Source organism: Capra hircus, chromosome 13 (genome assembly GCF_001704415.2).
Source record: "Capra hircus breed San Clemente chromosome 13, ASM170441v1, whole genome shotgun sequence".
Classification (NCBI taxonomy): domain Eukaryota; kingdom Metazoa; phylum Chordata; class Mammalia; order Artiodactyla; family Bovidae; genus Capra; species Capra hircus.
Window position 1 is genome coordinate 66,711,744 of NC_030820.1, and position 121,896 is coordinate 66,833,639.

The 121,896-nt window shown below is 46.0% G+C and overlaps 2 protein-coding genes across 6 annotated transcripts; both read left to right on the forward strand.

Annotated features, from left to right (window-relative positions):
• Positions 7,719 to 57,236, forward strand: BPI (bactericidal/permeability-increasing protein). 5 transcript variants are annotated; one of them, XM_013968842.2, is made up of 16 exons: positions 7,719 to 7,873; positions 26,199 to 26,398; positions 29,564 to 29,678; positions 30,960 to 31,088; positions 32,930 to 33,091; positions 34,521 to 34,584; positions 36,273 to 36,336; positions 37,786 to 37,877; positions 41,891 to 42,067; positions 43,087 to 43,146; positions 45,690 to 45,857; positions 46,921 to 46,988; positions 49,556 to 49,598; positions 53,768 to 53,821; positions 55,055 to 55,131; positions 56,746 to 56,837. In XM_013968842.2, the coding sequence occupies exons 1-15, from the start codon at positions 7,815 to 7,817 to the stop codon at positions 55,112 to 55,114; spliced, it is 1,515 nt and encodes a 504-aa protein (XP_013824296.2). In that variant the 5' UTR covers positions 7,719 to 7,814; the 3' UTR covers positions 55,115 to 55,131; positions 56,746 to 56,837.
• Positions 69,306 to 106,048, forward strand: LBP (lipopolysaccharide binding protein). Its single transcript, XM_005688550.3, has 15 exons — positions 69,306 to 69,507; positions 72,634 to 72,748; positions 74,228 to 74,356; positions 80,400 to 80,555; positions 81,738 to 81,801; positions 85,328 to 85,391; positions 88,117 to 88,208; positions 89,515 to 89,691; positions 91,576 to 91,635; positions 93,576 to 93,743; positions 95,609 to 95,676; positions 96,198 to 96,240; positions 101,631 to 101,694; positions 102,796 to 102,872; positions 105,232 to 106,048. The coding sequence occupies exons 1-15, from the start codon at positions 69,384 to 69,386 to the stop codon at positions 105,274 to 105,276; spliced, it is 1,446 nt and encodes a 481-aa protein (XP_005688607.2). The 5' UTR covers positions 69,306 to 69,383; the 3' UTR covers positions 105,277 to 106,048.

Genomic DNA, 121,896 nt, shown 5'->3' on the forward strand with positions numbered 1-121,896 from the left:
TCAGTTCCTCACCCTCTTTCTCTACTCAAAATCTTGCTGTGAGGCCCGTGGGGTATTGTATAATTTCCGGGTCCTGTAGGTAATAAACTTTTATCTTTTTCATTTTGAACGGCATCTTGCAATCATAGGAACAACAAGGGTGGATCCAACTCAAACATTTACTAATGGGCTGAGACCAGCAGGGAAGTTGGCCGGATTCCATGATTGCCCTTGCAATTAGCCAAGGGGAATGCCCCTTTGGGGCTTCCTAGGTGGCTCAGGGGGTAAAGAATCTGTCTGCAATGCAGGCGACACAAGAGCTATGCAGGTTTGATCCCTGGTTCAGGAAGATCCTCTGGAGGAGAGCATGGCGACCCACTCCAGTATTCTTGCCTAGAGCATCCCATGGACAGAGGAGCCTGGCAGGCTACAGTCCATAGGGTCAGAAAGAGTTGGCACGCCTGAAGCGACCTTTTCTTCAGTTCAGTTCAGTTCAGATGCTCAGCCGTGTCTGACTCTTTGCGATCCCGTGGACTGCAGCACACCAGGCTTCCCTGTCCGTCATCAACTCCCGGAGTTTACTCAAACTCATGTCCATTGAGTCAGTGATGCCATCCAACCATCTCATACTCTATTGTCCCCTTCTCCTCCCACCCTCAATCTTTCCCAGCATCAGGGTCTTTTCAAATAAGTCAGTTATTCGCATCAGGTGGCCAAAGTATTGGAGTTTCAGCTTCAGCATCAGTCCTTTCAATGAAGATTCAGGACTGATTTCCTTTAGGATGGTCTGGTTGTATCTTCTTGCAGTCCAAAGGACTCTCAAGAGTCTTCTCCAACACCACAGTTCAAAAGCATCAATTCTTCAGCACTCAGCTTTCTTCACAGTCCAACTCTCATGTCCATACATGACTACTGGAAAAACCATAGTTTTGACTAGATGGAACTTTGTTGGCAAAGTAATGTCTCCGCTTTTTAATGTGCTGTCTAGATTGGTCATAACTTTTCTTCCAAGAAGCAAGTGTCTTTTAATTTCATGGCTGCAGTCACCATCTGCAGTGATTTCAGAGCCCCCAGAAATAAAGTCTGACACTGTTTCCAGTGTTTCCCCATGTATTTGCCATGAAGTGATGGGACCAGACACCATGATCTTAGTTTTCTGTTGTTGAGTTTTAAGCCAGCTTTTTCACTCTCCTCTTTCACTTTCATCAAGAGGCTCTTTAGTTCTTCACTTTCTGCCATAAGGGTGGTATCATCTGCATATCTGAGGTTATTCATGTTTCTCCCGGCAATCTTGATTCCAGCTTGGGCTTCATCCAGCCCAGCATTTCTCATGTTGCACTCTGCATATAAGTTAAATAAGCAGGGTGACAATATACAGCCTTGATGTACTCCTTTTCCTATTTGGAACCAGTCTGTGGTTCCATATCCAGTTCTAACTATTGCTTCTTCATCTGCATACAGAGTTCTCAGGAGGCAGGTCAGGTGGTCTAGTATTTCCATCTCTTGAAGAATTTTCCAGTTGTGATCCACACAGTCAAAGGCTTTGGCATAGTCAATGAAGGAGAAGTAGATATTTTTCTGGAACTCTCCTTTTTCAATGATCCAACAGATGTTGATAAGTTGATCTCTGGTTCCTCTGCTTTTTCTAAATCCAGCTTGAACATCTGGAAGTTCATGGTTCACATGCTGTTGAAGCCTGGCTTGGAGAATTTTAAGCATTACTTTGCTAGCGTGTGAGGTGAGTGCAACTGTGAGGTGGTTTGAGCATTCTTTGGCATTGCCTTTCCTTGGGATCGGAGTGAAAACTGACCTTTCCCAGTCCTGTGGCCACTGCTGAGTTTTCTAAATTTGCTGGCATACTGAGTGCAGCACTTTCACAGCATCATCTTTTAGGATTTGGAATAGCTCAACTGGAATTCCATCACTTCCACTAGCTTTGTTCGTAGTGATGCTTCCTAAGGCCCACTTGACTTTGCATTCCAGGATGTCTGGCTCTAGGTGAGTGATCAGACTACCGTGATCATCTGGGTCAAGAAGGATCTTTTTTGTATAGTTCTTCTGTGTATTCTTGCCACCTTTTCTTACTAGTCACCTAACTCTGGTGGGGACCCCATCTGAGATAGGAGCACCACTTGCTGGGCTTGTCATGTTGCCAAGTGCTTTTGCATAGTGCCCCCTCTGCGGTGTGTTGCCTGTGTAGCTAACCCAAAATGTCAAGGCTACTGTAATCATCCAAAAGGTCTCCCCAGGGCAGCATGATCAAAACCATATGGTTTAAAGAGACAGTTAGACCACTAATTACAAAGCCTTTAATTGACTATAAATGTACATAAGGGCCTTCTACCTCTCAAGGCTAAGAGGAGTTAAGGAGGGGGGATTGGATCCCAGGGCTGTTGTCACTGCCCAGGGAGAGGCTCTGGGCTAAATATACCAAGAAAAAGATTCCCGTAAGTAAGGAGGCCAGGGAAGGTGGGAGAACTCAGCCTGCACCGAGCCGGTAAGTTGTGCCTGGACTGCATGTCCTAATCCGGAAGTAAAATAGTCTTGGAACCGGAAACAAACGGCAACACCATAAGAAAAATGTAACAGGGCTACGGGCTCTGGGCCACCACTTTACCCACAACCATTATTCTTCATTGCTCTTCTGTTTACTGTGGATTCAATCTCTGATGATGTGGCTGGCAAAAGCCAATCCCTAAAAGTTCTCTTGGGATATCCTGGGGAAAAAAATTGTTGCCACCTACAGTGACATCATCCAAAATTTGCTGGTAGCAAAACAGAAGATTAAAGTAACAGGAAAAATCATATAAAACTGGGGATTCCTTGACAGTCCGGTGGTTAGGACTCTGCATTTCCACTGCAGGGAGCATGGTTCAATCCTTGGTTAGGGAACTAATACTGAGAACTAAGATTCCAAGAGTTATGAGACACAGTCAAAAAAAAAAAAAAAAAGAGAGAGAGAGAAGTAAAAACTGAAATCAGAAGCTATATTATTAAAATTCAAATCTTTCTTAAAGGTTTTATGCAACAGGAAGGAGGAAAAGGAACTAGGAACTCACTGACTATTGTGCGGTTTTATTTGTTTGAAGAGTCTTCCTAGGTGGCTCAGTGGTAAAGAATCAGCCTGCTAATGCAGGAGATGTAAGAGACATGGGCTTTGATCCCTGGGTCAAGAAGATCCATTGGAGGAGGAAATAACAACCAGCTCAGTATTCTTGCCTGGAGAATCCCATGAATAAAGGAGCCTGGATGGGCTATTGGGGTCGGAAAGGGTCAGGCATGACTGAGCACATACATTGTAGATACTGAATTATTATTCTTGGCTGCCAAAACACATTGATCAACTGGTATCTCTGAGGACCCTAAGTTCCATAAGTTCCATAAAGATATATCCAGGCTACATGCTCATTGCCTTCAAGACACCGGAGATCCTAAGTCCCCTCATCTTTCCCTTGAATGGGACAAGATTAAAAAACAGACCTTATGCGGAGTCTCTGCCATCAAGGGAAAAGCTGATGGGGTTATTGCGGCCTTCAGTGAGGATCACTGCTAAATATCTCAGTGAATGAAAAACGTTAAGATGAGACCCATCTCCCATTGCACAGAGTTGACCTGGCCCAGTGGGTTTATCTTTTCCATGACCACAGTGACCCAAAAGACCTCTCACTTCCCCTCCTCACTTCCACGTCTGAAGAGGCCCCATTTGACCTTGAATCCAAGGAATTATTTTAACAGAAAGTGTTAGTCGCTCAGTCACGTTGGGCTCTTTGCAACCTTATGGACTGTAGCCCTCCAGGCTCCTCTGTCCACGGAATTCTCCAGGCAAGAATACTGGAGTGGGTAGCCATTCACTTCTCCAGGGGATCTCCCCAACCCAGGGATCAAACCTGGGTCTCCTGCATTGCAGGCTGATTCTTTACCCTCTGAGCCACCAGGAAAGCCCTATTTTAACAGAGACCTCCCCTAATTTCAGGGCACTGCTACTACATTTTATCGGGACTGCTGAAATCATCCAAGGTGAGGTAAGGGTAAGGTGAAGTCGCTCAGTTGTGTCCGACTCTTTGCAACCCCGTGGACTATAACCTACTAAGCTTCTCCGTCCATGGGTTTCTCCAAGCAAGAATACTGGAGTGGATTGCCATTTCTTTCTCCAGGGCATCTTCCCAACTCAGGGATTGAACCCGGGTCTCCCGCATTGGAGGCAGACGCTTTAACCTCTGAGCCCCCAGGGAAGATGAAATCATCCAAAGGGCATGAAAACTCCTAGGAGAAAACTTATATTCTCTCCTTGTCCCTTGAAGATGTAATTCTTACCATGTCTTTGAACAAATGGAGATGAAATTAAATACCCTAGGAGGTAATTTAAGATTATAAATGGATCCACAGAGTTCAAACTCATGTTGGTCAACTGAATTTTTTTTCTCACTACTGATCCCTCCAGAATTTAGAAACTCTTATTAAATATTCTTATGTTCACAGCAATATAATTATTTGCCTAAATTCAATAAGAATCTGTTCTCCTTGTGACAGGACACAATTGGAATCATTGGGCATATTACCAAGGTTTTGGCTGGGACATCATATTTGAGAATGTGCATAAACATACCGATGACCTGGTTTTACGAACTAAGGCTGACTCTGTGGGGCCAATAAAGCCAGAAACCAAGTTCCCTTAAAACCAAGTGCCCTTACTGAGTGTATGATTAATTTCTCTATCCAAAACTTTATTCCCTTGCTTGTCTCCTCTGACCTCAATCCCTTTTTGATCTCCTCTGACCTCAATCCTGTGCTAACTGAACACTAATCAACCAGAATCAGATGACTAAGATTGCTGTGGTTGATAACATCATTAATGTACTAAAATTGCCATTATTAGATATAATCATTCATATACAAATTCAAGTTGTTTCTCCAAAGCAAGATGACCTAAGAGACCCCCATTCTATGGACCACCTGGCCTGATAATTGTAAACAGAAGAATTCCTACTCCCGAAACTATGATTAAGAAATGTCACAGAATTGTTTAGATGCAAGTGATTTTCTACATTCCAAAGAAGATCCCATTAAATCCAAGTTAACTCCTTAAGTACTGGTGCAAACATTAATTTCATTCCCGGACGATTGGTGGTTATTCACTCACATTCCTCCGTTAGAATCTAAAGAGGATCTGGAGGGCCAGCTCACCCTGTCAGGTATATTATCTTCCTATTACCAATTTTTTGTATTGTATGATTTTGCTATAACCAAACTTATTGTAACTCTATGGTTATACAAATATTTTTCTTATCTCTGTTTTAAAAAAAGAAATGTCACAGAAATGTCTCAAGATGATGATCATTCCCAATTCCTTTTTTCTTCCCTTTCAATACATCCCTAACTCAAAGACCAAGTTGGAGTGGATTCGAGACTTGTTTCTCACTCGCTTGCTCGGTTTCCTGCAAATAAACCCTTACTTTGTTGCAAACATTGCCTGTTAGCATTTGGCTTTCTGCACTAGTGGTACATGAGCCCTTGCTCAGTAACAGCCACTTGGGAAAATCAGCCTGGCACATATAGATTTCCCAGTAGCCTTACCAGATGAGTAAGAAAGGTCAGGCCCAGGAACCTCAGGGTATTTGGAAGACCTTGAGAAGAGACGAATTCATCTAAACCTATAGGTACTGCAGGCAAAGTTTGATGGTAAGTGTTTGGCATTGCTTCCTAGATTCTTTTTTTTTTTTTGGCTAAACGTCAGGGCATATGGGATCTTAGTTCCCCACCCACACTCCCTGCAGTGGAAACACAGTCTTAACCATTGGGTCACCAGAGAAGTCTATCCTAGCCTTTAAAAGTTCAGTCCGAGATTCCTTATGAAAAGTTTCAGCAAATCAGACATAAAAGAGTCTGTATGGTCAATCACTATTCTTACTGCATTTGTATGAATAATAAGATCAAGTTTAATGAGACTAGATTTCTTTTGCAAACAAATTAGTCTTACTTTGATTATCTCTGATAGAAAAGGGGTGACTATAGACGAAAAAAAACTATGTTTCGGTAGAAACTATAATACACACTTGTGGATATTAGAGTCCAGCTCTGTTAGTGGTCTTTGTGGTTTTGTTTTCTACCTGTAAACTGGACTGGATATAAACTGTTTTCATTTTCTCTGATATCTGGCTCCAACTCTCCAAACTAATGTTTCTGATTTTTCCCCTTCTTTCTGACTTGGAATCACTGAGAACTAAAACTGACCTTTTCCCAAAGTCATGAAAGCTACAGTGAAGCAACTTGAAATACACTTTAGAGAAATCACTACATCAGCTCATAAATGGAGAATCTTCATAGTTATTGCTGTGTGGGACCCTCAGAAAGATCACCAGAGGCATTCAAACTGTAAACGAGGAAATTCTATTAGATCACCACTGCCTGCCCTCACTCCATCTGAAGATACTTCAAGCTCGGCATCCAGAAATCTTCTCAACTGATTGCCTTCAAAACTCAGAATCTTTTGCTTCCATAGAAATGCCTCTTACTAAATAACCTGATGCAAATACATGCACTGTGTAGGCCTAACCCGGAGAGCTCACCTGCATTGTTCAGTTCAGTTGCTCAGCTGTGTCTGATTCTTTGCGACCCCGTGTACTGCAGCATACCAGGCTTCCCTTTCCATCACCAGCTCCCAGAGCTTGCTCAAACTCATGTTCATTGAGTCGGTGATGCCATCCAACCAACTCATCTTCTGTTGTTGCCTTCTCCTCCTGCCTTCAATCTTTCTCAGCATCAGAGTCTTTTCCAATGAGTTAGTTCTTCGCATCAGGTGGCCGAAGTATTGGAGTTTCAGTATCAGTCCTTCCAATGAATACTCAGGACTGATTTCATCAACTGAAATAAGACACAACCCTTTCACTAAAGCAACTTGTCAGGATTAAGAGACCAATTCAATGAGATATGGAGCAATCTACCAAATCAGGATAGATTCAAACATATTTATACCAAATGGCTGAAGATGTTAAAATATTTCATGCGTGCATGTATGCTAGGTCTCTTCAGTCTTGTCCGACTCTTTGTGACCCTATGCACTATAGCTTGCCTGGCTCCTCTTGTCTGTGGGATTCTTCAGGCAAGAATACTGAAGCGGGTTGCCATGCCCTCATCCAAGGGATCTTCCTGACCCCGGGATCGAACCCCATATCTCTTACATCTCCTGCATTGACTGGCAGGGTCTTTACCACTAGCACCACCTGGAAAGCTCAAAAATATTTCATAATACGACTCTAATCTTTGAAGATATTGCTAGGGCTCCCAAATCACTGACTTGGTTTGATCATGAGGCCCTTCAAGTGTGAGACAATGGCCACAAAGTGGGTTTCAGACTATTGCCTATACAATTATTGTAGGCTCTGCTACTACGATCCTACTTAGGCGTGCAGTTTCTGGATTACAACTTGACTTAGCCCTAACTTTTAGCAACTGTCTACCCAGGCAATTAGTTGACTCACCTTTAATTCTGTTGGCTCCACATCATAGGAGATTGTAGTGTAAACTTTGACAGATAACTTTTCCTTTTGGAATTGAAGTGTTTGCCTTAAGCTTTGATTACCCAAGCACTCCCTTCAAACAGGTCTAACTTGAAGAAGCAATTAGGTGAAGAATCAGGCCAGCTTTCCCTACTGAGGGGCCTTTGTTTTAGAGATCTTGGATGATTTTAATAAATGACCAGTTGGGCCACCTGTTTTTTCTCTTCGTGCACTTTAGATTCCGGCTGTTATATTTTAAATTTGCCAATAGAGAGAGAGCCCAGGAAACCCAAAGCCCTCACACTCTTCTCCAATAAAAGCAGAAACCCCAGCTCTCACATGCATTCTCTTCTTTCTACTTGCAACCTTGCTGTGTGGCCTCAAGTGTGTAAGGACTGGTAAGGATTAGACCTTCACTTTTTTCAAAGCTTCCTAATGGTTATTGCTTAAGGGCATCTTGTAATCATAATAAGAACCACAAAGGCAGGTCCATTGCTTATTGATAGACTGAGATGAACACAAAATGGGCAGAGTGTCTTTTCTCATGTTTATGGATCATTTCTGCTTCCTTTTTGAAATTTGTTTATATTTTTGCTCACTTTCTATTGTGTTATTTATCAGTCTGTTTTATTGATTCATAGGTGTTTACATATCTTAGTTGCAGCTCTTTGGTTAGTTATATGCGTTACAAATATAGACAATTGTGACTTGTCTTTTCACTCTCCTCATGGGGCCTTTTGATGAATGGAAGTTCTCAGTTTTCAATTAGTCAAATTTATGTATTTCCTTTATGGTTTAAACCTTTTGTATCTTGTTCTTAAAAGCTTTGGTTAAAGGACTTTTCCATAAAGATGCTCTTCTACATTTTATTCTAAACTTATAAGATTTACCACTTACATTTAAATTCTCAATTCACCTGGAATGGGTTTTTAATATATGACATGAGATAGAGAATGGTTTTCATTTTCTTCCTTATGAATAGACAGCTATTTTGGCAGTTTATTGGAAAGACCAATATTTCCTTCTGCATGTGCAATGTAGGTTGTGTTATATACCAACTTTTCATATATGCATGAGGGAAAAAATATTAAGGAAAAAGCAGAATGAAATAAAGTGGCATGGAGGTCTTTGTCCAAGCAAGTCCATGTCTATGTATTTATCCTAAAGGAATAACTATAAATGCAAAAAAAAAAAAAAAAACCACCTTAGGCTCAAGGATGTTGTTTACAAGATGTAAAAACAAAACAAAAAGTCTACTTACATATCCAATGAGAGGGGATTGTTTAAATAAATTATTGTACATGCATACAAAGGAACACTGTAATCTAAGAGGATGTAGTAGGTTTTAATGTGGTGACATATAGTGACTGAAAAAGAAAATGCACAACCTAAAAGTTGAGAATTATATTTTATTCAGCAGATTTGCTGAGGACTTAAGCCTGGGAGGCAGCCTGTCAGATAGTTCTGAGAGACTGCTCTGAAGAGGTAATGGAGAAACCAGGATATACAGGAATTTTTGCAACAAAAACCAGGTAGTCTGAACATCAAAAAACTATTAATTAAAGAAAAAATTAATTAATTATTTAATTACTATTAATTAAATAAAATGAAACATTTCAAGTTAATGAATTTAACAGTTTATGTGGTTTGTTCACATTTTTCATAGTGATATCAGAAAAACATAAATAAAACAAAATTAGCTTTTCCTATGTTAAAAAATAAATAATATTGCATACATTAACAGGACCCAGAAATTCTACTCCTAGGTTCTTATCCAAGGGAAACAAAAACATAATTATGTGAATGTTTATAACAGATCTGCTCATAATGACCAAAAACTACAAAAAATGCAGGTTACTTCTTGTGGTGAAGGACAAACTGTGGCATATCCATACAATAGAATATTATTCAGCAATAAAAAATACTACAGATGGATGGATAAGCCTCAGTGCTCTGTGCTATAAAAAAAGCAAGACTCAAAAGGCTATATACTCTGTTGATATGACATTTGGAAAAAGGCAAATGTATAGAAAAATAAAATATCATGGGTTGCTAGTGGTGGGGGTGGTGGGAGGGGCTGATGACAAAAGAGGACAAAGAAACGTTTGGGATTTAAGGAATGTGTATGTTGATTACTGCGGTGATTAGACTATGGGTTTGTCAAAACTCAGATATAAACACTAGAAATTGTGACTGTATGCAACCTGCTGCTGCTGCTGCTGCTTCTAAGTCGCTTCAGTCGTGTCCGACTCTGTGAGACCCCATAGACGGCAGCCCACCAGGCTCCCCCATCCCTGGGATCCTCCAGGCACCTCAGTAAAAACATGCAAAGTATAAAAGGTGTATAATACCTTTATAAATTAAAACAAGCCAACCATGTGAAAGCTAGAGAAAAATATGCTAAGAATATTTAATGATATAGATAAACATTACCAATATTGCCAAATGAATATCCATGCCACACAACTGTGTAACAGACTTCATCTGCTTTTGTGTGTGTATATACACACATGCGTGCGTACACATACACACACCCACACACACACTGGTAGGAAGACTCACTGCTAGCTAAACACCAGAAATGGTGTCCACATCTTTCCGAGTGGAGGGATCACAGCTGATCTTTATTTTCTTTTGCTCTTCTTTTGGTTGATTTTCCCACAATGACCACACTTGGTCTTGGCTCCTTGGAAACGCTGGAGTCCAGGGCTGGCTCTGGGAGCCTGGGAGGAGGCGTCCACTCCACAGCTGGGAAAACAGCAGCCCCCAGATGAACCCTGAGCCCTGTCCCGTCAATGTTTATTTTTCCTCCCTGAGTAGACAAAGCAGGAGACTCTGCAACAGTGGGCAGGGGTGGGGGTGGGGTGCGGTAATTCAGACCCAGAAGCCCCCTTCAGTTGCCGCAAGGCAGCCTGACCATCTCAGAGGCAGTGGCTCACACCTGCTCGCCATGACCTAGGCTCTAGTACATGAGGGGTATGGTCAAGAGGGTGTGCTCTGGTGCCCCCCACCCTGATTGATGCCCAATTAATCACTTATCAACTGTGTGTCCCTTTATCAAGGACTCAGCCTCTCTCTGTCTCCGTGTCCTCCTCTGGTAACATAAGGATAAAGATGGAGGCTAGCTCATCAGGATGTCGTCTGTGTATATGAGCATGCACATATGTGCAAACGGCTTTGGACAATGCCTGCCACCTAACTGCTGGGACAGATGATTAGCAGCACTGCTGTGAAAATCCTGCTGATAGATGTAGGAGCCTACTGGTCCCATCTACGGGCAGGTGGTGCTCACAGGGTCACTGTCCTGACACCCCCCAAATAATTTTTAAACATCTCAAGTTCTTCACTTGTGATTTAGTGCATTCTGAAAGGAACAAGCACCACCTCCTGAGCCATTTCTTTATATATATTTATTTATAACTTTTGGCCATGCTGGGTCTTCACTGCTGCTAGGGCTTTCTCTAGGTGCAGTGAGCAGGAGAGACTCTCTAGTTGCAGTGCATGGGCTTCTCTTGCTTGGAGCACAGGCTCTGGGGTGTAGGGGCTTCAGTAGTTGCAGCTCCCAGGCTCTAGAATTAAGGTGCACAGGCTGAGTTGCTCCTCAGCATGTGGGAACCTCCTGGATCAGGGATGAAAGCCACCTCTCCTGCATTGGCAGGTGGATTCTTTACCTCTGAGCCACCAGGGGAGCCCGAGATATTAATACTTCTCAATATTTCCCTCTCCTCAATTGTTCACATCCCTCACCACCATCACTATCAGCTTTTTGGAGGTCTTCCTTCTCCAAACTCCCTTAATTCGGCCAACAAGCATCTACTGTGTGCCAGAAGCCAACTGAGGTACCTGGGAGCAAAACAGATAAGAAACTTCTTTATCCATATGTAGATTAAGAGCCAGCCCCCAGAGCTAGCCCTGCCCTAGAACCTCCATCATTTCCCTCTTTTTCCCCCCACCCTCCCTTCTTCATTGTTCTGCCACTCAGAACTCCCAAACCCCTGCAGCCCCCTCTTCAGAGAGTGGGGGGACGGGATGAAGCTGAGCCAGACTCTCCTTAGTGGGCAGGACTGGGCACTTCCAGTCATCAACAGCCATGTCCACTACAAATGGAGAGTTCCAGCTCCAGCCAGCACAGGAGGGGCTTAGCCATGCTGGCCTCATTTTGCAAAAGTCATCTCAATCCCATTTGGATTGGCAGCAACTTCCAGGCAGAGCCCCACTGTTGTTCACTCCTAAGGGAAGGTGCACCATTGGGCAAAATGTACAGGAGGCTCTTGGTGGCCAGTAGAGCCCCCGAAGACGCCCCCGGACAGATCTCTTTCAGGGGCCATAGATGGCCCACGTCAGAATCCACTGATGTGCTGGGACGGCGTGTGGAGCAGGGGTTTGCTGTGTGCTTATAGAGATCAGTACCCCATGCTGGCAGAGCACTCCACCCCTTTTGAAGACCCCCAACTGGCCAATCTCCCACTCATTTTGAGCTCCAGGGGAAAGGCAATGGATAACAGTGGGAGGGGGCCAGGGTTTGAACTTGTCCTCAGCTCCACCCCATAGTAGCTCTGAAGCCTTGGCAGCCTTCCAGACTCTCGGACCCTCAGTGTCGTCTATAAAAATACAAATATTAACTCCTTCCTGAGTGGACAGGATCCAGTGAAATGTAGTACCTGGAAGCATTTTGTTAATGCTTGTCTGCCCTTTTCTCTGAGAAAAGAAGCCTCCACTTTCAGACTATCAGACACCTGGGAACAGAACCTGAGACACTGACTCATGTGGTTCTTATCACTGGGGTCACTGCATATCTACACACGCAAGCTTATGTACAACACAGACACACACACACACACACACACACGGGTATTGTTCTAACCAGTGTTCCTAATGGCAGCAACAGAAGGCAGGTGTGCTGATTGGAGCAGGAAAAGGAATGTACAGAAAAGATAGAAGTTTGGCTTATGCAATCACAGGAATCTCTACGCCTTAACTCTGAAAGCAGAGTGAACTAATTAATTAAAATTAATTGAGAGGCACACATAGTATTGGACTTCCCAGGTAGCACTGAAAGAATCAAAGTGAAAGTCGCTCAGTCCTGTCTGACTCTTTGCAACCCCATGGGCTATACAGTCCATGGAATTCTCCAGGCCAGAATACTGGAGTGGGTAGCCTTTCCCTTCTCCAGGGGATCTTTCCAACCCAGGGATCGAACCCAGGTCTCCCACATTGCAGGTGGCTTCTTTACCAGATGAGCCACAAGGGAAGCCCAGTAAAAAACCCACCTGCCAATGGAAGAGACAGAAGAGATGCGGGTTTGATCCCTGGGTCAGGAAGATCCCCTGGAGGAGGGCATGGCAACCCACTCCAATATTCTTGCCTGGAGAAGCCCAGGGACAGAGGAGCCTGGCGGGCTACAGTCCATAGGGTCACAAAGAGTCAGACACAGCTGAAGCGACTTAGCACGCACACATAGTATTATTCTGCTCGCAGTGCTCCATAACTGCTAAGAGAAGAATAACCTTTTCATGTGACACCTCTGTTCAAAATCCTTTAATAGCTCCTGTCACCAACGTAGTCCTGGCCTCAGGCTGTGGTGGGGGCGGGGTGGAGGATCTGAATTCTTTCAAAGGATCTAGGAATCCAAATAGTTCAGGAAGGCTTGTCTGGAAGCCAGCACACATTCCCCAGGAGGGTAAGAAATGCTCTCAACCCCACCTGCTTCCCTGCTCTCACCATCCTCCCCTCCCCCTAGGAATCTGGAATTGCTACTCCAATTGGCTGGATTCTAGAACGCTCATGGGTTCTAGTCTGATGGTGGGCAGGAGTCTTGGGGGTCTAAAGGGTACACAGTCAGGTACCCATTTTCAGTTCTGCTCTGTGCTATGTGACCGGTAAGCCTAACCCAAGCTCATTCTGGTTTTCTCCCTCTCCCTCTCTCCACCCAAGCCAGCCATTGGGGTTTCTCCCCCACGCAGTCAGCCAAAGGCTGGGAGGGGATGAGACGTAGGAAGAGACCTGCCCCTCTGCCTCTGGGTCCCAGGCCAGCCTCAGCCACTGGCCACTGGCCCAACTGACAATGAATCACTACTTTGCTTCTGAGTGTGACAGTCTGAGTTCAGCTCCCCAGGTGCAGAGGGGGCCAGGGGGTGGGGAACTGGTCGGGCAAGTTTTCGTCATTTAGAGGTCCCTTAGCCTAACTATCAAATATCGTCCAAATGTGCCCCTGCCTCTTCATCTCAAATGTCTCTAAACCCTGAGTTCAAAAAATGCAAATTCATTTTAAAAAGTCTCTAGATTTGCAGTGGCTTTTTTTTCAACCTACTGGTTGCAAACTTAACTATTATCACATGAGGATCTTCATACTTGAAAAACTTAGGGGACACTGGGCTCTGAGAACAAGACCACAACTTGCCTTTGCTTACCTCCACCTGAGCTACCCTTCCCCCACACAGTCCATGGAGGTTGCTCAGGGGTCTAAGGGGATGTGCTTCTGCAGGAATCCTGACATTTCAGAGTCAATGTCATTATGCAACCTCACAGGAAGTGCTCCCTCCCCTCTTTTTGAGGTCCTCAATATCCACATGCCACTTCTCAGTTGTATGGCCTTGGGGAAGCTACTTAATTTCTCTGAGCCTCAATTTTCTCATCTGTGAAATAGAGCCAATGATACCTACTTTCAGAGACAGGTGAGGATTATTAAAAGGGAATGTTAGCCAAGGGTTTGGCTTGGCTGTTGCCGAGGGATTCGTTTACATCCTCTAAAGACAGGGCTGCTCTTTACAGATGAGGACTCTGAGACCCAGAGAGGTGCAAAGACTCGTCCAAGTTCACATAGCCGAGTAGAGGCAAAGCCAGGGCTAAAAGCCTGGCCCCAGTCCTCACTGGCCACCCCTAACCCCAGCCTGCCCAGGTCTCCAGCCCTGTGCTCTCACCACTACCAAGCAGGGCCAGGCCGGCAATGGTTTTTTCCTTACCAGCAGCAGTCTCCAGGGCTGGCTGAGTACACACCTATTTCCCAATGTGGCTGGGGGGAAATGGCTCTGGGTGTTCCTTGGACATTTGGCAACTGTGTGTTGCATTACTTCCTGTGATGTCCCTGGGGCTGGAGGAGGCCCAGCCTGCTGGAACCAACACTGTAACCCTGGCGAAGTGTTTCAGCTTCCAGAGAGAAATGAGAAGTGAGAGGCACACACTCCCTCCCCTCTGCTCCCTAGGAGAACCTCTCTGCGTTCTGTTTCCCTGTCCCACAGCCTTCAGCTCTCACCAGAAACTGTCCCTCCTGCAAAGCCAATACCTTCAGGCTCAGAAGTGGCCTGCTTCTCTCAAACCCAAGGCTGCCCCTCCAGGGCCAAGGTCAATTCTCACCTCCTCCAGGAAGCCTCTGGGGATTGTCAAGCTGCACTTGTCCTCCTTAGGCTTCAAACAACTTATTGTCTGGAATTTATGCTCTGGGCTGTGACTCTTCTTTCATTTATTGACAATATATTTTTAAATTTTAATTTAAAAAATTGCTTGCAAGGATCTTAGTTCCTCTCCCAGGCCTGAACTGGGCCTACAGCAGTCTTAACTGCCACGCTGAGTCCTGACTACTGGGCCATCAGGGAATTCTCCTAAACTTTCAATTTTTATAAAATTTTAAAGGTTCTGAAAGGAAGGTTGTTGCTGAGCCATGAAAGATGCTGGGATTCTTGGCCTCTGGAGGAGAGGAATTCAATCTGGGGCCCAGCTTGATTGCTCAGAGCTTTTGTGTAATAAAGTTTTATTAAATTATAAAAGAGATAGAGAAAGCTTCAGACATAGACATCAGAAGGGGGCAGAAAGAGTGCCCCCCGGTAGCCTTTCAGTTTAGTTCAGTTCAGTCGCTCAGTCATGTCCAACTCTTTGTGACCCCATGAATTATAGCACGTCAGGCCTCCCTGTCCATCACCAACTCCCCGAGTTCACCCAAATTCATATCCATCGAGTCAGTGATGCCATCCAACCATCTCATCCTCTGTCGTACCCTTCTCCTCCTGCCCCTAATCCCTCCCAGCATCAGGGTCTTTTCCAATGAGTCAACTCTTCACATGAGGTGGCCAAAGTATTGGAGTTTCAGCCTCAGCATCAGCCCTTCCAATGAACACCCAGGACTGGTCTCCTTTAGGATAGACTGGTTGGATCTCCTTGCAGTCCAAGGAACTCTCAAGAGTCTTCTCCAACACCACAGTTCAAAAGCATCAATTCTTCAGCACTCAGCTTTCTTCACAGTCTAACTCTCACATCCATACATGACCACTGGAAAAACCATAGCCTTGACTAGACGGACCTTTCTTGGCAAAGTAATATCTCTGCTTTTTAATATGCTATCTAGGTTGGTCATAACTTTCCTTCCAAGGAGTAAGTGTCTTTTAATTTCATGGCTGCAATCACCATCTGCAGTGATTTTGGAGCCCCAGAAATAAAGTCTGACCCTGTTTCCAGTATTTCCCCATCTATTTGCCATGAAGTGATGGGACCAGATGCCATGATCTTCATTTTCTTAATGTTGAGCTTTAAGCCCACTTTTTCACTCTCCTCTTTCACTTTCATCAAGAGGCTTTTTAGTTCCTCTTCACTTTCTGCCATAAGGGTGTATCATCTGCATATCTGAGGTTATTGATATTTCTCTCCTTTAGCAGGATGTTATATACCTATCAGCAAGCTGTTAATTAGAGAAAGGAGATGTCTCAAAACTCAGAGTGGCACCAGGTCTCTCAACCACAACATGGACTTTGAGATAACACTGGCACCAGGTGAGTCCCTGGCCTTAAAACGATTGACATAAATCTTGAAGAAAGGCAGGTTTCCAAGTAAATATGGAGATTTATTAACATAGATTAGGGAAACAATGTATGAGTAAAACATACAGGTTTGTTGGGCCCTTATCAGTTGAACACTTCATGCAAAGATGGGCACAATAAAGGACAGAAATAGTATTGACCTAACAGAAGCAGAAGATATTAAGAGGAGGTGGCAAGAATACACAGAAGAACTATACAAAAAAGATCTTCACAACCCAGATAACCATGATGGTGTGATCACTCACCTAGAGCCAGACAATCTTGGAATGCAAAGTCAATTGGGCTCTAGGAAGCATCACTATGAATAAAGCTAGTGGAGGTGATGGAATTCCAGTTGAGCTATTTCAAATCCTAGAAGATGATGCTGTGAAAGTACTGCACTCAATATGCCAGCAAATCTGAAAAACTCAGCAGTGGCCACAGGACTGGGAAAGGTCAGTTTTCACTCAGATCCCAAAGAAAGGCAATGCCAAAGAATGTTCAAACCACCTCACAGTTGCACTCATCTCACACGCTAGCAAAGTAATGCTTAAAATTCTCCAAGCCAGGCTTCAACAGTATGTGAACTGTGAAATTCCAGATGTTCAAGCTGGGTTTAGAAAAGGCAGAGGAACCAGAGATCAAATTGTCAATATCTGTTGGAAGATTGAAAAAGGAGAGTTCCAGAAAAATATCTACTTCTCCTTTATTGACTATGCCAAAGCCTTTGACTGTGTGGATCACAACAAACTGTGGAAAATTCTTCAAGAGATGGGAATACCAGACCACCTGACCTGCCTCCTGAGAACTCTGTATGCAGGTCAAGAAGCAAAGTTAGAACTGGACATGGAACCACAGACTGGTTCCAAACAGGAAAAGGAGTACGTCAGGGCTGTATATTGTCACCCTGCTTATTTAACTTATATGCAGAGTGCAACATGAGAAATGCTGGGCTGGATGAAGCCCAAGCTGGAATCAAGATTGCCAGGAGAAACATCAATAACCTCAGATATGCAGATGATACCACCCTTATGGCAGAAAGTGAAGAGGAATTAAGGAGCCTTTTGATAAAAGTGAAAGAGGAGAGTGAAAAAGTTGGCTTAAAGCTCAACATTCAGAAAACTAAGATCATGGCATCTGGTCCCATCACTTCATGGGAAATAGATGGGGAAACTCCGGAAACAGTGACATACTTCATTCTTGGGGGCTGGAAAATCACTGCAGATGGTGACTGCAGCCATGAAATTAAAAGATGCTTACTCCTTGGAAGAAAAGCTATGACCAACTAGGCAGCATATTAAAAAGTTGAGACAAAAGTCCGTCTGGTTAAAGCTACGGTTTTTCCAGTAGTCATGTATGGACATAAGAGTTGGACCATAAAGAAAGCTGAGCACCAAAGGATTGATGCTTTTGAACTGTGGTGTTGGAGAAGACTTTTGAGAGTCCCTTGGACTGCAAGGAGATCCAACCAGTTCATCCTAAAGGAAATCAGTCCTGAATATTCATTGGAAGGACTGATGCTGAAGCTGAAACTCCAATACTTTGGCCACCTGGATGCGAAGAACTGACTCACTGGAAAAGACCCTGATGCCGGGCAAGATTGAAGGCAGAAGGAGAAGGGGACAACAGAGGATGAGATGGTTGGATGGCATCACTGACTTTATGGAAGTGAGTTTGAGCTCTGGGAGTTGGTAATGGACAGGGACACCTGGTGTGCTTCAGTCCACGGGTTCACAAAGAGTCAGACACGACTGAGTGACTGGACTATCAGTTCTGGGGCTTCCCTTGTGGCTAAGCTGGTAAAGAATCCGCCTGCAATGCAGGAGACCTGGGTTCGATCCCTGGGTTGAGAAGATACCCTGGAGAAGGGAAAGGCTACCCACTCAGTATTCTGGCCTGGAGAATTCCATGGGCTGTATAGTCCATGGAGTCTCAGAGCTGGACATGACTGAGCCACTTTCACTTCACTTCACTTACGGGTTCTGCATCTTAAGCGGAACTGACTTGGAGAAAAACTGAGTCTAGGATAAATACATAGTTCATTAACATAGATTAAGACAAACATTTCCATAAGAAAGACACACATTGGTTAGCTCAAGGTTTGAGAAAAGTTAAGCTCAGGTGGAGCCAGGTATCACGGCAACACATATTTTAAGAGAAACCTCCTTTTAATTTTGTATAGAGAAGGGGAAAAAAAAAAATCTGATACTTGTTTTTTTCCTCCTGCCACCTGAGAGAGAAATAAAAAATGTCTGACACTTGCAGCCTATTCCCTCTGTTCAGAGACCCCTGGGCTTTCTGCCCGTTACCCTCTCAGCTGCTTTCCATTTACAGCTATGACAAAATATTGGCTAGATTCCCCATGTTGTTCAGTGCATCCTTGAACCCATCTTATACCCAATAGTTTATGCCCCCCACTCCCACACCCCTCTAGTACCCCTCCTCCCTTCCCACTGGTAACCACTAGTTTGTTCTCTATGAATCCGCTTCTTTTATATTATATTCACTAGTTTGTTGTATTCATTTACTCACTACTGAATATATCTTGTGATCTACCGTAAGAACTGCACTAGTCATAAAAATATTAAGAGAAAGATTTACGCTCACCTCTAAGACAAGGTACCCAAAGGGGCCTTTTTATGAGACTCAAGGGTCTGGAAGAGACCTTTGTTAGCCTAACAAGGTAGGGGAGACACCCGCTCAAGAGGTGGTTGTTGTTGTTCGGTCACTCAGTCATGTCCGATTCTCTGCGACCCCATGGACTGTAGCTTGCCGGGCTTCTCTGTCCATGGGATTCTCCAGGCAAGAATACTGGAGTGGGTTGGAGTGGGTTGCCATGCCCTTCTCCAGCAAGAGGTTATTGCCATAGAACAAAACATCGGTTTTTTTTTTTCTTTTGGCTGCTCTGGGTCTTGGTTTGTCACGGTGCAAGGGCTTTCTCTAGTAGAGCACGGGCTTTAGAGAGCTCAGCCTCAGTAGTTGCAGTGCACAGATTTTAATTGCCCCTCAGCACATGGGATCTTAGTTCCCTAACCAGGTATCAAACCCCTATCCCCTGCCTTGGAAAGTGGATTCTTAACCACTAGACCACCAGGGAAGTCCTATGATTGCCTTTTAGAAACTACACACCCTGAGGCCTGATCTCCATAAGGTCCTATTCCTCCCTTCCCCTCCACACCCTAGGACCCTCCACGAACCCCTTCCTGTTCCTGCACCCCAAATCCAGGGTCAGTAAATAACTGACCACATACACGGGAAGCCAGACACCCAGAGGAAGTGGGGCCAGGAGGGAAAGAGCTGGTGGATCAGGGGCAGAGTGGGAGGGAGATGTTTCCTGGACTTCCACTAACCACCAGGATGGCCTCATCGTTACACTGGGCGGGGCCTGAAGAAGAGCTGCCCCCGAGGATGGAGTGTGGGGCAAATGAAGAGACAGGTGCAGCAAGTTTAAATGCCAAAGTCAAGTTCGCAAAGCAAGTAAGTGGCAAGCTGGGATCCGTGTCCAGGTCTATAAGGTTTCAGCCCACACTCCTAACTGCCTTGCTGCGCTGGGAGGGGGCGTTTCTCCCCACAGTGCCTGGCTGAGTGGCAGCTCACAGAGGCCACGTGAGCACTAGACCTCTCCTTCTGCACATGTCCAGCCCAAACCCAAAGACCTGACAACCGACGGCTCAGTGCGTGATGCCCCTAGTGTTTTCCTGGGGACTCCAGGACTCTGCAACCAGCTGGTCATGATGGTTAAATTATGACTATTTCTTGAGCACTTTCTCCATGCCAGTCGATTCACGCCTATTATTTAATCACCAGAACACCCATGTGAGCATTGTTTTCCCGTATTTAAAAAAGGAACCGAAATTTCAGAAGGGTCAAATAATTTGATCAGAGCAAATAACTTGGCTGGAACTATAAACTCAGGGCTCCAAGCCAAATGCACTTTCTTCTGGAAAAAATCAACATCCTAAGGAGCATGGATTAGAAAGGCGGAAAGAACCAGCCCATGAATCATCCACTCTTGACCCATCCCACCTCTAAATTTCTGCTGAGGTAGTACATTTTCCTATGTTGTTGAGTTGGGACAACAGGAGACAGTTTGAATGGATGACAGAACTACTCTATATTCTTATGGTGATCCTGGTTATACATAGCTGTACATGTATTAACGATTCATAGAGGTAAAAGAAACTATATGAAGTAAATATGGCATAATGTTACGATTTTACAAATTTGGGTAGTCTGTTCTTACCTTTATATTTGAAAGATTTTACAATAATAACAAAAAGGCCAAAAAAGAGGAAGAAGAAAAAGAAGAGGAGAAAGAGGAAGAGACACTGGAAAAAGCCTGTTTAGATGCGAGGGCTGGAGCTGCTGCAGTCATCTTGCAACTGTCAATGAAAAATTATTCAGTCAATCTAAGAAAGAGAAGAACATTTTTATTTAAGCAAAACTGAGGATTATAACCCAGGAATATGAGAAATTAATCTGTGAACTTAGTTTCCCCTTCTCCATTCTTTGGCCACTGAATAAAACTTGTATTGTTTCAATCTCAAACAAAAACAGGAACAGCATCTCAGAAAGCTCTGAGGGCTGTTCTCCCATTAGAAGTCAAAACACAGTTACATAAGTTTTTTGAGACAGAGGACTGTACATTAGATGATGAATCACTGACATTTTACACAATCTAGATATGCAAGTACAAGGTGATGATGAGAGCCCCTTACAAGATCAAGAAGGAATGTTACCTTTCCATCAAGAAGAGTTGTCTTCTTGATGCTGGGAGAATGCTTCTCTTTAGGGCTGAGCTGGTATTTCTGCCAACAGCGAAGATTTGGCCGATGCCTAATGCAGATACACAATGCACAGTAGAAGGGAGAGAGGAAGCCAAAGGACAGAAATAAATTTTTTATGTTTAAATTTTTCTTGTCTTGCCATAAAATATTTCACACAACCATGAAAGAAGCCACTGTAAGGGTAAATCTGAGATACTAGGGTGGCAGAGCAGACAGGTGTGGAGAGATGGTAAATTCCTGTTAATTAATGAATTCTTTTAATTCACATTTTTGTTGCAAATTTGGTGGAGGTTTTTTTCCTGTCCAGACAGCATGTGGGATCATAAAGGTGCCCCAACCAGGGATGGAATCCACAACTCCTACAGTGAAAGCGCAGAGTCTTAACCACTGGATGGCCAGGGAGGTCTTGATAGCTGTCGAATTAATCAGATTCTCAAACCTGCTCTCTCTCTGAACTTCATCTCTAAGACATGGGTAGACTGTTGAAGCCAATGTGAGCTGGGGATTTCTGTTGCTTGGGTTGAAGACACTGTCACTCACACCAAGTAAAGAGTCAGGTCTGAAGCAATGGGGCCCCACCATGGCCAGGGGCAGAACAGGAAAGGAGGTCAGAGGTTTGCTGATGGACTCATCTGGATTTGACTGAGCACAGGCATCAGAAGCCAGTGGGGCTGGCTTATTCAGAAACTTGCCAGTTGGTTTTAAGATTCTTAGGTTGTGGCAATTTAAGTTATCATTCTGTGAGTTTCCTCGTAATACCCTTTTCTTGTCTGATATCCTCACAGAGGCAATATCTGCCTGGACCCAGGGGACCCAGGAATTTGGGGCAGGTAGAGCTGCAGGTATTCAAAACTGTGTAAGATAACTTAAAAAAAAAAACTGATTTTCTGACAAGTTATCAGTCTATGTGTTTCGGCATGTATCTTCCTCGTACAGATACAGACACGGGAGTCTGGGGGCCCAGGAAGGCAGAGGTAGGGTGAAGACCCAGGGTGACAAGTTCTCTTATAAACTACCCCAAGAAGAGAGAATATTTCTCTCTAAGAAAGGCACTGCGACCTTGACAGGGACATAATTGCCTTGTGACTCAGTTTCCTTATCTTCAGAATGGAGGATAATTATTCCTCTCTCACAGGTTATTTGGGGCTTCCCTGGTGGCTCAGACAGTAAAGAATCCACCTGCAATGCAGGAGACTTGGGTTTGATCCCTGGGTTGGGAAGATCCCCTGGAGAAGGGAATGGCAACCCACTCCAGTGATCTTGGCTGAGAAATCCCATGGACAGAAGAGCCTGGCGGGCTACTATCCATGGGACACAACTGAGCAACTAACGATTTCTTCACTTTTCACTGGTTATTTAAAGGCTTGAAGACAATATATATAAAGTGTCATAGTAGATGCTCTGTCCACAGCCACTGTTTTCATTCTACAGCAAGCCAGAAGGATTCTTGTTGTGGTGGGTGGCGGCAGGAAGGGAGATCTTTTCAGAAACAGTGGAAAGAGAAGAAAGAAAAAATATTCAGAAAGTCTCATGTCCTCCAGGCTCAATGGGCTTCATTAGACTTTCATCAAATCCGAGTTGGGGAGACAGGGCGTCAGGGGGCTGATGAGGACCCAGCAGGAGAGAAGCTAGCCTCTCTGTCTGCAGCCCCGCCCCTCCTCTCATCACCATGGAGATGGTGCCCACTGCCTGGTGGGGTTCCCGCCTACACTGGACCTGAGCCTGCTGCAAAGGGAGGGGCAGGGGCCTAGCAGACAGAATTCTGACTGGAAAGTTGGAGGGAGGGTGGGGAGTGTGTGTGCTGATGCCAGCCTCCCCTACCTTGCCCTAGCTCCCAAGGTGCTGAAGGACTCAGTTTGGTGTGGGATGTATCTGTGTTTGAATCCCAGCTCTGCTAGCAGCCTAGCCGCGTGACTGTGGAAAGAACACTTCCCCTCTCGAAGCCTCAGGCTTCACATCTGTCAAAGGAAAGGGGAAAAGGTATAAGAACAAAAGCCTAGTGAAGAAAACTGCAGGTTAAGGAAGCAATGAAATACAGAGAACCGCACACACTGTTCATGAAAAAAGGGAACTTCACAAAACCGGCATTGATTACATATTTCTGTGTTGAAAGACACACCTGATCTACGCTTACCAAAAGTGGGGGGCGAGGAGAGAAATACTCTATAATACACTTCTGCTTGTCCTCTCTGGAACAGGATTGCACATAATTTTTATTTATATTTTTTTTGGTTCTTTCTCAAATTTTGGCCCATGAACATGGATTACTTTGAAAGTCAGAGTGACAGTAATAGCTACCATTTGTGAGCATGTTATGCATGGGGTATTGTGTTAAGTGCTTTACATGATTTAAAGCCCTTTATGTCTTCACAGTAACCCAAGGTGGGGGGTGTACTCTGGTTATCTTCACTTTACAAAGAGGAATCGAGGTTCAGAGAGGTTAACGGGCTTGACCAAGGTCAAACCACCACAGAGTGGCAAAGCTGAGCTTTAAAACCAGTTAAAATACCAAACTCAAAATTCAAGCATTTAATTATTACCACTATTGCCTCTCAGGACAAGAAAATGCTTAAGGCTCTGTTTCCTTAAAGGTTTTACTGTGGAAAACACCAAGAAATCAGAAGTAGAAAGAAAAATACAATTCTCAGTCATAAAATGAGTAAGTTCTGGGGATCTAATGCACAGCATGATAATTGCAGTTAATACTATACACCTGGAATTTGTTAAGAGAGTAAATCTTCATTCTCACTACACATACCAAATGACAACCACGTGAAGAGAGAGATGAGTTAATTAGTTTGGTTGTGGCAATCACTTCACAATGTATACGTATATTGAATTATCACACTATACACTTTAAATGTACATTTGACCCTTAAACAATGCAGGGGCTAGGGGTACTGACTCCCACATCCCAAGCAGTTGAAAATTCGAGTATAACTTAAGAGTCAGACCTGCATATACGTAGTTCCATCATATCTGAGGTTCCACATCTATGGATTCAACCAACCACAGGTGGTGTAGGACGGTAGTACATATTTACTGAAGGAAATCCGTATACAAATGCCCATGCACAGTTCAAACTTGTGCTGTTCAAGGAGCAACTGTGTACAATTTTGCCAATTATACCTCAGTAGAGCATAAAAAAAAGACAATATAATCAACTCTGATATCTCTACCACCCAGCTTCCCGGAAGTTCTTGGATGGAGGGATTTGGGTGGAGGGTTCAGGGAGGGGGGAAAGGAAAGGGAATGACACTCACAGCCAGAAGTCTCGACTTACACATACTACACACACACACCATACACACACACCACACACACCACACCACACACACCACACCACATGCATACACACACCACACCACACACATACCACACACACCACACCACATGCATACACACACCACACCACACACATACCACACACACCACACCACACACACCACACCACACACATACCACACACACCACACCACACACATACCACACACACCACACCACATGCATACACACACCACACCACACACATACCACACACACCACACCACATGCATACACACACCACACCACACACATACCACACACACCACACCACACACACCACACCACACACATACCACACACACCACACCACACACACCACACCACACACATACCACACACACCACACCACACACATACCACACACACCACACCACATGCATACACACACCACACCACACACATACCACACACACCACACCACACACACCACACCACACGCATACACACACCACACCACACACATACCACACACACCACACCACACACACCACACCACACACATACCACACACACCACACCACACACATACCACACACACCACCACACCACACACACATACCACACACACCACACACACATCCACACACACCCACACCACACACACCACACCACATGCATACACACACCACACCACACACAACCACACCACACCACACACACACACACCACACCACACACATACCACACACACCACACCACATGCATACACACCACACACACCACACCACACATACCACACCACACCACCACCCACCACACACCACACACACCACACCACACACACCACACCACACACATACCACACACACCACACCACATGCATACACACACCACACCACACACATACCACACACACCACACCACACACATACCACACACACCACACCACATGCATACACACACCACACCACACACACACCACACACCCCACACCACACACACCACACCACATGCATACACACACCACACCACACACATACCACACACACCACACCACATGCATACACACACCACACCACACGTACCACACCACATGCATACACACATCACACACACAATACACACATCACATACATACACAACAAACACAACCACACACACCACACACACCACACCACACCATACACACATCACACATGCATACATACACCACACATACATACACACCACAATACATACACTTACACCATACCACACACACCCTAAACATACATACACACACACCACACATGCATGCACACATCACACATACATACAACATACCACACCACATACACAAACACACCCCAAACACAACCACACACACACCACATATACATACACACACCACATATACATACACACACACCACACCACACCACACACACACCACACATGCATACACACATCACACATACATAAAACATACCACACCACATACACAAACACACCCCAAACACAACCACACACACACCACATATACATACACACACCACATATGTACACACACACACCACACCACACACACACTACACATGCATACACACATCACACATACATAAAACATACCACACCACACACACACACCCCAAACACAACCACACACACCACACATACATACACACCACACATCACACATACACACATGCCACACACACACACACACACACACACACACACACACACACACACACACAGGGCTCCCAGGCTTCAGCACTGGCTGTTCTGGGGCTGTGGCCCCAGCCATACAGTGGGAAACCGCAGGCAGGCGGCCGCCCACCCCTCTTCCGGCCCTGCTCGTGTTCCTTCCTCCTTTCTTGTTCTCCTGACTTGCATTTCCACAGCTGCCTCCTTTATAGGTCCCTGGTTCCCCTCCAGGACCTCGAGGTTTTGGCAGCTCTGCAGGACGAAGACATGGCCAGCGGCCCTGGCAGTGTGCGGAGGTGGGCAACCCTGGTGGTGCTGGTCGCCCTGGGCACGGCTGTGACGACGACGACCAACCCCGGCATCGTGGCCAGGGTCACCCAGAAAGGCCTGGACTACGGTAACTGGCTGCCTTCCTTTCCTTCTTTCCCATCACTGACTGAGCACCTGCTGTGTGCAGCCCTTTAATCCAGAGTATGGCCTGCTCACTGCTCCTTCAAGGAGGCCCTCTCACCCTGTCTTACAGAGCAAGAAGCTGGGCCAGGGTGAATTACCCAAGGTCACAGAGCTGGGAAGCCGCAGCGGAGGGGATGGAACCCTAGTCTGGAGGACTCTGAGTCCAGTGCTCAGGCCCCTCATGGTCCCCCTCCCTCTACCCAATACCCGATTCGGGCTTGGGCCCTTCACTTCCTTCCTAGCTGGTTCTCAGCCCTGATACTCGTCTGGCAGCCCCTGGCTCAGTCCTCAGCGTGGGCCGAGCTTAGGCTCCTTGAGGAGCGGGGGTGCTTGGCAGCCACACTCTGCACAGTAGCCAGCCGGGTGCCACAGACAGGATCCCCCCAGGCCACTCCCTCAGGCCCAGACGCAGCAGAGAATGTTATGAAGCAGCCTCCTGACCTGCTCAGATCGGTGCCAGGCACTATGCCAAAAGCACAAAATGTTACTAGTGGCCTTTACAGATGAGCAGACAGACTGGAAGAAGGGAGGGGGAAGGAGGTGGCCTGGATCTGAGCTCTGGTCTGTGAAGTATCGGCGTGGGGCTGCTCAATGCTGCCTCTCGGTGGCAGAGAGATGACCTGCAGAACAGTGGGGGACAGCTGGTGCCAGCGACATCAGACCCAGGAGAAGGCAGGCTCTCAGGGGCGGTGGACCCCCAGGGGAATCAGGACAGGACCAAAGTGAAGTGAAGTGAATGTTGCTCAGTCGTGTCCGACTCTTTACAACCCCATGGACTATACAATCCATGGAATTCTCTAGGCCAGAATACTGGAGTGGGAAGCCTTTCCCTTCTCCAGAGGATCTTCCCAACCCAAGGATCGAACCCAGGACTCCTGCATTACAGGCGGATTCTTAACCAGCTGAGCCACAAGGGAAGCCCAAGAATACTGGAGTGGGTAGCCTATCCCTTCTCCAGAGGATCCTCCTGACCCAGGAATCGAATCAGGGTCTCCTGAATTGCAGGTGGATTCTTTACCAATTGAGCTATCAGGAAAGCCCAGGACAGGACACCTGGTATTCCATCCCTGAATTCCTACCCCAGCCCAGGCAGGACACCTGTGAATCTCAGGGTTGCAGACGGAAGGCTCCCTGTGAGCTAGGAGAAAAGATTATGCCCCTGCCCTGTACTCAGACCTGGGGCACCTCTGGTCACTTCCCAGGAGCAGAGACTTGGGCTCAGCCTTTAAGCCTAAAAGTCTTCACATTCTGTCAGAGCAGCCTCGGTCCCGCCTTCTACTCACACCCCATACAGCCATCATGAGTGTCCTGAAGTGCAGTGGCGCGGTTCAGGACCCTCATTACTGATACTATTCAGCGGCTCCCGAGTGCCTTCAGAAGGCATCCTGGGCTTGACCTTAGAGATCCTTCGAGACCTGGCCCCTGCATATCCACTGATGGTGGCCATCCCACAGTCTCATTTCTCTCTGGGCAGTGCCAGTCTATGCCTGGTTTACTTTTGGACCCCCAGAAGGCCTGTCCCAGGGCGCGGGCTCTGGGAACAGAAGGCCTGAATTCAGATGCTGCCTCCCTCAGCTGTCAGCTGTGTGGTCACCTTTCTGAGTCTGTTTCCTTGTCTGTGAATTGGGAGGTTAAAAGACCCACTGGGCTTCTTCCCTCGTGGCTCAGTTGGTAAACACTTCCTGCAGTGTGGGAGATCTGGGTTCCAAATCAGTTCTTTTCAACCAGACTAACTACCCAGGATTGTTCAGATTCGCGTATGTTCAGTTACACGTATGTAACTTAATACATGCATGGAGCCCAGAATTGTGCCAGGAACAGAGTAAGAACCTGATAAATGTTGTTGTTGTTGTTGTTGTTACTATTATTATTACTATTGCTATTATTACTATGCTTAACTGGCTCTTGGAAAAACACAAATCCTGGGATCCATCATTTTACCGCTTATTCTTCTCATTTAACTTGTTTGCCATCTAACTTTCTCTGACGCTGTTAACCACATAATAAAGGATGGCAGAATTCCTGACCCTGGGGACATTCATTCATTTAGTCATCCATCAGGTATTAAGTTCTAGTCTCTGTGATAAATGTGGCAGACATCTGTGACATCCGTCCCTGGCCTTGGGCGGCTTACATCTAGTAGGGGAGAGAGATATTAATTGAAAAATCACATGAATAGTTGCATAATTACAAAAGGTAATGCGAGCTCCAAAAGAGATATCCACAGCATCGTGAGAATGATAACAAGAAGGATCGCACTCTTCTGATGAACCAGAGAAAGTTCCTAGAAGAAATGATGACTAGAAGCTGACCAGGTGAAGATGAGAGGAAAAGGTTTCCCAGGCAGTGGGAAAGGTGCATGCAAAGATCCTGTGGTGAGAGAGTCCAAAACCCAGACAGACACAGTGTCTGTGAGGGAAGAGCACAGAGCAGATATCAATAAACACCCACAGGATGCATGACTGGGTGTTTGGAGCGGGTGATATTTCAAACTAAGTGTTGGCGAACAAGCATGGCAAACTAGTTGGCCTAAGCATGGCTTTTACATTTTTAAATGGCTGGAGAAAAATCAAAAGGAGAATCCTGTCTCAGGCCGTGTGAAAATGATGTGTGTGCTGTGTATGCTAAGTCATTTCAGTCTTCAGTGTCCGACTCTTTGTGACCCCATGGACTTCAGCTAGCCAGGCTCCTCTGTCCATGGGTTTCTCCAGGCAAGAATACTGGGGTGGGTAGCCATGCCCTCCTCCAGGGGATCTTCCTGACCCAGGGATTGAACCCACGTCTCTCATGTCTCTTGCACTGGCAGGCGGGTTCTTTACCACTAGCGACACTGATGTGAAATTCAAATTTCATTTTCTATCAGTAAAGTTTTATTGTAACAAACCCATACCTATTTACTGACTTACTGTCAATGGCTGCTTTTGTACAATAACTTCCAAGCTGAGTGGTTGTGACGGAGAGAGTAAGATCTAAAAAACAGAAAATATTTATTATTGGGGCATTGACAACAGCCTTTAACTGAGCCCTGCTATAGACCTTTCCAATCCCACCATCTCTGCTATGAACCAGCTACATGCCTCTGACCTCTGCTTCCTCTCTCTCCTCTCAGCCTGCCAGCAGGGAGTGCTTACTCTGCAGAAAGAGTTGGAGAAGATAACAATTCCCACTTTCTCAGGAAACTTTAAGATAAAATACCTCGGGAAAGGGCAATACAGCTTCTTCAGGTAAGCCCTGTCCAGCTCAGTCCTCCGTGTTCAGGACTGTCGTGCGTTGGGGCCACCAAGACCTAGACTCATAGAGCCACAAATTCCTAAACTCAGAGAGGTTAGAGGATCCTAAAGCTAATGTTTACATCATTCTGAGGGGATACAGTCCCCAAGCTGCGTGTGGAAGAAACCACCCAAACTGTCTTTCAGGCACTCACTATGACTCCCGAGGGGATGTCATAAATCCCCAAACTCTGTGCCAAGCCCTTATGTTAACTGGGATTAGGGGTGGAGGTGAGGTTTCTATGACAGAAAACCTAATCAGAAATGACCTTAACCAGAATGTAGGGGCTCAGAGGACTGAGATGTCCCTGGAATCATCTGGCTTCAGGTTCAGCTTGAGGAAGGCCCAAATACCACTGGACCCTGTTTTTCTCTTGCCATCTCTCAGCATCTCTTCCCTCTGGAAAGGCTAATTCTCGGGTAGGATGTCCCTATACAGAGGTCATCAGCATCTTCTCAGCATTCCCAGCCCTGTAAGAGGAAGGCACCATTTTCTTACTCAAGCAAAACTCCTAGGATTCACTCTGATTGGTCCATTTTAGGTCCATACACACTGCTGGACCAATCACTGTGGCCAGGGAATAGAAAACACGGATGAGCTTGTACTGAAGTCTCAAGCTCCACCCCCTGAAGATGACCTGTGAAGTCAACTTTCTTGGGAGCAGCTTGGGCTAGATGTGGGGAAGAGTTCCTCCAAAGTAAAAATGGCAGTTGGGTTATCAACAAGAGAGGGATGTGGGTGCTGGGGAGAAAACCCATAAATGTCCTCTAACGAATTTTATGCACTCACTTAGCAGATATTTTTGAGCACCTACTATGTGTCTGATTCAGCAGGCTTTGCTATTGTACAATAGCGAAAAAAAGACAGACACATTCCACCCTTACAGAACATGTAGTCAATGGAATTACATTTGTTATCTTCACTGATCATCATACACCCTGCAAGAGAGAGGTTTTTGTGCCCATTTTACAAATGAGGAAACTGAGACTCAGGATGATTAAGCGATGTGGCCAGGATCACACAAAAGTAAACTGAAGGGGAGGATTCAAATGCAGATTTGTCTGACTTCAAAGCCTAGCCACAGAGTTCCCAAGGCTGCTCTCATCATAACTTTTGGGCTCTCTTAAAAGGGATGGGGTAAAGGACCAGGCTGGAGGGGAATGAGTCTGCACTGACCCTTGACTGAGTCCTTGTGGGGACCCCGAGGAGACTAACTGATCGTTTCCTCCTTGCAGCATGGTTATTCAAGGGTTCAATCTTCCCAATTCCCAGATCAGACCGTTGCCGGATGAGGGCCTTGATCTCTCTATCAGAGATGCCAGTATCAAGATCAGAGGAAAATGGAAGGCACGAAAGAACTTCATGTGCGTTTCCAAGCTTGTTGTTTGTTGAGTGTGTGGGTAAGCTCTTGGTGATACTTGGAAGAGGGGAGAGCCAAGATCTCAAGCACGCCCAATTTTTGCCTGGCCAAATACCATCTGGCCCCTCAGAGCTACTGGGAAAATTTTTCACGAAAGAAGTTTTAACATGCTGCTGCTGCTGCTAAGTCGCTTCAGTCGTGTCCAACTCTGTGCGACCCCATAGACGGCAGCCCACCAGGCTCCCCTGTCCCTGGGATTCTCCAGGCAAGAGTACTGGAGTAGGGTGCCGTTGCCTTCTCCTAAGTTTTAACATAACTCTTGGTTAATAGCTGAGCATGTTCCACATCTCAATGCAGGACACAAGCAAGGCTGAGTTGGTACATATGGCTTAGGATGGACGGCTAAGTGAGACCTTCACTTTACCCCTTTATCAGTTAACAACTGCTGTGTTACAAACCATCCCAAACTCAGTGACCTAAAGCAAATCATATATCTCCACTTATGTATCTATGTGTTGGCTGGGGTTCCCTGCCAAAGGTTGGCCTCAGCTAGCGGTGGCCCTGTTCAACATGTATCTCCTCCTCTTCCCTGGACCAATGAATGGGCTACACAGAGCATATTCTTAGTGACAGCAGAGGTGCAAAAAGGGTAACCAGAAGCATATTAAGCCCTAGACTTTGAACTGGTCCATAGTCACTTCTACTCATATACTATTGGCCAAAACAAGTCACGTGGCCAAGTCCAAAGTCAAGAACATGGAAATACACACATATCCTCCCAAGATAGGCAATGGAGAGGGTATGGATGCAGGGAGGGTGAAAATTGGGGCAAATCATCCAAACTACAACTGTGAATCTAAATACTGGGCTCTCACTGCAGTGACTGTGCAGCGCTGATGGCAGCTCAGGCTGACCTGTCATTTTAGCAGCTTCTCCTTTGTGGGGAATCCAGGGAGCACACAGACCCTTTGATGAGGACAGAGGCGCAGATCTGCCCTTCGTTATAGGGACTGCTGATCTGTCATTCCCCACAATAAGCATGGCTTAATTTTTCTTTCTTTTTTTTAAGCTTTTTATATTAACAATACTGTTATAGTTTCAGGTGGACAGCAAAGGGACTCAGCCATACATATATATGCATCCATTCTCCCCCAAACTTCCCTCCCATTCCAGGCTCCCACATAACATTGAGCAGGATTCCCTGTGTTATACAGCGGAGGGAATTGCTTAATTTTTCATGTGAGCTCTTTCACATCTATCATTTCACTTACTAATCATAAACAAGTAAATAGCAATACTTCCTCACATTATAGAAGAGTTGACAAATTACATTCACATCCACTGTCTTATCCCAAACTCATTTCAGGAGGGAGTAGTTATTAACCCCATTTAATGAACAAAGTCATTAATTAATTAAAGACACGTCCCTCCCCCAAACTCAGCTTTCTGAAGTCATTCATTAATTAAAGACATGTTCCTCCCCAAAACTCAGCTTTCTAGTGGCAAAACTAGTGTCCCACTGCTGGTCCAAGGTCTGAGAAAGGAAACTGAAGCTCAGAGAGGTTGAGAAACACTCCTGGTCCACACAGCACAGGCAGAGGCTGAGGTAGTGGATAAGAGGAGGGTTCTGCCAGGCAGACATGGCTTCACACTTTGAGTTGGAATTCTGGTTCTGTCACCTGGCTGCTGTCTGACATTGGGCAAGCAGCCTTCTCTCTCTGAACTCCATCTCTTCATCCTGAGTGGGGATAATAGCAAAACCTACCTTCCAGCATTGGTGTGAAGTTTGAATGGCAGAGGGGAGAAAACGCTTGCTCCAAATCTCATCTTTGTGTTTCCCTTCAGCAAACTCGGCGGCAACTTTGACCTGAGTGTGGAGGGCATCTCTATTTCGGCGGGTCTGAGTCTGGGCTATGACCCTGACTCGGGCCACTCCACTGTTACCTGCCCCAGATGCAGCAGCCACATCAACACCGTCCGCATACGCATCTCTGGCAGCAGCGTGGGGTATGATCTCCTGGGGCTGTGGATGGGAGGAGGGATGAATGTATATGCACACTCAATCACTCAGTCATGTCCGACTCTTTGCGACCCCATGGACTGTAGCCCACCAGGCTCCTCTGTTCATGGGATTCTCCAGGCAAGAATACTAGACTGGGTTGCCATTTCCTCCAGGGGATCTTCCAGACTCAGGGATTGAACCCACATCTCCTGCATTGTAGGTGGATTCTTTACCACTGAGCCACCTGGGAAGTCCTGGGAGGGGGGACAGGATTATCCTAATCATTCTTGTATTCAGAAAGCACATCCCAAATGCTACTTCCATGCCAGCCTTGTCCCAGGTCTCAGATGTAAGGAAGGGACAAAGGTTCACAGATGGAATACACCCTCCCTGCCTTGAAGGGTCCCTTGCTCATTCAATATTCATTCAGCAAACATTTACTGAGCACTGCAGGGTCTGCACTAAACACTTTAATTGCACTGAGTTATACAGTCCTTATCACAAGCCTGTAGGCATTCATCTCTCCATCCAATTAACAAATATCAACTAAGAAACTGCTGTGCATGAGGCTTGTTCATTGCGTTCAAGAAAGGGCAGTGGTCACTAAAAAGCTGGCCTTGCTGACAGTGATTGGAGGCTTGATGGATGCCTAGCACTGTTCAGACATGAGCCTTATCCAATCCTGTCCACACAAAGACTCTGCGAGGTTAGTCTATTATTACCCCACTTTCAGAGGAGATCAAGGCACAGAAAGAATAGGAAGTAGCCTGAGTTTTCATACCTAATGAGAACTGAGAAGGAATTCAATCCAGGACTCCCAGCCCCCAGATTCTTAGCTTCACACTCCCTGTTCTCTTGAAGCTTCAGCCTGTGGAGAAGACAGACATTAATCAAATCATTGCATTAATGAATGGCTCACAAAGAATTACAAAAGGATATTAGAAGTAGGAAAAAGAGGAAAGTGTGGTGAACACATAGAACAGAAGGTTCTGACCTAGTCTGGTGGTTGCCCAGTTCTTTGATGAAATGACATTTGAATTGAGATGAAAAGAAGTAAGAATCAATTAGACTGGGGACAGTGGGTGTTTTGAGCAGAGTGAACAGCGTGCGCAAAGGTCCTGTGGTGGGAGGAAGCAGAGGACACAGGAGGACATGGCCGAACTGTGGGGCTGGAGGACAGAGAAAGAGGGAGTGGTGAGGAATGAGGCTGAGACGGGGCAGGGTTCCCGCTGTGGAAGAAATAACCTCATGACCAGTCGCTGAACACAGCAGAAGGAGGGTCTGATGGGGGGGTGTACAGAGTCGGAGCCCAGGGATGAGGGCGGTTAGGCCTCTTCGGAAGAGGGAGGAAGGCTTCCCAGATGAGGCAGCCTTCTGAGCACAGCCTGGGGAGTACCTGGAAAGCCTCACGCCTGTCCCCACATGTCAATCCAGGTGGTTGATCCAACTCTTCCACAAAAGAATCGAGTCTTCGCTCCAAAACTCCATGACCAGCAAGGTAGGAGGGGCTTAGAGTTTCAGCCCGCCCCCGTCAGAGTGGGTGGGGCCCGTGGTGTCCACAAACTTCACGCATTGCTGAACACTTCCGCTCTCATCTAGACCTCTTCAGCAGTTCCCTACAGCCCTTAGGGAGCACAAGTCCAGCTCTACAATGTGTCATGTCAATTTTCCTGGGAATCTAGCAAGAGACTAAGGTTCATGTCACGCACCCTCAGCAAACTTCCCCACGCTTGAGCCACCTCTGCCCTCCTCCACGTCATCCCTCCCTGCAGAGAAGCTACTGTTCTTTCCTGCTGAGCCCTCATACCCCTCCGGCCTGCTTCCTCATCCCCCACCCCAGAACCCCCTTGGTGGTGGTGGTGCTGCTGCTAAGTCGCTTCAGTCGTGTTCAAAACTCTGTGCAACCCCATAGACGGCAGCCCACCAGGCTCCTCCATCCATGGGATTGATTCTCCAGGCAAGAGTACTGGAGTGGGTTGCCATTGCCTTCTCCAATGCATGACAGTGAAAGTGAAGTCGTTCAGTCGTGTCCCACTCTTTGCGACCCCATAGACTGCAGCCTACCAGGCTCCTCTGTCCATGGGATTTTCCAGGCAAGAGTACTGGAGTGGGTTGCCATTGCCTTCTCCACCTTGGTGGTGAGCCCCACCCAGAAAATGTCCAGCTGATGAAGCTGCTAGACTAGAGTGTAGCCAAGCTATGTCCTGAGGCTGGAACTGATATAAGGACAGACACAGATCAGTGTGTCCCCCCAAGCCTGCTTTCACTCTAACCCCCATCCCCTACAAGCCAACTTCTTCAGCTGAGAAAAGGGGTGGTTTCTTGGGCTAGCTTCCCGTTAATAAACCATCAGCTTCCAGGAAACCCCAGAACCAAGCCAAGTGAGCTTGGGTTTTCTCCAGAGGGCAGTGGGGAGCCATTGAAGGTTTTAGGCAAGGGGATGACCTGGCCAGATCTGTGCTTTAGAACAATTAGTCTGGCTGCCATGAGAATGGCTGGAGGGGCCAAGAGCAGGGGCAGGCTTCTTGGGGAAACCAAGGAGGCTTGTGCAGTCTTCCAGATGGGAGACCTTGGTCTTCCAGTCAAAGACACTGACAATGTGGATAAGGAGATATCAACCATCTATCTGAAAGCACTCTGTCAAACATTAAAAGAAAAAAATACCCATGCATGGTGGTCAAAATGCACAGCAGAGTAGATTATAAAATGGGTTTTAGAGTCTGAGTAGGAAATAAAATGCAGATTGCATCTCATACAGTCATATGTATGCTCAGTTGTTCAGTCATGTCTGACTCTTTGTGATCCCATGGACTGTAGCCCACCAGGCTCCTCTGTCCATGAGGTTTTCCAGGCAAGATAACTGGAGGAGGTTGCTATTTCCTTCTCCAGGGGATCTTCCTGACCCAGGGATAGAACCCATGTCTCTTGTACCTCCTGCATTGGTAGGCACGTTCTTTGTCACTAGCACCACCTGGGAAGCCCCCATACAGTCATATACAGCTACTATTTCCAAGCTATATGTTGGACTCTGAGCTTCCTGGTGGCCAAAGGGAAAAGGGAAGGTTGAGTAGCTACATGATTTTCAAGGAAACATTCAAGACAAGCAAAACCTGTACAGATAATTATTCCCAAAGACATTGTCCACTGTAGGAAGCCTTCACTGATCTTCTCTTTTATTCTCCCAAGATCTGCGAGGTGGTGACTAGTACTGTGTCCTCCAAGCTGCAACCTTATTTCCAGACACTGCCAGGTAAGAAATGGGCAGGGCTAAGAAGGCTAGGGTGGAAGGGGAGGGGTGACCTGGGGTAGAAGGTAGAGGGGGAAGTTGGGGTAGAAGAGGGAGGGGAAAGTTGGGATAGAAGGGAGATAGGGAGAGTGTGATAGAGTCAGCAAGTTTCCTAGGCAGGCCTGGGCTTGGGTGAGAATAAGTAGAGCAGGTTATTTTCAAATGGTAATTAGCATCAGATCGCTTGGGGCCAGGTCCTTGTAGCAGGTCCAGGAGTTAAATGGAAGAGAAACCCTACAAGGTTTCCCTACAAACAACAAGTACCCACAACCCCCTGAAGCCAGAGATACATAGCTAATCTGAGATCTGAGGCTGGTCACTTCCCCTCTCAAGGACTCAGTTTCCATATCTTTGAAATGGACACAATCTTCTCTTTCCCCATGTGCGTGGTAAACTGTGAAGGGTTGCAGAAGGTGCAGGAAGACCCATCTGGCCAACTGTGTCATGTACCCATGACGTATGTCATGTACCCAGCAGTAATGTTTCCTCTTGGCCTCCCAATGCCGCACTGAGATCACTGTTTTCTGCCAAATTTACACCAGGAAACAGCCATGACTTGCCCAAATTCACAGGGCCAGTAAGAAGCAGAAATATGACCCAAATTCAGGTTTTCCTACTCCAGAGCCTGTGCCCCAAACTTCTACCAGGGCCACCTCCCCACAGAGCCTAGTGTGGCCTGCACTTGGTACTTGTCCATTTCAGATACATTTCCTTCTTCCGGGCACTGACCCAGCCCCTCCAGGTGCAGAGCTCATGCTGGGTGTATTCAACACAGTTGCAGGGTCCTGGGTTTAGCCTCACCGGGCAGGAAGAAGATTTTGGTTTGAGTCCCAGCCTTGTCACTCACGAGCTTTGCCATCCAGAACTAATTACGTATTCTGAGACTCAGTTTATTCCCTCTAACATGGGACAGCAGGGCTAAAGGAGAAACCAATATTCATTTAATCCTCATTGATTAATGCTGGAAACAGAGAAACCAATCAGACTTGAAGCCAGTTTGGGCTCAGCCTGGGATGTTATCACTGCAATAATGACCCCTTCTGGCTTTTGAACCCCTACCATGTACAGGGCATCTGCAAAGTCGTTAGTAGTACCCCATCCTACAAATGAAAACAGGTGGCTCAGAGGAAGTGAAAGGACTTGTCCAAGGTCACACAGAGTTCAATTTAAGCCCAAGTCATTCTGTTCCTTGACTCGGCTTTAGCCATGGGAAGGAGTTGATGTTTCTGTGAATGTGCGGTGTGGGCTCGTTTTCCTTTGAAGGGCGCTCAGGGAGGAGGGCTCCTTGGAGGCAGTGGGAATGGAATTAGCACTGCAGGTCTGTATTTACCTTTAGGAGATGCTGACTGCATCCCAGGCTCCAGAGATGCTGCCATGGGGAGCCAGCTCATGGTCCATCTGCTTTCCCCCTAGTGACAACCAAACTAGACAAAGTGGCTGGGGTCGATTACTCGCTGGTGGCACCTCCAAGAGTCACAGCCGATAACCTGGATGGGCTGCTGAAGGTGAGACTCATATCAAGAATCATACACCCTCACGCCATTGCCTTAGAACCCCCACACCTGGGGGCTTCCCATCATCCTTGGAAACAAATCTACAATGACCTCACCCCCTTCCTATCCATCCTCACCACTCTCCCCAGTCCACCTTCCATGCCTTATCCTGGCTCCAATCACACTGACTTTCCTGCAGTTCCTGAAATGCACTATGACTGCTCCCTCCCAAGGACCTTTGCACTTGTGCTCCTTCTAGCCATGAGGCTCTCACCCAGATATTGACAGCAGCGCTCTCTTCCCTCCTTCAAGTCTTTGCTCAAGTATCCTCTCCCTAGAGAAGCCCTCCCAGACCACCATTGCTAAAGCAGTACCCTCCTCCTCCCCTATATCCTGCTTTATTTTTCTCAGCAGCACTTATTACTCATGTACACAGACCACAGTCACAAGCCTGTCTCCCTCAATATGGTGAAAGAGAAGGGGCTGTGATTGCTTTGTTCTTTACCATACACAGCACCTAGAACTATGCTTGGTGTGTAATAAGTGTTCTGTAAATGTGTATTGGATGGATGGATGGATGTATGATTGGATAGATGGATGTATGATTGGATGGATGGATGGTTGAGTGGATGGTTGGATGAGTGGATGGATGGATGGATGGATGGACGGATGGATGGATGGATGGTTGGATGGATGGATGGATGGATGGATGGATGGTTGGATGGATGGATGGATGGATGGTTGGTTGGATGGATGGATGGATGGATGGTTGGATGGATGGATGGATGGTTGGATGGATGGATGGATGGATGGATGGATGGATGGATGGATGGTTGGATGGATGGATGGATGGATGGTTGGTTGGATGGATGGATGGTTGGATGGATGGAGTGAGTTAGTTTCATTTCATGCCACTTTCCCCCTCACTCTCTACCCTCCAACCAGGCTCACTGGCCTTGCACCTCCTCAACACTTCAGCTAATTTCCGCCTCAGGGTCTTCATCCTGTCCATTCCCTCTGCCTGGACTCTCCTCTCCTCCTTCCCCTCCTCTTCCCAGCCATCTTCTTCTTATCCTCCAGTGGGTCTGGGCTGCGATGCCCCAAGCAGCCTTCCCCCATCTCAACTAGAATATGTCCCACTTTCTGAATCCCCTCCAGATGTACCTCAGTCCCTCCACAACTGGTGTGTCTGTTTACTATTTGCTTGTTTTCTCTAAAATACATTTAATGTCCAAAAGAAAATGTAGAAACCACATAGGAGCAGAAGAAATAAATAGGAGGGAAAGAAGGGGGGAAGAAAAGAGAAGTTACCCTAATAATATGACTGAGACCTGTATGTCGACACACAAATTACACTTCTCCAACCCGCCAATCCTTTCCTCTGCTTAGACACAGAAAATTACACACACACACCCACACATGTAAAAGAGGCAGGAACAAAAATACACACATGTAGGCCTGGAAACAAATACACACAAAAACAACATATATAAACATATGTATGTATACAAGTCATGTTTTACAACTTTTAAAGCTACAACAGTGCAAGGTATACGTCTATCAATGAAATGTTCTCTCCTAGTCCTTTAACTGGTTCTTGGGTCTTTCAGTGGACAGCTTGTGATAAGGTACGCAGACAGTGCCCCCTCTTGGGATGTCTGAGCTCTTTCCATTTTTTCCACAAGTGTAACCAGAGCTGCCATGAATATCCTTGTAAGCTGGGTCTCTGCCCATGTTTGATTATTTTCTGGAAGTGAAATGGCTGGACCAAATGGTATACTTGTAACAAAATTTAAGTGATAAGATGGAACAAAGGATTAAAACAATGCCTGATTATCCCTAGCAAATGAGAATGTCCTGTTTACTGCCCCCCTCCACCCCCACTCGGGGCTCCTGCCCAGAGGTGATAGCTGTCAGCCATGGCGGGTATTAATCTGGTCCTGAGCATTCATATCGGAGAAGGCGATGGCACCCCACTCCAGTACTCTTGCCTGGAAAATCCCATGGACGGAGGAGCCTGGAAGGCTGCAGTCCGTGGGGTCACTAGGAGTCAGACACGACTGAGCTACTTCACTTTCACTTTTCACTTTCATGCATTGGAGAAGGAAATGGCAATCCACTCCAGTGTTCTTGCCTGGAGAATCCCAGGGACAGGGGAGCCTAGTGGGCTGCCATCTCTGGGGTCGCACAGAGTCGGACACGACTGAAGCGACTTAGCAGCAGCAGCAGCAGCAGAGCATTCATATACACTTACACGAAAGCCCATCTAGTTTTACTGAGAATCTGTTTGCATTGTTCTTCACTTGCTTTTCTCACCTCAGTTGAGTTCAGTCGCTCAGTCGTGTCGGACTCTTTGCGACCCCATGAATCGCAGCACGCCAGGCCTCCCTGTCCATCACCAACTCCCAGAGTTCACTCAGACTCACATCCATCGAGTAGGTGATGCCATCCAAGCATCTCATCCTCTGTTGTCCCCTTCTCCTCCTGCCCCCAATCCCTCCCACCATCAGAGACTAGTGATATATATTAGAGATGGTTCCTGGTTGGTACAAAAGTCCACCTGTTATTTTTATTTTTTGTCTTTTTTGCAGCTATTTTTAAGAGTTGCTCATGATATTTACTCTATAAGATGGGTGTCATGATCATTAATGGCAAATAATGATCCAAAAGTACGGAGAATATTACACATTATCACATACCCACTACCCAGATTTTAGAAGTGTTACTATTTTGTCATATTTAACTTTAATATTTTTTGAGATGAAATATTGTAGAAGTAAATAGCTGAGGCCCCCTTGGGGACCTTCTACCCCTCAGAGTATCACGCGGATGACGTCCCTATGTGTCCTTCTCGCCTGAGTTTTTATACTTTTGCTCTCTATCTCTGGTGTCAATAATTCTTATATAGTATGTTTTCTAGGCCTTTAATTTTACATAAATGGCTTCCCTCATAGCTAAGTTGGTAAAGAATCTGCGTGCAGTGCAGGAGACCTGGGTTCAACCCCTGGGTCGGGAAGATTCCCTGGAGAAGGAAATGGCAACTTTCTTGCCTGGAAAATCCCATGGACAGAGAAGCCTGGCGGATTATAGTACACGGGGTCGCAAAGAGCCATACACGATTTAGTGACTAAAGCACAATTTTACATAAATAGTATTCTAACATATGTATCCATCGACAATTTGCTATTTTATAACTCAACATTATTGTTTTTCAGCTAAGTGAATGATCTGTTTTTTGCAATGCGTAGCCAAATTGCTCTTCAGAAATGTAAACATATTCCCCAGGAGCCCATGAATACTCTCACCAAAAACTGGATAGTATCAGTTTAAAATACACACACATTTAAAACAATTTACCTCTCTCTTGAATATTTTGCTAATTTGATAAGTGAAAACAAACAGAATTCTCCTTGTTCTTTTAGGAGAATTTCTGCACTTATTTGCAAGGTTGAGGCAGAGACCATGGCATGGTTAGGAATGTGCTTGCCAGAATCCAGATGTCTGGGTTCAATCACTGACTCTGGCACTCACCCTTTTAAGTGAGCTTGGGCAAGCCACTTCACCTCCCCAAGCCTCAGTGTGTGTTTGTGTGCTCAGACACTCAGTCGTGTCCGATTCTTGGTGACCCCGTGGACTGTAGCTCACCAGACTCCTCTGTGGAATTTTCTGGGCAAGAATACCGGAGTGGGTTGCCATTTCCTTCTCCAGGGGAATCGTCCCAACCCAGGGATCAAACCTGCGTCTCCTGCATTGGCAGGCAGATTCTTTACCACTGAACCACCTGGGAAACTTCAGCATCCTCTCTTGTACAATGCAGGCAATCTCATCTACCACACAGCCTTGGTGGGGAAACACTTAGAAATTAGCACCAGGAGGCATGCAATGCTATTGTTAGTTTCAGGCCATGGCTTTCTCCTCTGTGAATCTGGGATTCGTATCCTTAGCCTATTTTTTTCCTGGAAGGGAGACATCGAATTGTAATTCTTGAAGGATGCTCAGGCTCACTCTGCTGCCTCTGCCCACAGGGTGAGTTTTTCAGTCTGGCCCACCGCAGCCCCCCACCCTTTGCCCCGCCAGCACTGGCCTTTCCTACTGACCACGACCGCATGGTGTACCTGGGCATCTCTGAGTATTTTTTCAACACGGCCGGGTTCGTGTATCAGAAGGCTAGAGCCCTGAATCTGACCCTCAGAGACGACATGGTAAGGCCAGATGGGAGTGAATTTGGGAAGAGGGTGCAGTAGATGGTCTGGATCTGAGTCTTGGTTCACAGCCAGGAACATCGAGGTCTGAACTCTGGAGTCAGCCAGACCTGAGTTCAAACCCCAGCTCCCCTTTTTTCCATGCCAGTGACCTTAGGTTGGTTATTCAGCCTCTAAGAACCTCATCTGTAAAACACTAATAATAGTATCTTCCTCCAAAAGGTGTAAGGAAGGTTGAATGAGCTATGATTACTTGGGCAGCCCCAGCACGGGTTTATGAGTGTGGAGGAAGTCCCCTGAGTCCTAATGATAACAGCTGACATTGACTGAGTCCCTGCTGTGTGCCAGTCTGTAATCCAGTCTTTCCATCATATCACCATTATGGTCATCATCCTCCAGGTCTTTGTCTCCATATCTGTGGCTGAGTCCTGCTCTGGGCCTCGGTTTGCCCATCTATAGAATGAGGAAATGACCATCCTCCCCAAAGTCTAGGGGCAATGGGACTCACCTTGCTCACCAGCCACACGGGGCTTCTCTGCTGCTCTCAGAAGAGATGCCAGATTCTCCCCCTCTATAGAGGCATCAAAGGGATGCTGAGCCCTGACTTGTCCCCCTGTGGAGATAAACAAAGACTATCCCAATGAGAACTCTTGCCTTTGGCAGACTCAGTGGCACACAGGGGCGGGGGTGGTGGTGGTGGTGGTGGGAACGCTTCATGTTAAATAAAGGGAGGGCGCTGGGTAGGCTCTTACAGAGGTTGTCAATATGGGCAAGCTGGAGGTGGGGCTAACAGAAGCCAGACATCTTATGTGATTGGATTGAAAAGCATATCTGATTTTTCCAGTGCAAAAGTTAGGGAAGCTGGCAGTCACTGACCATTCTGGGTCAGCATTCTTCGGTCATACGTGATCTGGCCACGGTTTGTTTATGTACTCATTCTCTCACCCCTCATATTGAATTTGCCCCCCAATGTATAACATAATCTTCCAAGATCCTTTTCTCTTCCTCCCTCGCTACAGATTCCAAAGGAATCCATGTTCCGCCTGACAACCAAATTCTTTGGAACCCTGATACCCCAGGTGAGAAAGGACTTGTTCCCCTTTAGTCATCTCATGAGGAGGCCTGGGGGGAGCTGAGAACAGCTCTGCTGAGAGCTGCCCCCGTTCTGATCAAGAGGCAACCCAGCCTGAGCCTGTGGACATAGCTTTGTGCAGCTCATCCCCAGTGCAGAGAAAGGCCCCAAGCACTCATGTGACCAGGTGTGAGAGTAGATCCTGAGGGCTCATCCATTCAACAGATAGTTTCTGAGTGCCCACTGCATTTCTGGGGCCCTGTGCAGGGCATCCAGCAAATCAGACCGTATTCCAGCCCTCCTGGAGCTCCCATCCAGTGGAGAGAGAGAAAATGATTGCTCAGACACCCGAAACAATAAAGAAAAACAACTCAGACTGTGATAAGTGAAAAAGTGAAAGTCATTCAATCGTGTCATATTCTTTACAACTCCATGGATTGTAGCCTGCCAGGCTCCTCTGTCCATGAGATTTCCCAGGCAAGACTACTGGAGTGGGTTGCCATTTCCTCCTCCAGGGGATCTTCCCGATCTAGGGATCAAACCTGGGTCTCCTGCAGCTCCTGCTTTGGCAGACAGATTCTTTACCATGGAGCCACCTGAAAAGCCCACCCTGGGGGTTAGGGCTTAAGTATACGAATTTGCTGAGCAGGCGGGACATAAACATTCAGTCCATAATAGCCTCTTTAACAGTGACACTTCCAGAAATTTCTATATAGACAGTACTGGTGTGGAGGAGCTGCAACACATAGAGGGGTCAGGGAAAGGGAAACTTCATTTGCATAGCAGTTGCATTCTTTTTACTCAGGCTGTGAGTTTACCTGGAGGAGGACTGGAGGCTAGCCGAGATGGGGGTGTTGTCAAAGCTCTCCTTTGTTCCTCCTTGAACCCTCTACTCCTCTCTAGGCTTGAAGGAAGGGAAAGAGCCAAGCTAAGGAGGAACACAGGATAAACACTCAGGGAGAGGGAACAGAGAGTGCAAGGAGTTTTAGACAGAAAGAGAGCAGAGTGCAATTTTTAAAGTTAATTTCAGGATACTTTTATTCCATCCAAAAAGATGTTTTGAATTATAAATCTCTTCCTGGGATCTATCTGGGTTTGAACTCCGGCCCTTACTTACTAGTTTTATGTTCCTGAGCCTGTTCTGCCTATATCTCAGTATTCTCACACATAAAATGCAGTAATAAGGGCTTCACGTCATAAAGCTGCGATTGATTAATTGAGTTGATGTATGTTGGAGAAGACTCTTGAGAGTCCCTTGGACTGCAAGGAGATCCAACCAGTCCATCTTAAAGGAGACCAGTCCTGGGTGTTCATTGGAAGGACTGATGCTAAAGCTGAAACTCCAATACTTTGGCCACCTCATGCAAAGAGTTGACTCATTGGAAAAGACCCTGATGCTGGGAGGGATTGGGGGCAGGAGGAGAAGAGGACGACAGGGGATGAGATGGCTGGATGGCATCACCAACTCGATCGACATGAGTTTGGGTGAACTCCGAGAGTTGGTGATGGACAGGGAGGCCTGGCGTGCTGCGATTCATGGGGTCGCAGTCGGACACGACTGAGCAACTGAACTGAACTGAACTGAATACAAAGACAGCGAGTCAGATTTGAGGAAAAGAAGTCCCTTCTGGGTGGAGTTAGAGGGCAAGTGGTAGAAGCGGTGCAGGGGGTCGGCATGAGGTGAGGTTGGCAGGATGCCAGGTGCTGAATTATACAGTCTTTACAATTTATTCCGAAAGCAATGGCTTCCCTGGTGGCTCAGTGGCAAAGAATCTGCCTGCCAATGCAAGAGACACAGGTTCAGTGATCCATGATCTGGGAAGATCCTATGTGCCGCGGAGCAGCTGAGTCCGTGCGCCACAACTATTGAGGCTGTGCTGTAGAGCCAGGGAGCCGCAGTGCTGAAGCCCGAGCGCCCCGAGCCTGCGCTCTGCAACAAGAGAAGCCACTGTAATGAGAAGCCTGTGCGTCACAACTAGGGAGTAGCCCCCACTCACCACAACCAGAGAAAAGTAGTTCGTGCAGCAGTGAAGATCCAGCACTGCCAAAAACAACAGTAGGAAGACACTGGAAGTGCTCCTGCAGGACCAGGACAAGATAGCATTTCAGTTCAGTTCAGCTCAGTCGTGTCCGACTCTTTGTGACCCCATGAATCGCAGCACGCCAGGCCTCCCTGTCCATCACCAACTCCCGGAGTTCACTCAGACTCACATCCATCGAGTAGGTGATGCCATCCAAGCATCTCATCCTCGGTCGTCCCCTTCTCTTCCTGCCCCCAATCCCTCCCAGCATCAGAATCTTTTCCAATGAGTCAACTCTTCCCATGAGGTGGCCAAAGTACTGGAGTTTCAGCTTTAGCATCATTCCTTCCAAAGAACACCCAGGGCTGATCTCCTTTAGAATGGACTGGTTGGATCTGCTTGCAGTCCAAGGGACTCTCAAGAGTCTTCTCCAACACCACAGTTCAAAAGCATCAATTCTTCAGTGCTCAGCATTTAGACACTTTTTAATCAGTGGCCTCTCCTGTCGGTCATCCCCTGTGGGTTGCAGGTGGCCAAGATGTTCCCTGACATGCAGATGCAGCTCTTCATCTGGGCCTCTTTGCCTCCAAAACTCACCGTGAACCCCAACGGCCTTAACCTCATCTTTGTCCTGGACACCCAGGCCTTTGCCATCCTCCCAAACTCCTCCTTGGACCCCCTCTTCCTGCTTGAGATGGTAAGCTGATCCCGGGTCTGAGCAGACAGGCAGCCCTGGACAGGGCTCAGAGCATTGCCCCGGGAGCCAGGGGGACTGGTGTAAAGCCTACCCAGACTCAAACCTGCACTGTGTGTCCAGAGCCACTGTCTTCTGACTTCTTCATTCCATTATTCATTCTGTGGTTGGCTTGAAACAGGTGTACTATTTCCAATCTGTTCATGCATACCTTTGGCTATTCAGTTATGCACTTGTGGGTTTGTTCATTCATTTATTTAGTCATTCAGTTATTCATTCAACTGCTAACTTGAAATCTACTGTATCTTTGCTGGTTCATACACACATTTATTCCATTATTCATTTATTATATCTTTGTTCAATGGATCATTCCTTTGTGTATTTGTTCTTTCATTCATTAATCACTTATTCATCCATGCCCGTCTTTATTTATTCCTTCCTTTGTGCATTTAATCCTTCACTTATTTAAGTTTTCATCCCATGGTTGACTTGTACATTCATTCATTTGATCACTCTGTCACTCCACAAACATTTGGTGGCACCTACTCTGGCCACTGGAGGTGAGGGCCAGACTGTCCCCAAAAGCAGGTACTCAGGTCTGTCCAACCTCAAGTTGAGACCCATTTTCCTCACTTTGCAGATTCAGTGGGTTCTGAGGGGGTCACCCAAGGTCACACAGACAGTGGACAGGAAAGCTGAGGTTGGGAGCCTTGGTTTTCTGAGTAAACGTTTGTTGAATGACTAAATAAATGAATGTGAAATAGAGCTGGCCTGGACTCCTACCTCACAGCCTGTCTCCTACAGCCCATGGGAGTGGCCTGGGAATCTGAACTGGTCCCAGAAGCAGGGGGAGAAAAATGATAATTGTTTGACAGTCCAGGACTCATAACAAGCACAAAGTTGGCGAAAGGAAGACTCCTCCCTTCCATGGGTTCTGTGGGTCTGACCCAGCAATGTGGGCTCTTCTGCTGGGTCTTCGTAAAGCAGACCTTCTGGTCTTGGAGGCTTTGCGGAGCCCCAGGATTCTGGCTCAGTGGACTTCACTCCCTGGCTTGTTGCTTTGCAGAACTTGAACCTTTCTGTGGTTGTTGGTGCCAGGTCCGACAGACTGATTGGAGAGCTCAGATTGGACAAGTAAGTGGGCCGGTGGGCATGGGAGGAGGGCCCTGCCCATCCATTCTCTTTTGGCTTTGCTGCTGTGAGTCTGCTTTCTCTAATCGCGGCGAGCACGGGCCACTCTCTAGTTGTGGTGTTCGGGCTTCTCTTGTTGGGGAGCACAGACTCTAGGGCATGTGAATCAGTAGCTGTGGCTTGAGCGCAGGCCCAGTAGTTGTCCCATGGCCTGTGGAATCTCCCTGGACCAGGGATCGAACTCATGTGCCCTGCGTTGGCAGGCAGATTCTTATCCACTGGACCACTGGGGAAGTCCTGCCCATCCAATCTTGGTGCCTGTGAGTTCACAATGACCTTACAAAGTTCCAAGCTTTTGTGGTCATTCATCCCATTTAAACCTCAAATAGGGCACAGTAAGTATAATATCCCCATTTTGCAGATAGTGAAACTGGTGCTCAGAGATGAAGTGACCCGCCCAAGACCACACGTCGTAGGGTGATCAGCCATCTCGGTTTGTCTGCAGTGACCCAGCTTTGGCACTGAACCCTCGCATCCCAGGTCACTCCCCTATCCTAGTCCATTCATGACTGGGCAGTGCCAGTTGATAAATCTGCTCCAGCCTCCAGCCACCCCACGTCCCTGGCCTTCCTTGACAGTTGGAAACCCACTTCAACTTCTTCACACCTCATCCTTGGGGCTTCATCAGCCACTTCCTGCCAGGAGACTCTGGAATCCGTGCCTGGGTTTGAATCCCAGCAGAGGAGGTGGGGGTTAGGAACATGGGCTCAGAGGCTGAGGCAGCTGCCTTTCAAGTGCAGCTCACCTTTGGCAAGCATAGAACTCTTCAGAATTTAGCCGTTTTCCCTGGCTGGTAAAATAAGTCCAATTACTATTCTTTGCCAGCCACATCATTGTATTAATATGTGTTGTGATGTTTAGAACGCTTTGAAGGATATAATAAGTGCTCAACAAGCAAGAGGAAGAAAGACAGAGGGGCACACAGAAGAAGAGCAATACAGAAATGGGAGGAAGAGACAGAAAGAGATAGGGAAACACAGAGAGACACAGTAAGGGAGGGAGAAACACTGAGAAAGAAAGTAGAGCAAGACAGACAGATGGGTGCAGAGACATAGTAACAGGGAGACTGTCAGAGAGACAGAAAGACACCAAAGGAGGCAAGAGGGAGAGAGAGACACACACACAGATCGAGAGTGAGGGAGATGACCAGAGCAAACGTGATGACCCCTGCATTCCGACCTGGCCTCTACCGCTTCTTCACTTTCACTCTGCTTAAATTGAGTCTTGACCCACATTCCTGCCTGTTTCTGCCTTCTCTCTGGCACAGAGCTGTCCTTCTTAACCTTGAGCTTGGCTCCTGAGGTTTGCACGCTGCTTATTTCTCCTGGCATCATTTTGACAAGTGTTACTGCTTTGGAAACGTGGATTTCATTTTCCTGGAAACACCTGTGGGCCTCTCAAGTAGAGGAGCTGGAGGAAATACAGCTGGGTGATGGCTGAACACAGACTTTCTAAAATATGCAGGAATGGGGGGTGGTGAGACTCCACAGGGCAAGAGTTTCCGAGCTTTGTAGGGTACTGGAGACAACAGAAGCTTTGGCATCAGGGAGACCTGGCTGAAATTCTACTTGGCTGATTGTTAACTGCGTGCCCTTGGGCAGATTGCTTGTCTTCTCTGATTGTCAAGGACATCATCTGTAAAATGGGAGTGTGATGGCCCTTGTCTCTTGGGTGTTACAGGAATTCAGTGGGATATAGCATCCAACAAAGTGAATAAAAGGGATTCATTAAATAGCCATTTATTTACCTTTCTGCTGGATCATTGTTGAGATGCCATAAAGTCCATAAATAGGGGATTGTTCATGGGCTCAAATTATTCAAAAGTCTGAGGGTTTCAGACACACGTAGATCCAGGTGCTCAAATGATATACTTAGGACTCGGACTCTCTTCTTGGCTCTGCTCTCCCCGATACTGGCTTCATTTCCCAGCAGGCTGTCACCGAGTGGTGGCAAAAATGGTCACCAGCTAATTTTGCTGGAGAAAAGAGAATACCTCACTCCCAATATTTCCAGCAGAAGTCCTTGGACCAGCATGGGTTAGTGGTCAGTTCTCGAAGCAATCGCTGTGGCAGCGGAGGTAGACTCTGCCCTTTGGCCAGCCCAGCCCAGAACCCAGTATTAACATTGTAGGGAACAGATGACTGTCCCAAAGCAAAAATCAGGGAGCTGTCACCAGAGGAAGGAGGAATGGATACAGGATGGGAAGAGCAGACAACACCCACTAGTGCCCCTTCTCAATATTGTGTGAAGTTGCTTCAGCTGTACCTGACTCTGTCAACCCAGGGTCCTCTGTCAGGAGATTCTCCAGGCAAGAATCCTGGAGTGGGTTGCCATGCCCTCCTCCAGGGGATCTTCCCAACCCAGGGATCAAACCCGGCTCTTATGTCTCCTGCACTGGGACGCAGGTTCTTTAGCACTAGCACCGTCTGGGAAGCCCTTCTCCCCAATAACTGAATTCTAATATGGGTCAGGCAAATGGTGGTCTCAGCTTTCCCCTCCCCTTTTCACAGGCTGCTCCTGGAACTGAAGCACTCAGACATCGGCCCCTTCTCGGTGAGTCTGAGGCCCTTGGTGGCTCCTTCCTTCCTCTGATCTTGAGGTAACTGTCCTGAGGGCCACCTGGGCTCATAGCATTATTTCGACAGACCACTGATTAGTTTGCATATAATTTGCATGTGAAATAATGAGGGGAGGAGCACTGTGGGTTTTGTGCACAACTGCCTTCCATGTCTCTACGACCAAGTAGAGACAAGTACATTTGGAGACGTAGCATCATAAAAGATATATACGGTCATATTACCTTTGAGCAAAGGGGGATAGTCTAGGTTTTTGTCACAATGAATTGTGTGATGAAATCTTTATTTCCTCTTGAACAGCTTAACTGAATACAGTAGTACACCTTATTCACAGCAGATATATTCCAAGACCTTGGGGTTGCTTGAAACCACACATAGAAGGGAACTCTACATATACTACAATTTTTCCTATACTAAGGAAACACAGGAGATAGGGTGCTGACCTCTGGGTCGGGAAGATCCCTTGGAGGAGGAAATGGCAACCCATTCCAGTATTCTTGCCTGGGAAATTCCATGGACAGAGGAGCAGGTGGGTTACAGTCCATAGGGTCACAAAGAATCGGACATGACTGAGCGTGCACGCGCATACACACACACACACACACACGCACACACACAATTGCTGGCACAGAGACCTGAGCTGGAATTGCAGCTTCAAACCTACTAACTATGGTCCCTGAGCAAGTCACTTCCACTCAACAAATTTCATACCTTCCCTACAAATCAAGGATAATAATTTCTGCCTGAGTTAGTGTAGTGAGTTTTAAATGGGATTAATTGTACACAATCAGGTACAGAGAATCTGCTCAACAGATGTGTGTTGAATGAACAAGTGAATTACCTTCCTGAGTACCTACTATGTGACAGGCCCTGTTCCACGGATGGGGATGTGCTAATGAGTTAGACAAGAAAACAACTCCTTTTAGAACTTCCATTGTAGGGGAGAAACAGACAATGAGAAATGAAGATCATTTCAGCCACGATCAATGCTTTGAAAAACTAAGTGGAGGTGGGGTAGAAAGTGATGGGGGAGGTTAAGGGTTAGAGCCTGTGATCAGGAAAAGCCTCTCTGGGGAGGTGATATTTGGGCGGAAGGAGTCCACACGGTAAAGATGTTGCAGGCAGAGGGAAGAGCAGGAGCAAAGGCCCTGTGGTGAAACAGGTTGGCTTGTTCGGGCAATGGGGGCAAGCAGTGTGGCTGGAGAAACAAGATAAGTAGGGGGCAGAGAGAGGCAGGCAGGCAGGCAGGCAGGCAGGCAGGCAGGCAGGGGTGGGCCCACCCAGAGCCTTCTAGGCTAGAGTAGCTTGTGTTCAGAGGGCAGTGAGAAGCCAGCGAACTGTTGCATGCAGGGAGGGACATGATCCCATTTACACTTTATAAAAGATGCCCCTGCAGAAATGGGGGGAATGGACTATGGGGGATGAGTCAGAGCATAAGGATCCTTGCCTTGGGGAGGCTGGTGCGTTTGTCCACGTGAGAGATGATGGAGGCTGAGACAAGGCCAGGAAGGAAGAGAAAGATGGCAGATGGAAAACATACTTTGGAAACAGAATTAGAACTTGGTGAGAGATTTTCTGTGCATGGTAGAGGGGGAAGGCAATGAAGAATGATTCCCAGATTTTTGACTTGAGCAGATGAGTGAATGAATGGTAGAGTCACTTACAAATAGAATAGGGCAGATGGGAGGGAGACGACAGGTATCTCCCCAGCCCACAGAGATGATTCCACTACCTGGAATCACTGTCGTCAAATAGACTCACCACTGGGAGTTCCCTGGCAATCCAGTGGTTACAATTTCACCTTCCGATACAGGGGATGCGGGTTCAGTTCCTGGTGAGGGAGCTAAGATCTCACGTGCCTCACAGCCAAAACAAAGCAGAGCAAAACATAAGGCAGAAGCAATATTGTAATGAATCCAATAAAGGCCTTAAAAATGGTCCACATCCCCTCAAAATCTATTTTTAAAAACAGGAGGTTAGCTGCTCCCTCTCCTATCATACCCTCTGGCCCTGATGGGGAGCTGCCCCTATAAACAGCAGGTCAGATGCTCTTCAACAGCCAACCTGAATGAGCCTTGCTCCTGTGACTTCCATTGTTGTTGTTATTTATTTATTTATTTATTTATTTATTTTTTGTTGTTGTTGTTGTTGTTATTTAGTTGCTAAGTCGTGTCCTCTGAGTCCTGTCTGACTCTAAGCGACCCCACCAGGCTGCTCTGTCTATGGGATTTTTCCAGGCAGCAATACTGGAGTGGGTTGTTTCCTTCTTTATTAAAAGATGCTAATTCTTCCCACCGTGTCTTACTGCTCACCACCCGAATCTGCCAGAGAGCCTCTTGCCAAACCTCTGGAGAATATTTCCTTAGATCTCTGAAATGCACCCCCATCACCCAGCCTTGAAGTCAGTCCCAACATCCCCTCCAAATCCGATGGAAATCCAGCCAGCCATTCCCATCTGATAAGATTACAACAAACAGAAAGACCCAAAGCAACCTCATTGTATTTTCATGGATTGACTGATGCCAGAACTAACTTCTGCTTCTGCAGAAAATAAAAATTTAAAGTTCCCAGATTCATGGGAAGAAGGGCACCACATTTGATCAGCCCTAGGAATTACAGCTGGGGGAAGGAAACTCAATTATTTCAGAAACAAAAATTGTAAATGTCACCACTACAGACCATCATCTCGAAGGTGTTACATTATTTTTGAATTTTTTTTATTATTGCAAAAGCAAAACATGTACATTATAGAACAGTCAGAACCTACAGATTTGCAGAACAAAACATAAAAATCACTCCTGTTTTCACCACTTACTTAATAATTTGGTGTATATCCTTCCTGACTTTTTTCAATGCGTATTTAATAACAGGATGGAATTACGTGGTTTCTGTCGCCTGATTTTTCTGTTTTTTAATTTTTATTGGAGTGCAGTTGATTTACAGTGTTGTGTTAGTTTCTGCTGTAGAGCGAAGTGAATTAGTTATACATTAGCCTGCTTTTTTTAAACTCAAAAATAGGTCACAAAAAAATCTGTGTTGATAATTCTCAGGTGGGCCAAAAAGTTTGTTCAGGCTTTACTGTAAGATGTTATGGAAAAACCCAAATGAATGTTTTGGTTGACCCAATATATCTCTGTTGCTGTTCTGGGTTCAGTCACTAAGTTGTATCCAATGCTTTTCTACCCCGTGGACTGTAGAACCGCTCCAGACCCCGTGGACTGTAGGCTCCTCTGTCCTCCACTATCTCTCAGAGTTTGCCCAAAGTCATGTCCACTGAGTCAGTGATGCTACATTTCTGCCAGATCATTTTTAATAATTACATATGAAAAGTGAAAGTTTTAGTTGCTCAGTCATGTCTGACTCTTTGTAACCCCATGGACCAGGCTCCTCTGTCCGTGGAACTCTCTAGGCAAGAGTACTAGAGTGGGTAGCCATTCCCTTTTCCAAGGGATCTTCCGGATGCAGAGATCTAACCTGGACCTTCTGCATCGCAGGCAGATTCTTTACCATCTAAGCCACCAGGGAAGCCCTAAATAGTTACATAGTATCTCTTGTTATCCAAGTGCTACCTCGAAAGCCCCGCCCCGCTCCCCGCCCCGCCCCCGCACCCCCCGCACCCCCCCTCCCCCCGCCACAGATGATTCCACAATTGTTGGACCTGTAGGTTGCTTTTATTGTTTTGGTTCTATTTATTGCACTACCTCATTTCTTTAGGATAAATGCCTTGGAGGCATGTTTGCTGGCCCACCTGGCACACACATTGTTAAGGTTTCTGATGAGCATCACCAAGTAGCCCTCTGATGAGCATCGCCAAATAGCCCTCTGAAAGTTTGACTTAACTTGCCCCCTAGCCTGCAATGTCTGAGAGAATGCATTTTCTTACACAAAAGTTGTCACCTTTCAGTGCTCTGTGATGACCTTCCTTGCTTCCGCCTTGCCCCCTACAAGTCTAGAATGTGATTTGCATCTGGAATCTTTAAACCAAAAGAGATCACTTTGGTGACCTTGAGCTGCAGTATTTCCAGGTCACCCCTGGGTCCGTCTCTCAGCAGTTCTTCCTGAGGTTGTTCTGGGTGGAAGGGCAGGTGACAGAGGACAGCTGATGCCCCAATGCCCTGACGTGGGTCCTGTCCTCCCGATCCCCAGGTTGAGTTGCTGCAGTCTGTCATGAACTACGCCGTGCCCACCATCGTGCTTCCGGTGATTAACAGTAAGGAATTTTGGAGGAAGAATTGATTTTCAGTCCCGGTGAGGGGGGTGGATCTTAGAGCCATGGGTTATCCCGCCCCCAGTGTGGAGGCTGGAGGTAGTCTCCTCAAATGAACCTCAAGTGACACCTGGCCCAGAAAAGGGAGGGGAAAAGGGTTGAGTTCCTCTTTCGTGAACTATGAGACCGTCTGTTGAGATGGAGAATAATACCTCCAGTTTTCATGGGAGGGAAATGGGAGATCAGAGAAATGAGTGGTTCTCAGGTCACAGAGGAGGTAAGAGACGAAGCTGGAATTCGATCCCATCTCTGAAGCCAGAACCTTTGGTCTTTTTCCAAGAGAGAAGGGCTAAGGAAGAAGGGCTAACCTGGGCTAACAACGCTTCAACTCAGCTCACTCACTGGTGAAACCCCTGACCTTTGCAGAGCCAGGTGCAAGGGTGCAAATAGAGGGCCACTCACCCTATGATGAGGACATTTAGGCCGGCGGCCCCCACCCTTTTTGGCACCAGGGACTTGTTTCATGGAAGACAATTTTTCCATGGACGGCGTGGGAGGGAATGGTTTCAGAATGATTCAAGCGCATTACCTTCATTGTGCACTTTATTTCCATTATTATTACATCAGCTCCACCTCACATCACCGGAGGCTGGGGACCCCTGATTTAGGCCACTTAGAAATTATGAATGAAGACAACGGATTGTTACATGTCGACTCTGGCTTCTCCTGCCTTCACACGTGCAGCTTCATAATGACCTGAGGGACTAGGCTGGAGCTTAGAATTCTCCAGAGGTCCATGCCAGAGTGTGGTGGGGTGGGGAGCTGGCTCCTGGCTACCACCCAGTTCTGGTTTCATCCAAAACATTGAGGGGCTTCATGTGCACATCCGTCAGGGATCTCCAGGCCTCCACACCCCAGCAAGCAGCTGCCCCGGCTGTCCTCGGGCCAGGGGTGCCCCAGCAGTGCTGGCACCCTCGGGCGGGTGGTCTTGGGGCCGAGAGGGAGGGAATTCCTGTGTCTGCAGTGTCCAGAGGTCAGTGGAGGAGAGAGAAGAGGAGACTCTGGGCAGACTCTGCCTGCCTAGGTTTCTTCCCAGAGCCCGGAGCGCTGGTCCAGGGAGGCTGCGGACTGGCTGCCCGAGTCCCGGCCCCGCCCTCTCCCTCCCCCGGCCCCTCCCATCAGAGGTGGCACCTTCACCTTAACCTCTGCCTTAATCTCCAATGCAGAGAAGCTACAGAGAGGCTTCCCTCTCCCGTTGCCCGCCTACATCAAGCTCTTCAACCTGATCCTTCAGCCTTACCAGGTGAGTCTCCAGGGTCTCCTTTGCCAAATCGCCTACTTCGATAGCCACCTTCCTCCAGCTCTGGATCAAGCGCTGTCGACCCTTCCAACACTCCCGCAGCGTGTGTTGCTAAACAGAAGAGAGGCTAAGGCTCAGGGACGCCACACCGCCATTAAATGAAGTCCAAAGTCAAAGCCAGGTCCCGGTTTTTAACCCCTGACTTGTACCACTCCCACACGATACTCGGTAAAAGTGGAACTCACTTGGTGGCCCCAAGCCTCCTTTATAAGGTGGATGCATTTAAATATTTGACAGATATGTGACGCATGCCTTCCTTTGCATCCAGCGTCCTTCCAGGCCCTTGGTCAGTGTCTGGCAGATTAAGACACCGGAATGGACAGACTCCTCTTCCCTTTTCCCTGGTCTGACCCCAACAGCATCTGGCACTATTTTCCCCATCCTTGGAACACTTTCTTCTCTTAGCTTTGAAGATTCTCTCTCCAGGTTTTCCAGCCACCTCTCACTGTGTTATTTGTCTCCTTTACTGGTTCCTTCTTCCCCTCCCAGAGAGAGTTCTCCAGGGTTCCCGCCCTGGCCTCTGCCTTTCCCCCAAAATTGCTTTCTCTGGTCACTGTCTTCTTCTTTTTCTTAATATTTATTTGTTTGGCTGCACCGGGTCTTAGTTGCAGTATGCAGGATCTTTAGTTGCTGCGTGTGAATTCTTTAGTTATGACATGTGGGATCTATTTCCCTGACCAGCATGGAGTTTCAGCCACTGGGCCACCAAAGAAGTTCCTCCCTGGTCACTTCCATCAGCATAAGCACAACAGTCACCTCTGTGTGACCCGGCCGAGGTTCCGGTCTCTTCTATGTGCCCGAAGTATACATGCTGGCTTCTTCAGTGTCTCCATTCTAAAGCTCTTTACACCACTATGTCCCAAAGAGCTGATAACTCTACAAGGAAGCCATCACCCACTCTTGGATTCCTTACCTCAATCCAGGGCTTTTTGATGACCCTCATGGGAAACCCCCACCCAGATTCCTCACTCTCCCTCACCCCCAACATCCAGTCCATCAGTCCCCAATTCTTTCAACCTAATGGGAGAACTCCCAGGGCTAAGAGGCAATAGAGAAGTTAATTGAGCGAGCAGAGGAAACACATCCCCCACGTCCCCTGCATCTAACCCAGTTCATCCTTAAAATAAAAAATGACCCCCTGGGCACAACTGAATTCCTTCCTTTCTGAACATTCTTGAGTGAAGGGCAGGAAGGAGCAAAAGAGAAGTGGTTTTGCAGCCTTGATGGCAAGGAGGGCTCCCTGGAGCTGCCAGGAGGCAGGGATGACAAATGAAGGCCTTCACGGCAGCCCGGGGGTCTCCACGTCTGAGCAGAAAACAGCTGCCAGGGAAGCTGCTGACAGATTCCTGGGCATGGGCAGCCGCTAGTGTGCAGACCGTAGGGGCGGGATGCCAGCCCCCCGCCCCCCACTCACTCTTGCCTCTCTGTCAGCAGAAAGGCTCTCTCTTTCCCAGCAGGCAAGCTCCCAAAGTTTTCTTGTAAAAACCCCAGCATTCCCACCCTCACAAATGAGGGATGCTCTTCCGGCAGCTGATGGCGTTCTCATCTCTCCCCCAGGATTTCCTGCTGTTCGGTGCAGATGTCCACTACAGCTGAAGACCCCATGGGTGCCGGGGGGCTGTCAGTCAGGAGGTGCAGGGCTATCAGCACCCGTTCCTGACAGGCCCCTGGGGCACAGGCTGCCCCCTCTCTAGGCTTCCCTCTCTAGCTCGGGACTCAGAGACTCTTGCCAACTTCTCTGAACTCAGATTCAGAAATGATCTAAACATGAAACTTGGTCCTTTGGAAAACTGAGTGGTGTGTATTTTAGGAATTGTTTCTTTCAAGGGCTAAGGCTGCAGGGACACTTCCTCCAGGAACTGCGTTTCAGTGGTAATCACAATATTTCTCTTTGTGCTTCATACTACATTAAAAAACAAAAAAACCTTTTTTTTTCTTTCGAATTCTGGTGATCATGTTGTTTCTTCTTGTTTTATGTCCATTCATTCATTTATTGCCTGTACCTGGTGTGGCCAAGATATAATCACCTCTTTTTAGTTCTCTAATAAACCTTTTGAGCTCCCACATGCCTTCCTGAGCAGAAAGTCCCACTGTCCCTTTTTGAGGACACCCCTCATTCCACACTGCCTAAGAATAATTGGGATTTACTTAGTCCAAAAGGAGTGCGTCTTGCTTCCTAATGTCAGGGGGCGGTCCGTAGAGTGGATCTGTTCATTGGGGTGTTGTTCCTGCCACTGCAAGATGGTGTCACTGTTGAGCAGTGATTCCTCACAGTCCACCCTCTTCCTGTGTATTTACTGCGACTGTGGCTCTTCTCACCGCCACATGGTGACGCTGTTGAGCAGCTAGCCCACACAGCCTGTTCTCTCTGCCCCATACCTGGGCTCCGCGTTGATGGCTCCCTTAGTCCATGCTTTCTGCCCAGCCATTCTGCCTAAAGCAGAACACTAGGCTAGGAGACAGAAGCCATCGGAGTTTTCTGTCCGTCACATCCTCAGCTAAAATTAACATTTCCCCATGACTCTCCAGATGGGGATTCCTAGCTGGTGCTAGTGGTAAAGAACCTGCTTGCCCAATGCGGGAGACTTCCTGGGTGGGGAAGGTCCCCTGGAGGAGGGCATGGCAGCCCACTTCAGTATTATTGCCCGGAGAATCCCATGGACCGAAGAAGAGCCTGGCGGGCTACAGTCCACGGGGTCGCAAAGAGTCAGACACGACTGAAGTGACTTAGCACGCACGCATGACTCTCCAGGCTGGTCCTTGGATCCTTGGTGAATTTCTTGGAGACCATGGGCCATTTTCTGCCGTGGGACACCAGGTGTGACTGTCTCAGGCCATTAGATGGATTCTAACAGCACTGTACTTGAAAGCGATAAAGTGGTCCTCCTTAGCTGCTGACATTTGGTCTGAGACCAGAAGGATGAGGAAGAGTTTGAAACAGGCAGCAGGGTTTAGCGTGACATGACCAGATTTAGTTATAACGTTGTGACTTCTGAAAGCACTGGAAAGGCAAGAGTGGAAGGGGGCGGGAACAAATTAGGAGTCTGTTGTCATGCAGACTTCTTCCAGGCTGATGGTAGTAAAAACAGAGAGAAGCATTTGTATTGAAAAAAAAGCAGATAAAAGTTTTTTTTTTAATTTAAAAAGAAAAATGTACATGCTTCTGCTAACAGCATTGATTCTCCATTAATAGAGGTAGACACTCTGGGGCCACACGGCAGAAGGGAGGGATATTGATCAAGCACAGCACACTAATGATTTCATTTAATTCTCACAGCACTTTCCATCCCCCAGAGTGGGACCTGTTCAGTCCTTTTCGATTGAGTCATGTCCCGGATTACACATCTGGCAAGTGGCAGAGCTGGGATTCCTGCCCTTTCTGCCATCAGAGCCCAGGCTCTTTCCACTTCTCCCAGATGTCCAAATCTTGTCTGTTTGGGGCATGGCATATTAAAGGCAGGACTACTGGGCTCAGTGGCCTAGGTCGTGCACTGTAAAAAGACACCAGGCTGAAGGAACAAAATCCTTTCTCTAATTCCTCCCCCAAGAAGGTGCATCTTTTTCTATTTACCTTTAATGGAAGCACTGAATAGCAACAGAAAAAAGCAGTGTGTTAGGTTGGAAGAAGAGGACAAGAGGGAACACAGCATGGGATGAGGCCGGGAGGCTCTTAAGACTGTTAAGGGCTCAATAAAGGACAAAAATGGTATGGACCTAACAGAAGCAAAAGACATTAAGAAGAGGTGGCAAGAATACACAGAAGAACTGTACAAAAAAGATCTTCACAACCAAGATAATCACGATGGTGTAATCACTCATCTAGAGCCAGACATCCTGGAATGTGAAGTCAAGTGGGCCTTATGAAGCATCACTATGAACAAAGCTAGTAGAGGTGATGGAATTCCAGTTGAGCTCTTTCAAATCCTGAAAGACAATGCTGTGAAAGTGCTGCACTCAATATGCCAGCAAATTTGGAAAACTCAGCAGTGGCCTCACGACTGGAAAAGGCCAGTTTTCGTTCCAATCCCAAAGAAAAGCAATACCAAAGAATGCTCAAACTGCCGCACAATTGCACTCATCTCACACGCTAGTAATGCTTAGAATTCTCCAAGCCAGGCTTCAGCAATATGTGAACCGTGAACTTCCAGATGTTCAAGCTGGTTTTAGAAAAGGCAGAGGAACCAGAGATCAAATTGCCAACATCCGCTGGATCATAAAAAAAGCAAGAGAGTTCCAGAAAAACATCTATTTCTGCTTTATTGGCTATGCCAAAGCCTTTGACTGTGGGGATCACAATAAACTGTGGAAAATTCTTCAAGAGATGGGAATACCAGACCACCTGACCTGCCTCTTGAGAAACCTGTATGCAGGTCAGGAAGCAACAGTTAGAACTGGACATGGAACAACAGACTGGTTCCAAATAGGAAAAGGAGTACATCAAGGCTGTATAGTGTCACCCTGCTTATTTAACTTATATGCAGAGTACATCATGAGAAACACTGGGCTGGAGGAAGCACAAACTGGAATCAAGATTGCTGGGAGAAATATCAATAACCTCAGATATTCAGATGACACCACCCTTATGGCAGAAAGTGAAGAAGAACTAAAGAGCCTCTTGATGAATGTGAAAGAGGAGAGTGAAAAAGTTGGCTTAAAGCTCAACATTCAGAAAACGAAGATCACAACATCCAGTCCCATCACTTCATGGCAAATAGATGGGGAAACAGTGGAAACAGTGTCAGACTTTATTTTTCTGGGCTCCAAAATCACTGCAGATGGTGATTGCAGCCATGAAATTAAAAGACGCTTACTCCTCGGAAGGAAAGTTATGACCAACCTAGACAGCATATTAAAAAGCAGAGACATTATTTTGCCAACAAAGGTCCGTCTAGTCAAGGCTATAGTTTTTCCAGTGGTCATGTATGGATGTGAGAGTTGGACTATAAAGAAAGCTGAGCGCTGAAGAACTGATGCTTTTGAACTGTGGTGTTGGAGAAGACTCTTGAGAGTCCCTTGGACTGCAAGGAGATCCAACCAGTTCATCCTAAAAGAGATCAGTCCTAGGTGTTCATTGGAAGGACCGATGTTGAAGCTGAAACTCCAATACTTTGGCCACCTGATGTGAAGAGCTGACTCATTGGAAAAGACCCTGATGCTGGGAAAGATTGAAGGCAGGAGGAAAAGGGAACGACAGAGGATGAGATGGTTGGATGGCATCACTGACTCGATGGACAAGAGTTTGGGTGGACTCCAGGAGTTGGTGATGGACAGGGAGGCCTGGCGCGCTGCGGTTCATGGGGTTGCAAAGAGTCAGACACGACTGAGTGACTGAACTGAACTGAACTGAACTGAACTGAACTGAAGGGCTCTGAATTTTGTTCCAAAAAGTAAGGGAAGCCATTGGAGAGTTTTGAGCAAGAGAAGGACACACTCCAAATCACATTTTTTAAAGACCCCTCTGCCTGGGGTGCGAGCACAGCTGCTAAGTAGGGAACATAGCCCAGCCTCCCCTTATCCTCCGCCAAAACCACCACTTTCTCTCCCATTACTCTCTTTGGAGATGGTCAGCCTGCTCCCATCCCTACCCTCTGCTTCCCAAGACATTCAGGCAGCCCCTATCCCCGCTATCTATAGAAATAAGTGCAATTATCTCTTGTATCTAAAGACTGGTGAGTTGAACTCAGTGTGCCCTGGGGAGCTCTCGCTAATGGCTGAGAAATAGGCAGTTGTTTGGAGATCTGGTGTGAAGAGCATCCCCCAGGACACTCCCAGTTATCTGCCACGCTGCCTGCAAGACCACTACTGGAGCGGCTTCTCCCTTCAGGCTGAGCACTGCTCACTCCAAGTGGTGGCTAATGGGTACGAGGTTTCTTTGGGGGATGCTGAAATCTTCTAAAATTAGATTGTGGTGATGCTTGCACAACCCTGTGAATATGCTAAAAACCACTCAACTTACCCTTGAAATGGGTGAATGTTACGGTGTGTGAGATGCATGTCAACAAAGGTGTTGGAAGGGGAAAAAAAAAAAAGAATTGCTCACTCTGGACTGCCTGAAAGCTCATCATCAGAGCAGCTTCACTTCTGGTTAAGCATTGCCCTGTTGGGGTTCCTTCCAGCAATTCTGACTTAAATATGAAGCAGGGGTACCCAAGAGGAGGGGAGGTGTCAACCCAAGCCGTCCTGAGCTGCAGAACTTTCCAGATGGTACTTAATCTCTCTGATCCTCTATTTCATCCTCTGAAAGTAGAGATAAAACCTTGCCCTCCTCTTTGGCATAAGGTTGTTGGGAAGAATGAATGGTACCAGTGATAAGCTTGTGATGTGGTGATTAAGAGCAGGGGCCGTGGTCCCAGACACTGTGGGTTCAAGTTCCTGCTCTGCTATTTATCTGCTGTGTGACTTGGAGCAGTTAAATCCCTGTCCTTCAGTCTTCTCATCTGTAAAATGAGGATCATAGTAATAATGGGAGATGGTGATGGACAGGGCAACCTGGCATGCTGCAGTCCACAGGGTCACAAAGAGTCAGACGTGACTGAGCGAATGAACAACAACAAATAATGATTACCACCTCATAGAGCTGTTATGAGAATCAGATCTATGGGAAATCTGTATTATGGAATCTGACAAACAGTAACCAAAGTCAGCATTAAACATTAACAAACCACTAATTTTCACTATACCGTAAGGACTCTATCTGACTTGCCACAGTTATATTGTCAGTGCCTGCCATACGGTTGGCACTCAATAAGCATTTATTTTTAAAATGTCCAGATTTGAATCCACCTCTGCATGGCTCAAAGCCAGTTTGTGATGGTGTTCAAAGTATGAGCCAAGGCTGGCTTCCTGACCTCAAGAATCAGAACCGCTGCCTGGTTGGAAATCTGGGTTCAGTGATGGATTCACTGTGTGGCTGGTCTTCCCTCTCTTGGTCTCAGCCTCCCCATCTGTAAAAGCAAGAGCCCTCTGGACTTCTAGGAGAAGAATCCAATAAAGTGAGCTCCAGCAAATATGACAGAATTTTTTCTTGCTGAGACATTTTCATTTTAACAGAAGCTCCTTAGGGTCCCCAAAGCTATGAAGACCTGGTAAAATGAGGCTAGATTGGATTTTAGATGCTGCCAATTGCAGAGGCAGAGAACGGGTGGAGGGAGACACAGGAGGGTCTTTGAGTTCCTTATAGTTTCCTGGGTGGGGGGTGGGGGTGGTTATGTGTCCTCCTGGCTAGTCCTGCTCCAGAGGTGTCCTGACATCCTAAGCAGGGGACACAGTCTTGAACCAAACTGGATGTCACTGACTACTATTTTTTTTCTTTTTTTTTTTGGTAAATCCACATGCCTCAGGGCTCATGTGTATGCGTGTGTGTGTGTCACATACACACACAAATTTGCAAGTAACCAGGTTGGAGGAAGAGGCTGCCATAAATATTAATGTCAAACTCTGCAGTATGCTGCAGAGATCCAGAATGGCAGGTCTTCACAACATCTTCTCTTCAGCTAGAGTAGATGTGCTCAGGAGTGCAAGCACCATCATAGAAAACTGCTCAGAAAATAAAGAACGAACAGAAATGTAGAATCCCTGAGCTTGGAGGGAACTTGGATCCCAGTTAGTCTCTTGTTTGCAAAGTATGGTTCAAGATCGGTGCCACCTGGGAGCTTGTTAGAAATACAGAGTCTCAGCTCCCAAAGGAAAGTAATGAATCAGAATTTGCATTTAACAAGATCCCTGGCGTATACATACATTCCACAGCTTCCTTATCTGTTCAACCGTTGACAGGCTCTTGGGTTGTTTCCATGTCCTGGCTATTGTGAATAATGGGGTAATAAACATGAGGGTACAGATATCTCCTCAACATTCTGTTTTCATTTCCTTTGCGTGTGTATCCAGAAGTGGAATTGCCGGATCATATTGTAGGTCTATTTTTTTTTTTTGGTAGGTCTCTTTTTAATTTTTTTGAGAGATATCCATATTCTTTCCCTAGTGGCTATACCAATTTACATTCCCACCAGCAGTCTATAAGCATTCCCTTATCTCTACATGCAGAAGTTTACATATATACACAATGATATATTATTCAGCCATAAGAAAGGAGGCGATCCTGCCACTTCAACAACATGGACCTTGAGAAAATTATGCTAAGCAAAATATAAGTACATAAAAACTGTATGATGCCATTTATATGTGGAATCTAAAAAGGTTAAGTTCGTAAAAGCAGAGTTGAATGGTGATTACCAGGAGCTGGAGGTGGGGGTAAATTAGGGAGACAGTGTTTGAGGCTCCAAACTTGGAACTCACAGAAAAATAAGTCCTGTAGGTTTAACGCACAGACAACAATGCTCTATCATAAACTTCAAAGTTGCTAAGGGACTAGATCTTAATTGTTCCCATTACAAAAAAGAAGTGATAATTGTATGCTTGGGTAGAAGTGTCAGCTGATGTTACAGTGGCGATCCTATTACAGTATATAAATATGTCAGGTCAACACATTGTACACCACAAATTTGTCAATTACATCTCAATGAAAATAAATTTTAAAATAAGATAGATCAGTAAACAAGATGCCCAGAATCTCAGAAATGCTGTCCTAGTCTAACACCTTTCTCTGCCTTGAGAGGCAAAGTGAGGATCAGAAAAGGCCGTGGTTTTCCCTCGTGTCACACAGACCATCAAGAGTAGACAGGGATCCAGGCTTCCTTGCTGCCAGCCCATCACAGGTTTTGGCTCTGTGTTTCTTTTGCGTCCTTCTCCTGCACAGCTCTTGGCTCTCTCCTCTGCGAAACCTCATGTGACCTTCGAGACCCAAGAGGATGTCAGCTCTCTGCAGAATGTGGCCCCCAGAGACATCCTTGGTGGCAGAGCAAAGTTGCTGTGTCCTCTTAGTCCTGTCTTTCGCAGGCTCCTGTCCCCACACGAGACCTGTGCTGACCTCGGGGAAGAATCCCCAGCTCTCCACGAGAGGAGGGCATTTGCTTCAAAAGGTCAATAACGCAGAAGAAATACTCAGTGTCCCAACTGTGTCGATCAGGGTCCAGGCAGGAAACAGAATCCAGCTCAGACAGTTCTTAGGATTCGAATGAAGGGCTATTCATAGAGCTGGGGGACAGGCTGAAAGAAACCCGTGAAGGATGGGAAGCCCCCAGGAACTAGCCTCCCTAGGCTTGAAGCAGCAAAGAAAGCAGTTGAGGTGTCCCAGCGTGAGGGGGGATGCTGGAGTCGAGGGGGAGGGAATGTCAGGAATGATGCAACCACAACCAGACTGAGATCCAAAGCAAAGAAGGAGCAGGAAGAGTGCCCTGACCTGCTCTCTTCCTGACCTCTGACCTCTTGCCCTGCTGTCCCATAACTAAGCCCAACTACAGATAAGGAAACTGAGTCATCAGGCCCAAGGTCACTTAGTGGGCAAGCCACAATTCAAACCCAGGCCACCTGGTCCCAGAGCTCGTGCTCTTAACCCTTCACTTTTCCTCTTTATGTTCACTCACTCAGTTATCTACTATGTGCAGCTCAGTATTCCAGGTACTGTGGTTTTCAAATTCTGGGTTTCCTGATTTCCTTTTGAGACTTTGGTCATCAGAACATAGTAAACACCATTGTGTTAAAAGGGAAAGGGTTTTCTCTGCCAAAGCGCTTGATGGTAGGGAGAGTGACAAGTAGGTTTGGCTTTTGTGGAGGAGGAGGTCAGCCTGGTAGAGGAAAAGTCCAAGGGTTCTGACCAGTGTGGGGCTCATGCTGCTCCAAGGGGCCTCTACTGGTTCTGGGTCACCAGCAGGGACCTTGAGCTGGGAATCAGCACTGTGAAATGGGGTATTTCCTGCCATATTGTTACCTAGTCCAAGCTCACTCTGCTCGCCACACGACAGGCCAATGAATCCAAGAGACGAAGTGTTGAGGCAAGGAAGAGACTTTATTCGGGACGCAACTGATCCAGAAGATGGCAGGCTAGTGCCTTAAAATTATCAACTTATTGGCATCTGAGTGCCAGGTTATTTTATAGATCAGAGAGAAAGAAGCAATGAGGAACTAAAGTCAAAAGGCAGAATAGAAAGAGAGAGGTAGTGGGGAAGCAAAATGAAAGGGTCTTCAGTCTTGTAAAACATCTCCAAGGAAATGGTCAGCCTTTGGAAGGGGTGTGCTAATCTCTTGTATTCACAGGTGGGCAGGGACAAGTTCAGTTCAGTTCAGTTGCTTAGTCATTTCCAACTCTTTGCGACCTCATGGACTGTAGCTTGCTAGGCTTCCCTGTCCATCACAAACTCCCGGAGCCTGCTCAAACTCCAGTTCATCGAATCGGTGATGCCATCCAACTATCTCATCCTCTGTCATCCCCTTCTCCTCCTGCTTTCAATCTTTCCCAGCATCAGGGTCTTTTCCAGTGAATCAGCTCTTCACATCAGGTAGCCAAAGTATTTGAGCTTCAGCTTCATCAGTCTTTTCAATGAATATTCAGAGCTGATTTCCTTTAGGATGGACTGGTTGGATCTCCTTGCAGCCCAAGGGACTCTCAAGAGTCTTCTCCAACACCACAGTTCAAAAGGCCCTTCTTTGGCCCTCAGCTTTCTTTTAGTCCAATTCTCATATCCATACAGGGCTACTGGAAAAACCATAGCTTTGACTAGATGGACTTTGGTGGCAAAATAATGTCTCTGCTTCTTAATATGCTGCCTAGGTTGGTCATAGCTTTTCTTCCAAGGAACAAGCATGTTTTAATTTCATGGTTGCAGTCACCATCTCCAGTGATTTTGGAGCCCAGAAAAATAAGGTCAGCCACTGTTTCCACTGTTCCGCCATCTATCTCCTATGAAGTGATGGGACCAGATGCCATGATCTTAGTTTTCTGAATGTTGAGCTTTAAGCCAGCTTTTCTACTCTCCTCTTTCACTTTCATTAAGACGCTTCGCAGTTCCTCTTTGCTTTCTGCCATAAGAGTGGCATCATCTGCATATCTGAGGTTATGGATATTTCTCCCAGCAATCTTGATTCCAGTTTGTGCTTCCTCCAGCCCGTCGTTTCTCATGATGTGCTCTGCATGTAAGTTAAATAAGCAGGGTGACAATATACAGCCTTGATGTACTCCTTTTCCTATTTGGAACCAGTCTGTTGTTCCATGTCCAGTTCTAACTGTTGCTTCCTGACCTGCATACAGGTTTCTCAAGAGGCAGGTCAGGTGGTCTGGTATTCCCATCTCTTGAAGAATTTTCCACAGTTTATTGTGATCCCCACAGTCAAAGGCTTTGGCATAGTCAATAAAGCAGAAGTAGATGTTTTTCAGGAACTCACTTGTTTTTTCCATGATCCAGCGGATGTTGGCAATTTGATCTCTGGTTCCTCTGCCTTTTCTAAAACCAGCTTGAACATCAGGAAGTTCATGGTTCACGTATTGCTGAAGCCTGGCTTGGAGAATTTTGAGCATTACTTTACTAGCATGTGAGATGAGTGCAATTGTGTGGTAGTTTGAGCATTCTTTGGCATTGCCTTTCTTTGGGATTGGAATGAAAACTGATCTTTTCCAGTCTTGTGGCCACTGCTGATTTTTCCAAATTTGCTGGCATATTGAGTGTAGCACTTTAAGAGCATCATCTTTTAGGAGTTGAAACAGCTCTGCTGGAATTCCATCACCTCCACTAGCTTTGTTCATAGTGATGCTTCCTAAGGCCCACTTGACTTTGGACTCCAGGATATCTGGCTCTAGATGAGTGGTCACACCATCATGGTTATCTGGGTCATTAAGATCTTTTTTGTGTAGTTCTAACAAAGGCACCTTAATTTACATTCAAGCAGAGGGGGAGGGTCCTCCAGGCAAGCTGGTAAGTATGATTAGAATAACAAGAGCAATGAAAAGCAAGTCAAGGAAACAGTATCCAACATGGAGTCAGAATTGGCTTCCTCCCTGCAACAATGTGAATGAACAAAGAATACTTGTCATCTAGCAGTCATCAGCCTGCAGTCACTCCTGAAGGTGAGCCCTGAGGAAACTCAGGATGTGAAAACACAGGATACTGGCCTCAGAAAGCTGAGGTGCCTGTCAAATAAATGATTTCAGTGAGTCCAGACTCTTGTATCTTCCCATACATAGAAAAGAGCTAAATTCCTTAACTTGGGGTATCTGGTTTTCTTTAACAATAATCTTTTGATGTTCAGACTACCTGCCTTTTATTGCACAGCTTCTGTATCACCTGCCTCCCCACCTCACCTGCTTGGAGCAGTTTTCTCAGGGTTACTTGAGATGCTATCTTCCAGGCTTGAAGTCCTAAAAATTCACACCAAATAAAACATAACTCTCAACTTTCAGGCTGTGAATATTTTTGAAGTCCACAGCATCTGTGGGGGTAGAGGCCAGGCCTGGGGCCCTGGGGCAGACTGTCGGGGTGGGGGAAAGTCTAAGGTCCAAAGCTCACTCCTACGGGAACTCCCACCCCTGCAAACAGCCCCTAGTCTGGATATTCTCAGACTGATCCCAAAGGAAGGGTGACTTCTGTGTCCCCATGAGGTCCTCACTCTCCAGACCGTCTCCCCTCCCCACCATCTCCAAGCTGAAAAAGCCCCGGGGAGTCACTTGCTCTATCCCCTTCATTTTACAAGGGAAACAGATGCACTCGAGGAAACAAGGTTTGCTGAGGGATCCGCGGCCAGGCAGGGGCAAGGTGGGAACCCTGGTTTACGGGTTCCCAGCCCAGAGCCCCCCACTCCACCCTGACAGGCTGAGTCCAAGGAGCAGAGGCCCCCAGGCACACTGCCTCCAGGCCTTTGTCCTTGCCTTTTGCTGGCCTGGTATGGCTTTTCCTAAAGGCCGCTCCTCCTCATCCTTAGGGTCCCTGCTCAGCACGTCACCTTGGAGAAGGCTTCTCTGACCATAGTTCTCCAATGGCTCCCCACATAGCCGGGTTCAAATCCCTGATGGGTGACGATGGCTTAATCACTTCACCCCTCTGATCCTGTTTCTTCAGCTCAAAAGGAGATTAAAATCCCGTGAAGGGCTGCTGCAGGCTGAGAGGTGGCAATGTAGCATAAGCAGCATGGTGCCCCCCACATAGTAGGTGCCCAATAAATGCTGGTTTCCTGCCCGTTCTCACTCAATGCTGGAAGAAACATAGGACTCAAAAGGTTCAGCACTGCCCCCAGGAGCACCTAGGTTACTTTCAGGGGTTGGGGTGGGGACAGCGGAGTCCTAAATCCTCAGTCTGATGGATACAAACAACAGGGCACAGAGAAGCCCAGTATGGGCTTCCCTGCACTTAGTGTGGAAGTTCAGATCCTAAGCCCAATTCCAGTGTCTTTTATGACCCTGCCACAGTCAGGGTGTTGAGGCATTCCAAAGACCTATCCAATTTCAAGGAGAGGGCACAATTTCAATTTCAAGGAGACCTCAGCTTTTGATGGAAAGAGTATCAAAGAATTTGTGGACATATTTTTGTGCTAAGTTGCTTTGGTAGTGTCCAACTGTGACCCCCATGGACTGCAACCTGCCAAGTTCCTCTGTCTACGGGATTTTCCAGGCAAGAATACTAGAGTGGGTTGCCATTTGCCCTTCCAGCGGGACTTATTTTTAAAAGACCACAATTACAGAAAAGCAGAGAGTGGCTAGTGCTTCCCAGATGGCACTAGTGGTAAAGAACCCACCTGCCAATCCCGGAGACAGGAGATTCTCGTTCGATCCCTGGGGTGGGACGATCCCCTGGAGGAGGGCAGGGAGGAGTTCAAGGATTGGCCAAGTTGCCTTCCAACAACTTTTACCATCAACAGGGTTTGAGAAAACCTGTTTCCCAATAGGAGACAGGTAAGGTGGGATGGGGCGGGGAAATTTTTTTACAGAAACAACTGGCTTTGATTCCCAGTTCTGCCACCTGCCAGGGTGTGTGAGCTTGAGCGGTGACATGGTCTCTCAGAGCCTCAGCTTCCTTGTCTATAAAACCCAGGCCCTCCTGGAAATGAACATGGGGCCTTTTTGTGGGAAGGGTGGACAGTGTCACCTGGACCCAGGCCAATCCACCCTGTCTCCCAGGCAGTGCCAACTGGGCTTTTAAATGACCCGTGACCCCAACAGTGTTGCAAGCAGATTCCAGTCACCCGGCCTCCCCTTCCTGGTCCCAGGAACCTGCCCCACTCAGGAGCCACCCCAGCCCTGAGGCCTCAGCTATTTAAGGGAGCTGGGCCCAGCTGGAGGCTGAGACAGATCCGGCCCAGCCCCCTGGGAATCCAGGATGGTGACTTTGAAGGGCACCCTGCCCTCCCTCTTGCTGGGAACCCTGCTCACATTCACCTCCGGGGCCCTGGGGGCCAATCCTGGCCTTGTCGTCAGGATCACCGACCAGGGCTTGGAGTACGGTAGGGAGCTGCGGCTGTCGGCTGGATTGGCTGACCTGCTTGGCCCCAGGCTGCTCTGGGGACAGCTGGGGACACAGAGGGGACTCTCTCCCTCAGGGTGGTGCAGGCTTCCTGGTCAGGCAGCCCTGGCTTGGGGTCTGGCCTTGTCACCCAGCCTTTGGGACATGTGGGCACGTTGCTTGTCTTAGCCAGGCTCCCACTAGCCAAACAGAGATAAAGATTTGGGGGTGAATGTTTGGTTCGGAAGATGATTCCAGGAAATGCTATAGCAGGATTGTCACGTGAGATAGGGACAGAAGACAGCCAGGAGAGGCATGTCAGTGAGCCAGCTACTGCCCCTGTGATGGGAACAGTTTTGCTGGAAAATTCTTGCTCAAGTTCGAAAACACACACTTAGAACACACTTAGAACTAGAGGTTAGAGTGGTGGTGACCACCCAGAAGGGGCCCAGAGAGCCTGCAGGGGTGCTGAGAATGCCCCGTGGTTTGCTCGGGGTGTTGGCTACATGGATGCATAAACATGTAAGAATTACCTCGCAGTAGGTTCCCTGGTGACTCAGATGGTAAAGAATCTGCCTGCAATGCAGGAGACCCAGGTTTGATCCCTGGGTTGGGAAAATTCCCTGGAGAAGGGCATGGCAACCCACTCTAGTATTATTGCCTGGAGAATTCCCTGGTGGGCTACAGTCCATGGGGTCACAAAAAGTCAGACAGGACTGAGTGACTAACACTTTTAATAAGACAAGTGCCCTTTAGGTTGTACTTCTACAGATGTTATACTTCAATTTTAAAGAATGAGCATAAGTAGAACTGTTTTTATTTTTTATTGATGTATAGTTGATTTACAGTAATATGTTAGTTTCAGGAATATAGCAAAATGATTCAGTTCTTTGCAGATTATATTCCATTATCGGTTATTACAAGATATTAAATATAATTCCCTGTGCTATACAGTAAATCCTTGTTGCTTATTTATTTTATATATAGTAGTTCATATCTGCTAATCACATACTCCTAATTTGTCCCATCATCCACATTCCACAATCATGTCTGTTTTCGATGTCTATGAGCTTGTTTCTGTTTTGTATAATAATTCATTTGTAATTTTCATTTAAGATCTAAAACAAAGCCTCAGAAATCATCTTTCCAAGGGGCAAGGGATTGGGGGTATTTATATACTACTCCCCACAATACTTGATGAACAGCTGCTCCTCACATATATGGAGCCTCAATTGCCTTATCTGTTCAAATGGGGTAATAACATTCCCTCAGGAAGAGTTGTTGGGAGCCCAGATTGGCTGCAGCCAGACAGAAGGCAATCAAGGAAGCCTTCTTGGAAGAGGTGAGGCAGAAATGATACTTGAGAGTTAGCCAGGGACAAGGGATAGCATTTTGGGAGAGTACCAGCTCCTGTGTGTGCAGGAGAGAGGGCTGCAAAGTGGTAAGAGGCAGAGTTGGGGAGCTCAGTGGTCATCTGTGTACACACACCCACTCCAAGGGCAGAATCCTGGGTCTCTCATACCTCTGAATAAACAGAAAGTCCTAGTGTGAATACTGTTTATATTGAAACTCTGCTGCTGCTACTGCTGCTAAGTCGCTTCAGTCGTGTCTGACTCTATGCAACCCTATAGACGGCAGCCCACCAGGCTCCACGTCCCTGGGATTCTCCAGGCAAGAACACTGGAGTGGGTTGCCATTTCCTTCTCCAATGCATGAAAGTGGAAAGTGAAAACTGAAAGTGAAGTCGCTCAGTCATGTCCGACTCTTAGCGACCCCATGGACTGCAGCCTACCAGGCTCCTCCATCCATGGGATTTTCCAGGCGAGAGTACTGGAATGGGTTGCCATCAGGCAAAATTTGCCTCTTGTTCCTCCTTTCCACTGTGTACGTGTAACCAGTACTCTAGAACTGGACATTTTGGTTTCTTTCCATATTTTTAAACAAGATCCACCCTGCTTTGACCTCCTGGGTGTTTACTGAGTGCTTCATGTGTGCCAGGCACCATGCAAGAGTGCTTTTTATCCCGTCAGACTCCTTTTGGCTTTGCAAAGATCTCTCTCTCTCTCTCTCTTTTTAAACATTTTTCTTTTCTTAGATTTTTTTTTTTGGTTTAACAATTTTATTTGTTAATTAATTTATTTAGGCTTTGCTGAGTCTTCACTGTTGTGCGGGCTTTCTCTAGTTCTGGCAAGCGGGGACTACTCTCTGGTTGTGGCGCGTGGGCTTCTCACTGTGGTGGCTTCTGTCGTTGCGGACCATAGGCTCTAAAGTGCACGGGCTCAGTAGTTGTTGCACATGGGACCCTCGGCAAGTGGAATATTCCCAGACTAGGGATTGAACCCATGTCCCCTGCATTGGCAGGAGGACTCTTAACCACTGGACCACCACGGAAGTCCTGCAGCGATCTCTTTTAATCCTCATGCCACCCCAGTGAGGAAAGTACTGCTGTCATTGCTTTGGGACAGACAGAGAATGCCAAGGTTGAGGACTTGCTCAAGGTCACCCAGCTAGAAAGACGCCAGTGCCAGGATCCTAGCCCTAAAATCCTTGCAGTCTCTTCTACACAGGCTAGACACTGTGAAGGACAGGAAAGAGGCCCAGCCACCAAGCACACAGCACTCCTCTCTCGTGGAGCTGCTGACAAAGACAGACCCTCTGCTTCCTCATCGATAAAATGGGCATGAACATAACCGCCCCACCTGGAGTGCAGTGAAGCTCCTGAATTTCTCTCCTGCCACTTGTGGCTCTTGGGTGTGCGTGCGAGCTCAGTCACTTCAGCCGTGTCCAGCTCTTTGCAACCCCATGGACTGCAGCCCGCCAGGCTCCTCCATCCATGGGGATTCTCCAGGCAAGAATCCTGGAGTGGGTTGCCATGTCCTCCTCCAGGGGATCTTCCCCACCCAGGGATCAAACCTGTGTCTCCTGCCACTCCTGCATTGCAGGCAGATTGTTTACCCACAGAGTTCCCCTCTAGTCCCCTGCTCTAGAGGGGTTCAATAACCTGCAACCATATTAATGCTAAACAGAAAGTTGACCTCTTTCCCCAGGGCAGGTAGGAGCCACTGAAGGGTTTAGAGGGAGGGAGGCAGGCCGATCAGGCTGACTCCCAGCTGTTTTGTGTCCTCAGTGGCCCAAGAGGAGCTGTTGGCTCTGCAGAAAAAGCTGCACAAAGTCACACTGCCCAACTTCGACGGGGACGTCAGGATCAAACATTTTGGCAGTGTGGACTATGGATTCCACAGGTGGGGCTCCGAGGTGGCTGGGCAGGGGCTGTGGGTGGTGTCCAGAGAGGAAGGGAAAGAGAGCCCCAGGATGGCCTAAGACCTCTCTGGGGCAGGCAGTGGTGGGATGGTTCCTCGAAGAGTTCAGAGGGAAGTTCTGGAAGGAATCTGGGCCCTTCATTTGTTCATACAACAAATATTAATGAAGAGCCACTAGCTATGTGACCTGAGCCTTTGTTTCCTTATCTGTAAAATGGGGATAACTTTCTGCCTCTTTGGAGTGATAATCCAGGCTCTGGCCTGACACTGGATGTAGTCTGGAAGGGAAGATAGACCTTAAATTAAAAAAAAAAAAAAAACCTTTAGCTTTAGATATAGTAACCCAACTCTTGGAGCTGAGGTTGGCACATCTGGAGGAGTCAAGGAAGGCTTCCTGGAAGGGGTGGCATTTCACCTGAGTCTTCAAAGGATATTTAGACCAGAGTAGCTGATGCTTTAAAAAGAAAGGCATCAGGCTTCCCAGGTGGCTCAGTGGTAAAGAATCCACCTGCAATGCAAGAGACACGGGCTCAATCTCTGATCCTGGAAGATCTCACATGCCTCAGAGCAACAAAACCTGTGCACCATAACTGTTGAGCCCATGCTCTAGAGCCTGGGAGCCACAACTACTGAGCTCATGCGCTGCAACTACTGAAGTCCAAGAGCGCCAGAGACTGTGCTCTGCAACAAGAGAAGCCACTGCAGTGAGAAGCCCTCGCACCACAACTAGAGAGTAACTCACCCTCACCGCAACCAGAGAAAAATTGTATGCAGCAGTGAAGACCCAACCCAGCCAGAAATAAATACATAAATATTTTTAAAAAAGACATCAATCACTTTTCGAAGGCTTGACAGCTGAGCCCATGACTCATCACACCCCTCTCTGCTCACCACTGATGGCTTCTTTCAGTCCTTGTTTTATTCCGTCCATCACTAAACATCTATCAAGCACCTACTGTGCACTGGGCAAAGAAAAGGGAACTTGACCATTCCTTTCCCACTGATAGCCCCGGGATACGTATGGTCTGGGTTTGCTCTCCCAGGCCTTTCGTGTCTCTTCTTGAGGCTGCCCTCAGCCTTCTCTGAATGAGTTCCCCACCTGGATGTAGAGAGGAAAATGATGATAGGGTGCATCTCTGCACCTTACTTGGGGTCCCAGCCAGGGTTGTGAGATCTGTGGGCTCTGATCCTGACGGTGTGACTCTGGGCAAATGCATCCCTTCCAAGAAGTTCTCTTTCCCTCTGTGTGAAAAGGGAACCTGAACAGTGCTGACCCCCTCTGTGAGACCAACTGACGCAGTGCATGCAAAGTACTTGGCAAGGCTGCGTGGTTAGCTCAGGGCACACAGCAGGTAAGTAGGAGCTGGGTACCAGGTCCCAGCGTGAGAGCAAGACCCCTGCAGAGACTAGACCTGCCTCTGCCTCCGCGCTGATGCCTCTTCTGTGGGTCTCTCTCCCCAGCCTGAAGATTCAGAGCTGTAAGCTGCTTGGCTCTGCTCTGAAGCTGCTCCCCAACCAGGGCCTGCTTTTCTCTGTCTCCGACTCCTTCATCCAGGTCACGGGCGACTGGAAGGTGCGCAAGAGGATTCTGTAAGTTGGCTATCCTCCCAGGCCCTTGGACCCTTGACCTTGGCTTTCATTCCGTCTTTCTTGGGCCCAAGGTGTTCCTAGCTTTCCCCACAGCAGACCCCCAAGGCAAGAATTCAAGTGCAAGTACTTTATCTGGTGAGTGACCTAGGGAAACATCCAAGGTTTGTGCAGAAGTGAGGTGGGGAAGAAAGGAGTCGGCTTGGCAGCTATTGGAGCTCAACCCTCCTGGGGACAACCCTCTTGGGGACATTGTAGGCAGAGCACACCTCTGAGTTACCCCAGTCTCCTGTTTGCCGTTGGTCAAGGGTGGGCTGACCTCTCCAGCATTTTGAACTGTTCTCTGACTTCTGAGGTCCTTGGATGGAAGGTGGGTTAGTCTCCTCAGGCTGCCATAATGGAATGTCACAGTCTGGGCCAGGGCGGGGCGGGGCGGGGGAGGGGTGGGGGGCGGTGCTGGTCAAACAGCGGGAATTTTTTTTTCTCACACTTCTGGAGGCTGGGAGTTCAAGATCAAGATGTGGGCAGATTTAGTTTGCTCTGAGGCTTCTCTCCTGGGCTTGCAGATGGCTGCTCTGTTACCACGTCTTCCATCTGTGAGCCATCCCTCTGCGAGCCTGCACCCCTGGTGGTCCTCTGTGTGTCCAGGTCTCCTCTTCTTGGGAGGACAGACTGGACTCTAGGCCACCCTAATGGCCTCATTTTAACTGGATCACTTCTTTAAAGGTTCTATCTCAAATACAGTTAAATTCCCAGAACTAAGTGGCCTTTAACGTACAAAGTCAGGGGCCACAATTCAGCCCGTAACAGGAGGGCAAATATGGGTGAACTGGCCATACTGACACTGTAGGTCTTTGGCCCCACATCCTTACTGAGTACATGCAAAGTGGCCGGAACAGATGGAGATCTATTGTAAGTGTAAAACACTAGATTTGAAGGCTTAGTACAAAAAGAACATAAGAAATCACATTAATAATGTTTATGTTGATCACATTTTGAAATGATAATCATATACTATTCAAATGATTCTCACTCCTTTAATTGTGCTTTTTTAAAATGTGTACTAGAAAATTTTACATTTACATGTAGTTCACATTATATTTCCGCTGGACAACACTGCTTTAGAAAGATGCTCAGTATGTAGATCAATATCTTGGGCTTCCTTGGTTGCTCAAATGGTAGTGAATCTGCCTGCAGTGTGGGAGATCTGGGTTCGATCCCTCAGTCAGGAAGATCCCCTGGAGAAGGAAATGGCAATCCACTCCAGTATTCTTGCCTGGAGAATCCCATTGGCAGGGGAGCCTGATGGGCTACAGTTCATGGGGTCATGAAAAGTCGGACACGACTGAGCAACTAACACTTTCATATAGGTCATCAATTGTCGTTGTTCAGTAGCTAAGTCCTGTCCAACTCTTTGTAACCCATGGACTGCAGCGTGCCAGGCTCCTCTGTCCTCCACTGTCTCCTGGAGTTTGCTCAGATTCGTGCCCATTGAGTCGGTGATACTATCCAACCACTTCTTTATCTATCAACCCTTTCTCCTTTTGCCTTAAATTTTTGACAGTGTCAAGGTCTTTTCCAGTGAGTCGGCTCTTCACGTCAGGTGGCCAAAGTATTGGAGCTTCAGCTTCAGCAACAGTCTTTCCAATGAATATTCAGGGTTGATTTCCTTTAGGATGGACTGGTTGGATCTCCTTGCAGTCCAAGGAACTCTCAAGAGTCTTCTCCAACACCACAGTTCAAAAGTATCAGTTCTTTGGTGCTCAGCCTTCTTCATGATCCAACTCACATCCAAACCTGACTACTGAAAAGCCATAGCTTTGACTACATGAACCTTTGCTGGCAGTCATTAATATTTGCATATTAATTCAATTTCCATGACAGGAATCATGCCTTACTCTTCAAGATCTCTTCATATGCCATATGAATATCTAGCTCATTCTTTTTTAAAACTTCTTTTAATGTAAAATTTTTACTTAGGTGAAATTCACGTAACATGAAATTAACCATTTTAAAGTACCCAATTCAGCAGCATCTAGTACATTTACAGTGTTGTGTGACCGCCACTTCTACCTAATCCCACAATATTTCCATCACCCCAAGAGATGCTCCATACCCATTAAGCTCTCACTCCCCATTTGCCCCTCTCCCAACCCTGGGCCACCGCCAGTCAGCCTCTGTCTCTATAGATTTGCTGATCTGGGACCTTTCATATACATGACATCATACAGCACGCATATTTTTCTGGCTTTTGTCATGCAGTATAATAATTTTTTTTAATATTAGTTAATTAATTTGGCTGCACTGGGTCTTAGTTATAGTACACAGTATCTTCAGCCATGTCATGTAGCAAACTCTACTCCCTGACCAGGGATCGAACCCACACCCCCTACTTTAGGAGTGCAGAGTCTGAGCCACTGAACCACCAGGGAAGTCCCTTATGGAGCATACTATTTTTGAGGTTCATCCACACTACAGCGTGTATCGATGCTTTATTCCTTTGTATGAATGAGTAATATTTCACTGTATAACTGGACCACATTGATCTCATTCTTTGTAAAGGCTTCTTCACATAGATGCCCACGACTTATTGAACCTGTCCTGACTAGTTGACATCTAAGCTTAATTCCTCATTTCTTGCTATTCCCCATGATGCTTCAGTGAACTTCCCCACACAAATATCTTGACAGGATAAGCCACAGACTAAAGACTTAGAAGTAAAATTACTGAACCAAAGCTATGTAGTTACAATCAGGATCAGTTCAGCTCATTTCAGTTGCTCAGTCATGTCTGTCTGACTCTTTGCGACCCCGTGGACCGAAGCACACCAGGCTTCCCTATCCATCACCAAGTCCTGGAACCTGCTCAAACTCATGTCCATCGAGTCGGGGATGCCATCCAACTATCTCATCCTCTGTCGTCCCCTTCTTCTCCTGCCTTCAATCTTTCCCAGCATCAGGGTCTTTTCATGAGTCAGTTCTTCCCATTAGGTGGCCAAAGTATTGACATTTCAGCTTCAGCATCAGTCCTTCCAATGAATGTTCAGGACTGATTTCCTTGAGAATTGACAGGTTTGATCTTGCAGTCCAAGGGACTCTCAAGAGTCTTCTCCAACACCACAGTTCAAAAGCATCAATTCTTTGGCACTCAGCTTTCTTTTAGTCCAACTCTCACATCCATACAGGACTACTGGAAAAACCAAAGCTTTGACTAGATGGACCTCTGTTAGCAAAATAATGTCTCTGCTTTTTAATATACTGTCTAGGTTGGTCATAGCTTTTCTTTCAAGGAGAAAGTGTCTTTTAATTTCATGACTGCAGTCACCATCTGCAGTGATTTTGGAGCCCCCCAAAATAAAGTCTCTCACTATTTCCACTGTTTTCCCATCTATTTGCCATGAAGTGATGGGACCAGATGCCATGATCTTAGCTTTCTGAATGTTGAGTTTTAAGCCAACATTTTACTCTCCTCTTTCACTTTCATCAAAAGTCTCTTTAGTTCCTCTTCACTTTCCGCCATAAGGGTGGTGTCTGCATATCTGAGGTTATTGATATTTCTCCCAGCAATCTTGATTCCAGCTTGTGCTTCCTCCAGCCCAGCGTTTCTTATATTTCTCTGAATATAAGTTAAATAAGCAGGGTACAATATACAACCTTGGTGTACTCCTTTCCCAGCTTGGAACCAATCTGTTGTTCCATGTCCAGTTCTAACTGATGCTTCTCGACCAGCAAACAGTTTTATCAGGAGGCAGGTCAAGTGGTCTGGTATTCCCATCTCTTGAAGAACTTTCGAGTTTGTTCTGATCGACACAGTCAAAGGCTTTGGCATTGCAAATAAAGCAGAATAGATGTTTTTCTGGAACTCTCTTGCTTTTTTTGATGATCCAGTGGATGTTGGCAATTTGATCTCTGGTTCCTCTGCCTTTTCTAAATCCAGATTGAACATCTGGAAGTTCTTGGTACTGTTGAAGAATTTTGCTTGGAAAATTTTGAGCATTACTTTGCTAGCGTGTGAGATGAGTACAATTGTGCAGTAGTTTGAACATTCTTTGGTATTGCCTTTCTTTGGGATTGGAATGAAAACTGACCTTTTCCAGTCCTGTGGCCACTGCTGAGTTTTCCAAATTTGCTGGCATATTGAATGCAGCATTTTCACAGCATCATCTTTTAGGATTTGAAATAGCTCAACCGGAATTCCATCACCTCCACTAGCTTTGTTCATAGTGATACTTCCTAAGGCCCACTTGACTTCACATTCCAGGATGTCTGGCTCTAGGTGAGTGATCACACCATTGTGGTTATCTGGGTCCTGAAGATCTTTTTTGTATAGTTCTTCTGTGTATTCTTGCCACCTGTTCTTAATATCTTCTGCTTCTGTTAGGTCCATACCATTTCTGTCCTTTATTGTGCCCAATTTTGCATGAAATGTTCCCTTAGACATCTCTAGTCTTTCCCATTCTATTGTTTTCCTCTATTTCTTTGCATCGATCACTGAGGAAGGCTTTTGTATCTCTCCTTGCTATTCTTTGGGACTCTGCATTTGGATGGGTATATCTTTCCTTTTTTCCTTTGCCTTTAGCTTCTCTTCTTTTCTCAGCTATTTATAAGGCCTCCTCAGACAACCATTTTGCCGTTTTGCATTTCTTTTCTTGGGGATGGTCTTGATCACTGCCTCCTGTACAATGTCATGAACCTCCTTCCATAGTTCTTCAGGCACTTCATCTATCAGATCTAATCCCTTGAATCTATTTCTCACTTCCACTGTGTAATTATAAGGGATTTGATTTAGGTCCTACCTGAATGGTTTAGTGGTTTTCCCTACTTTCTTCAATTTAAGTCTGAATTTTGCAATAAGGAGTTGATGATCTGAGCCACAGTCAGCTCCTGGTCTTGTTTTTGCTGACTGTATGGAGCTTCTCCATCTTTGGCTGCAAAGAATATAATCAGTCTGATTTTGGTGTTGACCACTGGTGATGTCCATGTGTAGAGTACATGTTTTTGGAAGAGGGTGTTTGCTATGTCCAGTGTGTTCTCTTGGCAGAACTCTATTAGATTTGCCTTGTTTCATTCTGTACTCCAAGGTCAAATTTGCCTGTTACTCCAGGTATCTCTTGACTTCTACTTTTGCATTCCTGTCCCCTATAATGAAAAGGACATCTTTTTTGGGTGTTAGTTCTAGAAGCTCTTGTAGATCTTCTAGAACCATTCAGCTTCAGCTTCTTCAGCATTACTGGTTGGGGCACAGACTTGGATTACTGTGATATTGAATGATTTGCCTTGGAAATGAACAGAGATCATTCTGTCATTTTTGAAACTGCATCCAAATACTGCATTTCAGACTCTTGTTGACTATGAGGGCTACTCCATTTCTTCTAAGAATAGATCCCACCAATCTGTGTTCCTGATGTGTTCTCTCAACCAGTGTTTGGTTTCCCCATATCTTCACAAGCACTGGGTATGAAAATCTTCTGAACTTTTTATCTCTCTGATAGATGAAACCTGGCATCATTGTTATTTTCATTTTTAATCACGTCTCATGTGCTTATTTGCAACTGAACTTTCTGTTAACATCTTGAACCTCCCTTTTTTTCCTCTTTTGTCCTTTCCTTATTACTCTGTATAAGTTGTTCTTTGTGTATTAAGGAAATTAACTCATATATTAGCTCATGTGTTAAGCAAATTAGGTCTTTGGCTAGCTCACGATGCAATTTTTTAAAATTTGCATATGCCATTGTTCTCTAAAGTTTTAATTTTCAGTGCCAGCAAGTTCATAACTATTTCCTTTATGGCTTCTGAGATTTGGATTTGACCTAGAAAGGCTTTTGCCCATCCCTGACCATAAATAAATGGACCCAAGCTTTCTTCTTGATCTTTTATGGCCTTGTTTATAACAAATCTTTATCTTGTAATAACTATATTTGTAATAATTTCTGTAGCTAACTTCTTACTCTGGTTTCATTTAGTTGGGAATTGAGATTTATATTTCCCCTCAAATGGTGGCTGACCATAGTCTACGAATCACTTACTACTTCTTCTTTCTTCTCTAGGAGACTAAACGGCTCCTTCGACGTGAAGGTCAAGGGCATCACCATTTCAGTCAATCTTCTCTTGGACAGTGAGCCCTCTGGGAGACCCAAAGTGGCTGTCTCCAGCTGCAGTAGCCACATCCATGATGTGGAGGTGGACATATCAGGAGATTTGGGGTAGGTCACCACGGGGGCACTGACCAGCTTGACCCTTGCAGGAGCCAGAGGCCTATCCAACCCAAGGCCCAAAGCCTCTGATAAGCACGACGGTGCAGGGTACCGCATGGGCACATCATATGCGCTTGGAGGTAATTCTTTGGGGGACCTGCTGGGATGAACAGAAGCAGATTTAAGCCCAGAGTATTGGTGAGTGTGCCGGGCTTCCCAGGTGGTTCAGTGGTAAAGAACCACTGTGGTGCAGCAGCTGCAGGAGACACAGTATTAATCCCTGGGTTTGGAAGAAACCCTGGAGGAAAGAAATGGCCACCTATTCGAGTATTCTTGCCTGATAATCCCACGGGCATGGTGGGCTACAGAGGAAGGGACCGCAAAGAGTCAGACACGACTGAGCAGGCGTTGGTGTGCCATTTCCACCAAAAAATAAAGAGCTTCACCACCATCAGACACGTGCAGTTTGGCTACGGAGAGAACACAAAGGCTTTTGGTCAAATGAGAGCTTGTGAAAAATACACAAACCTTTGAGCCAATCTCTTCAAGTCTCAGTTTCCTTGATTAGAAAAACATGAATTGGGGACTTCTCTGGTGGTCCAGTGCTTCAGACTCTGCGCTTCCACTGCAGGAGGGTCTGTGAGGCACAGCCAAAAATTTAAAAAATAAGAATAAATAAAGATATATTCCCCCAAAAAAGGAAAAGAAAAACATGGATTCTCCAGGTGGTGGTGGTGTGTGTTCTCAGTCATGTCCAGCTCTTTGCAACCCCATGGACTGTAGCCCACCAGGTTCCTCTGCCTATGGAATTTTCCAGGCGATAATACTGGAATGGGTTGCCATTACCTACTCCAGGGGATCTTCCTCATTCAGGGATCAAAACTGGGTCTCCTTGTCTCTCACATTAGCAGGCAGATTCTTTACCACTGAGCCACCTGGGAAGTCGCATGGTCTCCAACCCCTCCTCTAAATATATTGAATTTGGGGCTGGGCTGTCAGATACACTGAATCAGGGGGTGTGCTGGGACATGGGAGTCTGCATGCTCATTCCATTCAGGATTCTGGAACACAGCAGGGGCCAGGATGGGGTGGGGAGCCCTCTCGTGGGAACTGGCCTGACTCTCCCTGCTGCCCCGCTTTCTCTGCATTCAGTGCCACCAAGCTGACCATCCACCGTGCTTCCCTCCCCAGGTGGCTGCTGAATCTCTTCCATAACCAGATCGAGTCCAGGTTCCGAAAGGCCTTGGAAAGCAAGGTAAGCTTGTCCAAGCAGCTGGCATTGCTGAGCCTCTCAAGGGTTGGGTGCAAGTCCTCAGTGACCTCTGGACTTGAACATCCCTAGGGGCTGGCCCAGGCATATTTGGGCTCAAGGCCCAGAAAGGACAAACCAAGGTCATGGAGCTGGTGTGCAGCAAAGCTGAGGGCAAGATGTAGGTGTCTGGACACCAAGTCTGTTCAGTTAGATAGAAAATGGTCAGATGCTTGGCCAAGGGTCAAACAACAGGGAATAAAGTCATCTTGGCTTTGCTCACTGCCCACCCCAGCTCTGCAGTCCACAAAAGCCAAAAAGGAAATCAACACTTATGTGCCTGTGGGGACCAAGCAGGAAGCTTTGGGAGTGTGTGGACCATGTAGGAGCTCTGGCTCCTACCTGGGTGAACGCATGAACACCTGCTTTGTATTGCCTTATATAAACAGCAACAGTGTCAGTTTTCCCCATTTAAAAAAATCCTGTGCTACTGCTACTGCTAAGTCACTTCAGTCGTGTCTGACTCTGTGCGACCCCATAGACAGAAGCCCACCAGGCTCCCCCATCCTTGGGATTCTCCAGGCAAGAACACTGGAGTGGGTTGCCATTTCCTTCTCCAATGCATGAAAGTGAAAAGTGAAAGGGAAGTCGCTCAGTCATGTCCGACTCTTCGCGACCCCATGGACTGCAGCCTATCAGGCTCCTCTGTCCATGAGATTTTCCAGGCAAGAGTACTGGAGTGGGGTGCCATTGCCTTCTCCGAAAAAATCATGTGAAATCTCCAAATTTTGGAATCTCTGGCTAAAATAAAGAGGTTTATGCTAACTTTCAGTTCTCTCATTCACCTACTTCACCCTAAAATCCTGTCTCTGGTGTATCATCTACCTGGAGCTGCATTTGTAGCGATGACTGCTTGGGAAGAGAGAAAGTAAAGAAGAGGAAAGGGGAAACACAGGCGCACACCTCTCTTGATCCAAGTCTGCTTTGGCTTTGAGTGCCCCCTGGTGGTTGAAGTGAAAATAGCATGCAAGGATTGGACATGGCAAGCACTTCTGTTCCTTTTCTTGTTCTGAGGTCCCAGGGTCTAGGCGAGCTTGGGAAACATGCCAGTCCTCTTCTCGTGCACCCCGCTGCCATGTTTCCATGCTTTTCTAGTGGGACTTAGTATTCTTCAGTGGTGTGGATTTATGCTCCCCTGCTGATGTGGAGACAAGAATGATTAATAACAATATTATACAACAATAGTGCTGTGAACCCAGGTCTCCTGCATAGCAGGCAGATTCTTCACCATCTGAGCTACGGCTTGCCCTGAAAATGTCACCTCCTCATAGGAGCCATCAGTGACCCTCTTACTAGGCCAGGACCACATGCATGCTCTAGGACACCTCCCCCCCATAAGTCCCTCTCCTCCACTGTATCTGTGGAGGATAGGTGATAGCTAGTTAAAAAAAAAAAAAGCTGTTTAAAGTGAGGACTCGGACTTCCCTGTAGTCCAGTGGTTAAGAGTTGGCCTGCCGATGCGGGGGACATGGATTCAATCCCTGGTCTGGGACGATACCACGTGCTGCAGAGCAGCTAAGCCCATGGGCCACTACTATTGAGCCTGTGCTCTGGAGCCTGGGAGCCACGACTACTGAGTGCACGTACCCTAGAGCCTGTGCTCCACAACAGGAGACGCCAACACCATGAGCAGCCTGTGCACTGCAACAAAGAGTAACCCCGGCTCTCTGCAACTAGAGGAAGCCGTGTGCAGCAGTGAAGACCCAGCACAGCCAAAAGTAGAAACAACTAGATAAATGGAAAAAAAAATAAGGCGAGGACTCACACAGCCTCGAAAAAAGAAAATATTTACATATGAATCCAAATATTTTAAGATACAGTAAACGTACATTCCTTCTGACCTAAGACGCAGGACCATTCTTTGTAAACAGTCTCTTGACTGGCCTAGCACTGTCTTTCTAACATTTAACATCCATCTGCTACAGGTTCCAGCTCAGATTTCTTTAACCACACTGAGAATCTAGAGATGTTTGCAAAGCGATCTCCATGCAGAATCCTTCCATATTTTTATAATTGTTTTCCTGGTAAGCTTTTCTGGTCCACAGCAGTTTACTGGCATTTTCTTTAAGCAACTCACCTTTCCAAAGCACTTACCATTGGTTTTTCTGACAAATAACTCTTTTCTCAGTCATTATTTCATGGGTTTACATAAAAAATAATTTTTAATATTTATTCATTTATTTGGCTACATCGGGCCTTGGTTTCAGCAGGTGGGATCTTTTGTAGTGGTGCACAGATTCTCTAGTTGTGGCACATGGGCCCAGTAGTTGTGGTGTGCAGACTTAGTTGCTCCACAGCATCTCAGTTCCTCAACCAGGGATCGAACCCACATCTCCTGCATTGCAAGATGGACTCTTAATCACTGGATTACCAGGGAAGTCCCTGCATAAGAAATAATTTGAGTGATTGCAATAGCAAGGAAAGCAAACTGGTTTGCGAACATGCACTTCCATTTCTTGAGAAGCACACAGTTTACCTGGGGCAACAAATTCTGAGTGCTTACTATGCATGGTAGCCTATTGGATGGGAGGACTGAGTCTTCCACAAGCAGCTGGGGAAACAAGTGTTGCAGGGAAAAGCCAATTCTGACTCTTTGTTGGAACTGTTTCTTTGACTTGCTTTTCCTTGCTTTTGTTATTGTATGTAATGGCCTGCCTCAGAGAATCCTGCCCCTCTGCCTGACTGTTAAATTAAAGTGCCTTTGTTCAGACCCTTGGTCCACTTGTAGATGGCATGAAGGAAGAAATTAACACATCCCCTTTCCAAGGCTTGCCATTCTAGGAGATATTTGTAAGATCAGTGGCCTTTTTACTTTGTTTCCACATCTCCTCCATCTCTGATCTATAAAAGAACCCCACATCCAGACCCTGAGAAGATGGTTATTTTGAAGCATTAGTCTGCCATCCTCTTGGTCAGCTGGCTCTCCGAATAACATTTCCTCGTCTTACTACCTGTCTCCAGTCCACTGGCCTGTCGTTCAGCGTTCAGCAAGCAGAACGAGCTTGGATTCGATAACACAAGGACTATTGATCCATCCAGCTAATCTGTTAAGAAGTATCTGCATCTACTTATTTGTGTGGCTATTGCTACCTACTATCTAATTCTGCTGTCCAATTCCAGACCCTGAGAGACTAGGGCTTCCCAAAGGAATAGGTCTTTCATGACGGAGTTTCAGGCGGTGCCTCCAGCCATGTTGCCCCATCCGGCTGCATAGGCAAGTACCTAGCTCCGATTTCCAGTCCTGTGATGGACTTTAACAGGCCCAAGTGGACCCTATTGGGGGTCCACACGGGGGCAGACATGTTTCTGATCATTTCTATTTTCTTGGTACCTGGCATATCATAAGCACTTATAAATTTTTGTAGAATCAATGACCAGCTAGCAAAGACGTGCAATGGGACTGAAGCAGTTAGCACAGGGCCAGACAAAAGCCAGCAAACTCACTCGGGCTTTCTTTTCCCATATTTTTCAGATTTGTGACATTATTCAGGACTCGGTGACCTCTGAGCTACAGCCTTATCTTCAAACTCTGCCAGGTAGGGCACTCCACCCATCCTTGATTCTCATTCATTTTTATAAGTGCATACATTAATATGTACCTTATGAAAATTTACATGGAGCAGCAGTGTTAAAAGTAAAAATTAAAAGTCCCCTCTCCTCCCCAAATTTTCTTCTTTTTAAAAAAATATTTATTTATTTATTTGGCTACACCAGGTCTTAATTGCAGCATGTGGGATCTTCAGTCTTCACTGCAGCATACAAGATTTTTTTAGTTGCAGCATGTGGGATCTAGTTCCCTGACCAGGGCTTGAACAGGTGCCCTCTGCATTATGAGTGCAGAGTCTTAGCCACTGGACCACCAGGGAAGTCCCCCCAAATTTTCTTCTAAGAGGTAAACTGTTTTGAGTGTGTACTCTCAGATATTTCCTTTGCATGTACAAATATAAATATACACATCCATAAGCATATGAATACACATTCACATGGGCTTCCCTGGTAGCTCATCAGTAAAAGAATCCACCTGCAATGCAGGAGTTCAATCCTTGGTCTGGGAGGACCCCCTGGAGAAATAAACGGCAACTCCAGTATTCTTGCCTGGGAAATCCCCTGGACAGAGGCGCCTGGTGGGCTACAGTCCATGGGGTCACACAGAGTTGGACACACTTAGCAGCTAAACCACCACCACCACCATACATTCACATATGTATTACTTTTGTTCATGAATATATGTGAATATGCATAATTATGAATATATACATTAGTCTGTAATAGTAGAGACATTGTTTTTTTTTTGTAACCTGTATACCTTGAAGATCTTTTTTCATCAGCACATATAAACTTATCTCGTTTTTAAAAACGTTTTTGTGGAAGTCAAACAGAGAAAAAAGTGCTCAAACTGTAAGTGGAGTTTTAAAAATTTTTTCACAAACTGAGCACACACACTTATCAGCTTCCAGATCAATATACAGAACATGACTGGCCTTTCAGAGTCCACTCATGTCTCCTTCTGGCACCACCCACCCCTCCAGGGTGACCATCCTCCCTACTTCTTCCAGCAAACATCAGCTTTGCACTTTGCGCATGAATGGACCTATTCAGTAATCACAGTCTTTTATCAAAAGCAGAAGGCTTTCTCTGTTCAACTTTAAAATATGAGGTCACTCCGTGGACCTCCCTGGTGGTCCAGTGATTAAGACTTCACCTTCCAGTGCCGGGGGTGTGAGTTCAGTCCCTGGTTGGGGAGTTAAGATCCCACATGACTTGCAGCCAAAACACCAAAACGTAAAACCAAAGTAATATTGTAACAAATTCAATAAAGGCTTTAAAAATGGTTCACATAAAGAAAATCTTTAAAAAATAATAAAGTATGAGGTCAATCCATATTGTTCCATATTGTGAGGTCATTCACTCTCCTGCTGTGTCATCCACTGTGGCCATGTCTTTCCATTTTTTTTTTTCAATTTGGAGGATAATTGCTTTAAAATGTTGTGTTGGTTTCTGCTGTATAACAATGAGAATCAGCCATAACGTCTCTCCATTTATTTATCTATAGACCTGTTGAAGGCCATTTGGGTAGTTTCAGTTCTAAATCATTGTGGGTAGTGCTGCTTTGAATATTCTAACTCATATGGACATGCATCTTGGGATATACACGCAGGAGAGAAATTACAGGTTCCTGTGATGTGCCTAGGTTCAGCCCTACCAGATCCTGCCAAACAGTTTTCCAAAATGATTATATAGACCTCATTTTTTTTTTTTTCTTGGCCATGCCACTCACCTTGCAGGATCTTAGTTCCCCAATCAGTGACCAAACTTGCGCCCCCTGCAGTGGAAGCGTGGAGTAACCACTAACCACTGGACTTCCAAGGAAGTCCCTAGACTTCATTTTAATAACTGCACAGTTTTCTATCTTACGAATGTGTCTCCGTTTATTTAATGAGCCCCCAGCTGCTGGACAGGTAGGTTTGCTGTCATCCTTTCCTATTGCCAACAATGGGGCAGAGAGCATCTCATACTACCTCTTTGCCTGCACATAAGTGTACCTGTAGAAGAGTTCTCTAAAAGCAGAGGTCCCAGAGCTAGGCTACACAGGTAAAGTTGGCAGGGACACGCCCTGGACAATTGGAGGTGTTCCCTGATGCCTTGGCCCCCAGGCCTCCACCCTCACTGCTAACCTTCCCTTCAGCAGAGACCCACGTGTGCACAGAGGCCCCAGTGCGTGGGACAGAGAGCTCCTGCCCCCACCAAGACCTTGGAGGGGAGTCTCTGGGTCCTCTGAATATGGCCCCGCCTTCCTGGTTATTTGGTTGATATTGGTAGGTGGCTGGTTTCCTTGAAGATCAAGGTCTTGGTTATAAAGTTGAAGAGAAATATCTTTGGTTGTAGAATTTTCCCTATCGTATGTCTTCCTTGGTGTGAAGTTCTGGGTATGGAGGGGTTGCCAGACCTGAGCTCCTCCTGTGCTCAGGCTGTGTGTGTGCTTGTGTGTGTGTGTGTGTGTGTAAGATTCTGGAAACTGCTCAGGCTCTGGGATAAGCACACCAGTCCCCTTGTGACTAAATCATCAGTGGAACAGAAGAAACCACGTCATCTCTTTCTTGGTGAAGCAGCCCTTTGCCCCAGCACTGGGCTGGGTGGAGGGTCTTAAGGTGGAGGGGCAGGGAGCTCTGGAGACCTCTCCAGAGGGAGTGTGGGTCAGCCAGAGACCTCATCCCTTCTGCATCACCCGCCTCCTAATTCTGTCCCTCCCCCGGTTCACAGTCACAACAAAGATAGATCATCTCGCTGGCCTTGATTACAGCTTAATGGGGGCCCCTCAAGCAACAGACCAAACGCTGGACGTGATGTTCAAGGTAAGGGTCCTGGGTCAGGGGCTTGAGCGGGTCCAGCTCCGGCGTGGCATTCCCTCAGCTCAGCCCTTTCTTGGGGCCTCCTGTTTCACAGTTTCAGATCTGTCCCTGGGTCCCCATGGTCCCCAAGTGTCAAGGGCAGGGCAATATGGAGTTGTGGGGAGTATTTTCCAGAGACAGGATCCTCCCATGGTGTCTTACATCACTTAAGCCTTGAAACTTCCTTCCTCCCCGGCCCCGCGCTCCACTCCTTCACCTATCCCACCATGCAGGTGACATTAACCAGAGCAGGCCCTCGATGGCATTGAAGAGCTGGCCAAGAGGTCCTATAGGTTAAAACATCAAAGCTTCTGGTGAGCATTTCATTAGGGGAATCCTGGACATGCACTTTGACCCAAAGGAAAGCATCTTTTTTAAAAAAATTTTTTATTGGAGTATAGTTGATTTGAGCATCCCAGGTAACTCTAGTGATAAAGAATCCACCTGCCAGTGCAGGAGACATGGGTTCAATCCCTGAGTCGGGAAGAGCCCCTGGAGGAGGAAAATGGTAATGCACTCCAGTATTCTTACCTGAAAAATTCCATGGACAAGAGGAGCCTGACAGGCCCCACCCAGTCCATGCAATCACAAAGAGTCAGACACGACCGAGTGACTGAGCACACACACATAGACGATTTACAATGCTGTGTTAGTTTCAGGTCTCAGCAAGGTGAATCAGTTATAGATACACATACATCCACTGTTTCTTTAAAGATTCTGTTCCCATATAGATCATTACAGAGTACTGCGTAGCGTTCCCTGTGCTAGATGGCAGGTTCCCATTTGTTATCTGTTTATTTTATATATATATATTATATATATATACACATATAGTGTATATGTATCAGTCCCAGTTTCCCAACTTTTCCCTTCCGCTACCTTATCCCCTGCTGCTGCTGCTGCTGCTGCTGCTGCTAAGTTGCTTCAGTCGTATCCGACTCTGCCACCCCATGGACTGCAGCCCACCAGACTCCTCCATCCATGGGATTTTCCAGGCAAGAGTACTGGAGTGGGGTGCCATTGCCTTCTCCGACCTTATCCCCTAGTAACCATAAGTGTGTTTCCTACATCTGTGACTCTACTTCCATTTTGCAAACAAGCTCATTTTCATCTTTTTTTTTAGATTCCAAGGAAAACATCTTTAATGGTGGAATTTCAGGCAGCATCTCTAGCCTGTATTCCCTCATCAGACTCTATAGGCTCCTAGCTCAGGTGTCTAGCCCAGGGATAGACATAGAAAAGTTCAAATGGATTCTATCTCTCTCTCTAGGGTGAAATTTTTAGCCAAGATGACCGCTCCCCAGTTGCTTTTCTTGCTCCTGTCATGAACCTTCCTGAGGAACACAGCCGAATGGTCTACTTTGCCATCTCGAATTATGCCTTCAACACCGCCAGCCTAGTTTATCATAAAGCAGGATTCCTGAACTTTACTATCACGGATGACATGGTGAGAATCATAGCAGAATAGCTCTCACAAATGACTTCATCACTTGGTCTTCCTTCCTCTTCCCTTCCCACCCATGTACATCAGTGAAACAGTAAACTATAACTAAGAAAAAAGATCAAGAGCAGGAAAAATATGTTAGCACAATTTCACTTCTCACTTTGGCGGCCAGGAAGCTCAAAGTTCTTTCTCCATTATAACAACTGGGGAAGATTTTCTGGCTTGCTTGTCCGTGTTTTACTTTTCCTTCCTGTCTAGATCCATTATCTGTGTGTGTGTGTGTGTGTGTGTGTGTGTGTGTGTGTGTGCTGGGTCTTCCTTGAGGCGCACAAGAGCTTCTCTAGTTGTGGAGCATGGGCCCTAGGTCACATGAGCTCAGTATTTGCAGCATTCAGGCTTAGTTTTCCCATGGCATGTGGGATCTTAGTTCCCAGACAAGGAATTGAACCTGTGTCCCCTGCATTGGAAAGCAGGTTTTTAGCCACTGGACCACCAGGAAGTCCCTAGATCTGTGGTCCTCATGCATATTTTCTTCCATCCTGATGGTTTGTAGAGGTTTAAAGATTTTAGTGAATGAGGCAGGATAATAGATAAATTCATGAACTGATAAACTCATAAGGTTTCATAGAATAGAAAATAAAGACCACGTTAAAAGTAAGGCACAATTATGAAGACACAGGACCCATAAATTGATTTTTTTTTAAATTATATATCTGTGTGGGTGCTTCCCGTAGTCAAAATGGGAAGAGTACAGGATTTAGGGATTCACAGTGAAAAGGAGAGAAAATGTCGCCCTAGCATTTACCTCTAAACTAACTGTCTCCAATGTGGCTTTGTATAAAGGTTACTACATTTTATAGTGGATCACATCATGAAAATTTTTTTCAGTTTCTTTCATATTTCTGGGTTTTAGGTAGCTGTTTCTTGTAGCTCTTTGTAAAAACTGAAGCCTCGTGTACCATGTCAGGATGGTGGAGGAAACACAATGCAATCCAAATTGGATGGTCCAGCCAATCCTGGTAATAAATTGGAGACCAGAAGTGATGCATGGAGTGATATTTGTCCTTTATTTCTCATCCATGCCAGGGTCATTTACTTCTGTTGTCATATTTGAGTCACCCTTCCCACCTGTGGTACAGAACTTTCCTTCAGTGGAAGGGATCATAGTAGCTGTGTTTTATTGAACGCCCACTAAGTGCTAGGCCTTGGACTAGATGCCTTATACTCACCATTTCATTTAGCCCTCACAATAACCCAGTAAGTGGGAACTATAATGATCTCTGGGCCCTCCAGGTGGCACTAGTGATAAAGAACCCAGCTGCCAATGCAGGAGACATAAGAGACACGGGTTCAATCCCTGGGTCAGGAAGATCCCCTGGAGGAGGGCCCAGCAACCCACTCCAGTATTCTTGCCTGGAGAATCCCATGGACAGAGGAGCCTGGTGGGCTACAGTCCATGGGGTCGCAAAAAGCTGGACACAAATGAAGCAACTTAACACACACATACACACACACACATACATGCACATATATAATTATCTCCATTTTATAGGTGAGGAAGTTGAGGCTCAAAGAGGGAAAGGGGCTCAGCTGGGATTACATAGTAACAAAGCCTAGAGTCAAACCTAGGTCTGTGAGACTGCAAATCTCATGCTTGTGTATCCTCTGATTGAGTCCTGCATGTCACCTACACCCCAAGGAGAGCAGCCAGGACCCCAGGGATTCATGTGCTCACGGTGAATGCAGAACAAGCATCTCGTTGTTGCCATGGTAACCGCAAGCAGTCAAGAAGCTATGTTTTTAAATACCCTCCCACTTCCCCATCTATCTGCAGACCTTCAGCTCTGGCCAGAGCACTTAAAACTTCTTTGTGTCCCTTCTTTGCAGATTCCGCCTGATTCTAACATTCGACTGAACACCAAGTCCTTCCGTGCCTTCGTTCCAAGGGTAACGCTTCCCTTAGCCCTCAGCGTGCAGGTTGAGCCCCCAAAGCCTTCAGGGGTATTCTTTAAAACCTCCACCCTCCTCTCAGCTTGATCAAGAGCCAGAAGGCCCACAGTGGGGTCCCCAATGAAGGCTGGGGTGCTACAGGTTTCCCTTCAAAGTCAAAATGACAGAGGCCCAAACCCTGTGTCTCCTGGGACCACAGGCCACCCAGTCTCTTACTGATGCTCTCTGACAATTCCAGGGAATACTGACAAGCCCCACAAAATGTACCCCAATTAAGGACACCAAGCAATTAGAGGGTGTAGTAGGGGTCAGGCCCTGTTCTTGGTGCATTACAAAAATTATCTTTTGAATGGATAATTTTTTATGGTCCAAGGTTCAAAAGACCTAAAAGATTAAAGAGTGAAAATTCCCATCCACTCCTGTCGCCTAAACATCCAGTTCACACTCCAAGTCTGTCAATATTATCAAATTGCACACACGCTTCTGGCGAGATTCTGTGTGTATACAAATAAATGTTATTTGTCTTTCCTCTGTTTTTTCATGCAAATTGAGGTATATTTTACACACCAGTTTTCACCTTACTTTTCCCCCTACTGTACCAGGAGATGATTCTGTATAGGTAAATAAAAAGCTTCCTCACTCTTATTTTCCTGGGAACCCAATCTGCCATTGTGTTATCGATTGACCATAGTTTGAGTATCCCGTCTCCCATGGAAGGACATGTACGTTTTTTCTTTGCTACATGAGTGACACAGTGAATAACCCTGTATCTCTGTCCTTGCTGGACTAAGCTCTTTATGTGCAACATCTTATTTAATCTCATAGAAATCTACCTGTCTTCTCCTCCACCTTCCGAGTCCCGTCAAGATGCAGCTCAGATAGGCAGTAGTGTTTAAAGTTCCTTTCCGAAGGCTTGATGATGGCTGAGAGGAATTATAATGGTGGGGAAATTGTTAAACTTCAAATACTGCAGTACCTGGGTCACCTCCTTCCATAAGGCACCCCCACAGCAGGCCCTTTCTCTCCCTAGAACCCCACAGCAGCCCAACATGCTGCCATATTGTTGGCACTAGCTTTGGAGGGACCTTGGCCACGTCCTGGCTCCAACAGCCCTTTCTCCCCAGAAAGAGGAGGAAACCCCCCCTCCCCTTTCCTGCTCATATCATAATCAACCTGACACAGAAGCAGCTCAGCTATCCTTCTGAGGTAAAGTGATTTACCTCCTCAACCTTCTAAACATCTCCCTTTTACAATAGAATGTAGATTTTATATTTGCATAGCTAAAAGGCTCACGGGACTGTTCCTCCACCGACTTCCCCCCTACACGGAACAGTCTTGACCCCAAATTAAATTTTAATTAAACAGAAAATTGCCATAACTTTTTAAATGTTAAATCTAGGTGTGTCATCAAAAACAGTGGCGTAGGCAGTTATCAGAGTGGCGGGAGGGGAGCTGGGCGTACAGGTTCTAGAGAAGCAATAGTTCTCACTGACTGCCCAGGGAAAGGTGTGGAGTGAAAAAATTCAGTCCAACCTTTCTGGAGGAGTTTGGCAATACCTGGAAGAAGCTTTAAAAAATATTCTTGCCCTTGGACTCCGCAGGGAATGTATCCCCCAAAATAATAGCCAAGGGCATGCAGGGGAGTAGTCATTAAAAGACAACACTTTGGAGACAATTTGATGCCCAATAAGATTAGATCAGTTGCAGTACCCACACATAGTGAAATAGAACACAGTTCAGCCAGGAGATAAACGATACAGGCTCTATATGTCTGACATGGAAGGATGTCCAGTGATACCTTTAAGAAAACAAGGCACAGAGCATTTTGTGGAAATTAAACCAACAGGTGGTCTCAGCTTGCTCTAGCTCCCTCCAGGTTGTCCCAGCAAACCTGCGTATTTTCTTCTCTTGACATAATCTCTTCATTCCACCCTCAGATAGCCAGGCTGTACCCCAACACGAACTTGGAGCTCCAGGGAGCAGTGATCTCTGCCCCATGCCTGAACTTCAGCCCTGGAAATCTGTCCACAGCTGCCCAGATGGAGATCGAGGCCTTTGTGCTCCTACCCAACTCCGTCAAGGAACCTGTCTTCCGGCTCGGTGTGGTAAGGTTCAAAGCCTTTGCAAATGTTGTTGCCTTTTCCTGCTGGTTCTTCCTCGCACTGACCACCTGGTTAATTCCTTAGGATCAATCTCAACTTCAGTTCAGTTCAGTTCAGTTCAGTGGCTCAGTCGTGTCCGACTCTTTGCGACCCCATGAATCGCAGCACGCCAGGCCTCCCTGTCCATCACCAACTCCTGGAGTTCACTCAGATTCACACCCATCGAGTCCGTGATACCATCCAGCCATCTCTTCCTCTGTCGTCCCCTTCTCCTCCTGCCCCCAATCCCTCCCAGCATCAGAGTCTTTTCCAATGAGTCAGCTCTTTGCATGAGGTGTCCAAAGTACTGGAGTTTCAGCTTTAGCATCATTCCTTCCAAAGAAATCCCAGGGCTGATCTCCTTCAGAATGGACTGGTTGAATCTCCTTGCAGTCCAAGGGACTCTCAAGAGTCTTCTCCAACACCAAGGATCCTCAGATAGGCCTTTCTCTTCTTTTTTTCCTAAGCTTATTTATTTATTTATTTCTGGTTGCTATGGGTCTTTATTGCTACACACAGGCTTTCTCTAGTTGCAGCGACTTGGGCCTACTCTCTAGTTGCGGTGTACAAGCTTCTCATTGTGCTGGCTTTTCTTGTCATAGAGCACAGGTTACAGGGCATACAGCCTTCAGTCATTATGCACAGGCCTAGTTGCCCCACAGCACGTGGGGTCTTAGTTCCCAGACCAGGGATCAAACCCATGTCTCCTGCATTGGCAGGCAGTTCTTAACCACTGGACCACCAGGGAAGTCCCAAGATTGGCCTTTCTTGATCGCCCTTATCCCTGATCTATCTTACGACCCTTGTCACTTTTTTCTTATGGCATCCTATTATTTCTCTTCATAGGACTTATGTAAAGATACTTATGTAGCTCTTTGCAGTTGTACTTACTTAATGTATGTTTGTTCCACTAAGTGAGTCCATAAGGAGAAATCCAGATTTAGCGGCTAAACAGTAACAATTGCTCCCAGATGTTGTATGTGCAATTTAATGGTTGTGATTGTTATCGAAATTGTCATCAATATATTTTAAATTAAAACATAATTTATTAGTATTATTGTTATTATTTCTTAAAGCTGAATCTTGGCCCTGAGATAGCTAGAAAGGATCCCTTTAGAGATCTCCGGAGATAAGCCTCTGTACCTTGGTGACTCAGACAGTAAAGAATCCTCCTGCAATGCAGTAGACTTGGGTTCGATCCCTGGGTCAGGAAGATCCCCTGGAGGAGGGCATGGCAACCTACTCCAGTATTCTTTCCTGGAGAATCCCCATGGACAGAGGAGCCTGGTGGGCTGCAGTCCACGGGGTCGCAAAGTGTCGGACATGATGAAGCAACAAAGCACCACACATCTTCTCTTGGTAGTCTGTTCAAAGTCTAATTGCTATCGTAGTCAGCCATGCCATGCTTAAGTCACTTCAGTCATGTCCAACTCTTTGTGACACTGTGGACTGTAGCCCACCAGGCTCCTCTGTCCATGGGATTCTCCAGGCAAGAGTACTGGAATGGGTTGCCATGCACTCCTCCAGGGGATCTACCCAACCCAAGGACTGAACCTGGGTTTCCTGCATTGCAGGCAGATTCTGTACCACTAGTGCCACCTAGGAAGCCCATCATAGTGAGCAATTTCAAGTAAAAGTGTTCAAGTCCAAGTTCAAGCGTTTATTAGCACCTACGATGAGCTTCCTGGTAACCTACAGCCCAGCAGGCAAGTTCCTGTTTTAACTCAGTGAGGTATTTGTTAGAGGAGACAGCCAGTTCTCATAGTTATGCATTCTGTACATGACGACCTCCTTCATTCAGACCTGTTTCTTTTTACTGGAATTTCCAGGCCACTAATGTGTCTGCCATGTTGACCTTCAACACCAGCAAGATCACTGGATTCTTGGAGCCAGAAAAGTAAGTCAGCCTGCTGACTACGTGGGGGCGCTCAGCTGGGCTCACTCCATCTGACACTGCAGCTGATTCAGTGCAGCTGGAGGTGGGATGTAATTGGATCCCCCTTCAACGTTTAGCGCCCACCACTGGGTGGGGAAGCAAACTTAAATTTTAGCCCAACTGGCCCAATTCTTTCCCCTCACTGGTCCTGTCTCCTTAAACATCCTTCCAACCATTACTTCCAAACTTCTAAAGAATTTACTGTTTTTCCTTTATCTATGAATTTTAGATATCAGCAATATTGACTTCCTGAAATTACAGAGATTGAGTTCCTTTACACTACACACTTCCCCCCTGTAAGTCTTCCCAGTAAGGTCGTATCATTGTTTTTGGTTCCTCAATAATCTTTTTCACTCTCACGCTACCACACCCTTGGCCCTACGCCTTCTCCAGTTGGTGTGTCCTTCTTCTGGGGGATCCCCACATTAGGTTTCCCTTGAACACAATGCCCACATCTCTGAATCTTCTCTGATTTGTTATAGGATACAAGTGGAACTGAAAGAATCTAAAGTTGGACTATTCAGTGTAAGTTATTCTTGTTTTTATTTAAGAAATGATTAGGGAAATAATTTAGAGTATTTCCTAAGCAATGTTTTGGCAGCTGTAATAGAGAAGGAGAAGAGTTACTCTCGGCCCGAGAAATCATAGAAGTCCATGAGGACATGAACCATAGGGCAGAAGAACTGTTACCTCCCAATATTAGACAGTGTACAATTAAATCACTTGGTGGACAGAATTCTTTTAATTGCAAGGGAAAAAAAAAGGCTAACTAAAAGTGTCTTAAGCAAAGAGGAGGAATGAATAGGATCATATACTAAAACACAAAAATAAAAAAGCTAAGGCTAGAGGTTTCAGGCATAGCTGGATCCAGGTGTTCAGATTAGTGCATCAATTTGAAAAGGCGAGGGAAGTTATTATAGGACTATATGAAATCGTGTGTGCGAAACTTCTGAAAACTGTAGCGCACTATAGAATCAAGAATCTTTCATGAATTTTTTAGAAAGAAAAAAAGAACATATGTATGTATGTATGTATATATATATGTATGTATGTGTGTGTGTGTGTGTATAGAGAAGAATCTCTGTCTCTCCATTCTGCTTTCATCTGTTTGCTTCATTCTCAGGCAAGTTCTTCCCAAATTTCCTGTAGTTTTATTAAAAAAAAAAAAAACCCTACCAAAAAAAAAAAGATCATGTACTAGTCCTCACTGGATTATTCTTAATCAAATGCCCATCTTTAGCCAACCAGCATGGGTTTCAGCTCCCCAGAACCAAGATTTGCAGTCCCAAACCACGTGGGCTGAGATAGGAAAGGAGCATTCCCCTGAAGAAAATAGGAATTCTGTTATTTAAACAAAAGGAATTGATGGCTGGGCAGATGAAACCAAGAGATGATTTCCACAAAGAGGAAAACGTAGCCGTGGTGAAACGGCCCCATATGAAAGGAGAAGAAAGAATGGGAAGATTTGCGTGGGCTGAAACACTCAAGGAGAGATTTCTGAAGAGGGAAAGTGGGGTGGTGTTCCTCCTCACAGGTCAAGGAGGAGATGGAAAGAGTTAACCTACAGTAGTTGGCTACCTTTTTACCATCCTATGGATACTGGTCCTCTCGGACCTCCCTCTACCTGCCCCCCACTGACCAGACTTTCTCTCAGGTACAACAGGACATAGACAAATGAGTGTGAGGAGAGACACTGCTCAGACCCCGAAGGATGACTCCTTTCAGAGAATGAAGGGTGAAGTGAATAACGGCACACTAACGCTGCATCCGTGAGTGGCGTGTGAAAATGTGCTGTGAAGCAAATTATTCCTATGTAAAGAGTCACAAAAAGTCATCCTGGGACTTCCCTGCTGGAACAGTGCATAAGAATCCGCCTGCCAATGCAGGGGACATGGGTTCGATCCCTGATCCAGGAAGATTCCACATGCCTCACAGCAACCAAGCCCGGGTGCTGCAAGTACTGAAGCCCATGTGCCTGGAGCCCACGCTCTGCAACAAAAGAAGCCACCACAATGAGAAGCCCGTGCAACACAACTAGAGAGGAGCCCCCACTCACCACAACTAGAGAAAGCCCAGGCGTAGCAATGAAGACCTAGCACAACCAAAAACAGATACTTTAGACTAAATAAATATTTGTTTAAAGTTATCCTATCAGGTTTTCCCAACATCGACTGTAAAAAACAAGACCTGTAGACTCATATAAATCTGGATTCAATTTCTAGAAAGTCACTTTCATTCCGTGGGCCTTAGTTTTCTTATCTGTAAAATGGGGGCATTAATACTTTGAAGACTTATAGTGAATCCAATATATATAAGTTCAGTTCAGTCACTTAGTCGTGTCCGACTCTTTGCGACCCCATGAATCACAGCACGCCAGGCCTCCCTGTCCATCACCAACTCCCAGAGTTCACTCAGACTCACATCCATCGAGTCCGTGATGCCATCCAGCCATCTCATCCTCGGTCATCCCCTTCTCCTCCTGCCCCCAATCCCTCCCAGCATCAGAGTCTTTTCCAATGAGTCAACTCTTTGCATGAGGTGTCCAAAGTACTGGAGTTTCAGCTTTAGCATCATTCCTTCCAAAGAAATCCCAGGGCTGATCTCCTTCAGAATGGACAGGTTGAATCTCCTTGCAGTCCAAGGGACTCTCAAGAGTCTTCTCCAACACCACAGTTCAAAAGCATCAATTCTTTGGCGCTCAGCCTTCTTCACAGTCCAACTCTCGCATCCATACATGACCACTGGAAAAACCATAGCCTTGACTAGACGGACCTTAGTCGGCAAAGTAACGTCTCTGCTTTTGAATATACTATCTAGGTTGGTCATAACTTTTCTTCCAAGGAGTAAGCATCTTTTAATTTCATGGCTGCAGTCACCATCTGCAGTGATTTTGGAGCCCAAAAAAATAAAGTCTGACACTGTTTCTACTGTTTCCCCATCTATTTCCCATGAAGTGATGGGACCAGATGCCATGATCTTCGTTTTCTGAATGTTGAGCTTTAAGCCAACTTTTTCACTCTCCTCTTTTACTTTCATCAAGAGGCTTTTTAGTTCCTCTTCACTTTCTGCCATAAGGGTGGTGTCATCTGCATATCTGAGGTGATTGATATTTCTCCCGGCAATCTTGATTCCAGCTTGTGTTTCTTCCAGTCCAGCGTTTCTCATGATGTACTCTGCATATAAGTTAAATAAGCAGGGTGACAATATACAGCCTTGATGTACTCCTTTTCCTATTTGGAACCAGTCTGTTGTTCCATGTCCAGTTCTAACTGTTGCTTCCTGACCTGCATACAGATTTCTCAAGAGGCAGGTTAGGTGGTCTGGTATTCCCATCTCTTTCAGAATTTTCCACAGTTTATTGTGATCCACACAGTCAAAGGCTTTGGCATAGTCAATAAAGCAGAAATAGATGTTTTTCTGGAACTCTCTTGCTTGTTCCATGATCCAGTGGATGTTGGCAATTTGATCTCTGGTTCTTCCGCCTTTTCTAAAACCAGCTTGAACATCAGGGAGTTCACGGTTCACATATTGCTGAAGCCTGGCTTGGAGAATTTTGAGCATTACTTTACTAGCATGCGAGATGAGTACAATTGTGTGGTAGTTTGAGCATTATTTAGCATTGCCTTTCTTTGGGATTGGAATGAAAACTGACCTTTTCCAGTCCTGAGGCCACTGCTGAGTTTTCCAAATTTGCTGGCATATTGAGTGCAGCACTTTCACAGCATCATCTTTCAGGATTTGAAACAGCTCAACTGGAATTCCATCACCTCCACTAGCTTTGTTCGTAGTGATGCTTTCTAAGGCCCACTTGACTTTGCATTCCAAGATGTCTGGCTCTAGATTAGTGGTCACATCATCATGATTATCTGGGTTGTGAAGATCTTTTTTGTACAGTTCTTCTGTGTATTCTTGCCACCTCTTCTTAACATCTTCTGCTTCTGTTAGGTCCATACCATTTCTGTCCTTTATCGAGCCCATCTTTGCATGAAATGTTCCCTTGGTATCTCTAATTTTCTTGAAGAGATCTCTAGTCATTCCCATTCTGTTGTTTTCCTCTATTTCTTTGCATTGACTGCTGAAGAAGGCTTTCTTATCTCTTCTTGTTATTCTTTGGAACTCTGCATTCAGATGCTTTTATCTTTCCTTTTCTCCTTTGCTTTTCGCCTCTCTTCTTTTCACAGCTATTGGTAAGGCCTCCCCAGACAGCCATTTTGCTTTTTTGCATTTCTTTTCCATGGGGATGGTCTTGATCCCTGTCTCCTGTACAATGTCACGAACCTCATTCCATAGTTCATCAGGCACTCTATCTATCAGATCTAGGCCCTTAAATCTATTTCTCACTTCCACTGTATAATCATAAGGGATTTGATTTAGGTCATACCTGAATGGTCTAGCGGTTTTCCCTACTTTCTTCAATTTGAGTCTGAATTTGGTAATAAGGAGTTCATGATCTGAGCCACAGTCAGCTCCTGGTCTTGTTTTTATTGACTGTATAGAGCTTCTCCACCTTTGGCTGCAAAGAATATAATCAGTCTGATTTTGGTGTTGACCATCTGGTGATGTCCATGTGTAGAGTCTTCTCTTGTGTTGTTGGAAGAGGGTGTTTGCTATGACCAGTGCATTTTCTTGGCAAAACTCTATTAGTCTTTGTCCTGCTTCATTCCGCATTCCAAGGCCAAATTTGCCTGTTACTACTCCAGGTGTTTCTTTCTTTCTTTTTTTTTTTTTTTACTCCAGTTGTTTCTTGACTTCCTACTTTTGCATTCCAGTCCCCTATAATGGAAAGGACATCTTTTTTGGGTGTTAGTTCTAAAAGGTCTTGTAGGTCTTCATAAAATCGTTCAACTTCAGTTTCTTCAGCATTACTGGTTGGGGTATAGACTTGGATAACTGTGATATTGAACGGTTTGCCTTGGAGATGAACAGAGATCATTCTGTCATTTTTGAGATTGCATCCAAGTACCGCATTTCAGACTCTTTTGTTGACCATGATGGCTACTCCATTTCTTCTGAGGGGTTTCTGCCTTCAGTAGTAGATATAATGGTCATCTGAGTTAAATTCACCCATTCCAGTCCTATCAGTCAGTTCAGTTCAGTTCAGTCGCTCAGTCGTGTCCGACTCTGCGACCCCATGTATCACAGAACACCAAGCCTCCCTGTCCATCACCAGCTCCTGGAGTTCACTCAGACTCACGTCCATCAAGTCAGTGATGCCATCCAGCCATTTCATCCTCGGTCGTCCCCTTCTCCTGCCCCCAATCCCTCCCAGCATCAGAGTCTTTTCCAGTGAGTCAACTCTTGGCATGAGGTGGCCAAAGTACTGGAGTTTCAGCTTTAGCATCATTCCTTCCAAAGAAATCCCAGGGCTGATCTCCTTCAGAATGGACTGGTTGGATCTCCTTGCAGTCCAAGGGACTCTCAAGAGTCTTCTCCAATACCACAGTTCAAAAACATATATATATATAATGCTCTGAGTCCTATACCTGGCACACAGTGAGTGTTAAAAGTTAGGTTTCATAATTTTTGTTTCAAATTTAAAATCATTTTTTGTTATATAAGTGATTTTGGAAAACATTTTCACTGATAAAGAAAAATTAAATACTAAATTTAAGACTAAGCCAAACCTTGATGTTCTTCCTAGAGGAAAGATTGTGTAGGCATGGTGGTTGCGTAGTCTTCCAAATTTTTCTATCGCTTTGTACACATATTGATTGTGCATCTCAAAATAGTTTTATTTTATAAAGCAATAGCATGATGTTGGTATCTACCCGAAATTTGCTTTTTGCTTTTTTCCGAGGCTTTTGCCATGTCAGCATTTATAGAACCACCCCACCCGCAAGGGTGGCTCCTTTTAGGTTTGTTGGTGGGCAAGACAGAACACGTGGTTATGGTGTACCTCTCTTATTTTCCACTAGGTGGAGCTGTTGGAGGCACTGCTCAATTATTACCTTCTCAACAACTTTTACCCCAAGGTCAATGGTAAGAATCACTATGGACTTTTCTAAGTCGAGTGGACACTGCTCTTCGGGGGAAAGAAGGCTGGAACCAGGGCTCTCCTGCAGGCTGCGTGATCGGGGCTAGTCACTTATCCTCTCAGTTTCAGTGGCCTGCCTGTGAGATGGCAGTGTTGAAGTCTGCCTCATCTTCTTCCACGGTTCTAAGGAGGGTTGGGGACACGGGCAGTTTTGGGAGCACAGGAAACCTCCTCCTAAGAGAGAAATAAAGGTTCATAGAAGTGCCCACACACACCCTGAGGCGACAAGTGAAAGACTGAGGACCAAGTTAAGGCAAGGCAAGGTGCGCGGGTGCTCAGTGGTGTCCGACTCTTGGCGACCCCATGGGTTGTAGCCCGCCAGGCTCCTCTGCCCATGGGAATTCCCAGGCAAGAATTCCGGAGTGGGTTGCCCTTTTCTTCTCCAGGGGATCTTCCCAACTGAAGGATCAAACACATGTCTCCTGTGGCTCCTGCACTGGCAGGATTCTTTACCACTTGAGCTACCTGTCCACCTGTCCACCTCTAAATTTACATTTCCCAGTTAGTTGCCAACTCCTTAGTCAAAAACTATAGCATAAAGACCTAAACCCTCTTTCCATGAGGCCCTGCTTCATTTGGCTGCAGCAGAAAGCAGGATACAGGTAGGGGGCCGAGAGCAAGTACCCACTAGCTTCTTATCATGAGCAGACGCTGCCCCATCCTTGCCTCTACCTCCACAGAGCACCATGGCTGAGAGTTCGGGCCCCTGTGTCAGCCTGCCTGGCATCAAGCCTCGGTTCTTCCACTTTCTAGCCGTGTGACCTAGCACAAGTTACTTGGCCATTCTGTGCTTCAGTTTCCTTATCTGTAACTTGAGAATAGTAATCCCAATCTTCGGTTATAATTAAATGGGAATATACTATGTATCTGGAGAAGGAAATGGCAATCCACTCCAGTACTATTGCCTGGAAAATCCCATGGACAGAGGAGCCTGGTAGGCTACAGTCCATGGGGTGGGAGTTTCCAGAGAGGAACTTTTTTTTGGTAAAATTTTCTCCATAATTATTTACTAAACAATCTCTCAACGTTCTGCCTCTACCCTCCAGATAAGTTGGCAGAAGGCTTCCCTCTCCCTCTGCTAAAGAAAATTCAGCTCTACGACCCCATTCTCCAGATCCACAAGGTCGGTGGGTTCAGTGGGGCTCTGAGGATTTGGGGAGGGGGTTGGTGAGCTTTCCTGGTTGGCAGGCTATAACTCAGTGGGTGGGACCTAGGCCAACCCTGCAGCTGGGAAAGCCTGGACGGGACGTGGAACAATTTGGGGTCAGCTGGGATGTCATGAAGACATCCACATGTCCTTTATAAGTGGCATGGCACCTAATAAAGTGTCCTTTATTAGGGCAGGAAGGATTTGACACAATCTGTGTCACAACTTTTCCACCCCACCCCCGACCATGGGTGACCTAGGGGAACCTCAGGATGAGCTTATTTTGAAAATACAGCAGTCCTAAACACACCAACAGTTCAGATTCTGAAAGGTATTTGTACGTTTTTGAAATTTCTCATTTCTTGGGATTTCCCTAGTGGTCCAGTGGTTAGGACTCAGCACTTCCACTGCTGAGGGCCCACATTCAATCCCTGGTTAGGGTACTAAGATTCCACAACCCTCACTGCGTGGCCAAAACATAGATTGGAATAGAATGAAATGGAATGGAAAAGAATAGAATAAAGTGGAATAGAATAGAATTTCTTCTAATTACTTAAGTGGAAGAGGTTTGTCATGGACTCATGTTTGGTGTGCTGACCCTCGTAAACCCATTGCCCCACCACACCCACAGCCTGACTTCCTTCCTTCCAGCCTGTTGTTTTCTCTAAGCACTTTTTGAAATTGTTTGTTTTGGATAGTTGCCTTGCTAGCTCTCAGTCTTGTTTTTATTCTCTTTTTTTCTTTTTGTTGCAATTGAGTCTCCTCTCCACCTATACTGTCCCAACCATGCCATGAACCATCATTTATAACTATTTGACTATCAAGGAATATGTCTTATTCTTCATTAGACTCTCCACTATTCTAGCCGGGCATTTTATGCACCCTCTGTGCCCTGCGGTTCAGGTTATCTTTCTAGAACAGCATCTGTGAGGTGGGATGACTGGGTTGGCAGGCTTGTGAGCATTTAAGGACATACTGCTTTGTGCCTGATACATAGTCAACATCCAGCAAATAACAGCTGCTGAAGAGAGTGACAGGCAGCGGGAGTGATCAGAAACATTGAAACAGACATCACCTGTCACATTTGAAAAACAAATGTCTGGAGCCCTTTTGGACTCAGAGATAGTCAACATCCAACTCTTACTGAGAGTTTCTAAGGAGTGACACAGATCGTTGTTGAAAGCAAGGACTGAGTGACAGTTCACTTAGCTGGCCTCAGTTTTCTCTTCGGTAAAATGAGATGCAGCCCAAACCTCACTGGGCTCTTGTGAAGATTAGAGCTTTTAGCTATTTGGCGTAATGGAAGTCATTAGAAGATTCGTTAGATTGACCCTTAAGCGACGGGTTTGAAAGTCCCCAGATTCGCTTATATGCAGATTTTTTTCAATGAAAAGTGAAAGTGAAAGTCATTCAGTTGTATCCAACTCTTTGCAACCGCATGAACTATACAGTCCATGGAATTCTCTAGGCCAGAGTATTGGAGTGGGTAGCCTTTCCCTTCTCCAGGGGATCTTCCCAACCCAGGAATCAAACCCAGGTTTCCCACATTGCTGGCGGATTCTTTACCAGCTGAGCCACAAGGGAAGCCCAAGAATAACGGGAGTGGGTACCCTATTCCTTCTCCAGTGGATCTTCCTGACCCAGGAATTGAACTGGGGTTTCCTGCATTGCAGGTGGATTCTTTACCAACTGAGCTATCAGGGAAGCCCTTTTTTTCCCATAGTAAATACTAAGCTATTACACCATCTGCACAGCTGGTTGAATCTGGGCATGCTGAATCACAGATACGAGGAAACATGGATACAGAGAGCTCTACATGGATTTTCCACCCATGGAGCATCAGTGCCCTTAATCCTCATTTAACAACAGGTCAACTGTATATATAATCACATGCATTAGAATTTTGAGGTCAACTCTGCCAGTGTTTTTTCACCCCAAAAATCAGGGAAAGAATTGGATTTTGCTGAGTTCAGAATTCTCGTGCCTTAGGTGATGGAAACTTACGAGGGGGTAGGAGAGTAAGCCCCAGCAGCTCACAGTTTTGTGTTATTTGCCAAGGAGAGAGAAGTTAGGTGACATGAAGGACATTTATGAGGTCTGCCAGAAAGCAGCAGCTTGGGAAATGACGGATAAATTGCCACCTTAGAGAAGGTAGCCAGCAAAAGCTGTGCTTTATGGAGACCTTGGGGACAGAGACACAGGCTCGATTTATGTGCTGACCTGGTTTCTGACAGAGTGTGTGCTTCCCCAGATGTGGGCCTCCCTTTAAATCAGAGATGCATCTTTTTGGAGTAGAGAATACTTTCACCATCCCATCCTGTCTTGTCTCTCCTAGGACTTCCTGTTTTTGGGAACCAACGTTCGGTACCTGAGAGTTTGAGGGCAAGGTGAAAGACAGGGCTTGGAGGCCACAGCTGGATCGCCAAGTTGCATTTCCAGATGTGCAGCACTTTCCTGGAGATTCTGGGAAGATGAAGACGTCTCTGTTATCAGTTGTGGGGACTTGGCCTCTGCCCCTACCCTTTCAGCACGTGCACCCACTCTCTGACTCCAGACTTTACTTTCCCACCAGAATAGACCATCCTCACCCACTAACCTGTCCTGTCTTTAAGGGCAGGCACTGTCTTTTTTATTCACCACCGAATCTGTGCCTAGCAGAGTGCTGGCACTTAGTAGGTCCTCAATAAATATTTATTGAATGGCTCAATGAAAGAACCACCTGCTACATCAGCTGAACTGCTGTACCACCCACCCTCTGCTACCTAAGGGATCTTTGGATGGTCAGCTCCTTCTGTGGTCTCCAAGTATGAGCCCTGACTGCATTCTCATTTCTCAGCACCGCTGTTGTGGAAACCTCCATGAGGGAACATGGGATTTTGCTCCCTGCTCAGCCCTGGAGCTGGTGCTGATGCTGGCTCTCTCAGGCACTTTTCTATCTCAGTTCATGGACAGTTCATGGACTCCTTTCAATAAGCACCCCCTCCTTCCCTCCCTCTCTGCCTGCTACAGACAGAGGAACCAGGGGATCTCCCAGAGCAAAAAACTCAGCCTCCTGCTGCTTTCCCCCCATCAAAACTGGTGTAAATTAGGAGGAGATGGACCCATCTAGGTTATGGGTCCAACCCAAATATAAAGCTCATTCAACTGCTGTTTATGAGTCTCAAGCCTGGAGGAAAAAGCCATGATTTCTGATTACTGAACAACCTACCTTTGATCAGACTACCAAAGAGTCGTTTCCAAGTTGTGTAGTTGGGCCCCCAGGGACTGGGAATCAGGAAGCTTGTTGGATATTTTTTAAATTGTGTTATTGAGCAGATGGATGGAGCTGCTGGCTAGCAGATAATTCACAGGGAATAGACCCATTTACCCTGTGTGTGACAGAGATGAATTCCAAGTTGGGACGAGGCACTGTCACCCAGCCAGTGGTAGGGTAAGCCATGGCTTCACCGCCTCCCTTTTGTGCACTTGTTCACCACCATCATCCACCCCAGTGATGGACTGTGACTTCATCCAGCATTGGCCATGGGGCCTTGGGCAGGTCCCTTTCCCCTTTCCCCCACTTTATCCTATAAAATAAAAATGTTAATAATAGTATCCATGACCCAGGACTATTATAATGAGAATATTAGTTGATCCATGTAAAAGGCTTTATTTAGCCCTACTGGGGATTCGGTGATTATTGCCTGGACATCCTTACTAAGCATCTCCTGTTTGTAGGCCCTGAGCTGATCGGCACAGGGAAAGGAGAAGCAGCACAGACCAGCTCCAGTGCCTGCTTTTCAGAACTTTGCCTTTTGGTGGAAAGATTCAGTGTTGATCCCAACACACTTGCTTTGGGCCCCAGGGCAAGGGTTCTCTAAAGTCCTCACGTGTCAAATTTGCTGGGAACCCCTCCTTGCATGGTGAGTAGGAACACAATGGGTTCACATCCAGCTTCCAGGGGTGAGGGAAGAATAGGGCGTAACCAGGTCCTGGTAAACAGCTGATGCATTTATCACCTGCCTTCCTCTGGGCTCCCTGGAAGCAAACTCTGAGACAAGCAGGTGGGGACAAGTAGTTTACTGGGAAGAGGATCCCGAGAAGTAACCAGTGGAGGAGAGGAAGTGAGTGGAGAAGGAAAGGCAAGCTTTAAACTCTAAAGTTCAAAAGATTCATGATCAAACCAGTTTCCACCTTAATCCCATTGGGGGACCCTGGGAGCCAGTGTTAGACCCTCCAGAGGATCCACCCAAGGGCCAAGATTGCCAGGATGCTGTACATCATCTCCCATCTGTCACTGGTTGAGGGGATCTCCTGGAGGACATTAGTTCTCTGGTTCTTCTAGTATAGGCAGAGTGGGCTCTGGCACTAGTAGAAACCTCTCGGGCAAAGAAACATAAGTGCCAGCAAGTAGAACTCAGGTTGGCATGACTGACCAGTAAGATAGATGGGGCCTGCATATGGGCCCAGACTTCTGGATGTGATGTGAGACTGTTTGCCACATTGCTTGTAAAAGCCATGGGTTGGCCTCCTCTGCATATTTTAATTTTTTAATATTCATTTGGTTGGCTGCACTGGGTCTTAGTTGTGGCATGTGAACTCTTAGTTGCAGTAGGTGGAATCTAGCTCTCCCAGCAAGGACCGAACCTAGGCCCCCTGCACTAGGAGGGAGGGATCTTAGTCACTGGACCACCAGGTATCCCTCTTCTGCATATTTTTAAGAAACTCAGCTTACTTTGCAAGCAAGTCCTCATTTCATAGCATTCTAGGTCATTCCCGGGCATTCCAAGGAATGGCTCCAAGAAAGGACTTGGGGAAGCCCAGTACTTGATGAGCATGGGACAACCAGGTTTGCTATGAGACGGGGGGAAAAGCACTTATTTATGAAAGTACAAAGTATTTCTCATTCACAAAGCAAGGAAAGGCCATTTCTGCCCAGTGAGACTAAACACGTTCCCTCAGTAGCAGAGCCTCAAGTTAGACGGTCATCGTGTCTTGCTGGGGTGGCTCCAGGACCACCATTGCCAGTCCTGGGGTGCTCTGGCAGGTTCTGACACCCTGAAGTCTGACTACAGATGTGCAAGTATCCTTAGCAGCTCAGCCTTGGGACAGCATGTTCTAATATTAACAGTCAGAACTCTGGGCTATCAAAGAACCATCAAGAGACTATAGAAGAACCATTGATAGCCATTGTGCCATAGACTTCACCCCACACAAACTAAGATGCCACCCTGGAGATGCTCTTCCTAACTACGAAGTGCCTTTCCCCCTCTTCACTAACTTCCCAAGAGCCCTCCCACAGCCTCACACTGTTCCATATTTGTGTACACACACAGACAACTTCCCCTTTCTTAAAGATGCATTGGATTTCCTGGTGAGGGTGAACCTCAATTTTTTTTAACCAACCCACTATTAACTGGTCCTCAGGTTGTTTCCAAGACTTTGATTTTATAAGTGAGAAACCCAGCTCCTCATTTTAACTGAAGTCCAGACAACAGAGGATGAGATGGTTGGATGGCATCACTGACTCAATGGACATGAGTTTGAGTAAGCTCCAGGAGTTGGTGATGGACAGGGAAGCTTGGCATGCTGCAGTCCATGGGGTCGCAAAGAGTCAGACATGACTGAGTGACTGAACTGAACTGAGCACTTACCCAAAAACTTATGTGAGATTTCTGAGGCCTTACTGTAGGCAATGACAAAGGCTTGACCTGATGGGCCTTGTGGAGGAAAACTACCCTCCCCACACCAATCTTGGCGCCCAGTAAATTCACTGTGGTCCCCAAGGGGAGCTGCAGTCAGAGACACAGACACCCTGGCTGGGCATGCTCCTTGCATATGTGCATTCCTAACCCAGAAGCCTTCATTCCTAAGTCTCTTTACCTGAAACCTAGGGCCAAGGTCTTTAGATGCCTCTGCCAAGGACCATATCAGAGAGCGAAGCAGGGAACCTTGAAGACTTTTTCCCCACAATGACTCGTTGTTGTTGTTGTTCAGTTGCTAAGTCTCCTCTGACTCTTTTGCAACACCATGGACTGTAGCCCGACAGGTCCATGGGACTTCCCAGGCAAGAATACTGGAGTCGGTTGCCACTTCCTTCTCCAGGGGATCTTGCCAACCCAGGGACTGGACCCACATCTCCTGCATTGGCAGTTGGATTCTTTACCACTGAGCCACCAGTTCAGTTCAGTTCAGTCACTCAGTCGTGTCCGACTCTTTGCGACCCCATGAATCACAGCACGCCAGGCCTCCCTGTCCATCACCAACTCCCGGAGCTCACTCAGACTCACGTCCATCGAGTCCGTGATGCCATCCAACTATCTCATCCTCAGTCGTCCCCTTTTCCTCCTGCCCCCAATCCCTCCCAGCATCAGAGTCTTTTCCAATGAGTCAACTCTTCGCATGAGGTGGCCAAAGTACTGGAGTTTTAGCTTTAGCATCATTCCCTCCAAAGAAATCCCAGGGTTGATCTCCTTCAGAATGGACTGGTTGGATCTCCTTGCAGTCCAAGGGACTCTCAAGAGTCTTCTCCAACACCACGGTTCAAAAGCATCAATTCTTCAGTGCTCAGGCTTCTTCACAGTCCAACTCTCACATCCATACATGACCACAGGAAAAACCATAGCCTTGACTAGACGGATCTTAGTCAGCAAAGTAATGTCTCTGCTTTTGAATATGCTATCTAGGTTGATCACAAGGGAAACCCATAATGACTCATGCTCAGTACTTGTCCACTCCCAGCACTCTCCCCATCCCCACCCCCTGGCTCAGGGTCCAGAAACCTGCCAGAGGCTTCTGTTTGGGGATCCTCATCAATGAGATGACCCCAATGTCTACACCAATCCCCCTGACCCACCTGCACGCTGTCCAATGGAGGAAATGCAACAGGGGCATCGGTGCTTTCTCTGGTTTGAGTCTCTTGCTTATATTTCGGGTTGAGTGACTAAAGGCTTTGCTGTGACTTGCATTTGGGCTTGTTGTTGCTTTAATCAACTACACTGACAGCCCAGGTGGCAGCCCAGCTCTCTCTCCAACTCAGCTGAGCTCATGACAATAAATAATGTTTCAGGGAATAACCTTATCCATACATCATTTCTTATTCATGCATCCACACATGTACGGGAGTCAGCTCATCCATGAAATAAATGTCCAGAAATGGAATTCAGTCATTTAAAGAGATTTTTCCATCAATTTAGCAGCTGGGTATTTGCTCTCAGTCTCCTCTTTCACCCTCCCCACTCCTCCTGAGTATACAGAAGAAGGGGCTCCCTCAGAATCACAGCGTTGGCTTGAGGAAGGTTGTATAGTAAAGAATTCAACTTGGCTCAGAGAGGTCTGGGCTTTGTTCTTCTGGGGACTAGATCCCTCATGCCATGAGGCAACCAAGCCTATACACCACAGCTAGAAGCCTACAGGTGCCACAAATAAGACCTGAGACAGCCAAATAAATAAAGAAAAAGATGGCTCTCTAAGAACTCCTCCTGACAAAATCCAAGTGTTGGCAAGAACGTGGAGTAACTGGAACACTCGGCTGCTGTTGGTGGGAGTGTAAGTTGGTACAACTATTGGAATGACCTGCTACAGTTGAACGTGGCTATGCCTCAGCGATCATACACCCAACTGAAATGCCCTTATATGTTCACCAAAGACACTTACTGGTGTGTTCATGTATGCTCGTCATCACAGCCTCCAGTTGAAAATAACCCAAATGTCCTTCAGCAGCAGATGGACTCATGGTGAAATATTCACACAATAGAATATTAAGCAGCAATGAACACAAAGGAACTTCAACTGAACATTTATATGCCAACAATTCATTTAGCCATCCCATTTACAGTCTCCTCTCAAGAAAGCTATGTAACTTCATTTTCTGGGGAGGGGAGTGGGGTGGGGTGGGTTGGGGAGGGTGGTGTCTCACTATACAGCTTGTAAGATTTTGGTTCCCCAACCAGGGATTGAATGGGGCCACAGCAGCAAAAGCACCAAGTCCTAACCAACGGACCCCCAGGGAATTCTCAGTAGCCTCATATTTTTGGCTTCTCTATTGGTTAGTTTCGGAGAAGGCAATGGCACCCCACTCCAGTACTCTTGCCTGGAAAATCCCATGGACGGAGGAGCCTGGTAGGCTGTAGTCCATGGGGTCGCTAGGAGTCGGACACGACTGAAAAACTTCACTTTCCTTTTTCACTTTCATGCATTGGAGAAGGAAATGGCAACCCACTCCAGTGTTCTTGCCTGGAGAGCCCAGGGACGGGGGAGCCTGATGGGCTGCTGTCTATGGGGTCGCACAGAGTTGGACACGACTGAAGCAACTTAGCAGCAGCAGCAGCATTGGTCAGTTTATAATTTCAGATACTACATCTGCACTTTTGTTTCCTGCTTCATCAACTGTATATAGATTGCATCTCTTAATTTCTCTTTACTCATGGTGACCTAGGACCTCTCTGAGCCCAAGTTCCCTCAGCTGAAAAAGAGCAGATAGAAAGAGTTGGACTTGATAGCTAGTCATGAATCCATTTCTCCTTCCTGGGCACATAACTGTTTCCCAGCCTCCCTTGCAGTTAGATGTGACCTTGTAACTGACCTTTGGCAAATGGAATGTGAGCAGAGGTAATCTATGCCACTCCAGGTGTAGCCATAAACACCCCCATATTAGTCTGACTCTCTCTCTCTCCCAGCCAAATGTTCACACCCAAGGTAACTTGAGATAAATGTCCTGAAAATGTCAGAGCCTGCAGCAACCTGGGTCCCTGATTGATTGCTGTGTCATGAACTTCCAGTACTATGTTGAATAGAAGTGGCATAGAGTGGTCATCTTTGCCTTATTCCTAGAGGAAAAGCTTTCAGTGTTTCACCACTGAGTAAGATATCTGTGGTGAGCTTTTTATATATGGCTTTTATTAGGTTGAAGTAGTTTCCTTGTTTTCCTAGTTTGTCGAGTGTTTTATCATGAAAGGCACTGAATTTTGTCACATGCTTTTCCTGCATCTACTGAGATGACCGTGTGATTTTTATCCTTCATTCTGTCAATATGGTGTATCATTGTCATCTGTTGAACCATCCTTGCCCCACACAGGTAAATCCCACTTTGTCATGTTGTATGATCATTTTAATGAGCTGTTGAATTTGATTTGCTAGTATTTGGTTGAGGATTTTTGCATCTATAGTCATCAAAGATACTGGCCTGTAGTTTTCTTTTCTGTCTTCGTTTGGCTTTGATATCTGGGTAACACTGGCCTCACAAAATGAGTTTGGGAGTGTTCCCTCTTTAATATTTTGGAATAGTTTGAGAAGTATTGGCACTAATTCTTCTTTAAATGTTTGGTAGAATTCTCAGTGAATCCATCTCTCCTGGGCTTTTCTTTTGGGGGACATTTTTGATGATTGAATTTTTGATGAGTTCTATGAATTCCACTGATCTCTGTTAAAAGACATACGTGTATACCTGTGGCGGATTCATGTTGATGTATGGCAAAACCAATACAATATAGTAAAGTAATTAACCTCCAATTAAAATAAATTTATATTTTAAAAAATAATAATAATAAATAAATAAATAAATAAGTTCATTGATTTGCCCTGTTCAGTTAACCCTTTTTTTCCTCCAGCAAGAAAATATGCACCTAATTAGACCACAAACAACCAAATAATCTCTCCTGGTACAGAGTTTTAAAAGCTTGTCATTGGCTTTACAGCTCATAGCAATCATTTGTGAGGCACTGTGAATTCCTGTTTAAATATTTTGTTGTCTTATTTCTCCTGAGTTTTATGTCTAACCTCTGTAAGTAGATTATACTTTCCTTGAGGGCAGGAAACAGATATTATATGCCTTTGTATCACCCATGGCTCATTGAAATACTGAGTCGGGCACTTAATATGTATCTGGTGATTTGATTTGAAGTCTCTTGTCACTTAACCTAATTTTCCAGTCTTTTCGCCAGCTATGGGCCACCCCAGGCCCTTTTCGCATAGCTTTTCCAATTTTAGTCTGCTGGTAATTGTCTTTGTGCCTTTGCCTTTGCTATACCACACATGCTCAGTGGCCCTGTATTTCCCTTTTATATCACTCCTGTTCAGATCATAGAACTCCCCAAAGGATGTTTCACCTGACTCTCCCTCTTTGCAATGGCTCTAAGCTCTCTGCTAATGCTCCAGAGGGTACTCAGGAGGCAGGTGAACCATGAAATGTTAATTCAGGAGGGTGGAAACCCCTGTCAGCAGGAAAAAAGAGAGGACCTGAAAGGTCAACATTTTAGAGGGTAATCAAGATTGCAGGGATTAGCATAGTTAATATTTTGGGAATTTTCTGATAACTTTCCATTTCAGGAGAGTCTAGGCATGGTTAAGCCATGCAGAGAGGGAGTATCCAGTGGGGTGGACACTTCAACAGAAAAAGTTTCTTTTAGCTCTAAAAAGGAGATGAAACCAGTCAATCCTAAAGGAAATCAACTCTGAATATTCATTGGAAGAACTGATGCTGAAGCTGAAGCTCCAATACTTTGGCCACCTGATGTGTAAAGCTGACTCAGTGGAAAAGACCGTGATGCTGGGAAAGGTTGAGGGCAGGAGGAGAAGCGGGCAACAGAGCATGAGATGGTTGGATGGCATTATCAACTCAATAGACATGAAATCGAGCTAACTCCGGGAGATAGCGAAGGACAGAGAAACCTGGTGAGCTTCAGTCCATGGGGTCACAAAGAGTCGGACATGAGTTAAGAACTAAACAACAACAAGCTCCAACATTCTTTGATTCAAACTTAACCATTATGTATTGAATTGTATCCTCCAAAACAGATATGATGAAGTCCTAACCTCCAGCAACTCAAAATGTAATTTTATTTGGAAATAGGGTCTTGATGGAGATAATCAAGTTGAAATGATATCATTTAAGGTGGGTCCCTAATCCAATATAACTGGAAGTGAAAAGTGAAAGTGTTAGGTGCTCAGTTGTGTCTGACTCTTTGCCACCCCATGGACTGTAGCCTTCCAGGCTCCTCTGTCCATGGAATTCTCCAGGCAAGAATACTGAAGTGGGTAGCCATTTCCTCCTCCAGGGGATCTTCCTGACCTAAGGATGGAACCCAGATCTCCTGCATTGCAGGCAGATTTTTTACTGCCTGAGCCCCAAAGGAAGCCCCAATATGACTGGGGTCCCTTATAAATTTGGACAGAAACAGATACCCACAGAGAGAAAAGATGATGACAAAGGCAGAGATCAGACATGCAGTTTCAAGCCATAAAGTGTTTGGGGCTCCCAGAAGCTAAGAAGAGACAAAGAAGAATTCTACCCAAAGTCTCAGAGGAAGCTCAGCCCAATGGATACCTTAATTTCAGACTTCTGGCCTCCAGAAGTGTGAGACAATATATTTCTATAGTTTTAAGCCACCCAGTTTGTGGTACTTTAAAAAAATTTTTTTTTTATTCTGGTAAAAGTCACATAATATAAAATATATTATTAAACCATCAGTTCAGTGACGCTAAGTATTTTCAGATCATTGTGCAACTCTCACCATCATCCATCTCCTGAATTTTTCACCTTCCTAAACTGAAACTCTGTCCCCGTTAAACACTAATTCCCCATTCCCCGTCCCAACCCCACCCCACCTCCAGCCCCTGGCATCTACTAATGTACTTTCTGACTCTAGGAATCTGACTATTCTAGGTCACAGCAGTCCTAGAAAACTAACACACTTACCTTCTCCATGCTGCCTTCCCTTTACCCATAAAACAGGAATTTGATGTCAACTTCAGGCTTCCCTGGTGGCGCAGCAGTAAAGATCCACCTACCAATGCAGGAGACATGAGTTCGATTCCTGGGTCAGGAAGATCCCCTGGAGAAGAAAATGGCAACCCACTCCAGTGCTCTTGCCTAGGAAATCCCCATGGACAGAGGAGCCTGGCGGTCTATGGTCCACGAAGTCAAAAAAATTAGACATGACTTGGCGCTAAACAACAACGTCAGCCTCACAGGAGTGGGAGGGTTTTCACTGAGATAAAGATACCAATGGGTTTTAATATCATGCAAGTCAGCTTCTCACTGAGTTTGCAAAATAAGCACAGCTGTTCTAAGGGTGCTTTTGAGAGGAAAATCTTCTAAAGTGTTCCTTGGGAGACAGCCTCCCAGTTTGCCATGTTCTTTTCTCAGAAGACCCCAGACAACTCAGCTTCCTCAGGACCAGGCCTGCCGGCCCCTGTGAGTCTCAGAGGTGCTGAGGAAGACCATCTACTGGTGGTAGCTGCTGATGCTTAGTGTTCAATTCTTTGGAAAAACTCTCTTTGCTTCTTAGAAGATTCAGTTTCCCCAGTCTGTGTGCCAATATCCACAAATATCCATAAACAAACCTCGCTCCCAAACCTCGCTCTCTAAAGCTTATATTCAAGTGGGGAGAATGAGGTAATAAAAAAAAACATAAGTTAATTATACAGTAGGTTAAGACATGATAATGGTTTGGGGAGAAAACTGCTGCTGCTGCTGTTAAGTCACGTCAGTCGTGTCCGACTCTGTGCGACCCCATAGATGGCAGCCCACCGGGCTCCCCCGTCCCTGGGATTCTCCAGGCAAGAACACTGGAGTGGGTTGCCATTTCCTTCTCCAGTGAATGAAAGTGAAAAGTGAAAGTGAAGTCGCTCAGTCATGTCCGACTCTTCGAGACCCCACAGATTGCAGCCTACCAGGCTCCTCCATCCATGGGATTTCCCAGGCAAGAGTACTGGAGTGGGGTGCCATTGCCTTCTCTGGGGGAGAAAACTGAACAAGGTTATAATCCAATCTTCATTTTGTTGCTCGAATAGTCCCAGCTTTAAACCATTAGGAATGACTTCAGGTTGGTTCCTGGGTCCTTTCACTACAGCCCCATCATCTTCTGAGCACTTCCTTACTTGCTAACATCATAATATGTTCCAAGCTCATGGCTTACTTTTCCTGCCCAAACTCTGGAATTAAATATTTCTCCAAGAAACCTTAGTGTATATGTGTGTGTGTTTGTGTATGGGCTTCCCTCATGGCTCAGAGAGTAAACAATCTTCCTGCAATGCAGGAGACTCAGGTTTGGTCCCTGGGTCGGGAAGATCCCCCGGATAAGGGAATGGCAACCCACTGCAGTATTCTTGCCTGGAGAATTCCATAGACAGAGGAGCCTGGCAGGCTACAGTCCATGGGGTCACAAAGAGTTGGAAATGACTGAGCGACTAACATACACAAAACCACACACACACTCGTGTGTGTGTGTATATGTATGTATGTGTATATATATATATATATATATATATATATATATATATATATATATATATGAAAATGGTATTTAGAAACCGTGATCTGGGCACTACATCTCTAAATGTGCTCATTGCTTCTGTCTTGTCAGTGCCTTCTGAGAAGACAGAACTAGGAAATACACATGGGCTACAAGTCAGACATGACTGAGCGACTTCACTTTCACGCATTGGAGAAGGAAATGCAACCCACTCCAGGGTTCCTGCCGGGAGAATCCCAGGGACAGGGGAGCCTGGTGGGCTGCCGTCTATAGGGTCGCACAGAGTTGGACACGACTGAAGCGACGTAGCAGCAGCAGCAGCAGCAGCAGCAGCAGCAGCAGCAGGCTAACATTCATACACATATTTGTATTTATTTCTATGCTTAGCAATCTATAAATATATGAAAACAGAAATTGGGCTTCCCTGGCGGCTCAGTGGTGAGGAATCTGACTGCCAATACGGGGTTCGATCCCTGGTCTGGGAAGATCCCATATGCCGAGGGACGACTCAGCCTGCGCACCACAACTACTGAGCCCACTCACCCTAGAGCCCAGGCTCTGGCCCAAGAAGTCACCGCAATGAAAAGCCCGCCCGCCACAACTAGGGAAAGCCCACGAGCAGCAATGAGGACCCAGTGTAGTCAGATAAATAAATAAACATAATAAATAAATAAATAAAATTTTAAGAAGAATCCATTGATCAGGAATTCCCTGGTGGTCCAATTGTTAGGACTTGGCACTCTTACTGCCAAGGGCCCGGGTTCAATCCCTGGCCCCGCAAGACATGCCAAAAAAAAAAAAAAAAATCTGTTGATCAACTTGTGTGGGTCTATTTCTGGACTCTAGTTTGTTCCCTTGATTTGCGTCTATCCCAATGCCACTGTTTTGATCACTGCAGCTATATAGATAAGTGGCAAAATCAGGTACTGTGATTCATCTAAATTTATTCTTCATTTTCAAACGTTTTAACTATTCTATCTCCTTTGCCTTTAGGTATGCATTTTGAAATCGGCTTGTCTGTATTTACAAAAGTCACTGCTGGAACTTTGATAGGAATTATAAGTAAATTTGGGGAGAAATGTCATCTCTGATATATTGAATCATCCAATCTGTGAACACAGTCTATCTCTCCATCTATTGAAGCCTTTGATTTCATAACATTTCATTGTTTTTATCATACAGATCCTGTACATATTTTATTAGATTTATATCTAAGTATTGCATTTATAGAGCTATTGTAGATGGCATTGTGTTTTTAATTTCCATTTCCAATTGTTCATTGGTAATATAGAGAAATAAGACTGATGTGACTTATTTCTGTGCGTCAGCTTCCCACCATTTGACTGTAGGTTTTTTTATTCCATAACAACATTACTGGATTCCACCTCTTGATCTCTCATGAAGAAGTTCTGCTACAATATTCATAGATTAAATTAGTCCATGAATTTCCTTTTGCTGCTTTGTCAGGTTTTGATACTAGTCTTTGCTCAGGCTGTTATACATAACAAAACACCACACATGGTGTGGCTTTAACAACAGAAACTTGTGTCCCACAGTTCTGGGGGCTGAGAAGTCTAAGATCAAGGCGCCAGCCAATTTGGTTCCTGGCTAGGGTCCAATTCTTGGCTTGCAGATGGCCATCTTCTGGCTGTGTCTTAACACAGCAAGGAGAAAGGGAGATGTCTCATGACTCGTTTTATAAAGTTACTAAAGGAAATCAAGCCTGAATATTCATTTGAAGGACTGATGTTGAAGCTGAAGCTCCAATACTTTGGACACCTGATGTGAAGAGCTGACTCATTGGAAAAGACCCTGATGCTGGAAAAGATTGAAGGCAAGAGGAGAAGGGGACGACAGAGGATGAGATGGTTAGATAGCACCACCAACTCAGTGGATATGAGTTTGGGTAAATGCTGGTAGACAGTGAAGGACAGGCAAGTCTGGCGTGCTGCAGTCTGTGGGGGTTGCAAAGATTCGGACTGGATTTATCAAGTGAACAACAATAATCCCTTCACGAGGGCTCAGCTACTTCTATAGTTATTAGTCTTTTTGGTTTTCAATGTCTTCTTAAGCCAATCCTGGTAATTTTTATTTTTTTTTAATTTATTTTACTTTTAAATCATCTTGATTTTCAAGAGGATTAACATTGCATCATATTAAATAGGCTTTCATAATTTTCCCCCTTACCTTTATACTGCATAATATCATGCAACAATGGAAAAGGATAAAATAAATCTATCTGTGCTGACATGGAAAGATCTACAAGACAGAATGGGAGGGAAAAAAAGCAAATCTCAGAAAAAGAGAGAATCTATTTTTAAAAATAAACCTTTAGGGACTTCCCTGGTGGTCTGGTAGCTAAGACTCAGCACACCCAGTACAGAGGGCCTGGGTTCAACCCCTGGTCAGGGAACTAGATCCCACAAGCCACAGCTAAGAGTTCGAATGTCACGACTAAAGAGTCTGCACGCTGCAACAAAGTGAGAAGATCCTGCACACTGCAATTAAGACCCAAATAAATAAAGCATAGCCAAATAAATAAATATTTTTAAAAGTAATTTAAAAATAAAAACAAGCCTTTGTTTTGGAATTAGGATCTCTTTTTTATATATGAAACGGATATAAAATGGTCTGAAAAGATACCCACTAATATCTAGTTGTGAGCAAGAGGGACTTTTCCTGTGGGCTTCTTTTTAGAGGGGCTGCTCATATTCCCTCCAGGTGCACCCCATCCACAGAGAACACACCAGTCTAGGGCCTGAGACTTCATTCCAGTCCAGCCTTCCTATTCCTGGGACCCAGAAATTCCTTCCAGAGTCTAGTGGGGTGGGGTGGGGGGGTGCCTCGCCCCAGGTAAATACTCCTGAGGATGGAAAGCAGCCTTGCTGTGACCACTGCTAGGCCCAATCAGTCACCAAACAGCACTGTTGAGGGGTGTGGGATGTGCAAATTGGAGTCTCCATGTATGTATGCAAGAAGCTCTGGTGGTGTAGATGGAGCCGGCCACAGAAAGAGAAGGGAGGGCCTACCACCATGTTCTGGGAAGGAATTCTGGAGAGCCCAGAAATTTTAAATCCAAATCTGGTTTCCCAGGTCAAAACGAAAGTATATTTGTCCAGGTAGGAGGATAGACCCTCTTATTTAACTGTTTGGTGATTAGGTTTATAAAAAGTATATAGATCTATGGCAGGTGGGCCTTGGTTTGACTCTTGTGCTGGACACCACCAATGTCATTGAGGGTCTGGTTCATCTTCACTACTACTGGACTTCCCTGGTGGTCCAGTGGTTAAGAATGCACTGCCAGTGCAGGGTACATGGGTTCCATCTCTGTCCCAGGAAGATTCCACATGCCACCAGCCCCTGTGCCACAACTACTGAGCCTGGGCTCTAGAGCCCACAATTACTGAAGCCCACAAGCCCTAGAGCCCATGGGCCACAACAAGAGAATCCACACTATGAGAAATGTGTGTGCTGCAACTAGAGAAAGCCTGTGTAAAGCAACAAAGAACCAGCACAGTCAATGATTAATTAATTAGTATTTTTTAATTTAAATTTATTTATTTTAATTAGAGGCTAATTACTTTACAATATTGTATTGGTTTCGCCATACATCAACATGCATCTGCCACGGGTGTAAACGTGTTCCCCATCCTGAACCCCCCTCTCACTTCCTTCCCCGTACCATTCCTCTGGGTCATCCCAATGCACCAGCCCCAAGCATCCTGTATCCTGCATCAAACCTGGACTGGCGATTAGTTTCTTATATGATATTATATATGTTTCAATGCCATTCTCCCAAGTCATCCCACCCTCTCCCTCTCCCACAGAGTTCAAAAGACTGTTCTGTATATCTGTGTCTCTTTTGCTGTCTCCCATACAGGGTTATCATTACCATCTTTCTAAATTCCATATATAGGCGTTGCTGCTGCTGCTGCTGCTAAGTGGCTTCAGTCATGTCCGACTCTGTGCGACCGCATAGAAGGCAGCCCACCAGGCTCCTCCATCTCTGGGATTCTCCAGGCAAGAACACTGGAGTGGGTTGCCATTTCCTTCTCCAAAGTATGAAAGTGAAAAGTGAAAGGGAAGTCGCTCAGTTGTATCTGACTCTTTGCGACCCCATGGACTGCAGCCTACCAGGCTCCTCTGCCCATGAGATTTTCCAGGCAAGAGTACTGGAGTGGGTTGCCATTGCCTTCTCTGATAATATACTGTATTGGTGTTTTTCTTTCTGGCTTACTTCACTCTGTATAATCGGCTCCAGTTTCATCCACCTCATTAGAACTGATTCAAATGTATCCTTTTTAATGGCTGAGTAATACTCCATTGTGTATATGTACCACAGCTTTCTTATCCATTCATCTGCTGATGGGCATCTAGGTTGCTTCCCGGGAGAGAGGTGGAATTTGAAGAAGGAAAGGGGAGAAAGAGTGTTATGGGCTAAACTCTGTCCCCACCAAAATTCATACATTAAAACCCTAAACCCCACCCCCACTCCCTGTATTTTAGAATGTGACTGTGTCTTAGAGATGGGGCCTTTTAATTGGGGTGATTAAGTTAAAATATTGGCTGGACCCTAATCCAAAGTGAGTCGTGTTCCTATAAGAGGAACCTTGGACACACAAAAGGACACCAGAGGCTCATGGACAGAGGGGTGAAGGGGCAGCAAGAGGGCAGCTGTCTGAACCCCAACAAGAAAGACCTCAAAGGAAACCCATCCTGTGGGCCCCTTGAACTTGAACATCACCCTCCAGAACTACAAGAAGGTAAGTTTCTGTTGCTTAAGCCACCCAGCCTGTAGTATTTTCTTCTGGCAGCCTGAACTGACTTTAACTTTTTACTCTATTTTTCCTTCTTCTTTGACTTTTATTTCTAATGCCTGTGTACCTGTGCATTATTTATGTGATTAAAAGATACATATTAAAATGTTCCTTTATCATGCTTATCTTTCATTTCTCATCCTAATTATGTCTTCTCTGTATGTGGTCTTTTCCCCTTTGATTAGGCTAGCTAGTGGCTTCTCTGTTTTACTGTGTGGGTTTTTTTTTTTTTCCTGCAGTGAATCAGCTCTTCCGTTTAGCAATTCTACCTTTGTTTTATATTTCGATTGATTAATTTCTGCTTATCTTCATTCTGCCCTTCTTTCCTTAGATGCATTTTGCTGCTCATTTTGTATCTTCCTGGTTGGACCGCTTATTCATTTATATTTGTCTTTCTTTTTCAGAAAGATGAAATTTCCCTTTCAGGATGGTTTTAGCTGTATCTTATTGCTTTAGACACAGAGTGTTTGCATCTTTTCTTTCCAAACTGGTCTGAACTTGCAATTTTGACTTTCTTTTGTTCTCAAATGAAGTTTTAAATTTTGAGGTTGGTTGAGGGGGTGTTGCAACTAGAGATTATCATATTAAGTGAAGTAAGACAGATAGAGAAAGACAGATAGCATAAGATTTCATAATATGTGGAATCTAAAATATGACACAAATAAACCTATCTATGAAACAGAAATAGAATCACAGACATAGAGAACAGGCTGGTGGTTGCCAAGGGGAGGAGGCTGGGGGAGGGAAGGAGTGGGAGGTTGGGGTTAGCAGATATGATCTTTTATATATAGAATGTATAAACAACAAAGTCCTACAGTATAGTACAGAAAACTATATGAAATATCCTATGATAAGGCACAATGGAAAAGAACATTTAAAAAATAACATATACATATATATATAATTACTTTGCTATATAGCAATAATTAACAAAACACTGTAAATCAGTTA

Excerpts from the sequence above, each read along its gene's own strand:
- BPI (XM_013968845.2), top strand. The coding sequence starts at position 7,815 with ATGCATTCTCTTCTTTCTACTTGCAACCTTGCTGTGTGGCCTCAAGTG. Across the intron at positions 7,874-26,198 it reads CCTCAAGTGTGTAAGGACTG|CTGCCTCCTTTATAGGTCCC; the intron begins GTAAGGATTAGA and ends GCATTTCCACAG. Across the intron at positions 45,858-46,920 it reads CCCTCTTCCTGCTTGAGATG|AACTTGAACCTTTCTGTGGT; the intron begins GTAAGCTGATCC and ends GTTGCTTTGCAG.
- LBP (XM_005688550.3), top strand. The coding sequence starts at position 69,384 with ATGGTGACTTTGAAGGGCACCCTGCCCTCCCTCTTGCTGGGAACCCTG. Across the intron at positions 91,636-93,575 it reads TCCGTGCCTTCGTTCCAAGG|ATAGCCAGGCTGTACCCCAA; the intron begins GTAACGCTTCCC and ends TTCCACCCTCAG. Across the intron at positions 93,744-95,608 it reads CTGTCTTCCGGCTCGGTGTG|GCCACTAATGTGTCTGCCAT; the intron begins GTAAGGTTCAAA and ends TGGAATTTCCAG.